This window comes from Pteropus medius, unplaced genomic scaffold (genome assembly GCF_902729225.1).
Source record: "Pteropus medius unplaced genomic scaffold, Ma_sr-lr_union100, whole genome shotgun sequence".
Taxonomy (NCBI): Eukaryota; Metazoa; Chordata; class Mammalia; order Chiroptera; family Pteropodidae; genus Pteropus; species Pteropus medius.
This window is the reverse complement of record NW_024352787.1, coordinates 21,211,073-21,355,251: the sequence shown is the minus strand read 5'-3', so window position 1 is coordinate 21,355,251 and position 144,179 is coordinate 21,211,073. Positions and strand designations below refer to the sequence as shown.

General features: G+C 40.8%; 3 protein-coding genes and 2 long non-coding RNA genes across 10 annotated transcripts in view; 3 read left to right on the top strand and 2 right to left on the bottom strand.

Moving 5' to 3' along the window:
- Positions 1–3,659, top strand: part of LOC120591595 (uncharacterized) — a 4,727-nt gene extending 1,068 nt beyond the window's left edge. Inside the window, exons 2-3 of the long non-coding RNA XR_005649925.1 lie at positions 1,579–1,714; positions 3,272–3,659. This is a non-coding gene — a long non-coding RNA (uncharacterized LOC120591595). The remainder of the gene's footprint in view (positions 1–1,578; positions 1,715–3,271) is intronic.
- Positions 3,660–12,767: 9,108 nt separating this feature from the next.
- ASL (argininosuccinate lyase) lies at positions 12,768–22,058 on the top strand. 3 transcript variants are annotated; one of them, XM_039849501.1, is made up of 18 exons: positions 12,768–12,901; positions 13,090–13,144; positions 15,769–15,852; positions 16,089–16,283; positions 16,675–16,758; positions 17,055–17,111; positions 17,255–17,352; positions 18,531–18,608; positions 18,680–18,757; positions 19,149–19,201; positions 19,525–19,587; positions 19,778–19,892; positions 20,019–20,103; positions 20,214–20,273; positions 20,489–20,572; positions 21,406–21,486; positions 21,643–21,749; positions 21,856–22,058. In XM_039849501.1, the coding sequence occupies exons 2-18, from the start codon at positions 13,133–13,135 to the stop codon at positions 21,998–22,000; spliced, it is 1,479 nt and encodes a 492-aa protein (XP_039705435.1). In that variant the 5' UTR covers positions 12,768–12,901; positions 13,090–13,132; the 3' UTR covers positions 22,001–22,058. The 3 variants fall into 3 exon arrangements, with proteins under 3 accessions (XP_039705435.1, XP_039705436.1, XP_039705437.1); XM_039849503.1 differs by having other exon boundaries at positions 12,817–12,901; positions 15,003–15,852; XM_039849502.1 differs by lacking the exon at positions 15,769–15,852 and having other exon boundaries at positions 21,856–22,053.
- A 9,061-nt stretch (positions 22,059–31,119) lies between these two features.
- On the bottom strand, positions 31,120–32,674 carry LOC120591798 (uncharacterized). The gene is made up of 2 exons (XR_005650001.1): positions 32,555–32,674; positions 31,120–31,660 (listed from the first exon to the last, which is right to left on the bottom strand). It is a non-coding gene; the product is annotated as an uncharacterized LOC120591798 (long non-coding RNA).
- Positions 32,675–32,692: 18 nt separating this feature from the next.
- Positions 32,693–45,986, top strand: GUSB (glucuronidase beta). Of its 3 annotated transcripts, none has more exons than XM_039849498.1 (12): positions 32,693–32,991; positions 34,393–34,578; positions 34,918–35,099; positions 35,237–35,379; positions 35,842–36,029; positions 36,401–36,553; positions 36,773–36,951; positions 37,034–37,180; positions 39,329–39,413; positions 41,286–41,462; positions 43,906–44,041; positions 45,599–45,986. In XM_039849498.1, the coding sequence occupies exons 1-12, from the start codon at positions 32,782–32,784 to the stop codon at positions 45,766–45,768; spliced, it is 1,956 nt and encodes a 651-aa protein (XP_039705432.1). In that variant the 5' UTR covers positions 32,693–32,781; the 3' UTR covers positions 45,769–45,986. The 3 variants fall into 3 exon arrangements, with proteins under 3 accessions (XP_039705432.1, XP_039705433.1, XP_039705434.1); XM_039849499.1 differs by lacking the exon at positions 32,693–32,991 and adding an exon at positions 33,018–33,162; XM_039849500.1 differs by lacking the exons at positions 32,693–32,991; positions 34,918–35,099; positions 35,237–35,379 and having other exon boundaries at positions 34,512–34,578.
- Positions 45,987–52,800: 6,814 nt separating this feature from the next.
- Positions 52,801–117,765, bottom strand: VKORC1L1 (vitamin K epoxide reductase complex subunit 1L1). 2 transcript variants are annotated; one of them, XM_039849552.1, is made up of 4 exons: positions 117,507–117,765; positions 59,489–59,598; positions 56,950–57,124; positions 56,383–56,601 (listed from the first exon to the last, which is right to left on the bottom strand). In XM_039849552.1, the coding sequence occupies exons 1-3, from the start codon at positions 117,698–117,700 to the stop codon at positions 56,955–56,957; spliced, it is 474 nt and encodes a 157-aa protein (XP_039705486.1). In that variant the 5' UTR covers positions 117,701–117,765; the 3' UTR covers positions 56,383–56,601; positions 56,950–56,954. The 2 variants fall into 2 exon arrangements, with proteins under 2 accessions (XP_039705485.1, XP_039705486.1); XM_039849551.1 differs by lacking the exon at positions 56,950–57,124 and having other exon boundaries at positions 52,801–56,601; positions 117,507–117,742.
- Between the last annotated feature and the right edge of the window lie 26,414 nt (positions 117,766–144,179).

The following is a 144,179-nucleotide window of genomic DNA, read 5'->3' as shown; positions in this document are numbered from 1 at the left end:
ATGTGGATTCTCGAACCACAGCCAGGCACCCTTCTCCACCCCAGCCAACTCACACTGGCCTGTCACAACTACTGGGATTCTTTGTTAACACATATTTCTTAATATGCTTGTCCTTTGTATGTTGAACAGCTAGCTACTTGGACTGTATTATTCTGTTCACACCCTTAAATTCATCTTGCTTACACAGAATGTCACTTGTACAAACCAATAAAGGGGGAAAAATAGCTCACGAAGACAGTGTATATGCACATTTGTTCTCCCTCTTTGGAAAGGTGTAGCCAACTCTGAATTTTTAAGAAACTCTGAAAGAGTCTAGGTTAGCACCGTCTGATAGAATCTTTTGCACTGATGGAAATGTTCTGTATTTCTGCTGTCCGAAAGGGTACCCACTAGCCACATGTGGCTCTTGAGTACTTGAAATGTAACTAGTTTGACCGAATGATTTATTTTAATTTAGTTTTAAATTTAAATAGCCATTCGTGACTAATATTAGACAATGCAAGGTCATTTTCATTAAAACCAAGTAAGAAAATTTACATTTTGCCCTGTCCTCCAAATCAGCTTTGGAACTGGAACAAAACATGGCTTAATTGTAGAGTTATATTTTCAGTGCATCTTATATAGCATTTTAATCCCTCTCATTGGAAAAGAAAGCCAAGAGGGTTTTGTTCTCTCACAGATGGTCAGAATGCTGCATCCTTCAGCATCTAAGGCTTGAGCTTCCCCCCAATTTCCCTTGTGATGGAAACTCACACCCAACAACAAGAACTCAGACCCAGGAAAATATAAAAGATTACTATATCCTAGTACAGGCTGCATAGGAACTTCTCACCAGATATTGGATGAATTCGTAGATGTGGCCTTCTGCTTTTGTTTCGGATAGGCTTCTCCTCACTTGGCAGGTCTTAGCTTAAATAATTCCTCAGGAAAGCTTCCTGCGGCTCCTTGTCTCAATTAACTCCTCCTGCTAAACATCCCCCTGGCTCTTGCTTTGCACTCTTTTTATTTACTCTCATTACACTTACAAGTTGTGTCTTTCTTGCCAGATTATAAAGCCTGAGAGCAGGGAAACTCATCTTTCTTGTTTATCACTCTCTCTAATGCCTGCCATATTAGCAGATAGGAAATAGTTATTTGTTGAATGAATGAATGTGCTAAACAGCAGCTACTTACCCAGACCAGATACAGATGAATCTGAGGTGAGTTAAATCTGAGTCATACTAGTTCTCAAATTATACACTTGCGGCTACTTAAAACTTGAGCTTCAAATTTATAATTCAAAGACAGTTTTACTTCACCGCACTGGCGAATAGAGATGGAAAAGTAAGATAAAGCAAGTATCAAATTATATTTATAAATAGTGACTAATTAAGGTTGTTTAAAACGTTTTTTTCCTCCGGGCTACATCCTACCCTGGCTGTGTCTCTACACCAGCACGACTGAGTCCTGCAGTCAGTCACTACAGCCCACCTTGAGGACAGATATTTTGGTCATCATCACATGGATCTTTATTTTCATTTGACATTTACAATTCTGCCAGTTCTGACTCTTAAATTCTCTCTTTGCCTTGAATTCCAGGATCCACCTCTGATGTTCAGTGAAGAGTACCAGAAAGATCTGCTAGAGCAGTATCATGTGGTTCTGGATCAAAAACGCAAAGAATATGTGGTTGGAGAGCTCATCTGGAATTTTGCTGATTTTATGACTGACCAGTGTAAGTGGCAATTTGGTGAGGGGAATGTGCCATTTCTAATTTTTTCACATTGGCCTTTCAGTTCAGGACATTTGGTTGTAAGAGCACTGGAAACGAGAGAGAAAGCTGTTTAGTCATTGTAAGTTACATAGAGAATTTCCTAGGAAAAGTAAGTTGCATTTAGCAAACAGCATCACTTGCCTCCTTTCCAACTCATTTTATGGTAAAAGAAAATTAAAATAAAAAAATAAGCAAATGGGAGAGACTACCATTTTGAGGCAAAATGGCTAACTTGCCTTGTCTGTTTCGCAGTAGTAAGGAAAAAGTTGACTTCATGTTGGGTTTACTTGTGAGATATGCTCATTATTCCAGTGTAGGGTACAAAACCTGAGAAACGTAAGACAGTTCAGTCTGGTTTATATTATTCACTTGTACAAGGCAGGTTCATCGAATACAGGGATGTGTCAAAGTGTTTCGAATGTGGGAGCGTTTAAAAGTCTTCAAAGGGAATACCATCTGTAGTCTTTCTCAAGCGGGGATAGATGAGAGCTACTTCAGTTAAGTTCCAGATGAATGTTTCTCATTTCTTTTTACATCTCTAGGTTACTAGTTTCTTTATATATGATAAACTTAGGATAGCATTGGCGGTGGGTGTGGGGAGGATTTGGCGGTAGTGGGAATTCCAGTACTTTACTTATAGGGAAAGACAGGTTTTTGGAAGGTTTGAGTTGAATTGAGAATTAGAATGGAGAGGTGAACAGAAGGCAGAATGAGAACAGGAGCCTCTATTCTTCTTGGCCAATAAGATTAATGACTTTTGGAGATATCTTGGATGGCGATCTAGTTTCATGTATAGGTGCACCGGCTTTGTGTAGTGAGAAATTAGCTTTGTGACCTTGGACAAGTTACCTAACCTTTTCATAAACCCGTAAAGTGGGGAAAATGCCTACAACCTTTCAGGTTGATATAGGAATGCCATTTGATGAAGTGTTTGGCACAGTGCCTGGCATCTGCTTATCGTGGAGGAAATTATGGTCTTGAACTTATTGGTGGGAAAGACTTCCTTTTCATTTCATAGAAGCTGTGGTTTCACTAGCGGGTGGAGAGAAGGTGTTGCTCCCTTCCCAGCTTCAACTCTGGCAGACCAACTACCAGAAGTGGGAACTTGGCTGGAAGTCTGCCTGGAAGGACTTTGAAATCTTGTATGAAATCCTACCTAGGCACCTTTGACTGGTCAGAAGGCTAGCTCCCATTAGGAGAGTTGTCTTTCCAAGGGTAACTTTTTCAGGCAGCTGGCTACCCATATATTTTAAACCTAATTTTGCAAGTAAGAGATAAACAATTTTGGACCTTTTCCTGTAACAGATGAGAAATTAACACACCAGGGAGCTGAGGTGTTTTGTGGGAGCAGTAGTAGATAAAACTTTAGCCCATTAAGTGGCCATATTAGATACCATTTCACCAAGCAACCATAAACTGTAAGAGGATATTTCTGTTTAGTGTCCAGCTTGGCTCCAGCTTGGCTCCAATTTTGCCCATCAGAAGTCATCTGAAACAACTTTTGCTTATTTCTTTTAGCACCACCGAGAGTAATGGGGAACAAAAAGGGGATCTTTACTCGTCAGAGACAACCAAAAGGTGCAGCATTCCTTTTGAGACAGAGATACTGGAAACTTGCGAAAGAAACCAGGTACCATTGGTCAGCTATGAAGTCACAGTGTGTGGGAATGAGCCCATTTACTTTGTAATGGAAGAATTACCTCTTTACTCACACCAGCTCTGTCAGCCCCGTCTCCCCAAGTAAGGGGTGAATTTCCCAGCAAACAGAGAAAGTGCTTCCCTGGACCATGTGGTAGACCAGAAAGTTTCCTGTCTGGAGTTTGTAGTAATTTGCTAGAGTTTGTGAAAATAAAGGCTTTTATTGTATGGGAATAAAGAGTTGGCTCAGAAGTGACCATAAATTGAATGATCTGTATTGCTGAAAAGCCTCTGAAATTATGTGTCAAGCTGTTTTGATAGCCTTAGCTGTGTGGACTCTTGAGAAACCTCTGCTTCAACACTCACGCCACATGCAGAGATGCAGGTTACAGTCTGTGCTTGCACAGGAATTACCCTGCAGCCTTAGGGCCTCCTGTGCTCATGTAGCAAACCAGGCCAGCCTTGACTGGGCGAGTGAGAGTGAAACACAATGGCTGTAAAACTCCACAGATGGGCCGAAGTCCCAATAAATTTACAGAAAGCGATGTGCTGCAATAACGAACAAAGTTTATATACTAGTTTCCAAATAGTTAAGCTGACAAATAAGCGTAAAAGAGAGATGAGAGCTGAGACATGTCTGAATCAGAAGGGAGCTCCAAGGTTACCAGTTTTTCCAGGACGTTGTTCCAACCTCAGCCATATAGTCCTATCGTGACAGAAATGGACAGATGGGCATAAGAGCCCACTGGCCTCATCATAACCAACTCCACTGAACATGAGACCTCTTTAAACAGGCTGGAGCTGTAGACAAGTACAGTTGACCCTTGAACAACATGGGTTTGAACTGGTGGGTACACTTTATATGTGATTTTTTTTTTTTCTATTACTATATAGTTCAAATCCATGTTGTTCAAGGGTCAACTCCACAAGTAGGCTTGCATATGTGGAGGGCCTAGCAATACGTGGATTTTCAACTGTGCAGGAGGTTGGCACCCTGACACCTCATGTTCAAGGGTCAGCTGGACTCCAGGCCTTTGTACTTCTGGGTGACAATACCTGCCCTGCTCCCAGAGGGTGGTCTTTCCTTATGGAATCATTTCTCCTCTTCACAGGCTCCATGAAGGCAAGTAAGGTACATTATTCCTAAGATTTTGGTATTCATCAATCCTGGTTTAAAGCTGAATGCTTCTGAAAAATACTTATTGGTATCCAATTAAATCGAAGACCATGAACCAATACAGTTCTTAATACAGAACTCGATTCACTTCTCTTTTGGTTGATCCCACATGTCTCAACACATGCCCCCTTTTAGCCTCCCTTTCCAAGCTCCATGAAAGAAGCTAAAGGTAATTTGACCTCATTTTAGTGGCCATCTTTAGATCACTTTTTAGAAATGAGAGCGTAGTCAGTTCAAATAATAAGTTAGGAATTCCAAAGGTTGCTTGCTTGCTTGCTTGCTTGCTTGCTTCCTTCCTTCCTTCCTTCCTTCCTCCCTCCCTCCCTCTCTCTGTCTCTCTCTCTCTCTCTCTCTGTCTCTCTCTCTCTCTTTCCTACCCAATGTAAGTACCTTGAAGGAATCAAATTTTGTGTTCTGGTTTAACGTCAAGGAATAATACAAAATATTAAACATAACAGACACACTTAAATATTTTATAAATTTCTTTTCTTTCTTTCTATTTCTTTTCTTTCTTCTCTCTTTCTTTTTTTAATCTTAGAGTACAGGAGTTCATAGCTTCATTGGACATTGACTTGTTTCCTTTCAGCAAGAGAAAAAGACCCAAACTAAAGTCTACATTTTCTTGTAATACTTAACATACATCATTACTACATATTTACACTTCAATAAAGTACAGTTAAATGAGTACAATAAAGCACAGTTAAATAAGTACAATAAAGCACATTACTTGTAATGTTATCAGAAAATCTGCAAACAAGCCCATTCTGCCTTAATTCACCAGCTAGCCTTGTATTTATTACGACTTGACAGACTCATACAGATCTCACCTTCCATTTTTTAAAATTTGATCCAAGCACCAGATGTAACCAAAATCTCTGGAACTATGAAATAGTTTTAATCACATGGGTCATTTTCCATGCAATGATGCCTACTATATAAAAGCCCTTTCTCATATTCTATATTTAAACTTCGAGTTTTGCACAAAACAGTTCAAACCACAGTACTTAGGAATCTCAGCCAGTAGGTATAGAATTCTATTACGACGATGTATTGCTTACATATTTTTAAAAATGTGAAGATGTAAAATAGTTTGGTCAATTCTGATAATTAGTAAACGTTGTTAATAACATTTATTTTTTAAATAAAATATTCAACTTAACATGTAAGTACAACCTCAGTGCTGCTAGAGATTGATTAGTTTTCTTAAAAGACCCACAAACCTCCAAACTATGACAGAGAGGATCTTGGATTCACCTCAAGAATGCTGGAGAGATGGACAGATAACTCTTTGAGCTAAGTCTTCCTTTCTCCTAAATGTAACACTCTATTAAGAGAACTATGGCTCTGGGAATTTCAGAGGACACCTCCCCAAGGACTGCTTAGACAGGGGCAAGACGCTAACTCACATGAGACAGCTTCGTACCAACCCCCCAAAAATTTACAGTGGAAGAAATACCTGCCTACTTATGGTAGGATTACAGTGCTCAGCACAGTTCCCTGTTGATAGAAAATGTTTAATAAATGGCTGCTTTGTTAGCCTGGTGTTCTACCCTTTTGTACCAAAGAAATAAATCAGCAAACCTGATATTTCTTGCTCACTTGTCAGGGATTTTTCTGTCTGTTACAAAAATAAAGGCATCATAATAATGAATTAGACCTTCAAGCCTTTTTTTGTTTTCTAAAAGCCAAGACAGCCCATTCATTACCCCTTTACATTTGCCCTTTAACACTGCCATTTACTGCAGAATTTCCCCTAGTGTTACACTTTCTACTTCATAGTTTACAGTTGTTTATTGTTTAAACTGTTCACTTTCTAATGAAACCTGGAGGATCACTATTTTCATGAGTAGGCTACCTCAAAGTACAGAAAGAATGTACTGTTTTTGAGTTTTCCTGTAGGCAGATAATTACATTTAGATGAATTTTTAAAATATTTTTAAGTTTTCCAGTTATAGTTGGCATACAATGTTATATTTGTTTCCAATATACAACATAGTGATTATACATTTATATAATTTCTGAAGTGATCACCACGATAAATCTAATACCCATCTGACTAGTACCATACATAGTTATGTACAATATTATTGACTATATTCCTTATGTTATACTTAACATCCCTGACTATTTTGTAACTATCAGTTTGTACTTAATCCCTTCCCCACTTTCACCCACCTACCCCAGACTCTCTCCCATCTGGCACCCCTCAGTGTTCTCTGTATCTATGCGTTCATTTGTTTTATTTTGATCCTAGATTCCACATGTTAATGAAATCATATGGCACTTGTCTTCCTCTGTCTGACTTACTGCACTCAGCACAGTACTTTCTAGGTCCATCTATGTTATTATAGGTGGCAAGATTTCATTTTTTTTTTTATGGCTAATAGTCTATTGTATATATAACCATCCCTTCTTTATTTATTCATCTATTGAGGGACACTCAGGTTGCCTCCATATCTTGACTATTGTAAATAATGTTGGGATGAACACATGGATGCACATCTCTTCAAAGCAGTATTTTGGATTTCTTTGGATAAATACCCAGATGTTGGAACTACTGGGCCCTTTGTCTCTTGTTATAGCCTTTGTTTTAAAGTCTATTTTGTCTGGTGTAAGTATTGCTGCCCCAGGTTTCTTTTTTTTTTCATTTCTGTTTTGATGAAATATCTTTTTCCATCCCTTTCCTTTCAGTCTGTGTGTCTTTAATCTGAAGTGAGTCTCTTGTAGGCAGCATATGTAAGGGTCTTGTTTTCTTATCCATTCAGCCACCCTATGTTTTGATTGGAGCATTTAATCCTTTTACATTGAAGTAATTTTTGATATGGACTTGTTGCCATTTTATTATTCATTTTATATATAAAGAAATATATTTAACATATAACATTATTTAACTATATTAATTATATAATACATATTAATATATAAATAAATGTATATATTTAAGAAGCCCCTCCAACATGTCCTGTAATAGTGGCTTGGTGGTGATGAACTCCTTTAGCTTTTTCTTGTCTGGGAAGCTCTTTATCTGTCCTTTGATTTTAAATGAGCTTTTTGGGTAATCTTGGTTGTAGGTCCTTTGTTTTCATCGCTTTGAATATTTCATGCCAATCCCTTCTGGCATGCAACGTTTCTGTTGCAACATCAGCTGACAGTCTTATGGGAACTCCCTTGCAGGTTACTAACTGCTTTTCTCTTGCTGTTGCTAAGATTCTCTCTTTAATCTTTGCCATTTTAATTATGATGTGTCTTGGTGTGGGCCTCTTTGTGTTCATCTCATTTGGGATTCTGCATTTTCTGGGGCTTGTATGTTAATTTCCTTCACCAGGTTAGGGAAGTTTTCCACATTATTTCTTCAAATAGATTTTCAGTTCCTTGCTCTCTCTTGTGCTTATGATATCCCTGTGATGTGAATGTTCTTACGCTTGATGTTGTCCCAGAGGCCCTAAACTAGCTTCATTTTTTTTGGATTCTTTTTTCTTGTTGCTGTTCTGATTGGGTGTTTTCTGCTACCTTGTCTTCTAGATCACTGATTCGACCCTCTGCTTCATCTAATCTGTTGATTCCCTCTAATGTAGTCTTCATTTCTGACTTGTTCTTTTTTATGATTTCTACCTCCATTTTTATATTTTCTATATCTTTGTTAAAGTTCTGCGTTCATCTACTCTTCCCTTAAGTTAATAAAGCATCCTTATAACCAGTATTTTGAACTCTGCACCTAGTAGACTGGTTGTCTCCATTTAGTTGTTCTTTTTCTGGAGCGTTGTCTATTTTCACTGGGACTTCTCTCCCTATTTGGCTGCCTTCCTGCATTTGTTTGTATTAGGGAGGGCTCCTAAGTCTCCCAGTCTTCAGAGAGTGGCCTAATGTAGTAGGTGTTCTGTGGCAGTCTTCCCTGGTCACTTGAGCTGGGTGCCCAAGGTGTGTCTGTGTGCCTCTCACTGTAGTTGAGCCTTGGTTGCTGTTCGCACACCAGTGGGAGGGACTGACCCTCAGGCCGATTGGTTGTGAGTATTGGCTGGTGAGGGGAACAGGATTCACTTTAGCAGGACTCTGGTACCTGCCCAATCTGCCCTTTGAGTGTGTCCGCCTCAGATGCTGCCCTGGGTAGTGCTCTGGCCTTATCAAAGCTGGTCACTGGGTGTGCAGGCCCAAGTGCCTCTTGGGAGGCACCCAGCCACAGGCCAAGTTCAGCTATAGCTTGTGCCCTACCCGGGGCCACCTGGCAAGAGTCAACAGGCAGTCCGTAGATGGCCGCCACCTGTGCTGGGCTGAGGTGCCTTGGAATGCCAAGCTGGGAACTGAGCCTGGCTGCTGCTAATGCTGGGCTTGGTGCTGCTCAGCAAGAAGCCCAGGGCACCCTGAAGCCAGATGCTGCTTGTTTGGATTTTGTGAACCTTTTGAGAAATTTTAGGGAAGTCCACAGCATAAGCCAAGATGGTCCATTTGTATGGAAAAAAAAACACTGTAGACGGCTTGGGTGGGCTGGCAAGATGGAAGGGACAGAATCTCAGGAAATCACGTGGGCGGGGTGACCTGTGTTAGTCTGGTTTATGGAGCCCAGAGGTGGCGGCCGTCTGCCTTTGCGCACCAGATGTGGGGAGAGCTCAACAAAGGAAAATGGATACTGCCAGCACTTCTGTTTAAGATAAAGCTACCCCTCAGTCCTCGCACTGAAGTCAGACAATCCAGTTCCTCCCTGTATGCCCCTGGTGCTACTCGAACAGCTGCCCTAGCGCTTGAGCTCACAGTGAGAGTCCGTCACCAAACAAGTCTGCGTGTGAGCCCTTTAAAAGGAATGTCTGTGACCCCCACAGCCCTCTATTTCTCTCATCCACGATCTCTGCTAGATTTCACAGCCAAAGATTGAGGGGACCTCTTTCCCTGGCATGGTATACAGTTGACCCTTTTAGCAACACTGGTTTGAACTGTGTGGCTCTACTTATATGCAGATGTTTTCAATAAATACATATAGTTCTGTAAATGTATTTTTTCTTTTTAATGATTCTTAATAACATTACCTTTTCTCTAGCTTACTTTATCATAAGACTACAATATACAACATACAAAATATGTGTTAATTGACTGTTTATGCTATCAGTAAGGCTTCCAGTCAACAGTAAGCTATTAGTAGTTAAGTTTTTGGGGAGTCAAAAATCGTACATGGATTTTGAACTGTGTGGAGGTCGACTCCTCTGACCCCTGTATTGTTCAAGGGTCAACTGTAGTCGTTTGTCTATCATCTTGTTATTTTTTTCTATCAGTACTCGTGTCCTTTATTCCTGACTTCTTTTGGATTGAGAATATTTTTAAATTTTATTTCATGTTCTCCATTAGGTTTTTAGATGTACTTTTTTTGGTGGTTGCTCTAAACATTACAATATGAATCCTTCCCTTATCCCAGTTTTCCCTGAATTAATATTATACCTCTCCATATATAGTCTAAGAACTTTATAACAGTATAATTCCATTAGTAGCCTCCTCCACTTGTTATAAAACTAAACAATACATTGTTGTCAGTTTTAGTTTATCTTCCCCCCCCGCCCGCCCCAGCAGAAAAGAAAAGCTTTATTAGAAGGGAAAGTACACTTCCAGAAGTGGAAGCGGGCCTGAGCAAGAGAAGCGTGGCTCAAAAGGCCAGTTTTAGTTTAAATAGTTATTTGTCTTTAAAGAAATTAAGAAGAGAGAAAAAATTCTAAACATTCCTTCCCCATAGACCCAAGCTTCCACCCGATGCCATTTCCCTTCAGTTTGAAGAACTTCCTTAGCATTTCTTATAGTCTGGGTCTCCTAATAATGAATTTGGGCACCTGTCATTTAATAAGGCTTGAGAATTTGATCCAATCCCAGCTATCATTTCTGTTGCATTATAAGATTCAGACAACCCTAGCAGTTGCTTGGCAATAGACTCACGCCATCCCCAAAACCCAACAGCCCCATCCTTGCAGTGTAAACAGGAACTGGGTCTGATGGTGATCAAAGAGGTCCCTGAGAATGCGGCGTCTGCAACTGCTGGCCCAAAGCTCAGTCTTCCTTCCAGTCATGCTCCCACAAAACGTAGGATCTACCTAAACCTCCACTTGCAGCAGGAACAGCTAAACTGTTGTATGAGCTGAGTATTACCTCTTGAAGGCCTGAGATAGTCACCCTTCGAAGCCGTTTTTCTGACCTCTCTATGGACTACTGATAGCAGAGGGTGGCCTCCTGGTGGTTGCGATGACCCATTCCTCCTGCCCATCTTCCCTGCACTGGTGACAGACTGGCCACTGGCACGCATACGTCTCCAAGCCTCTCTTAGCCTCCCGGAAGTTTTGCTCAAGGGTTTCAGCTTTTGCAGAGCGACCTTGGCTACTCAGCTACCATGAGTCATTAATGCTAAAGATGTTTCCTCAGTATCAAGGGTTATGTCCACTTTAGTGTCTATTTTCAGGGCCTTAGCTGCAGACTCCTTTGATTCGTCTGGATATTTTTCTTCACAAGCCTTTACACTGCCTCCTTGTCTTCCTCCTGTTCCCAAGTCCCCTCTCCCAACCTTGCAGTGGCCTCCGCACAGGCCAAGCTTGCTATTTGCAACAAGCAAACCTGGGGTGACAGTCTCTCTTCTGTCATATGGTACAGTTTGGGCAGCCAAACTGTACCCTTCTAACTGTATGCCCATGGGCACATCCTATAACCCCTACCCCTTGCAGCTTAAGTTTCTTCATCTGTAAACAGGATTGTTGTGAAGATGAAATGAGATTAGTCATGTGAAGTCTTTAGTGCAGAGCCTGGAACCTGATGAGTTACCCACGTTAGTTATTGTAGTTACAGCCCTGCCCTCAAATATCTTCCCTAACTCCTTTTCAAGTCTCAATTCATTTGCCAAAGTGTCTGGCTCCAGTATGTTGCTGGATATTCAGGAATGTGACTTCCTTTTGCAGACTGCCAGTGGCTTTCACACTTGGCTTCCCAGGAACGGATGTCAGGCGCTTCAGACACTAACAGGTAGATCCTAGGGACCTGCCATGTGCTCTCTCAGTTTTCAGGACCAGATGGCTCATAGCTGATCTCATGGGTTTTCCTGTCCACCTAGTGGTCTGCTGGGAGGCACAGAGGTAAAATGGATGAAGTCTTGCTTCCAACGAACTCACATTTCAGTGGGGGAGAAGACCCAGAAGCCACAGCTGATAGAGTTCCCAATTCAGGGAAAGACTGCTAGATGCTCCTATGGTCAGGATCCCTCAGGAGCACCTGGATCCAGGATCCACCAGGATCAGCTGAGGATCTTCCTGATTCTGATGATGCTTGGCTAGAATACTGATGGAGAAGTGGGAGATAGCAAGACAGACAGTGAGGGAAGGACATTGCAGGCATAGGGAAGACTATTCGAGAAGTCTTGATCCATTCTAGGAACTCCACTCCTGAGTGAGGGCTAAAACCTTCAACCCACAAAGCATCCCGGTCATTGGTCTCTCTGACCCACAGGTCCCACACCAAATTCTCTCCCTTGACATTCAAAGCCCTTCACAATCTTGCCCCACCTCTTCTCCCCACTCCCATCTTCAAGCCCTGACCCTTTGTTATAGCCACTCAGATGGTTTCCTGTTTGCCAAGCAGACCATTTACATTCTGGCCTCCAGGCCTTTGCCCAGGCTGCTCCCCCTGCTGAGAATGTTGTCATATTCACTGAGCTAACTCCTTCTTATTTTCCAAGATCCAACTCAGGGAACATCACTAAAAGCCCTTCCAGGGCAGGAGTTACAGGCTGTACCCGCGGTGCCTAGAACCCAGACTGTTATTTTTGTTGAATAATTAGTTAATCATGTCAAGGAAATCTTCCCTGAGTAACCAAGACAGACACCCGCTCTGCTCTGCACTACCCTCTGTGACTCCTTGGCCCCTCCTCCCCCCGCGCACACCTTGTCGGTGCTTTGTTAAAGCTTCTTGAGGCAGGCGTCATTTCTTATGCCGATTTCTTTTTCTTCAGTATCTAACTGTACCTAGCACATAACTCTGTACGATCGGCATGCCATTTCACATTATGTATCTTGTGGGCTCCGCCAGGCCCGGCCCGGCCCGGCCCGGCGTCTTCGCCTCTACCCCTAGCCAGTATCTCCAGTGCCCTAGAATATTTCCTACACACGCTCTGGGGTTGCTTTGCCCAAAACGGGACTCGTGACGACCCCGCCCACAGCCGGGATTGAAGGGCGGAAGCAAAGCCCACCTCGCCCGGCCTCCCGGGATTGGTGCCGCCGGGGCCAGGAGGCGGGGACGGGTCGCGGCTGCTGCTGACGCACTCGGGGCCAGAAAAGCCTGCGGACTGGCAGGCCAAAGGCAAACCGAGAGGCCAGGCGGAGGTGAGGACGCGGTGGCCGAATGTGGGGGACGGGCGGGAGCGGAGGACACCAAGGACCGAGGCGCTGCCCACGTCCGCCTCGCCACCTGCTGCACTCGGCCAAGCGCGATGCTGGAGCCCGAAGCTGGCCCCGCCCCAGGGACTGCGCCTGTGGGCCGAGGAGGTCGTCAGCCAGGTCTTGTCTTCCAGACCGGGAGGCTCGAAGCTCCTGGACCACGAGGAACCACCCAACATGGCATCGGAGGTAAGTGGGACCTCAGGGACCCCGGTCCTCCGAGCCTTCAAAGAAGGGGAAGGGGCACCCTGGGAGTCAGCCAGGGTCGGGACTCGTGGGGATCCCCTGGTGCCAGACCTGCCTCCGGCAGCCCTCCTGATAATTGCCCTTCCAGTCTCCAGGCGGTGGGCACTCCCTGGCGCACCTGCCGGAACCCGGGAGAGGCCTTTGTCCCTCTCCCACCACTCCTCAGGCGGTCAGTGTGGCAAACCCACCAAAGCACACTGCTGGGAAGGTGGTCCTGACCAGACCTCCTGCTGTAGCAATTGTCCCCGTGTAGCAGAGTCCACATGACTCTGGCAGGTAGAAAGAGCCAGGAGGTAGAGGGCTGTGCCCTGCAGCCCCAGTGGCCTCAGTGCCCAGAAGCTTCCTGTCTCACTGGTCTCTCTTCATTGGCGGGGTGGGGGGGAGGGGCGACACCCCTCGGTTCTCTTCCTGACCACTGAGTGGCAGGAGTCTGAGGCACAAGTTCCTTTCCTTGGGCCTCAGTTGATTTTTCTGGCAAATGGGGGTAATAATAGCTGTCTGCCTCCCTCTGTCAGGTACTGGATCATGAGGTCACGGCTTTGAATCCTTTGGGTAAAAGGGGCTGTTTGCTTGATCTCAGTGGGCCTGAGAAGCAGGAGGTCTTGACTCCAGTGTTTAGGGCCCTCATTAGCTGGCAATTCACTTCCTCCTGGGCCTCGGTTTGTTCATCTGAGTAACTGGGATAAGAATGCCTGTGCTGCTAGCTTCTGGGTCATGGTGGTGGGCTGGGAGCAGGGCCTGGACTTTGGAGCCAAGCAGACTTGGTTTCTGAAGCAGTCACTCGATCTCCCTGAACCTCTCATTTGTAAAATAGGGGTGACAGTGCCCACCTTATAGGAGGGTGGAACCCCACATATAGAATGCCGAACACAGGGCCAAGCAATATGTTCAACAAATGGTGGCTAATGATACTAACAGTAACAACATAGGAATTTCCCTTGTGCATGCTCAAATTGGCTGTTCATTCATCGCAGCCCAACCCAGTGCCCCTGGTCTCGGCCCCAAAGGAATCGTTCTGGCCCAGTTGTGCCCTGGTTTGGACCAGTGCCCTCTCCCACCACATTGGACCTCCCCTTCTCCTCAGTGCCCAGGTGGTGGCATCTCACTCTGACGTCTTCCTGGGGCCCTTTGAAGCCTGCCAGTGGGGTGGAAGCTTGGCCCCAAGACAGAATGGGCTGCTTTCAGGAGACCAGGGCACCAGGTGACCTCTGTGTGCCCCAGGCCGTCTGTGGGCTGGCACTAATTAGCTTGGCTGCAGCTTCTCTTGTTAAGTAGTTGTTGTTACTAACGACCCAGGCAGGGGGTCTAGGGGCCTGCCAGAGGCAGTGCCAGACCTCTGGTTGAGGGGCAGGCTGCTCTCCATCCTTGCTGGCTGGCCCTGGCCCCCTGGCCCCAGTAGTCAGAACTGGGGCCCCAAGTAGTGCTTTGCTGGAGATCTAGGCTTGCTGGGGCAGCAGAGAAGTAAAGGGCAGTCCCAGATCGAAAGGAGCGGGGGCTGTTTCTGCAGGGCAGAGTCCTCTGTTGGCCAAGGCAACTGAGGGGTCAGCTCAGAGCTTGGGGCCAGAGCATGGTAGAGGCCCCATGGTGCACATAGAAGCCAAGCTAAGGCACACCCTGGCCTCGGCAGTCTTCGGCCTTTTCCTTAGTAATACCTAGAATTTACTGAGTCCTTATTGAGTGCCAGGCACTGTGCTATGTATGCACTTGGCAAATATTATCAAAATTCATCAACCCCGAGGCTTAGAGAGATTATATAACATGCCCATGGTCAGGTGACTAACAGAGGCCCGGGACATTACAGGGGAACAGAAGAGGACGTATCCCCAGTGGCCACTTAAACCCCACTCCACAGAAAAGATGCCAGTGAAGTATTATGCACACCTCCATCCCGGCACGCTCTCCTCTGATCCTTGGCACTCTGGGCCCTCGGACTGATTTTCAAGTGTTCTGCACCACCCCCCATCTGTCCTATGCCCTGGCCTGTGCCCTCTTTCAAAGCAGACATGTCTCTATCCCATTCCTCTGCCCTCGGCTCCTGGGGGGCAGAGGGTCAGCTAGTGACCTCCTGGAAGGCCAGTGATAATGGGTGTGTCAGGGGCGCTTTTCAAAAATGTGGTGGGTGTTGAGACCTAGGCCCTGCCCCAAGTATGGGACATGCAGATAACTCGAGCCTGATTGGGCCCCTCAGGTGCCTCCTTGCCTGCCTCTACAGCAAAAGTCCAGATCAGGAGAGCTGGCAGAGATGTCCTGACAGGATGTGGGGTTCAGACCGTGGGCTGTGACTTCAGACTGCTGGGCTGCAGACCTGGCTCTATCCCCCCACCCCCGACCCCCAGTGAGGGCAAAACGCATAACTGCTCTGTGCCTCGGTTTCCCCTTCTCTGTAGCGGAATGGTATCGGTACCCACTTCAGAGGGTTGCTGTCAGTGCATGGCGAGCAATTAGAATGGTGCCTGGCAAACAGTGAGAATTCGGCGTGTGTTGCGCCAGTATTACTACTGTTATCATTGGTGCATCGGAGCTGGATTCAAACTCTGGATTCCAGAGTGACCTCTCACGTTGGTCAGTGGCAGGAAAGGCCCCAGAAGTTTTGCCGTGGTCTCGGGAGTATCTTGTACCCTGCCACCATTTCCCTGGAGCAGTCTCATGTGGTGAGAAAGAGCCCTAACTTCAGTGCACAGCCACATTCCCACAGTCACTCCCTGAGTGACTTTGGACAAGTTCCTGACTCTCTCTGAGCCTCAGTTTCCTTATCTGTCCAGTGAGAATAATCCTGCCTGCTGGCTCCCACCGCCATCTCACTTGATAACTCTCCTGAGGGCCCTTTGTAAGAGGCACTGTTCTCGATGGGGAAAAGGGTATTAATAGCTCCTGCTCTCCTGGCCAGAGTGGGAAGCTGTGGGGTGGCCGGTTTGTGGGTGCAGTGGACCCCATCATGGAGAAGTTCAACTCGTCTATCACCTACGACCGACACCTGTGGGAAGTGGATGTGCAGGGCAGCAAGGCCTATAGCCGAGGCCTGGAGAAAGCAGGGCTCCTCACCAAGGTTGAGATGGACCAGATACTCCATGGCCTGGACAAGGTACTCCCCACGCCCCAAGGCCCACCCAAGAGCCCCTCCCTATGGCCCTGGCTCCCACCAAATCTCCGAGTGCAGATTACGGTATCATCCCAAGCTCCTCAGTTTTTATGATTATACACCTAGAGAGATGCCCTTTACCCATGTGCTGTGCTCACTGTCTCTTGTCACCCTTTGATACCCCATGGCCTCATGGCTCATGGGCAAAGGTGCATTGGGCCTGAGATGCTCCCTGGGGGGTGGGAGCACACAGATCCTTCCTGTGGAGCGCTCCCAGGACTCAGCTCCAATACAGGAACAGTCAGTGGTCAGGGTGAGAGTGGGAACAGGGCTGGGCCCTCTTGGCCGATGATGCCCGCCTGCCTGACCCCCGAGTCGCTGCCATTTGCTATAGGTAGCTGAGGAGTGGGCCCAGGGCACCTTCAAACTGAACCCCAATGATGAGGACATCCATACGGCCAATGAGCGGCGTCTGAAGGTACAACCGTCTCCCACCTCTCTGGCCTCCTCTCTCTGCCTTTCCCTGGGCCACTTTGAGCATAAGCAACAATTATTCTGTTCCCTTTGTCATTGGATGAGGTACAGGTGGGAATTCAGAACAGGAGGCCTCAGCAGAGATGGCAGAGACTTGGGCGAGACCAAGACCAAGGCCCCGGGATATGGGGGGGGGGTTGGGGTGGGATATAGGTGGGGAGGAAGCACATTTACCTGGGCAGGCCCCACTGGGCCATGAGTGAGCAGCAGACCCTGACCCATGCCTCCCTCCACCTCTAGGAGCTCATTGGTGAAACAGCAGGGAAACTGCACACAGGACGAAGTCGGAATGACCAGGTGCCACCAGCCCCTCCGCCCCCCACCCTGTGCTTCCCAACCTTGGGGAGCTCAGACAACAGAGTTTGAGTTCTGTAGAGGTCCCGGCTCCCCAGAGAAGCCACACATCTGTCTCCCTGAGTGCCACCTCCTCCCCCCCACAGGTGGTCACAGATCTCAGGCTGTGGATGCGGCAGAACTGCTCGACACTCTCTGCTCTCCTCTGGGAGCTCATCAGAACCATGGTGGATCGGGCAGAGGCGTGAGTCTCCTGGGGACACCCAGGTGGCAGAGAGGGGCATGAGGGCAGCCAGAATCTCTTCTCTCCTGAGATAGTTTGAATAGCAGACCTAAGTGGCAGGGATGCAGAGAGTAAGGGAGCCAGGCCCTAGGGTCCAGGGGATCCCAGAACTCCTGGACTGAGTGAGGCAGAGCAGCCGGGAGCAGGGCATTTATTGCAGTGTTTCCTACCCCCATGCCAGCCTAGCACAGCAGGCAAGCTCACCTTTTGAAGATTCATAAACAAGAAAGTAAGGCACTGGGCAGGTGCCCTGAATCCCGAAGAAAGAGGCTGACAGTGCTGGGGCAGCCAGAGTCACTCTTCAGCCTGCCTGTGCCCCATGTCCTTCATCCTCACCCAGCATGGCCGGAAAAGAACAGAGCCGAAGGCTCCCTCCCCACAGCCTCATCTCAAGCTTTGGCTTCTGTGCCTTGACTGCTGAGATGTCTGTATTTGGTATCAGAGACAGGGCTTATCCCTCCTCTTCCCCAATTCTCTGTTACCCCTGTTTCACAGGCCTCACCAGTTGGGGGGAAACAAGCAGTATCACCTTGTAGGGACTGGGAGAAATGAGGAGGCACTGCTGATGAATACAGTTTCTTTTTGAGGGTAGTGAAATGTTCTAAAATTGATGTGGTGGTGGTTGTACATTAAAGTGTATACTTTAAATGGGTGAATTGTATGTGAGTCATATCTCAATAAAGCTGTTTATTAAAAATACAAATTAGAACCACCACTCACAGCACCTCTGCCCTACCTACTTTGAAGTGCTCCCAGGTCTTCTGGGTTCCTTGGGAGCTTCTCCCATGCTCACAAACATGGCTGCCACCACCAGGTGGTACCCTGGCTGTACACCTCCTCCCCTGCCCTGGACTCTTCTGAGATTTGCTTCGAGTTGTAGAGACCCAAGCTGAAGGTGTAATCCAAGCCTTGCCCCCAGGAGGCCCTACAGCTCTGGCCCACTTCTGACCAGAGTTGTGGGGCCTTCTTACAACGTTTGTCTCCAGGAGATCACTCGGTCGCTCATGCAGGCAGATCCTTTGTAGGCTGCCGTGCTTTTCCCTGGAAGGGCCCAGGCCTGCAGAGTCCGGGTGTCACAGGCAGGCCTCGCCTGAGCCTCTTGAGCCCCTCAGGCCCCCGCTCCTGCTCTTCCTCTACAGGGAACGTGACATCCTCTTCCCAGGGTACACACACCTGCAGAGGGCTCAGCCCATCCGCTGGAGCCATTGGATCCTGAGGTGAGTTTGAACCGTGATGGAAGGGAGGGCCCCTAGGCTGCTCTGACCTTCCTTACCCCTGGCTCCCACAGCCATGCCGTGGCACTGACCAGAGACTCTGAGAGGCTGCTGGAGGTGCAGAAGCGGATCAACATCCTGCCCCTAGGGAGGTGAGTTAGGTCCCAGGACGCCAAGGGCGGAGGCAGAGAGGTGCTGCCACATAGTTAGCATGGCCCTTGAGAGTTGACAGAAGAGGAGCCAGGAAGGACAGAGAGGAACAGAAAGCCAGGGACCCTGCATGGACTCACATTTCTCTCTAAAATGTGAACAACTAAGCTAGCAAGTATGTCAGAGCAAGGGCAGGGCTCTCCAGAGCAGCTCCAGAGAGCCAGCCAGTTGCCCACAGCCTGCTATGTCCCCTACATGGGGACAAGTGTCAGACGCCAAGCTGACGGGGCTGTAGCCCTGACAACCAGAGCTCAGCTCTGGGTGTGCATGCGTGCACGTGTCAGGGCGTGTTTGCCAGGAGCCCTGGTCACTCAGAATCCCCTGTCCCTGCAGTGGGGCCATTGCAGGCAATCCTCTGGGTGTGAATCGGGAGCTGCTCCAAGCAGGTGAGTCCCCGCTCTTTGGGAGATCACCATCAGCTCCCACCGGGTCTTGCAAAGAGGGCAGGGGTCTGGGCGACACCTTCATTTCTTACCTATGGACACTGAAGTTAGAGAGACAAGGGAAGGCCTGTGGTGGGATTGCATGTCCCTGGGTAGACTCGGGGTTTCCGCCTCCCTCCTGGGTCCTGTACAAGAGACCCTCTCCCTCCCTCCACTCTGAAAGGGGTCCCTGGGGAGGTAGGTGGGCAACCTCATTCCTGGTCGCAGTGGCCCCTCCTTGCCCTCCAGCCCAGCCCTATTGCCTTCCACTTTTCCCCTTCGTCCAGAACTGAACTTCGGGGCCATCAGTATCAACAGCATGGATGCCACCAGTGAGCGAGACTTTGTGGGTGAGTCCTGGGGACCAACCCACCTATTCTCTGGATTGTTCCCCACCTTTGTTTGCCAGCCCTGGCTTCTCTCCAGTTTCCTCCCCCCCAGCCCCCAACCCTCATGGTCTGCCTGGAGATTCTCTAGGCTGGGTTAGGAGCAAGAGAGGCCTGGTGACCAGAGAGCCTGCTCTCCCTTTCCTCCCACAAGCTGAGTTCCTGTTCTGGGCTTCGCTGTGCATGACCCATCTCAGCAGGATGGCTGAGGATCTCATCCTCTACGGCACCAAGGAATTCAGCTTTGTGCAGCTCTCAGATGCCTACAGGTAAGGCGGCACTCTGCCTTGTCCCAGCTCTGCTCCCACCAGCATGACTTTCTTCCTCTTCACCCTAGTCATCAGACCAGCCAAGGGGCAGGAGAGCCCCTTGAGCCCCAGCATCTCTGTCCCCAGCACTGGAAGCAGCCTGATGCCCCAGAAGAAAAACCCAGACAGCCTGGAGCTGATCCGGAGCAAGGCGGGGCGAGTGTTTGGACGGGTGAGAAGGGCAGGCAGTGGGGCAGGGCCTCTGGCTGACCTGGAGGGTCCTGAGGGAACTTCCAGGATGGGCTCCGAGGTCCAGCCTCCTGATCCTCACTCCTCCCTCAGTGTGCTGGACTTCTGATGACGCTCAAGGGACTTCCAAGCACCTACAACAAGGACTTACAGGTGCAAACCTGGGGCAGGGGGCACCCAACTGCACATGCACCGCATGCTAGTTACAGGGCCCTGGCACTTACAGGCCCTTGACTACCCTGAGAGCTCTCTCTCCTCCCTCGGTGAGGGGTGTGCAAGGTGCTGAGTGTTCCCAGTGGAAGGGAGTGAGGGTGCCCCGGTGGGGGATGTGGCCGCTGGGCCCTCACGTCCTGCCATGTGCCTACCAGGAGGATAAGGAAGCTGTGTTTGAAGTGTCAGATACCATGAGTGCCGTCCTCCAGGTGGCCACTGGCGTCATCTCTACGCTGCAGGCAAGATATGCCTCTTCTCCCCAAGGTCCCTAAACTCGGGCGGGCATGCCAGGAGGGTAATCTTGAGAGGTGGTCCAGAAGACCTGGGGCAGGGAGAGGGGTATGTGCTTGTTCCTTCCCTTAAGGAACAGTGAAGGGACAAAATTCAGGCTGCTGCAATAGCATGGCAGTGGGTTAGAGTCAAGGAGTCCCACCATCTGGCCTGACTAGATTTCCTTTGTAATCCTCTATTAGGGGAAGTTTCAGTATACAACAGCTGAGTGACTACATGACAAACCCTACATACCAACACCCGGCTTTGACAATAATCACTTCATGGCCGTTCTTGCTTCAGCAGCTATCTTTACCTACTATCACCCTCTCCCCCACCCCCCACCCTTTTTGATAGAAATCCCCACCTTCATATCGTTACATCTCTAAATAGTTCAGGGTGTGTCTATAAAGCAGTGGTCCTCAAAGTGTGCTTCTGGGACCAGCGGCATCAGCATCACCTAAGAACTTGGTAGTAGTCGGTCCTAGGCCTCGCTCTAGACCTATTGCATCAGAGATTCCAGGGGTAGGGCACAGCGATTTGTATTTCTGGTAAATCCTCCAGGTGATTCTGATGCATGCTAAAGATAAGGACTCTGAAAAGTTAAAGGCAACCCCAGTAGCACACCTAAAACTTATCGACAATTTTGAAAAGATAGCTAGAGCAGAGAGAGCAGAACAGAGTGGGAGAGAGTGGATCTTTCCGAGGCAGGGGACATCCTGACTGAGGGTATATGCCTGGGGCTGGCACCTTCAGGCCCCAGGGTCCCCGGGACTTATCATTCCCATGCCTGTGCCCCCAGATTCACCCTGAGAACATGGCGCGGGCTCTTAGTCCTGACATGCTGGCCACTGACCTCGCCTACTACCTGGTCCGCAAAGGGGTATGTGTGGGGCTCCTGGGGTGGATGGGTGACGGAACAGCGATGCCGCCCCCGCCACTCTTCACCAGGGGTGGTCAAGGAGGGCGCGGGCACCCAGAGCAGACCAGGGAGCAGAGGCAGCCTGTGTCAGCGCTGCCTTCCACCTGGCGCCCGTAGATGCCATTCCGTCAAGCCCACGAGGCCTCTGGGAAAGCTGTGTTCTTGGCTGAGACTAAAGGGGTCACCCTCAACCAGCTGTCGCTGCAGGAGCTACAGACCATCAGGTGCAGCCCCTCTTCTTCTCCCTCTCCTGCCTCCCAGGGGACGAGGCTGGGTCGCCTGAGGCCGGAGTGGCTGGGCTGCCCTAGCCCATCTCCTTTTTTCCCCTAGCCACCTGTTCTCTGGTGATGTGAGCCGTGTGTGGGACTATGGGCACAGTGTGGAGCAGTATGCTGCCCTGGGTGGCACCGCCCGCTCCAGTGTCGACTGGCAGATTGGCCAGGTGCGAGCACTGCTGCGGGCACAACAGGCCTAGCCTCCTCCCCATCCCGCTCTCAAATAAAATGGGCCCGAGAGGAGGCTGCTGCATTTCCTGCCTAGCCTGTCTCTCTCAGCGGTGGGCTTTTGGGGGGTCCGTTGAGGGGCAGTGGAGGTCATCAAGGAAGTGGAGAGACGGCAAGGATGGCAACTCCCCGGTGGGGAAGGGAGGAGAGAACATAGCCATCTCGTCAGAGCCTCTGCTCCGGTCAGGCTCCCCCTCCCGCCCCCCCTCATTCCACGGCTTCACAGTGACTTGCCTGGGTGTCATGGCAGGAGTGGCTTCCCTGGAGCCCTGGTGGGACCTGATGGGTTTGGTTAACCCAGTCAGTCCCTGTCCATCTTCCTTCCAGTGCCCTCTAGGCTCCTCTGCTCCCATTCTGCCCTTGCTTAACCCACCCTTCCTTGGACCGTCATGCACAACTACAGCATACCATTGCCCTCCTGAGGGGAATGAGATATTTGGTGTGTGATGTCCGGCCCTAGGCGAGCTTCCTGCACAGGTTAAGAAGACACCTTCTCCACCCTAGAGAGTGATGTGCAGTTAATTCCCAGGCACTAACCATGGAGGATCACAGACAAAGGAGGGGTTGTCACATTGAGTCAGCAAGGGGCCTGAGGCCAGGCCTGGCACACAGTAAGTGTTCACTAGCAGTGAGTCCCCAGAGCCAGTGGAGGTGCAGAGACCTCTTTTACGGGAACCTCACCAAAGTCCCGATAAGAAATGTCTGAAATTTACACTTTATTAACAACAAAGACAAACAAGCTAAACTCAAGAACGATAACCCCTCCCAAGTGATTCTGGGAGCAGTGAAAAGACTAAAGAAGCAAAACTTCAGCAGTGGGGACGCAACACTAAAATCCATAAAGGGTTAGAGCTACAGGTCACAGGTAAAATCTAGAGCGCAGTCCCCAACCTTTTTGACACCAGGGAGCTGTGCTCCTGTGGGAATCTATCGCCTGATGGTCCGAGCTGGAGCTGAGGTGGTGATGCTAGCCGTTAACCTACCTCCTGCTGTGCGGCCCAGTTCCTAAGAGGCCACGAACCGGTACCAGTCTGCGACCCAGGGGTTGGGGACCCCTGTTCTAGAGTAATGGTTCTCAAAATTTGGTTCCTGACACTTACTACCTGGAATAAGTGTCATAAATTGTTATAAATGGAAACTCGCAGGCTCCACTGAGACGTTCTAAATCAGGTTCTGGGGCCTAGGGAACCGATTTAACAAGTTCTTCAGGTGTTGCTGATGTGTGCTCTAGTTTGATGATCACTGGCTTCTAGAACTTGGTTAAACTTGCTGCAGATCAGCAACGTCAGCCTCCCCTGGGTCCCACGCTGCCCTGATTCGGAATCTGCATTTTAACAAACTTCCCTGGTGCTTCTTGTGCACATTATCGTCAGAATTGCTGATCCAGAGAATGCCTAAGATCTAGTCTCAGAAATGAAGGAGGGACTTAATGTCCATCGAACAGCCGATAGGATTAAAACAGCAATTGTAATACATGTGACACAGGGAACGAAGCCTGATCTACCACCTGCATCAATGGGGCACACTCCTATCTAATTGGGAACTCTACTTTCAGACAATCCTATGAAAAGTTCCCCATTAACCTGAACTAGAATCAGCCTCCCAGTGCTTCCCACGAGTGGTCCTGGCCACATGTGGTCTGATCTGAACAAAAGGAATGAGCCTCTCATAGCTCAGGGAGAGCAGAGTTTATGTAGCTTTTCTCCAAACTCTGCCCATGTCTGTTTCTATTCTGCTACCAACTGGCCTAATCTTTGTCTCTTGTCTACTTTAAATTTTTTTTACACCAAGGCTCAGTATAACCTTATATTGGTTTCCTATTGCTCCTAGAACAAATTACCACGCACTTGGTGGCTTAATACAACATAATTCTTGAGGTCAAAAGTCTGAAATGGATTCGACTGAGACAAAACAAGTGTCAGCAGGAAATGCTTCTTCCAGCGGCTCTGGAGGAGAGTGTGTTTCCTTGCCTTTTCCAGTTTCTAGAGGTACCTGTACTCCTTGGTTTGTAGCCCCTTCTTCGATCTTCAAGGCCAGCAGTGTAACATCTTCAAATCTCTCTGACTCTGACCCTGGGCTTTCGTTGTCATATCTTCTGACTGATTTTTCTGCCTCTTGTAAGGACTCTTGTAGTTACTTTCGATGCACCTGGATACACTAAGATAATCTCTCGAGATCCTTAACTGAGTCGCATCTACAAAGTTCCATTTACTGTGTTAGATAACATTCACAAGTTTGGAAGTTTATGATATGGACATCTTTGGAGGGTTATTCAGTCTATTACATTCTGCTGTTTGGCTCTCAAAGATGAACATCCATCCCATATGCAAAATACGTTCACTCCATCCCAAGTTCCCCCAAAGTCTCAACCCATTACAGCATCAACTCATGTTCTAAATTTCATCAAAATCTCATCGGTTCAAACGTCCCATATTTCATCACCTAAATTAGGTACGATAGAGTGAGACTGGGTACGATTCATCCTGGGGCAAAATTCTCCAGGAGCCTATGAAACTCATGATTGTGGTAAGTTCACACATAATAAACTCAAGAAACAAATTACTCCCCAAATACAATGCTCGTTTAGGCATAGGATAATAGTTATAGACATTTCAATTTAAAAAGGAAGAAAATGGAAGGACAAAATGAGTCAGTGGTTCCAAGCAACTTTGGAATCCAATGTGGAAAACTCCATTAGATTTCATGGCCTAGGAATAATCCTCCGTGGCTCTTGGCTCTGCCCTCTGGGCCTGCACCACTACCCTCAGTTTCTTCTTCCTAAAGTATAGTACATGCTTACAGTTGAATGGCATATCGGTCTGTTTTCTGCCTGTAGAATTCTGAAAGAACTTTGAAAGCCTTCTTTATTTTTCTCCTCTCTATTCCTTTTAATCGAGGCTGGTAGTGATTTTGCTGGTATAACATTCTCAAGAACTTTGTGGGTTTCCTGTGTTTGTCACAGGAGTTCACTTCATTAGACAGTAGGTTCCTCCACAGATCTTTACTAGATAATTCCATCTCTATTTCTGGTTTCTGCTGAGATATCTCAGGGCATCCATGAGTCATGTGCCAACCCTTTTTAAAGAGCACACTCGACAGAATATTCTGACCTTTTGATCCTTTCCAGGCATTAGCAAAAAGTTGTCCAACCATACCCTAGGCTTTCTAAAGCATGCTTTCCTGACAGTGAATCTCCTAATTTTAGGATTTTTGCAAAGCTGAAAATTTCCCAAATCACCAAGTCCTGGTTTCTGTTTGCTTAACAGTTTTTATCCCAATCTCTCTCTCTCTCTCTCTCTCTCTCTCTCTCTCTCTCTCTCTCTCTCTCTCTCTCTCTCTCTCTCTCTCTCTCTCTTTTTTCTTGCATCTTTTACTCTTGGCTGCAAGGGATGCTGAAAAGCAAGCGCCTGGCAAAAAGGAATGAGGTTGTCTTATTAGCTCTTATTCTAAACTTTAATTATCCATTGTGTATTGGGGCAGGACCCACTTCACTGAGCCTGTTGTCTTCTGAACAAAATCAGGGTCTATAACTAAGGAAGACAGGAAGGGAGCAATGGCTGTTAGTTTAGTAGCTTATGGTACCCAAAAAGATGAGTAATGCCCTATTGAAGCACTGAGATTGCACTACATGTGTGGCAGTCACAAAGGTGGTAGACTTCGAGTCAACAAAACTCCAGAGGTATATTCTACATGAGCACTGTGGAACTATGTCTCATAGTTTTTTGAAAAAGTGCAAACTAAAATTTTCCTTTGTGTAATTAATTCATGCAGTTAAAGTTGGCTTGGTTCTCTCACTTCTGCAAAATTTGTCCAGGATTTCATCTATTTTTCTCATTTGAAATCACTAATAAAAACAATTTTGAGAGAAAGGCTGTGGCCGAAGACTGATGGCATGTAATATGAGACTCTCCTAGCTTACCTTTCATTGGTATTTGAAGGACATGTTTACTCACCCAACTAGGATTCTACCGAGTAATGCTGTCATCCGTTCTACATTTTTTTCAAAAACGAATCATAAAAGACTTTTTCAAATATCTTGCTAAAATTCAAATAGTCTCTGTTAGAGTATTACCTTATCCAGGTCCAAAAGAGATCAAGGATGTTATCAAAAGTTTCCAAAAAGCGCCGAACTTAGTTTTATTAGTTTTATAGAATTCGTATTGAAGTGAAACTGTATTGGGTCCCAGTACCTACGAGTTTATTTTCTAAATGCACATTATCCATTCCTTTTACTCATTGTTTCATTCTTTAATAATAGCTTTACTGAGATATAATAAACATGCCACAAAGCAAATTCTATTAAGGTGTTCAGTTTAATAGTTTTTAGTATGTTCAGAGTTGTACAATCATGACCACAATCAATTTTCGAATATTTCATCACCCAAGAAGGAAACCCGCAAGAAATTTTGTGCTCCAAAGGAAATGAAAAGACATCCGCAGAATGGGAGAAAAATGTTTGTAAGTCATACATCTGGTAAGGGTTTAGTATCCAGAATATAAAATAAACTTTTATAATGCCGCAATAAAAAGACAGCCCGATTAAAAATGGTCAAAGTATTCTCCAAATGTACAAGTGACCAATAAGTACATGAAAAGATGTTCAACATCTTTAGTTGTTGGGAAAATGCAAATCAAAACCGAAATTAGGTACTACTTCATGCTCCTTAGGTCTGAGTTAATTTTTGTATATGGTGTGAGGAAAGGATCCAGCTACATTCTTTTCCGTGTGGAAATCCCTTCGTTTTAGTACCATTTGTGGAAAAGACTCTTCGTACCCAATTGAATTGTCTTTGCATGGTATATGAATTATACTTCAATAAACCTGATATAAAAATACTATTATTTTTAACAAATGAGTATATCTACATGTGCCATACACTGTTCTGAATGCTCATTAGTTTGCTTAGAATTTATGGGACTCACTTTCTTCCTTTTCTTGAAAGTTTACTGGTTCTTCCAGCCTACCCTGCCTCAGCAGCCGCCGCCACATTGCCTACAGTAATTCTGCAAACTCATCAACTTGCTCTAAATCCCAAACTCTTCCCAATTCCTGCAGCCATCTGAATGCTCAAGGTTGGGTCTATAAGCTCAGCCAAACATTCAGTTTTTCAATTATTGCTCAGCTTTCCTTCCCCTCCCTATAACAGCTAAACCCAAACTTTCACACCTTCAAGCTACCAACCTGATCTCCCCCAAACCCCTGGAAACCACTAATCTCTCTGTTTCTATGGACGTATCTATTTGACGTTTCATGTAAATGGATACATATAATATGTGGCTTTTTGTGCTTGGCTTCTTAGCATAATGTTTTCAAGGTTCATTCATCTTGTAGCATGTATCAGAACTTCGTTTCTTTTCAAAGGCTGAATAATACTTCATTGAATGGATATACCAGCTGTTGTTTAACCAGTAGTCAGTTGATGGAAGTGAGTAGAGCTGCTAAGAACATTCATGTACTAGTTTAACAAAAACCTCTTAATAGCTAACTCCCCTTCATAAGAGGATCATACACCATGAGCAAATGGGATTTTCCTCTGAAATGCAAGATGATTTGACATACAAAAATCAATATAATATACGACATTAAGAAGAGGAAAAGAAAAACACAAGAAAAGGGAAATCACATGATCATCTTCGTTGATGCAGAAAAAAACATTTGACAAAATTTAACACTTTCATGATAAAAACAAGATTAGGAATAGAAGGACACTAATTAAACATAATAAAAAGCCATAGATGAATAACCCACAGCAAATATCATACTCAATGGTAAAAGATGAAAAGCTTTAGGGCCCATCTTAATCCAGATGACTTCATCTTAACTAATTACATCTGCAAGGACCCTATTTTTAATAAGGTTACTATTATGAGTTAAATCATGTGACCCAAAAAATGGTATTTGAAGAGAAAAAAATCAATGAAACAAAAAGTTCGTTCTTTGAAAAGATCGACAATATCGTCCGACTTTTAGCTAGACTGTCTTAGTCTGTTGAGGATGCTGTACCAAAAATACTACACACTGGGTAGCTTCTATACAACAAATCTATTTTTCGCAGTTCTAAAGACTAGAAGTCCAAGATCAGGGTGATAGCATGATTGGGTGAGGGCCTTTTCTGGATCAGAGACTTCTCATTATATCATCACATGACCTAGGGTTTCCCCTTGCATGTGTACCTTCTCTCAATTCACAACAGGTAAGAGTCTTAGTAATTATAATGCTACAACACCCCAGGAGCTATCACTCTACTTATTAGAGCAACAATCCGGTCCTTGCTCAATGACCAGAAGGTTGTCTAGTTCCAGAGTCCATCCTGAGGAGTGGCTTTCTAGAGCTACTTCTGGTTGGATTCTTTTGAAAGCAGATCCTAAGACACAGATCTATTAGATGCAGGCATTTACTTGGGAAGTCATTTTAGGAGTATGGCAGCAGGAAGAGTAAGACAGAGAAAAAGGAAAACCGATATCAAAGTGCACTATCAAGGTCACCCCTTGACTGTATATGTCTCCCAGAGTTGCCTTCCTAGAGATGGAAAGGCTGAAACATTCCTCCGATGTTTCCTGTGTCCCTATGGATGAGGTGTCTCCAGATTATTAATACCCATTTCATCCCCACTTCTCAACTCTGTTGCGGAAGCAGAATTTAGCAATTTAGAGCCTGCTTGGGGTAGGACGATGTGGCAGGGAGTGAGACTAAGCTTTCATGGAATCGGTCATTGGTAATTGCACTTTCAGGGAATTCCGCTCTGGCAGAAATCAGAGGCTGCTGAGGGGACAGGACATAGGGCACCAGAGATATCTGCTGTACCATGTGAGCGATTGTTAGCATCCCTCTTAGGAACAATTGTTAGCACCCCTCTTAGGGCCTATAGAAGGAGCTCTGGCAAGTGAGGGGCCCTAAAACTTAAACTTTTAGCTTCAACGTTAATCCACCTCTGTAGGGAACTCACATTTGTCCTGAAAGGAATGATTGAGCAGGGACGTTTTGACTCAAGTCAGCTCTCCACACAGGGTTTGTTCTTTTCCTTGGTCCCCCATCACTCTGGAGTCTTGGGGGTCTCTCTCAGGCACACCCTGCCTGATCCTCTGTCCGGCCCTCCTGAATCCCATGGGTCAAGTGAAGGGCAGTCAGGAAGTGTCGGTATTGTCATGGGCTGTATTGAGATATTGCTGAGTTTTAAGGATGAGTTCATGTATCTATTGCCTTATCCAGATAAACTGGAATGAAGATGAAAAAGGTTGGATTTAGCAATTTAGGTTAGGAGGAAATGCCCTGGGGGGCTTATTTCAGGCCAGGGAGGAATTAGTCCCTCAAGGCCACTTTAGATTTTCAAACTGTTCACTGGAAGTCAAGGGGACACATCATTTGCTGGCTATCAGGCAAGTCGTGTGACAGATATTTGAGAAAAGACTCAAAATAAAGGCAGGAACTGTCCATGAGAGTTAGAAATCAGTAACTTCCCACATTTGTTACCTCGGTTTCTCTTTCTTCTTCTGCAGAGCTACTGCCAGGTGAGTCAGAATAGAGAGAGTTTGTGCGCCCATATTTTGGAGCAAGAGAGAGAGAGAGCTAGTCTCATTGGGAGGGGAGGGGTCTGGGGAAGAGAAGATCCCCCAAGGTGGGTGCTGGCAACAAGTGAGAAAGAAAAAAGGGGAAGCAGGTATGAAGATGTTCCAGAAGAAAAGCTATGGAGTGGTGATTGACCCCACGGAGACACAAGGTGTTGGTGAAGATCTTCAGAGGACTTTGAAGAAAAACCAGGAGAGGACAGCTTCGTTCAGAGAAAAATGGAGAGCTTTAGTCTGATAAAGATGTAAGTTTAGAGTAAATGGAGATGTGAAAATAGGAGCTTGTAGGCTGGGAAAAATCTCAGAAGTAGTGGAGTCTTGGGAAATGAAATAATCTACAGTGTAGTCTAGTAAATGAGCATCCATGGGAAAAAGTCAAGGAGGTCACGGAACTAAGGCCACTCACAGGAACGTGAGTGGGATGGAGAAGGGGCCTGAGCCAAGGGCCAAATTCCTTAGTGAATTCAGAGTGTGTGGCGGGTGGGGGGTGGGGGACGACTTGGGGGCCAAGGAATGTAAAGATGAAGATGTCTGAACTGAATGTCGAAGAATGAGAATGATGAGGAAGAGTTAACTAGCCAAGGAGGAAGGGCTGCTAGGCAGAGGTAAAAGCATTAGCCGAGCACAGAGGCATGCAGGAACATGGGAGCCAGGAATGGGTCAGATCATGACAAAGCATGCTAAGGAGTTTGGATTTATCCTCAAGGAGACAGGGACCTGCTCATTCCTCCTCTTCATCTCGTGTACTCATAATGTTTGGTGGGGGGTGTCTCAGGGATTATCTTTTGATCCATTTTCTACCTGCCTTTATTCCTTTGGTGACTTCATCCATTCTCAGTGCTGACAACTCCCAGATTTATACTTCCAGATTCATATATTTGTATAAGGCTGCCAACTTAGGTAGGGGAAGAAAACTGGCTAATGGGCTTTACCCACCAGGATCTGTTTTTCGGGTTCAGAAGTTCAGAAACTGTTTTATCAGTTCTCTATTCTCCTTCTCCCCCTTCCCATTAGATGGTAGTGTCAAACAAACTCAAAAAGAGTCTGGAGGCTTTGGCTAGAAACAAAGTATAAAGAACTATCAAGGGCCTTAAAATTTACAAACCAGAAACACTACTAGGCAATACGCAGAGTGCTTCAAGGAAGAAAGAAACGCTAAGAGTTCTTAAAATGAAAAGCACATTCTTTAGCAGACTCAGCCCTCCATTCTTAGCCTTTGGATTGGCCTGAGATGGTAGTCTTCTACATGTTGGTCTGGATATGTGAATATTCTTTCCTAGTCCTTTAGGGAGCAATCAAAGGGTTATCTGGATTTTTGATGTATATCCAAGTATTGGCTCAGGACTGGAAAGTTCAAAAGTTTAAGTTCCCGGGCTAGTTAAAAAAAGAATACAATTGTTTCCTCATACCTTAACCTACTTGATTTTTAGTAATTCATCAGCTTGTTTATAGTGAATCCATTCTATTTCTTCACTCCATCCCTCAGGGAAAATCAGCTTGAACTAACTAAATAAAGACTTGTGGATAAATGAAAAATCAATTTATTGTTTGTTGTTTTTATTTTCATTTGATTTTTTAAAGTGTAGAAACTATTTATTATCAGACAAAGCCTACAGATTTATTTCTTCTTGGACACACCCACAGTGCAGCCTCGGCGGCCGGTGGTCTTGCTGTGCTGGCCTCGAAGTCCCCAGAAATGGTGTAATTTTCTTCAGTCGTTGCGGGTCTTCACAGAGTTTGTTGTCCAGACCATCGGCCAGGACCTGGCTGTAGTTCCCATCCTTCACGTCCTTCCGTCTGTTTCAGAACCAGTCTCGGATCTTGTACTGGTGTGGATTTTGCATAGTGGTGATTACACGTTCCACCTCATCCTTAGTGAGCTCTCGTGCCTTCTCGGTGAGGTCGACGTCTGCTTTCCTCAAAACCACATGAGCACATCTTCACCTCACACCCTTAATTGCAGTGTTGGCAAAGGCTATTGTCGTTGCGTAGCCACAAAATGTGCTGGAACGTCTCAGAGATCATTAGAAACATGGCGGTAGCCCAAGCGGTGGTGTGTAGGCCTCCTGTGGAAAAAAGGATTGTTTGCTGCTTTTAAAAAACACCTGTTGGTTTGATTCTGATTATAAAAATAATGCCGTTCTTCATAGAAGATTTTTAAAAATCAGAAAAGTATGAGGAACAAAATGAGAATAATCTATAACACCAATAATAACACCTCACACATATTTATATTTGTGTGTGTATAATCTTAACAATATTAGGATCACAGAGTATATACTTTTGCATCCTTTCTTGTTTTCATATTGTAAGCCTTTAGACCTTGTCAGTTCCTAGAATATTTTATTTTTACTGTCCTGGGGACTCTGTTCCCAGTATCAAGGTCCACTACAAGAAACTTGCTTAGGTGAGCGTGAAATCAGAGCAAAAGTGAAAAATAATAATTTAAAAAATCAGGTAACTGCAAGAAGAGTCGTATCCAGGTTAGGTTAGTGGGGCCATAAGCCCCTCTCCTTGCACCTTTATGTGCCTGCAGTGTCAAGAGGGAGCCCAGGGTCCCAGGCAGGGGTTTGGGGCCCAGGTGATCTCAGGGTCAACCCTATGGCCTAGTCCCCGGGAAAGGTGTCTCTGTGGGAAGGTTTTCCACTAGGCAGGATAAAGAATTCGCCTGGACTCACTGGATATCCAACAGGCATTAGCAAGCGAAGGTGTCTCGGGCTGGCCTCGTTGAAGAAACGGAGGGTGGCCGTGGAGTGGGCCTGGAACCCCGCCATTTCCCGGATTTTCACTCTGGCCTGCGGCCCTCGACTGGCCTCCCTGAGTAGGGGAAGCAGTCAGTAATGTGAGGGCGGGGAGAGGAAGGGACACCGCGGGCAGGCGGGGAGGGCGCAGAGCCGGAAAACTCAGCCCTTCGTGGTTGGTGCTGGGGGCCAGGGATCCCTTTTCCCCAAAGTCCTAACCTCGAGCTCCCCGCTGGCCTTCCCCTACCGCCGCCCTCAGGGAGGAGGACAGGTCGCGTCTTCCGCTTCGGCCCGCATACAGCGACTCCTCCAGGCCTGGAACCCGCCTTAAAGCAAAATGGCGCCGGAGGCTTCAGGGGTGGGTCGTGACCCCGGACACGGTGCTGGGCCCTCCTCCCGCACCATTCTTAGCCCGGCGACGAGTGACTGGCGGCCGCGCGGGAACCATGGTCCGGGGAACGGCGAGGGCTTGGGCCGTGCTCGGCCCGGTTCTTTGGGGCTGCGGGCTGGCGCTGCAGGGGGGCATGTTGTACCCCCGAGAGAGCGCTTCGCGAGAGCGCAAGGATCTGGATGGCCTTTGGAGCTTCCGCGCCGACTTCTCCGACAACCGGCGCCAGGGCTTCGAGCAGCAGTGGTACCGGACGCCGCTGCGAGAGGTGGGGGCTCCAGGGGCAGGGAAGCTCCTGTAGCTAGGCTTGGGCATGCTTCCCCTTCACCTCGGAGCTGCGGTCCAGACGGTTAAAACGAACAATCTTGGAGGCGTGGGAGAGGGTGTCTGACGATTCTGAAGGAGGACACATGGACGGAGGGCAGCTCTGGGACCGAACGTGTGTGGGGCGGGCGCCCACTGCCCCTCCAGTAGGGGAGGCCGAGCCAGAGCAGGGTCCATGGCATCCCGCAGGGTGGGCAGCTGGAGGAGGACGGGCTTTGGACATCTTGGGACCAGTTCTGCCCTGGCAGGCAGGACCTTGGGTTCCAGGTGCAGGTAGAGGACGGGGCTTAAAATCCAGCCAGCCAAGGATCCCACCTCGGGTCTCCCCGCTGACCTTGGGTTGGGTCGATGGAGAAGTGGGGCTAGGGCAGGCCTGTGTGCCCATATGGCGCTCACCTTTTCGACATGCTCGTTTTTAGGGCTTTGCCGCCCAGCATTCATCAAGGGAGGAAGAAGTGGCTGGGCGCCACTCATAGTTTCCTCAGCAAAAGCAGCCCGTGCACGGCCATCCTTCGTCTGTCACTTGATCATCTTCCTCTTAGGGTCTGGTCTCTGCAGATCCTTCTTGCTTCATTCAGACCGCACTGTGGCCCTGGGCTCACCGCCTTTTGTGGAGAGCTTGGTGCTGGCTGCCTTCAGAAAGAACTCGCCTCACTAGCCCTTGGACACAAACAGTCCTAGCAGTTGATCTCTCGTCAGCAAGTTATCCATCCGTTTAGTCAGTATTTATTGAGTTCCTACTATGTGGCAGGGCTTGTGTCATGCTGGAGATACAGCTGTGAAGGACAGAGGAAATGAAATACTCCTCTCCTCAGAGGTCACACGTGCCAAATATCAGATGTCTGTGGGAAAGCCAGGCTGCTGCCAGGCTCACTGAGCCACCTGTCTTGCTCTTGTCTTGCCTTCTACCTGAGGTGTTCAAGGGATTGTCTGTGGGGCGGTATTCCGTGGGTGCTGGCCCCAAAAGGCCTTCTCTGACTCCTAAGATAGTCCCCTGCCACTCTCCACACTTCTCACAGAGCTGATCAGCTGACAGCAGAGGCCTGTTCACCGTTTTATTCCTGGCACCTAGACCAGGACCGTAGGTGTTCACTGTACACTGTCCATTGAACGAATGAGTGCCTGAGGTCTACTGCATGGAGTCGTGAGAATTAGATGAGCTCCATAAAAGGCATAGGTCACTTGATGGTAAAGAATAACAGTGGTAGTGTGGCCCGGAATGCCAGGGTCTGGGAGAGGCCTTCTTAAAGGCAGGGTTGCTGGGGGATCTGGCTTCTGGGGAAGGGGGCTGCCTGGGCCCTGGTCTTAGGTGGTCTGGACCTGATCCCTACCCTTCTTTCCCCAGTCGGGCCCCACCCTGGACATGCCGGTTCCCTCCAGCTTCAACGATGTGGGCCAGGATGGGCAACTGCGTGGCTTTGTTGGCTGGGTGTGGTATGAACGGGAGGCAACCCTGCCCCAGCGATGGACTCAGGACCTGGGCACAAGAGTGGTCCTGAGGATTGGCAGCGCCCAGTACTACGCCATTGTGGTCAGTGCAGCAAGCAGCAGGCAGGGCGAGTGGGCAGGTGCAGCTGCTGAGCACTCTTGGGGCTGCCTTGGGCTCTCTGGCTCCCAGCTATTCCCTGACAGCTTGCCTCCTGGGGTGGGTGCGGGGGGTGGGGGGAATACACATTCCCCACACTGGGGTCTGTGCCCTGGGTCGGGGAGGGTTGCCTAATTTCCATTGGAGCTCCATTCCTATTATCAGGCTGCTGAGGTAGGTGGCAGCTGGGAAGACACCTCTCAGTGATGGAGTGCCTGAGATGGCAGCACCTGTTCCTCATGCTCTGGCCTGCTGTCCCCTCCCCATATCTCCCTGTGTCTGCAGTGGGTGAATGGGGTTCGTGTAGCAGAGCATGAGGGGGGCCATCTTCCCTTCGAGGCTGACATCAGTAAGCTGGTCCAGAGTGGGCCCCTCTCTTCCTGCCGCATTACCATCGCCATCAACAACACGCTCACTCCCCACACCCTGCCACCAGGGACCATCGTCTACAAGACAGATACCTCCAGGTGAGCAGCACCTGCCCCCACATCCCAACCCCCACCCTGCCCAGTGGTCTTCCCACTAGGGCCAGAGTAGCCTTAGCAGATGTGAGGTTGACGTCCTCAGGGCGAGGCCCCAGTTGGCCATTATCCTCTCACCCTAGGTACCCCAAAGGTTACTTTGTCCAGAACACAAATTTTGACTTCTTCAACTATGCGGGACTGCACCGGCCTGTGCTCCTCTACACCACACCCATCACCTACATTGATGATATCACTATCGGCACCAGCGTGGACCAAAACACTGGTAAGGGCTCCTGGCAGGATCTGCCCTCAGCCAGGCCCACAGTGGTCTGTTCCCTGTTTGGAAAGTTGCCCCAGGAGAAAGGCTCTCCCAGCCTCTCTTAAACCTCACAGGTTCCCATTTACCTAAGAAACTAAAATCCAGCCTGTGAAAGCTGGCAAGGGCTTCAGAAATACCCATCTGGTCTGACCTCATTTTGTGAGGAAATAAATAAAGCCCAATGAAACGTAGAGCTCGCCTAAAATCACATCGCTCAGGATACATGGGGATCCCATGTCCCGTCTCCACTCTGCTGCTCTCACTCAAGCCCTCCTCACCACAGATCAAGCTCAAGAAATAAACAGTTGTTGGCTGGGGTCTCGGGGCCTAAGTGGACTCCTCAAAGTGATGGCTGCAGGGTACTCTCATCTGTACAACCCGGGACATGTACCACCTTTTTGGTTTGATCTCCCTTGTCTCCCACAGGGCTGGTGAATTACCAGATTTTTGTCCAGGGCAGTGAACACTTCCAGCTGGAAGTGTATCTTCTGGATGAGGAAGGCAAAGTCGTGGCCCAGGGGATGGGGGGCCAGGGCCAGCTGCAGGTGCCCAGTGCCCATCTCTGGTGGCCATACCTGATGCATGAGCACCCTGCCTACCTGTACTCGTTGGAGGTAATGGTGATTAGCACCGAGGCTATGGGAGGCCTTTTGCCCCTATCCAGCAGCCTTACCTGGCTTCAGCAGGGCTACAGAACAGGTGGGCAGGCAGGCATGGTCCTCTGAGCTTCCTAGTCATTTGAATTGAAGTGTTCCCAACCTGATTTTTTCAACTTTCGGTGTGGTGGCTCAAGTTTGAAGAGCAGGCTCCAGGGGGAGGGTGGGTGAAGGTTCCTCCTTGCTAATGCCAGAAGCCTGTAACTTCAGCATCTCTCTGCTTGCGGTGCCAGAGGAGGGCCGCCGTGGTTTACAAGGGGCCTTCCAGCTGATGGGCAGGCGATGTGGGGCCATCGAGAACGCTTCATGCCAGTGCTTGGCTTTTCTAGGTGAGGCTGACTGCAGAGACGGCAGCTGGGCCTGTGTCTGACTTCTACACTCTCCCTGTGGGGATTCGCACTGTGGCTTTCACAGAGAGCCAGTTCCTCATTAACGGGAAACCTTTCTATTTCCATGGGGTCAACAAGCATGAGGATGCGGATGTGAGTTGGGGGTCCCTGGGTCCCTGTGGGGAACATTTCTCATCTTCCTCATACTCCCTGAAGCGGTTGAGGGCAGCTCAGAGTAGTTAAGCCAACTGCTCAAAACCGCTACCTGATGGGGCCTGTGGTTGGGTTGGATAGAGGGCTCTTGAGGGTCTAGCTCTAGAAGGAAGTGCATCGGACAGAGGCAGGGGGTCATTCTACTCTGCTATCTCTTAGATCCGAGGGAAGGGCTTTGACTGGCCACTGCTGATGAAGGACTTCAACTTGCTTCGCTGGCTTGGTGCCAACTCCTTCCGCACCAGCCACTACCCCTATGCAGAGGAGGTGATGCAGCTGTGTGACCGCTATGGGATCGTGGTCATCGATGAGAGCCCTGGCGTGGGCATCACGCTGAAGTGAGTGCCCAGAGCCCACACTGCTCAGCCTGACTAGCTTGGTAGGCTATGACATTCTGCCTTTCTTCACCCTGCCTCACAGTGAGAGCTACAGCAATTCGTCTCTGCAGCACCACCTGGAGGTGATGGAGGAGCTGGTGCGCAGGGATAAGAATCACCCAGCCGTTGTGATGTGGTCTGTGGCCAATGAGCCCACTTCCTTCCTGAAGCCTGCTGGTTACTACTTCAAGTGAGTGCCCTCTCCTGCCCCAGGCTTAGTCATAGGAGAGACCTCACCTTTGGCCCAGCTCAGCCTGGGCATGGGCTATGCGAGAGTCAGCATCTGCTCCCAGCCCGCACTTGAGAGAGTGTATCCATACCTGGTCAGTTCAGGGGAGCAAATCCCTACCCACCCAAGTTGTGATTTCAACTCAGTGATACCCAGTGTCCCCTTTTCACACCTGAAATGAAATCCAGAGTTGACCCAGCCTACTTATACACATAACTTCAAATGAAAAACAAAGTTAGGCATGGTCTAACTAACTGTGATATAACCGAGAGTTATTTATAGAATAACACGTGAATGCATGGGCCTGGCTCCCCAGAGACCCACTGAAGGGGTCCGATGCTTGCACCTACATGTGGAATCTCCTGAAAGCATAGCTACAAAAGCTGCAAAAGTGCTGCGTTGCTACTGGTACCATGAGCAGTGGTCCCTTCAGTGCTGCACATTTCCAAAATGGCCAACCACTCTAGATAAAGTTCCAAACAAAACCGAGGATAATCTCCCCTCACTTTTAATGGCATCTCCATTCCTGAGAAATAGAGTGTGTATTAAACTTCGAAAAAACACTGCAATGCTTTGGTTTATGTGTAAAGTGGAGTTAGGCTTTATCAGACCAGCTTATCTACAAAAACGGGTTTTTCAGTGACGTGTATTCCAACTATTGTAAAGTTACATCGTTGGACAGGACCAAGCCACTGAAGTTCATGGTCCCATTCACTAAAGGCCGCATTGCAAGGAAAACAAACACCACTTGGGGGCAGTGTTCCCGAAGTCGGAGGCCTGGCCTTGGGGCTGTTCCTTGGTTCCTTCTCTTTCTTACAGTTGTGCAAGTGTCACTTGGCCTGGAGAGGGGAGTTATTTCACTTGCTGCAGAGGCAGCAGAGGTCATCACAATACTCCCTGAGGCAGACATTGCGTCCTAGTTTCAGGGAGTGCTTTGGGCTGAGTCAAATCTGTGAAAGGCTCCGATGAGTGACCTACCTGGGCAAAGGACAACTCCGAACATGCAGTTCCAGAGTGCACTGGGCCACCCCTGGTGGTTCAGTTTTTATTGTGAGGGTGAAGTGTATGTAGGCTCCCAGGAGTGGATGCCTGAGGTTCCAGGTGGGCCTTTTTGGGAGGCGGAGAGAAGGGGAGATGCATGATGTCTGGAGCAGCAGGGACAGCGCAGGAGATGGCTAGAGCTACCTGGGCTGGAGGAGCTCAGCTAGGCTTCGAAGCTTCCCAGGTGACAAACAGGCCATTTCAGAGTGTGGTTTTGGGACTTGAGAGTAGGGGTACTGTGCTGGCCTGTGGAAACTACTGCCTTCAAATGAGAAGAGCAATTATGGGGAAAGGATGTAAAGGAAAGAAAACTAGCTGTGAGGAAAGAGAAGAGACAAATAGGCTTAAACAGTGATTGAAGGTGACCTGCATGGGGGAAGCCGCAGACAGTTTGCTCTGTCAGGAAGTCTCTTCTTCTTTTTAGGGAGTCTCTTCTTGTCACCCCTCCTTGGTTAGTGCGATTCAGCATAAATGCCATTTCTTCAGAGAGTCTGTCACTGACTGTCTCAGTTTTGTACCTGTTACTGTCTCACAGAACCCTCTTTCCTGCTACCACTTGTAATTGCAATTTGTAACGTTCGTGCAAGTACCCTACTTCCCAGTGCTCCATGAAGCTATAGATGTAGCTGTTAAAGTCTCTGGTGAGCGCCCGGCACACAGCACATAGCCCATAGCCGGCTTCCTAGCACACACTCCCTAATTATTCATTAATATCTATCCTAATCCACACCCCATCCATTTCTATTTTCAAGAGCTTTTTTCAGAGATTCAGAACCTGGTTTTTGGCGGCACCCACCCCAAGGACCTCGGCTTAGTGTGCCTGCTTGCCCCTGCAAGGTGGCCCCCTCTGTGGGCGTGGGTAGGATTTGGCAGGGAGAAAGAATGATGTCAGGGAACATGATCTAAGACGGGAGGAACATGTTCATTTACCTAAACTACACTTAGAGGTAGGGAGGAGAGCAGTGCTGTTTTGTTTGTTTTGGGAAGATGGGAGGGAGAGGATGAGAGGTGAGTATCTGAGAACTCTTCCCAGCCTGATGCAGGCTGTCTTCTGCTCTCTGTGGACAGGACGCTGATTGCCCATACCAAAGCCTTGGACCCCTCCCGGCCGGTGACCTTCGTGACCAGAACGGACTATGACGTCGACCGAGGGGTGAGCCTGGAGGTTCCCACACGGTTCTCCTCTCCTCTGCCCTCTCTAGTCCTTCTCTACTGCTTGCTCCAATGAACACCACGTACGGTATAAACCTTCTGATGCGGGGCCCCGGGGCGTTAGGGCACACAGTGTGGGGCCCTGCGTAAATAGGGGAACACACTGTATGCTGTGAGCCTTATGACTGCTGGACCTGCTGCATTTGGGGAACACACAGTACAGCATGAGCCTCCTGACGCAGGGTGGGGCCTCACGGCAGGAGGGGAACTCTGGGGCTAGCTCTGAGGAAAGAACCACAAGCCGCCAGTCCAGCATATTCGTAGACGGTCTTTGGGTTAAAGATAACTAACTACCTGCTTATTCACAAGGCAGTGTGGCTTCCTAAATCCAAGGAGATTTAATTTATTCTCAGTTCAGACTCAATATTTTATACGCCTCAGTTTAATTTTATGCACGTCAGTTTATTATAAATAATAAAATGGCAAAGTTTAAGGGAGCTGATTGTCAGAACAACTAAGGAAAGCTTTTTGAGAGTCCAGATCTCTGGATTCTGAGATTCTGATTTAGTCAGTCCGGGGTGGGAATCTGAGTTATTAAAAAGCTCTTCAGTGATTCTAATCATCAACCAGCTTTGAGAACCACTGACTAGATCCAGATTGAGAGTTGGAGAGAGAGGCTCACACAGCTGTCTGGACCACATGACCTCACTCACCATCCGTGGGCACAGCAGTCCCTCAGAAACAATGTGTTCAGTTGCACTAGAGCTGTAAAACGGGACCACGAAAAGGTTCCTTCATTAGGAAGCTGAAGGCCAGTACTTAGGAGGAAAGTGCTACAGAAAGAGAAATCATCTAAAGAAAGAATGGATGAGAAAAACTGTATACAAATACAGATTGTGAACACTGTCATTTTAACATGCATGGAAAAAGATTTGTAGCCCCGGCACTCCTTTGCCATCTCTTGAGAATACCCCCTTCAAAGAAGCATCACGACTGGTAAAACGCGTGTAGTGCAAGGCAGCCCTGAGTGTTCTCGGGGCGCGAGTGGCATCTCCTCCCGTTCTAGTCTTTCACGTGGACCGGGAAGCCTGCGCCTGGGCACCCTATTCCTGGCCTCATCTGGTGGGATGTGTGATCCTTGCGCATCTGTCCACCCAAAGGTACCTCCCCCAGCTTTCTCTTTCTGTCTGCAGTTTTCCACCACTGCAGTTTGGAACGTGGCCACAGTCTCTTTGGAAAGACAGACCACATCAGTCCCAGTGCAGGCTCTGGAGACAGGCGTGTGTTCAGGTGATGTTAGAGACTGGACATTGGGCTGTCGAGTCTTTGCCGCTCAGTCCTAATTACCGCATTGTTTAGACCTGCGGCAGTCCTGCCCCATCATTTTGGCTACTCTGGTAGTAGGGAAATTTCCAGCCACCTGATGGCCCACAACACTAGTTCAGGAATGGTATGGCAAATCGAGATTCTTTGTAAAGACAAAAAGTGCATCTACCCCTCAGCTGGGAACATTTCTCCAGGGCCAGGTGAGGGAAGACCAGCGACAGAAACACTACCAGGAGAGGAACAGAATCCAGTTGGGATGGGCCCTGGGCTTCCACTGAGGCCAGCTCAGCTCATCAGGTGCCGGCTCTGCCTCTCGTAGCCCTCACAAGAGCCCAGCTACAGCCAGGTCAGGAGCATCAGTTCAGAATTATAGACTTGCTCCATTCAGGTCACTTTTTGACTTATTTCCTGCACATGTAAGCGTCTGAATTCTTTTCGACCTTCCCTTCTTACCTCCTCTGCCAGAAGAGCCCCCGGGTATGAGAGTCCTATCACTGTATTATGCAGTCTTCTGCTTCGTGAACAAGCTTTAATGCTCTTGTCCTAGGCACCGTATGTGGACATCATCTGTGTGAATAGTTACCTCTCTTGGTATCATGACTTTGGGCACCTGGAGGCGATTCAGCTGCAGCTGGCAACCCAGTTTGAGAACTGGTATAGAAAGTATCAGAAGCCAATTATCCAGAGCGAGTATGGAGCAGATGCCATTGTAGGGCTTCACCATGTAAGTAGTGTAGAATGTTCTGGTTTTTTTTATTCACTCTCTTAGGCAGTGATGTCACTCATTGCCCCAGGTTAGAAATGTGCTTCCTTCCCCATCCCTTACTTGTCCTGATGCTCTCCCTGCAGTTCTTCAGGCTTACCTTGGCCTGCCCCTCTGCACTCATGGCTGCCCAGGACCGAGGCCTTTGGGTGACTTGCTTGAGGCAGCCTCCTTACTGGCCATGTTTCCTTGTTCCCACTAGCTTTCCAAATAGTCTTTTGAACAAGTCCAAACCTTGGAAGTCTGGTCATTGGCTTCCCCTGGCCTACAAGACAAAGCCCTAATCCCTTGTCAGGGCAGTCAACGTCTTTGTTCTCTGCCCTCTCTGAGGTCTTTATCCTCCTCTGCCTTCACCCTTTGACACTGGACTGTTTTTACTATTCCCAATGGTGCCTGTTCTGGCTTTGGCTGTTCCTTCTGCCTAGAATGCCCTTGTTAGTACTATAATTGCCAAGCAATGGATTCTAATTCCGTGTTCAAGTCTCAGCTTAGACGTTTCCTCTTTGGTGAGGTTTACCCCACCTGCCCCAGCCAGAGGAAACTGTCCCTTCTGCTTGGTCTCTGTCTCGGTGTTTCTCATTGTGTACTGTCATTATTTCTTTGGCTCTCTCCTTGACCAGACTGTGGGCTCCAGGAGGGAGACTGCATCTTATTTATTGTTGCTTTCTAAGCTGTCAGTAGTGTTCAGCACACAGCGGGTGCTAAACAATATTTGTTAAGGGAATGGATGAAATCTTGGAGCAAGTTTTTGTCACTAGCCTTTTTCTCATTGTTTTGTCCATTTCCTCACCAAAGATATGCTGCTTTGTCTTGTGAGGATATCTTCATGTGGATTCTCGAACCACAGCCAGGCACCCTTCTCCACCCCAGCCAACTCACACTGGCCTGTCACAACTACTGGGATTCTTTGTTAACACATATTTCTTAATATGCTTGTCCTTTGTATGTTGAACAGCTAGCTACTTGGACTGTATTATTCTGTTCACACCCTTAAATTCATCTTGCTTACACAGAATGTCACTTGTACAAACCAATAAAGGGGGAAAAATAGCTCACGAAGACAGTGTATATGCACATTTGTTCTCCCTCTTTGGAAAGGTGTAGCCAACTCTGAATTTTTAAGAAACTCTGAAAGAGTCTAGGTTAGCACCGTCTGATAGAATCTTTTGCACTGATGGAAATGTTCTGTATTTCTGCTGTCCGAAAGGGTACCCACTAGCCACATGTGGCTCTTGAGTACTTGAAATGTAACTAGTTTGACCGAATGATTTATTTTAATTTAGTTTTAAATTTAAATAGCCATTCGTGACTAATATTAGACAATGCAAGGTCATTTTCATTAAAACCAAGTAAGAAAATTTACATTTTGCCCTGTCCTCCAAATCAGCTTTGGAACTGGAACAAAACATGGCTTAATTGTAGAGTTATATTTTCAGTGCATCTTATATAGCATTTTAATCCCTCTCATTGGAAAAGAAAGCCAAGAGGGTTTTGTTCTCTCACAGATGGTCAGAATGCTGCATCCTTCAGCATCTAAGGCTTGAGCTTCCCCCCAATTTCCCTTGTGATGGAAACTCACACCCAACAACAAGAACTCAGACCCAGGAAAATATAAAAGATTACTATATCCTAGTACAGGCTGCATAGGAACTTCTCACCAGATATTGGATGAATTCGTAGATGTGGCCTTCTGCTTTTGTTTCGGATAGGCTTCTCCTCACTTGGCAGGTCTTAGCTTAAATAATTCCTCAGGAAAGCTTCCTGCGGCTCCTTGTCTCAATTAACTCCTCCTGCTAAACATCCCCCTGGCTCTTGCTTTGCACTCTTTTTATTTACTCTCATTACACTTACAAGTTGTGTCTTTCTTGCCAGATTATAAAGCCTGAGAGCAGGGAAACTCATCTTTCTTGTTTATCACTCTCTCTAATGCCTGCCATATTAGCAGATAGGAAATAGTTATTTGTTGAATGAATGAATGTGCTAAACAGCAGCTACTTACCCAGACCAGATACAGATGAATCTGAGGTGAGTTAAATCTGAGTCATACTAGTTCTCAAATTATACACTTGCGGCTACTTAAAACTTGAGCTTCAAATTTATAATTCAAAGACAGTTTTACTTCACCGCACTGGCGAATAGAGATGGAAAAGTAAGATAAAGCAAGTATCAAATTATATTTATAAATAGTGACTAATTAAGGTTGTTTAAAACGTTTTTTTCCTCCGGGCTACATCCTACCCTGGCTGTGTCTCTACACCAGCACGACTGAGTCCTGCAGTCAGTCACTACAGCCCACCTTGAGGACAGATATTTTGGTCATCATCACATGGATCTTTATTTTCATTTGACATTTACAATTCTGCCAGTTCTGACTCTTAAATTCTCTCTTTGCCTTGAATTCCAGGATCCACCTCTGATGTTCAGTGAAGAGTACCAGAAAGATCTGCTAGAGCAGTATCATGTGGTTCTGGATCAAAAACGCAAAGAATATGTGGTTGGAGAGCTCATCTGGAATTTTGCTGATTTTATGACTGACCAGTGTAAGTGGCAATTTGGTGAGGGGAATGTGCCATTTCTAATTTTTTCACATTGGCCTTTCAGTTCAGGACATTTGGTTGTAAGAGCACTGGAAACGAGAGAGAAAGCTGTTTAGTCATTGTAAGTTACATAGAGAATTTCCTAGGAAAAGTAAGTTGCATTTAGCAAACAGCATCACTTGCCTCCTTTCCAACTCATTTTATGGTAAAAGAAAATTAAAATAAAAAAATAAGCAAATGGGAGAGACTACCATTTTGAGGCAAAATGGCTAACTTGCCTTGTCTGTTTCGCAGTAGTAAGGAAAAAGTTGACTTCATGTTGGGTTTACTTGTGAGATATGCTCATTATTCCAGTGTAGGGTACAAAACCTGAGAAACGTAAGACAGTTCAGTCTGGTTTATATTATTCACTTGTACAAGGCAGGTTCATCGAATACAGGGATGTGTCAAAGTGTTTCGAATGTGGGAGCGTTTAAAAGTCTTCAAAGGGAATACCATCTGTAGTCTTTCTCAAGCGGGGATAGATGAGAGCTACTTCAGTTAAGTTCCAGATGAATGTTTCTCATTTCTTTTTACATCTCTAGGTTACTAGTTTCTTTATATATGATAAACTTAGGATAGCATTGGCGGTGGGTGTGGGGAGGATTTGGCGGTAGTGGGAATTCCAGTACTTTACTTATAGGGAAAGACAGGTTTTTGGAAGGTTCGAGTTGAATTGAGAATTAGAATGGAGAGGTGAACAGAAGGCAGAATGAGAACAGGAGCCTCTATTCTTCTTGGCCAATAAGATTAATGACTTTTGGAGATATCTTGGATGGCGATCTAGTTTCATGTATAGGTGCACCGGCTTTGTGTAGTGAGAAATTAGCTTTGTGACCTTGGACAAGTTACCTAACCTTTTCATAAACCCGTAAAGTGGGGAAAATGCCTACAACCTTTCAGGTTGATATAGGAATGCCATTTGATGAAGTGTTTGGCACAGTGCCTGGCATCTGCTTATCGTGGAGGAAATTATGGTCTTGAACTTATTGGTGGGAAAGACTTCCTTTTCATTTCATAGAAGCTGTGGTTTCACTAGCGGGTGGAGAGAAGGTGTTGCTCCCTTCCCAGCTTCAACTCTGGCAGACCAACTACCAGAAGTGGGAACTTGGCTGGAAGTCTGCCTGGAAGGACTTTGAAATCTTGTATGAAATCCTACCTAGGCACCTTTGACTGGTCAGAAGGCTAGCTCCCATTAGGAGAGTTGTCTTTCCAAGGGTAACTTTTTCAGGCAGCTGGCTACCCATATATTTTAAACCTAATTTTGCAAGTAAGAGATAAACAATTTTGGACCTTTTCCTGTAACAGATGAGAAATTAACACACCAGGGAGCTGAGGTGTTTTGTGGGAGCAGTAGTAGATAAAACTTTAGCCCATTAAGTGGCCATATTAGATACCATTTCACCAAGCAACCATAAACTGTAAGAGGATATTTCTGTTTAGTGTCCAGCTTGGCTCCAGCTTGGCTCCAATTTTGCCCATCAGAAGTCATCTGAAACAACTTTTGCTTATTTCTTTTAGCACCACCGAGAGTAATGGGGAACAAAAAGGGGATCTTTACTCGTCAGAGACAACCAAAAGGTGCAGCATTCCTTTTGAGACAGAGATACTGGAAACTTGCGAATGAAACCAGGTACCATTGGTCAGCTATGAAGTCACAGTGTGTGGGAATGAGCCCATTTACTTTGTAATGGAAGAATTACCTCTTTACTCACACCAGCTCTGTCAGCCCCGTCTCCCCAAGTAAGGGGTGAATTTCCCAGCAAACAGAGAAAGTGCTTCCCTGGACCATGTGGTAGACCAGAAAGTTTCCTGTCTGGAGTTTGTAGTAATTTGCTAGAGTTTGTGAAAATAAAGGCTTTTATTGTATGGGAATAAAGAGTTGGCTCAGAAGTGACCATAAATTGAATGATCTGTATTGCTGAAAAGCCTCTGAAATTATGTGTCAAGCTGTTTTGATAGCCTTAGCTGTGTGGACTCTTGAGAAACCTCTGCTTCAACACTCACGCCACATGCAGAGATGCAGGTTACAGTCTGTGCTTGCACAGGAATTACCCTGCAGCCTTAGGGCCTCCTGTGCTCATGTAGCAAACCAGGCCAGCCTTGACTGGGCGAGTGAGAGTGAAACACAATGGCTGTAAAACTCCACAGATGGGCCGAAGTCCCAATAAATTTACAGAAAGCGATGTGCTGCAATAACGAACAAAGTTTATATACTAGTTTCCAAATAGTTAAGCTGACAAATAAGCGTAAAAGAGAGATGAGAGCTGAGACATGTCTGAATCAGAAGGGAGCTCCAAGGTTACCAGTTTTTCCAGGACGTTGTTCCAACCTCAGCCATATAGTCCTATCGTGACAGAAATGGACAGATGGGCATAAGAGCCCACTGGCCTCATCATAACCAACTCCACTGAACATGAGACCTCTTTAAACAGGCTGGAGCTGTAGACAAGTACAGTTGACCCTTGAACAACATGGGTTTGAACTGGTGGGTACACTTTATATGTGATTTTTTTTTTTTCTATTACTATATAGTTCAAATCCATGTTGTTCAAGGGTCAACTCCACAAGTAGGCTTGCATATGTGGAGGGCCTAGCAATACGTGGATTTTCAACTGTGCAGGAGGTTGGCACCCTGACACCTCATGTTCAAGGGTCAGCTGGACTCCAGGCCTTTGTACTTCTGGGTGACAATACCTGCCCTGCTCCCAGAGGGTGGTCTTTCCTTATGGAATCATTTCTCCTCTTCACAGGCTCCATGAAGGCAAGTAAGGTACATTATTCCTAAGATTTTGGTATTCATCAATCCTGGTTTAAAGCTGAATGCTTCTGAAAAATACTTATTGGTATCCAATTAAATCGAAGACCATGAACCAATACAGTTCTTAATACAGAACTCGATTCACTTCTCTTTTGGTTGATCCCACATGTCTCAACACATGCCCCCTTTTAGCCTCCCTTTCCAAGCTCCATGAAAGAAGCTAAAGGTAATTTGACCTCATTTTAGTGGCCATCTTTAGATCACTTTTTAGAAATGAGAGCGTAGTCAGTTCAAATAATAAGTTAGGAATTCCAAAGGTTGCTTGCTTGCTTGCTTGCTTGCTTGCTTCCTTCCTTCCTTCCTTCCTTCCTCCCTCCCTCCCTCTCTCTGTCTCTCTCTCTCTCTCTCTCTGTCTCTCTCTCTCTCTTTCCTACCCAATGTAAGTACCTTGAAGGAATCAAATTTTGTGTTCTGGTTTAACGTCAAGGAATAATACAAAATATTAAACATAACAGACACACTTAAATATTTTATAAATTTCTTTTCTTTCTTTCTATTTCTTTTCTTTCTTCTCTCTTTCTTTTTTTAATCTTAGAGTACAGGAGTTCATAGCTTCATTGGACATTGACTTGTTTCCTTTCAGCAAGAGAAAAAGACCCAAACTAAAGTCTACATTTTCTTGTAATACTTAACATACATCATTACTACATATTTACACTTCAATAAAGTACAGTTAAATGAGTACAATAAAGCACAGTTAAATAAGTACAATAAAGCACATTACTTGTAATGTTATCAGAAAATCTGCAAACAAGCCCATTCTGCCTTAATTCACCAGCTAGCCTTGTATTTATTACGACTTGACAGACTCATACAGATCTCACCTTCCATTTTTTAAAATTTGATCCAAGCACCAGATGTAACCAAAATCTCTGGAACTATGAAATAGTTTTAATCACATGGGTCATTTTCCATGCAATGATGCCTACTATATAAAAGCCCTTTCTCATATTCTATATTTAAACTTCGAGTTTTGCACAAAACAGTTCAAACCACAGTACTTAGGAATCTCAGCCAGTAGGTATAGAATTCTATTACGACGATGTATTGCTTACATATTTTTAAAAATGTGAAGATGTAAAATAGTTTGGTCAATTCTGATAATTAGTAAACGTTGTTAATAACATTTATTTTTTAAATAAAATATTCAACTTAACATGTAAGTACAACCTCAGTGCTGCTAGAGATTGATTAGTTTTCTTAAAAGACCCACAAACCTCCAAACTATGACAGAGAGGATCTTGGATTCACCTCAAGAATGCTGGAGAGATGGACAGATAACTCTTTGAGCTAAGTCTTCCTTTCTCCTAAATGTAACACTCTATTAAGAGAACTATGGCTCTGGGAATTTCAGAGGACACCTCCCCAAGGACTGCTTAGACAGGGGCAAGACGCTAACTCACATGAGACAGCTTCGTACCAACCCCCCAAAAATTTACAGTGGAAGAAATACCTGCCTACTTATGGTAGGATTACAGTGCTCAGCACAGTTCCCTGTTGATAGAAAATGTTTAATAAATGGCTGCTTTGTTAGCCTGGTGTTCTACCCTTTTGTACCAAAGAAATAAATCAGCAAACCTGATATTTCTTGCTCACTTGTCAGGGATTTTTCTGTCTGTTACAAAAATAAAGGCATCATAATAATGAATTAGACCTTCAAGCCTTTTTTTGTTTTCTAAAAGCCAAGACAGCCCATTCATTACCCCTTTACATTTGCCCTTTAACACTGCCATTTACTGCAGAATTTCCCCTAGTGTTACACTTTCTACTTCATAGTTTACAGTTGTTTATTGTTTAAACTGTTCACTTTCTAATGAAACCTGGAGGATCACTATTTTCATGAGTAGGCTACCTCAAAGTACAGAAAGAATGTACTGTTTTTGAGTTTTCCTGTAGGCAGATAATTACATTTAGATGAATTTTTAAAATATTTTTAAGTTTTCCAGTTATAGTTGGCATACAATGTTATATTTGTTTCCAATATACAACATAGTGATTATACATTTATATAATTTCTGAAGTGATCACCACGATAAATCTAATACCCATCTGACTAGTACCATACATAGTTATGTACAATATTATTGACTATATTCCTTATGTTATACTTAACATCCCTGACTATTTTGTAACTATCAGTTTGTACTTAATCCCTTCCCCACTTTCACCCACCTACCCCAGACTCTCTCCCATCTGGCACCCCTCAGTGTTCTCTGTATCTATGCGTTCATTTGTTTTATTTTGATCCTAGATTCCACATGTTAATGAAATCATATGGCACTTGTCTTCCTCTGTCTGACTTACTGCACTCAGCACAGTACTTTCTAGGTCCATCTATGTTATTATAGGTGGCAAGATTTCATTTTTTTTTTTATGGCTAATAGTCTATTGTATATATAACCATCCCTTCTTTATTTATTCATCTATTGAGGGACACTCAGGTTGCCTCCATATCTTGACTATTGTAAATAATGTTGGGATGAACACATGGATGCACATCTCTTCAAAGCAGTATTTTGGATTTCTTTGGATAAATACCCAGATGTTGGAACTACTGGGCCCTTTGTCTCTTGTTATAGCCTTTGTTTTAAAGTCTATTTTGTCTGGTGTAAGTATTGCTGCCCCAGGTTTCTTTTTTTTTTCATTTCTGTTTTGATGAAATATCTTTTTCCATCCCTTTCCTTTCAGTCTGTGTGTCTTTAATCTGAAGTGAGTCTCTTGTAGGCAGCATATGTAAGGGTCTTGTTTTCTTATCCATTCAGCCACCCTATGTTTTAATTGGAGCATTTAATCCTTTTACATTGAAGTAATTTTTGATATGGACTTGTTGCCATTTTATTATTCATTTTATATATAAAGAAATATATTTAACATATAACATTATTTAACTATATTAATTATATAATACATATTAATATATAAATAAATGTATATATTTAAGAAGCCCCTCCAACATGTCCTGTAATAGTGGCTTGGTGGTGATGAACTCCTTTAGCTTTTTCTTGTCTGGGAAGCTCTTTATCTGTCCTTTGATTTTAAATGAGCTTTTTGGGTAATCTTGGTTGTAGGTCCTTTGTTTTCATCGCTTTGAATATTTCATGCCAATCCCTTCTGGCATGCAACGTTTCTGTTGCAACATCAGCTGACAGTCTTATGGGAACTCCCTTGCAGGTTACTAACTGCTTTTCTCTTGCTGTTGCTAAGATTCTCTCTTTAATCTTTGCCATTTTAATTATGATGTGTCTTGGTGTGGGCCTCTTTGTGTTCATCTCATTTGGGATTCTGCATTTTCTGGGGCTTGTATGTTAATTTCCTTCACCAGGTTAGGGAAGTTTTCCACATTATTTCTTCAAATAGATTTTCAGTTCCTTGCTCTCTCTTGTGCTTATGATATCCCTGTGATGTGAATGTTCTTACGCTTGATGTTGTCCCAGAGGCCCTAAACTAGCTTCATTTTTTTTGGATTCTTTTTTCTTGTTGCTGTTCTGATTGGGTGTTTTCTGCTACCTTGTCTTCTAGATCACTGATTCGACCCTCTGCTTCATCTAATCTGTTGATTCCCTCTAATGTAGTCTTCATTTCTGACTTGTTCTTTTTTATGATTTCTACCTCCATTTTTATATTTTCTATATCTTTGTTAAAGTTCTGCGTTCATCTACTCTTCCCTTAAGTTAATAAAGCATCCTTATAACCAGTATTTTGAACTCTGCACCTAGTAGACTGGTTGTCTCCATTTAGTTGTTCTTTTTCTGGAGCGTTGTCTATTTTCACTGGGACTTCTCTCCCTATTTGGCTGCCTTCCTGCATTTGTTTGTATTAGGGAGGGCTCCTAAGTCTCCCAGTCTTCAGAGAGTGGCCTAATGTAGTAGGTGTTCTGTGGCAGTCTTCCCTGGTCACTTGAGCTGGGTGCCCAAGGTGTGTCTGTGTGCCTCTCACTGTAGTTGAGCCTTGGTTGCTGTTCGCACACCAGTGGGAGGGACTGACCCTCAGGCCGATTGGTTGTGAGTATTGGCTGGTGAGGGGAACAGGATTCACTTTAGCAGGACTCTGGTACCTGCCCAATCTGCCCTTTGAGTGTGTCCGCCTCAGATGCTGCCCTGGGTAGTGCTCTGGCTTTATCAAAGCTGGTCACTGGGTGTGCAGGCCCAAGTGCCTCTTGGGAGGCACCCAGCCACAGGCCAAGTTCAGCTATAGCTTGTGCCCTACCCGGGGCCACCTGGCAAGAGTCAACAGGCAGTCCGTAGATGGCCGCCACCTGTGCTGGGCTGAGGTGCCTTGGGATGCCAAGCTGGGAACTGAGCCTGGCTGCTGCTAATGCTGGGCTTGGTGCTGCTCAGCAAGTAGCCCAGGGCACCCTTAAGCCAGATGCTGCTTGTTTGGATTTTGTGAACCTTTTGAGAAATTTTAGGGAAGTCCACAGCATAAGCCAAGATGGTCCATTTGTATGGAAAAAAAACACTGTAGACGGCTTGGGTGGGCTGGCAAGATGGAAGGGACAGAATCTCAGGAAATCACGTGGGCGGGGTGACTTGTGTTAGTCTGGTTTATGGAGCCCAGAGGTGGCGGCCGTCTGCCTTTGCGCACCAGATGTGGGGAGAGCTCAACAAAGGAAAATGGATACTGCCAGCACTTCTGTTTAAGATAAAGCTACCCCTCAGTCCTCGCACTGAAGTCAGACAATCCAGTTCCTCCCTGTATGTCCCTGGTGCTACTCGAACAGCTGCCCTAGCGCTTGAGCTCACAGTGAGAGTCCGTCACCAAACAAGTCTGTGTGCGAGCCCTTTAAAGAGAACGTCTGTGACTCCCACAGCCCTCTATTTCTCTCATCCACGATCTCTGCTGGATTTCACAGCCAGAGGTTGTGGGGACCTCTTTCCCTGGGCTGGGGTCCCAGCGTGAGGTTGGGACCACACTCACTTCTCCAGGGGGAACCTCTGAAGCCGAGATATCCCTCCCCATTCTCAACTGCCACACGCGGGACCTACCCATTTCGCATCTCCACCAGTCTGGAGGAGGTGGAGGTGGCCACCTCTGTATGTCCCCAGTTGCAGGACTTCTGTTCAGCCAGACCTTAATTAATTCCCAGTGAAGATTATTTTTTAGTTAAGTTGCAATTCTGATGTGGTCATGAGAGGCAAACAGTGTTTACCCAATTCTTGGATCAGAGCATTTTTTTACCTTTCCCAATCTAGGTGTCTCATTCACTTTTGATGTCTTATCACCATCAGAGTTAATGTGAGTTTTAAGGCTAATTTTACTTTCAGGCTTTTAGTCATCCTTTATCTTCTATTTTCCTAAAATCATATCCCAATTGGGTAAAAGGAAACAGAAGGGTAAATTTTGAAAAGATGGTTTCGGTTTTCAGACCTTATAATTCCTATGTTGCCTTTTAATATAGGAGGGAATGTATCCTTGCAAAGAGCATTTCAATGATCAAGAAACAATGTATTTGTAAGGCACATTTCTTAAGTCCTAAGGTTCTAGCACAGAACACATTTATTCAATATAATATCGCTAAACTGTATTTCAAATGGATTCACCTTTCTTGCAGATGTTACCTTTTTAGAAAAACTGTAAGCTTGTAGTATTCAAGGTGAGCTAAAGTAAAGCAGTGGAAAAACAGGTGATTAATACATTCTGTATGCTTACAGAACTGAAAGCAGTAACTCCTTTTCATTAATTCTTAACAACTACATACCTCATAAACCTACAGAATTCCAAGAACTGGAATCTCTAAGAATTTAGTTTGTGTCTTGTATAAGTTACATATAATTTAAGAAAAGAAGAATCAAATCAGTATACCTGTAGAAATGAGGTTACTTCAAGAAGTTTATGAGTGAATTCATTTCTGCTTCTTTTTTGAAGTGTTAATACTTCAGTACAAGAACGACGGCAGCACAACTTCCACAGGAAACTTCTACATTTATTTTATACCAAAAAAGTTATGTGCAACAAATAAACATTCTTACATATTTACATTTGGTTTTTACCAGTTAGCAAAACTGTCCTAATCTCTGATAAAGAATATTCCCATCTGTATTAGAGAGGAAATCTGCCTAGTGAACTCCATTTTAAATGAATGTTTACTCTGGAGTTTAAAGCACTAGTAATAAATATTGATGGAACATACTATACAGATCATATACCTCATACTTAGGCCATGCTTAATACAGTTTTACAACAAAACGTTACACCTTTTCTGAGCCAATTTGTCAAAAACATGTTTAATTAAGTAGCCTGAACTCTCACCCTTCCCTCCGTTTTGAAGGGTAGTTCTCACAAATTAGGAATCATACGTGCTGCCTAACATGTTTGAATAGAGATGTTTTGCCAGTGCTTGCATGTTTGGGGAAAATACATGAGGACAAAAGGTGCATATTAGGTACTCCTTCCCAAATAGGTTACCAAAAATGATAGTGGGTTTCTTGTTGGCATCTGTTTAATACTGATTTTCACGATCTGTCAGCATTCATGGGTGTCAAGCAGTGGTACCAATCTAAGGTATGAAGTAATTGCTGAAGATAACTTTGCACTTTTGCTGAGAGTCTTAAAAATAAATATAAATGAAATATAAGCAAAGTAAGCCAACAAAGAGTGTAAATTTCACTGTAGCCTTGGTCCTGTATCCTACCTAGTATTAGATCCAAAGATCTCTTGTACCAAACGACAGATCTTTGTCTCTTCATATGAAAATAGTCAATGCTTTCACCGTCTTTAAAAGTAGTGGATTTAAGGAGAGGCTATATACATCAAGTAAAAGTAATTCCCGGCACACAGCTAGTTAAACCTGAGTTATTTCTCCAGAAGATTACCCTCACTGACAGCAACTAGCTGCAATAAAAACAAACAAACGAAATTCTCCAAACCACCTAGATTACCTAGAACTGATCATTTAACCACAACCTCTCTTATTTATTCAAATGATGTGACTATCAAGTAAATAAGAGGCTTCATTTGTTACAAATTATTTCAAAAACCGAGAAGCACGGAATTTCTGCTCCAAACAGAAATTTATTTTCCCTAATCTGCTCTTCAATGTTGGTGACTAATAATTTTGCAATGTTTAACTATTCAGTCTAACAGTCATAACAGTCCTCAAATTTTATAACACAGCATTTTCCCCACCTCTTCTGGTGTGGCATAGAGGGTGTAGAGGGGTCCCTAAATTCTCCCAGGGCAAAAATACCAAATAACACACACCAGGGTTCTTTCTGTTGCTTACTGATATAATGGCATTACAATGCTATTGTTTCAGGCAGAACGTGTTCACTGCTCAGTGAGAAAAAGGATATTAATTCTGGGTCATAGGAATGTGGCAAATTTTTTTATACAACTTAAACAGTGGTGTTTTCTCCCAGGCTTAGGAAAGCAAAGGAAAACTTGAAGGGTCTGGCTGAACATTTTTACATTTTCTCATCGAGTTTAAGACATTTGCAAAAATGCAACATCAAGACAAGCTTTAACTACACTCTGCTGATTGATACAAAATATGAAAAATCATATTAAACTGAGACGGGAGGAACCTATTTAGCACAATCAGTGCTATACACACCACAGAAGTCTTAACCATCAAGCCATTTCCACTATAGCTTAGAAATGAGAACCAGTAAACAGTTGGTAGAACTGGAAGCACTGCTACAACATGACCTCATTGCACAGTTCAACTTCAACATTAGGACTTGTTTCTCCATAAACACGAGACATCTAATCAATGTTTTCACAGTTCTTTAACTAATTTTAGAAATAAGAACAAAACAGGCATCAAAATATTCACATTCATGGGAAAAACATCAGCCTGGATGAAATCTGAATTAAACGATCTGTTATAAAACTGGTTTAAACTCAATAGTTCATTACAATTCAGATTTTATACCTGCTGTGGGCCAGGAGAATACACTGCATCAATTATGACAGTTGGAAACAGCTGCTGACTTTACACATATGTTACAGAGTAGAACCTGTCCTCTCCCTTCAAAAAGTAGGCAAATAAAGCACTCAAATCACTGGTCTACTTTTAACATGATGATTAATTGAATCGGAAGCAAAAACATTGCTACCACTTCTCAACCTAAGAAATAGAATGATCATACAGAACCTTTCTACAGAATGCAAATCATCTACATCATGCTAAGAAAGGACATTTCTGCCCAAGTTCAACACACAATATTTGGTTTGAGATTTAAGACAGAAGGCACTTTTAACATTTTGATATCAGATGTTAACCACAGAAACGGTGTCACAATTTCATTTGGGTTTAATGAACTCACTTTTAAAAATTCTACATTTGTGTAATTATAAGAAAGAGTAGTGACAACATTACTGTATTTCACCTTGAAATATTTCTACCTGTAGTGCTCCTCCTGATGAAGCAAGCTGAGCAGTGTGTTAGCTCTGAAGTTTACAGATCCAGGTTTACGATTTGACTCTGAAACAACTAACCTAGTCATCCAATTAGTGCAGAAAGAAACAGAAAACACTACAGGGCTACCCAAGAGCAATACTACTATGGAGTGAGTGGGCTTATACTGGTTATTTCAGGGTCATAATACTGTCTGTTTGACTGGCACCACTGTTAAGACAAAATATCTGCATGAAAATTCAACTGCTGTAAGAGACTTTACCTTAAAATGTCCAGCTATCCTCCAAAGAAATCTACCCATTTCCCCATCTCTAGTGTCCTGAAGGCCTTGGACTTAATGATTTATTTAGTAACATGACTCATTCTGTAAGGTTATAATTGATCCAGTTTTATGACTAGACATGTCTGACTTGAGTGTCCAAATAGTTCTTTCCTTTCAGAGGAAGGAGAGGAAAAGGAACCACTCCATTATTTTTGATGTCAATGCTGGACCCACAGCTTTCAGTCCTTACCACCCACAAGATGCTCTGTAAGGACCTACTATTTTCACTATTTCTTGAGTCAATGTTGAGCTGACAATTCATTGCTACTCTTCAACTAAACTGTACAGTAAGTTCTGCAGGGCTGGATCCAATAACTCTACCTTTATTTACAAATATAACGTAAACAGATTCTAGTTGAATCTACATGTTTAAATCCATCAGCTAAAAACATATTACATATTGTAAACATGGCAATATTTAATACAGTATCTATTCTAAAATATTTTCATGTCATGATCACATTTGTTATACCTGAAATTGAATTTATACACAGTGGAGAATTACTAGCAATGGTTGCTCACTTTACAATTGAAGGAAGGGGGCTAGGGCTATATTTAATTATTTTAGAAACATCTTCAAAGTAAAGTTAAAGCTTGTCTTTGATTGGTTCGGCCTATGTTTTTTGTTTGTTTTTGTATCCATATTTAAAATGAAGATTGACACAGAAAATACCCTTCTAATTTACAAGATTTTAAAAAATCAGTTTAAGATTCTTAGGGAAAGTGTCTGTTGTAAATTAAAAAAAATGCTGCAAATAAACAACGGAAAAGGGATCTTCAGACTGTCAGAGTTCGTTAGTCCTGCTTGGGCTGCAGTTGCCGTTTCCAGGCCTCATTCAAGTAAACTAGTCGTTTGTAGTTGATGATAAGAAGAATGAAGTTCAGCACGTATGTGAAGACGCAGATGATGCAAAACTCCTTTAGCACAAAGTACAGAATGTAGGCTAGGTACAAAGAACCTACTACAGACACGATGGAGGATGTCATGAGGATTAAAGCTGCAACTGCACTTGCTGTCATGCCTGCAAGAGAAAGAGACATTTGGCTCAATCAGACCTAGACACCACAGAGAAAGTTTTTGAGTTAAAAAGGTAACAATTTGTGATTTGCTACAGTGTTAGAATACCGATCTTACTGCAAACACTATGAAATTTGAGAACAAAAACTACTGGCCTATTTTATTAAAATTTTGCAGGTTGACTTTGCATATAGAATACCAATTTTATAGCTGCAAAGGTTTTGACTTGTCGATATTCTAGAAAAAATATTACTTATTTCATAAACTAGCCTAACTGAAGGCACACAAAGAAAAATGTAGTCTTGCAATTACATTATACAATGAAGCTGATTTGTAAAACTGACAGCCCCACCTTTCTTAATGAAGAAAGGAACGTGAGGACCACAACCTTCTCTTCCAAGCAGGACACATTTTCCCTGGCCTTTTCACTACAGGCTCCCCATCTGTGGAAAGTAAAATTTGCTTTCCCATATTTAGATCAAATTTATCAAAAGTCCATAATGGGAGAAGATTACACCAACATGCTGCTGAAAAAGGAAAAAAAGAAATTTCAGAAAGGGCTCACCCTGGACAATAAGGGAAACCACATTTGGCCACTAGGCCACATGTAGGTCATACCAGATCAAGAACAAAGGCAGTTGGGTGTGTTAAGCTGGGGCCCTCATGACACAAACTTGCCGGAATTCTTGATGCTATCTGACATCTTTAAATGTATTGTTTTGTACTGAGAACATGCATTTACTTTCAGAGAGAGGAGAAAAAAGAGCATATTAAAATACCCAACAACTAATGGATGAGAATAACAGGAATAGAAAAAAATAATAGGTGATAGGAGGTTTGAAGAGGTTATAGTTAAGGAGCTGAAATCCCTGCTTCCTGTTAATGGGAAGTTGCCTGTGGGCTACAGCCTAGCCACAGGGGCCTGACTTCAGTCAGTACTAGAAGTATGACATCAGTCATACTAGAAGTATGATGAATTAATCAGGTTCTTCAAGACTAAGATGCTGTTGGATTACCTATGCCAGGTACTGACAAATGTGACTGACCACCTGCTTTTCTAAAGATTTATTGGAACCCAGCCACACTCAGTGTCTGTGGCTGCCTTCACACTCGAATGGCTGAGTAGTTGCGACAGCCAACAAAGCCTAAATTATTTTCTATCTGGCTCTTTACTAAAAAAATTTGTTTACCTCACCTATGCTAAACATCTAAAACTTCAAAAAATGATGCTATCACCTTAATGTTAACCTATGAAAGTTAGTTTCAAAATGATATGGACAAGTTGTTAACTGTAATATTGGGATAATAATCATGACTATCTCCCCTAAGACTACTGTGTAGATTAAAAGAGTTAATAGTTACACTTGAAATGCTCCATAAATACTAGCTATTAGTTAAATATTTGTACCAAACTTGTCCTAATGTAACATAACTCAGGATAAAATTCCCAATGGAATTTAAAAGGTGCTATAACTCTAAATAAATGGAGTATTTTGCAGCTATAAGAATGAGGACACTTAATGTATTGCTGTGGAAAGATCACCACGATACATCAGTCAAGCAAAAAAAAAAAATGTATGCAGAATGGTGTGTATACCATCTGACTTTTATGTTTAAAAAAGGAGGAATATGCCTTAAGAAACTCTAATGATGACAACAAGCTACCAGTCAGGGATCAGAGGCAGTAGAAAGAGGACAGAGGGTGGCAAGGGTAGGACGGAGTTTTCAGTGTAAAGCATGTTTTCTTTTTCTTTTTTCTTTTTTTTTTTACTTTTAAACCAGGTGAATGTATTACCTATGGAAATATTAAAGTGAAAATGCTGTATCTCTAACAACTTAGGGGGGAGTAAAGATGATGCGCTCTGGAAACTGATGAGTTCAAATGTGCCTCCAATGGTAAAGACACTGACATTAAAAATGCACATGAATACATAAATATGAATAGGAATATTAACCATTGAAATGCAAGAGCAAAAAATGGATATAACTGTAAAAGTATAAAAACTTGTACAATCAAAATTCACAAAAGATAGGTTAAATGTTTGCAACAAATATGAAAATAGACTATTATGAGAAGCCCAATAACTAAATTGGCAATAAAAAGAAATTAAAATATAGTAAAATTAAAGTAATAGCTACTAATATGTAACTATTCAATTAGGTATTTTACAGAACACACTTTTAAAAAATGAAAGTAGATGAAGCTTTGGGAAACCTGACAATTGAAGGAAAAGCAAGTTTGCTAATACCTATTAAGATCCATTTAAAAATCTGATTTTTGACTCATTCCTCCCATGTTTGGAAATTTATTCTGTGGAAATAATTCAAAGAGGGAAGGGTATGTGTGAAGGGGATTTTAAACAAGTTGATCACCACTGTGTTACTCAGAACATGAAAAAATTTGAAACCCTGATGTCAACAACAACAAAGCACTTAAGAGGACAGACAATATAAGAGTTTGTATAAAATTAAGTGAAAAAAGCAGAAGGCAATGGAAATAGCAGATATGCAAAAGTGATGGAGTTATGGATATCGTTTACCATTGTTTTCTTAGTGCATATATTTAAAAATAGCTACAGAGTATATAAAATAGTAAGATAAAAGGTTTCCAGGGAAGACTGTTTGGAGTAGTAATTTCCTTGAATGGGACAGGTTTTTCTGATCATCATGAGATGCCACTATCCCTGATTAAACACCAACAGATACCAAAGTCAGCATTAGCATCATCAAAATCTTAGTGAACCAAGTTTCACAACACAAAAGTGTGTAAGAAACTACTGGTTCTATCATATGCTTTTATTTAATAAAGACACGCTTCAAGGCAAAGATACAAACTTCTAAATGGAAGGTAATAAAAAAGCTCATTTTTGTATTACTATATACATACTTACCAAGTAATAACTGTAGTATATAAAATATAAGTCCAAAGACACTGTTTGGCTGATTTAATACACCATCCTTTCCAAAAATGGAACCCAAAAGACCAAATCCTCGACCCCATCTGTAAAATAAGGAAAACCAGTAACCCTATATTTGAGTTTTCCTATTTTGAAAAATGTAAAATTATCTGAGAATGTCATGCCAATATACCCATCCGAATCTCTAAGATGCCAATTCTTAAATAGCCTTTTTTTCCAAAAGGTAAGACATAGTATTCTTTTTCTGATGTCATCAGAACGGCTAATTTGCAGGAGGCTCTTTCAATTTCAGCTAGGGTCTCTTAGCAGCAGCACCACTGACAGTTTATGCTCATTCTTTGTGTAAGGGGTGGTTCGGTGCATCACAGCATGTTTAGTAGTATCCTTGGCCCCTACCCACTAGATGCTAGTAGTACTCTGCCAGTTGTGGCCACCAAAAATGTCCCCTGGGGGCAAAATCACCCTCAGTTGAAAGTCATTGATTTAAGTTGTCCTATTCATTCAAAGCATGTAGACTGACAAAGGCCCAAGAACACATCTAACGTACACCTATATTTAGAGCAATTCCTTCTGGGAGACAACTGAAGGCCAACTGAACAGCTTCTGCACAACAAACGAAAGAGAGAGACTGCATAGATAAGGTTGGGGAACCATGAGAACACTCCAGAACCTGAGGAACCGCTGGCTGAGCACTACCGTTTGTTTCCCCTGCACTTGCACAGCAGGCGAAACTCTATTCAGGTTCTCTGGTCAACCTGCAGGGCTGCTGCAGCATGTACCCAGCCAATCCTCCCGGAGCTAGCTCTAGCACGAACAGGAGGGCACCATAGCATGCGTGCAAGAGGTCCCTCCACCTGGAGATTGATCTGGCAGGTATGGCAGGGCGCTGGATAAAGTGCAGAGCTAGCAAAATGCTGAGGTATCCATTTGTAGGGCTGCCTTGTCCAAAGAAACTGCAGAGATACTGGAACACTGCTGTGGCCCACTGAGAGAAGGTACAGAACTGGCAAAGCATCACAGTACCCACAGGTAGGGCTGCTCTGTGCAGAGTTAGCGGGGCACTGCTGCCCACATAAGTGGGGTTGCCCCAACTGAGAGGGTGCAAACGAGCGATGTGCAGTGGTACAGACTCATTGCCCCATCTAGAGAAAGTGTGGAGCCAGCAGGGTTTTACGACACCTTCACTCAGAGCAGCCCCGCCCTGAACCCATTCCTTCTTGCCAGGCTTCACGCATCTGCTCCAACTACAACCTGCTTGCCAAAACCATCCCACACACAGTCTACACAGAAGCTACTTTGTCAAGATTGGGAGAGCACTTCAAAGAGTTAGAAAATGTAACAAAGAACCAATCAGAGATGAAGAATATAATAACTAAAAAGAAGAATAAATTAGAGGAATCAACATCAAATCAGTTAATACAGAACAGATTAGTGACCTGGAAGACAGAATGGTGGAAATCACCCCAGCAAAATCAAAAGTGAATTCTAAAAAATGAAGAGAATAAGTGACTTCTGGGATAACATCTAGTGCGCTAACATTCACATTATAGGAATTCCAGAAGGAGAAGAGACAGAGAAAGTGACACAAAGTATATATGAAGAAATAATGGCTGAAAACTTTCCTAAGGGGAAGGAAACAGATCTCCAAGTTCAGCAAGCACAGAGAATTAGTTTCTAACAAGATGAACCCAAAGAGGCCCACACCAAGACACAGTGTAATTAAAATGGCAAAAGTTAAGGATAAAGAGTCAATTTTAAAGGCAGCAAGAATGACAAAATAAGTCACATACAAGGGACTCTCCAAAAGGCTATCAGCTGATTTCTCAGCAGCAACTCTATAGGTCAGAAGGAAGTAGCAGGAAAGAAAAGTGCTGAAAGAAAGAAACCTACAACCTAGAATATTACATTCAACAAAGTTATCATTCAGATTGAAGGAGAGAGTTTCCCAGACAAACAAAAAGTATTTGAGTTCACCAACGCTAAACTGGCTTTACCAGAAATGTTAAAGGGTCTTCTTTATGCAGAAAAGAAAAAGTCATAACCAGAAGTAAGAAAATACAAGAAAGAAAAAAAATCTCACTGGTAAAGGCAAATATATAATACACACAGTGAATCAATCACTTAACCCATTTCCCATTTGCCCCAAGAATACTCGCCAGCAATACTTGGCGCTGCAGCATTTACCCGAAGATAACTTGTGGATGACAGTACTAACCTTACCCCCAAAGTCTACCATTATTATTTTCACATCGCTCTAGTGTATTGATAGTCTTTGGAAATAAATAGCATCATTCTATTTATAGCACTGTTTTTAGTAGTGGTATTTCCATTTACAAAATACAGTAATTCTTGATTGCTAAAATTGTCAAATCCTAGAAAACATAGCATTCCTATACATGATGTTAAATGAATGCTGGCAGTGAGCTGCACTTGTTTTTTCTAAACAAGAAAAGGGTTAAAAAGCTATTATGAAGGTTAAAAGACAAAAGTAGCAAAATTAACTATAAATACAATAAACAGTCAGGGGATACACAAAACAAAAAGACATAAAACATGGTGACAAAAACAAGGAATGGAGGGGAAAGTAAAAATACAGTGCTTTTAGAATATGTTTGAATTTAAATGCTTATCAGCTGAAAATAGAATACTATAGATATAGATGGATATTATATGTGAAACTCATGATAACCATAACCTAAAAACCTACAAAAAGTAAAGAGAAAGAAATTCAATTAAAATGCTAGAGGAAACCAGTAAATCAAAAAGAAAGGGATCAAGAAGAGAGAAGAATTAAAAACAACCAAAAAAAAAAAAATTAACAAAACGTTGTAATAAACACATACCTATCAATAATTATTTTTTTTTAGGTGAGGCAACCCTTGGTTGACCTCACAGATTGCAAGGACCTTGTCGGCTTACAATCCCTTATTTTTTATTTTTTAAGCCTACAGCACCTGGTCTTCCTAGGTGGTCTCCCATCCAAATAAATACACCAGGCCAGACCCTGCTTAGCTTCCGAGATTAGACGGGACCGAGCTTGTTCAGGGTACCATGGCCGTAGACTCAATTACTTTAAATTTAAACGGACTAACTGCTATGATCAAAAGACATAAAGTGGTAGAAAGGATTATACAAAAAATAAGACCCATCTACAAACTGCCTGCTTTACCTTCATCTGGTCACACACATTTTAAAAAGCATGCGCCCACTTGTAAATTATCCAAACATCAGGAATTAAAACAAGGGGCTTACAGGCTTGAAAGAATATCTTAGGCTTCAGAACAAAACAAAACCAATTAAATACAGAAAATTTCTTTGCTCAAAACACAAAGATATTTTATGTTTAATGGAAGGTTTTGTTTGTTTGTTTTAAAGGAACACTTTAGGGACAAAAACTAAGCTGCTCGTGTTGCCTGAGGCAGGCGGGGCCTGGCTTCTCTTCCTTGAAGGCCTTTCACAAAATACAGATGCCAGCATTCACTGGCCTCGATGTTCACCCCTCCCCAAATCCCACCCCACACGTGCCTGCCATCTGTAAGTGCAGCACCCTGGGCCCACCCTGGGGACAACTGGCAGGGGCTACAGTGCATCCAGGATGTGGCTGACCTTGGTGATCAGCTCCTGTCACTTTCCAGAGATAAGTTTCTTGTTCCCAATGTCCATGTCTTTCTTAAGCTTGCCAGTCACTAGCCACCCTGCTTTCACTGCTGACTTCAGCACCAGCTCCTTGACCTGTGCCTCCAGTTTGCATTTTGTTCACTTTGTCACACAGGTCAGAGCCCTCTGTCTACAGCCTGGACTGCAGCAGCACAGTCTCCCTGGTCAAGGCCTCGTGTTCCGTTTCCAGTCTCTTCTTGCCACTGTTGAGGGTGGACACATCTTGGGACTGCTTATACCTGCTGCCATCTCATGAAAGTGATGGCAGGGACCTACTCTCTTATTGCCCAGGGTCGAGACCTGCTCTGTGATGCAGGCCATCTTCATCCTGGCTTCTGCGGACGGATCCTTTGTGATGGAAAAGTCCAGCCTGATGTAGATGATGACCATGAAGAACAAGATAGAGAAAGCAGTCACCAGCACGGGCTTCTGCAGCATGGGCACCTTGCAGCGATTTCCTGATTGTGCTGTTCTACCAGATTTTTCTTGTAGGCAACAATCATAGGATGACCAAATGTGTCCAGGTAGGTGTAGTGCAGCTCATCTGGGACGTGGCTGATTTCACAGGGACTGTCAAGTTGGATGTTCTTGGCCCCTTCGGGCAAGATGATCTTCACAGCCAGAGAATCTATTTGCTCATCAAACGTGGTCCACAAACCTCATCTTCAGTGCATACTGGTCAACCAAATTATAGCAGTACTCATAGTTTAGGAGATTGTAGCCAACGATGTAATAGGTCTTCCACTCTCCAAAAAAGAGGGAAGCGAGACTGGATTTCCATCTCTATGGATTGATCCAAAACAAGGAGGTCGCTGGTGGAAACACTGCTAATCTCATCCCACTAATAAACATCACAGATAGTGGCAGGGAGGATAGTCTTAAAAGAACGATGGAGGGTATACCACTACCTGGTTGTCTCTGGTAATCACAGTGTGAAAAAGGCCCCTTAAGCACAGCCCCTGTTTGCTGTAAGTTCACATTTCTTCCACAGCAATATTATCCCAGTGAGAGACCTCGATGACTCAGGTCTTGCTGATGATAGTCAGGAACGGGCTGTTGTTCTCATAATGCACTTTAAAAGTATCATGACTATAAGCAGGGATGTTCCTGAAAGGTCCATAATCTAAGAGGTCCTCAGACCGTGTCAGGTTCTCCAACTTGGTGCAGCCCTTCACATATTGAGAGGCAAGCTTCAGACACATGGTTTGTATCTTCACATATTGAGAGGCAAGCTTCAGACACATGGACAAGGAGAGTAGAAATAATGGTTGCCCTCAAACACCACAACTGTTTCTCTGACTGACTGATTTGGATTAGATATGGTAGAAGCACATGGGTGTAGCCTATTTCCACAATGACTGGATCTTGAACCAAGAGCAAATGAAAGCTTGACCATGAAGAATATCCCATTTTACCCTTAATTTTAATTTCTTGTACTTCCAGATTGTTCTTTTCCTCATCTGCTTCTTTCACCTGCACACTGAACTGTGCCAGCCAAGCCTTGAGCTCTGACTCCAAGACCAGAAGGAAGGAGATGGCGTGGGCGTTGGAGGGGTGTTGATGCTGGGCCCATGTTAGCTGTCACCTTGGCCAGGTGCCTGCTCAGGGCCACTGTGCGCTTCATGTCTTCGCTGACTAGCAGTGGTGTGTCGGGATGCTGCTGGCGTTGGGTCCCAGGCCCTGAGCAGCAGGAGCAGAAGCAGGCAGGCAGCAGGGACTGCCACCCCGCCTCCAACCACTGTGCAGCTGCGCACTGGGCCCAGGCTCACAAGAAACTTACTTTGGATGGAAAGAGACACACAGACTGAAAGTGAAGGGATGGAAAAGATATTCCATGCAAACAAATGAGAGGAAAGCTGGTGGGGGCGGGGCGGGGGGAGGATGTGCGGCAATACTCAGACAAAATAGACTTTAAGACAAAAAGAGACAAAGAAAAACATTACATAATGATAAAGTGGTCAATCCAAGAAGAGGATATAACAATTTTAAGTATCTAGACACCCAACATGGGAGTAGCCAAGTATATAAACCAAATATTAATGGAGATAAAGGCAGAAATTAACAGTAATACAATGATAGTGGAGATTAAGGTACTCCACTTACCTCAATAAATAGATCACTCAGACAGAAAATTAATAAGAAAACAATGGTTTTAAATGCCATATTAGACTAGAATGACTTAACTGGTAATTATAGAATATTTCATCCCCAAAATGCAGATTACACATTTGTCTCAAATGCACAAGGAACATGTAGACCACATATCGGGCCACAAAACAGGCCTCAATAAATTTAAAAAGATTGAAATTATATCAAGTATATTTTCTGACCATAATGGCATGAAACTAGAAATCAACTGAAGAAAAATGGAAAACACACAAATACATGGCAATTAAACATGTTACTAAGCAACCAATGGATCAAAGAAGAAATCAAACAAGAAATAAAAAAACTACCTTGAGACAAATGAAAACACAACTTTACAAAATTTATGGGAAGCAGCAAAAGCAGTATTAAGAGGAAAGTTCATAGGTATACAGGCCTACCTCAAGAAGCAGGAAAAATCCCAAATAAACAATCTAACTTTACACCTAAAGGAATCAGAAAAAGAAGAACAAACAAAACTCAAAGTATAAAGAAGGAAATAATAAGATCAGAGTGGAAATAAATAAAACAGAAACTAAAATATAATAGAAAATATCAATGAAACTAAGAGCTGGCTCTCTAAAAGGATAAACAAAATGGACAAACCTCTTGCAAGACTCATCGAGCAAAAGAGAGCCCAAATAAATAAAATCAGATATTAAAGACATTACAACTAACACCACAGAAATACAAAGCATCATTAAAGAATACCACGAACAAGTATATGCCAACAAATTGGACAATCTGGAATAAATAAATTTCTAGAAATATACAGCCTTCAAGGATCAGACCAGGAATAAACAGAATCTGGACCGATCAATTAAGAGCAATGAAAATGAAGCAATAATAATTTAAAAATTCCCAACAAACAAAAGCCCTAGACTAGATGGCTTCAAAGGTGAATTCTACCAAATATTTATAGAATTAATACCTATAGTCAAATTATTCCAAACTCATTTATTAGGCCAGTATTACTCTGACACCAAAACAGACAAAGAAACTACAAAAAACGGAGAATTACGGGCCAATATCCCTGATGAACATAGAGGCAAAAATTCTCAACAAAATATTAGCAAACTGAATTCAACAATACATTAAAAGGATGATATACCATGATCAAGTGAGATTTACACCAGGGATGCAAGGGTGGTTCAACATCCACAAAACAATTAATGTAATTCATCACATCAGCAAAACCAAGGATAAGAATCATATGATTATCTCGATAGAGGCAGAAAAAACTTTTGACAAAATTCAACATCCATTTATAAAATCTCCCAACAAAGTGGTATAGAAGGAACTTTATCTCGGCATGATGAGCCCACAGTTAACATAATGTTCCATGGTGAAAAGCTGAGAGGAACAGATCAGGAACAAAACGATGCCCACACACACCACTGTTATTCAATATAGTATTGGAAGTCCTCGTCACAGCAATCAGAGAAGAAAAAGAAATAAAAACCATCCAAATTGTAAAGGAAGAAGTAAGGAATCCACCAAAGAATTAATGGAATTAATAAATTCAGTAAAGTCACAGGACACAAAATGAACATATGGAAATCCATTACATTTCTATACATTAATATTGAATGACTAGAAGGAGAAATTAAGAAAACAATCCCATTTATAAGTGCATCAAAAAGAATAAAATAGCTAGGAATAAATTTAACCAAACAGATGAAAGACCTGTACTCTGATACTATAAGAAACGAAAAAAAGAAATTGAGAACATAAATGGAAGGATATACCCTGCTCACGGATCGGAAGGATTAACATTGTTATAATGACCATACTACCCAAAACAACAATGCAACCCCCGTCAAAATACTGATGACATGCATCTCAGAACTAAAACAAATAATCCTAAAATTTATATGGAATCACAAAAGACCACAAAGAGCCAAAATAATTTTGAGAAAAAAGTACAAAGTTGATGGTACCATGCTCCCTGATTTCAAAATATACCACAAAGCTATAATCATCAAAACAGTACGGTACTGGCACAAAAAGCGGACACATAGATCAATGGAACAGAATAGCACAGAAATAAACCCTTGCTTATATGGTCAACTAATCTATGACAAAAGGGGCCAGAATATACAATGGAGAAATGCCAGTTTCTTCAATAAGTGGTGTTGGGAAAACTGGACAGTTACATGGAAACTGGACCACTTTCTTATACCATATATAATAATAAACTCAAAATGGATTCAGTACTTAAATGTAAAACCTGAAACCATGAAACTCCTAGAAGAAAGCATAAGTAATCAGTCTGAGTAATACCTTTATGGATATGTCACCCCAAGGAAGGGAAACAAAAGCAAAAACAAACAAATGAGACTTCATCAAACTAAAAAGCTTCTGAACAATGAAGGCAACCATCAACAAAATGAAAATAACAACTTACTAAATGGGAGAAGATATTCACCAATGATACATCTGAGAAGGGATTAATATCCAAAATATATAAAGAACTCATAAAGCACGAAAAAAATAAAAAAATCTCATTAAAAAATGGGCAGAGGACCTGAAAAGACATTTCTCCAAAAAGGACATACAGATGGCCAATAGACATAGGAAAAGCTGCTCACCATCATTAATCATCAAGGAAATGCAAATTAAAACCACAATGAGCTATCATCTCACACCTGTCAGAAAGGCTATCATCAATAAATCAGTAAACAAGTGGTGGTGAGCATGTGGAGAAAAGGAAATCCTTGTGCACTGTTGATGGGACTACAAACTGGTACAGCTACTATAGAAAACAGTATGGAGGTTCTTCAAAAAACTAAAAAAAGAGGAAAAAGAAATGGTGTAGATAGAGGCTCTGTTCATCCCTCTGGCGAACAAATCAAAGTTGTGACGGAAACAAGGAGCAGCAGCAAGAAAAAAGAGCACGGGATCTAGAAGAACAAGCCATGCAAGTAGGGAGAAATCCAAGAAAGCACCCTGCAACGACAGAAAGTAGGACGGGGCGAGGACATGGGGCTGCCCAGTCTCGAGTGGCTGAGATGGAGGCAGCGGCAGCAGCAGAAGCCTATTAAAGGGGCCACGTCCATGAGCAGATTTTTGTGCTGACGGACCTGCCTGCTCTGAGCACCAGTGCCAATTCGGCTGCGTGCAGGGGGCACCAGGGGCTTACAGGGAGACATTGTTGGCGTGAGGGCCAAAGCAAGACTAGCTCTGTACAGAAGTGCTGGCAGGATCTATTGTTCCTTGTTGAGCCGTGCCCCATTCCAGAGCGTGGACACAGTGCTGCCATAGCCGTGACGTCATCAAACTGCATAACAGAAGTCGCTCGGCCAGAGGATTCCCTGAAACCCCGCCTCCTCCAACTCACGGCCCCGTTCAAACCACATCCTGGTGTATCCTCAGTGAGTCAGGTGCTCCTTGCTGAGCAGCGCCTAGACTCACACTGGAGGCTGCTGGCCTCGGTTTCTGGTGTGGCCTTTTGAGGCAACTATAAGCACAGCATCTGTGGATTGCTTGCTGAATGTTAATAGGTGGCCCCGGAGGGGCAGAAGCTTGGGCTAAATTTGGCCTGCAGCTGAACCCCTCTCAGCACTGTGCCACTGGACACCTACTTCACAGATCCACACTAATAAGACTGGGAGAATGAGGTGCTCTGCTTAGTATGTAGAAACAGACACAGAAAGGCAGCCAAAATGAAAAGACAAAGAAGCAGAAACCGTATGAGAGAATAGAACAGAGATCCAGATATAATAGAGTCAAGTAATCTAACAGATGCAGCTTTCAAAACACTGGTTATAAAGATGTTCAATGAACTTAGGAGAAGTGTAGATACATTCAGTGAGAACTTCAACAAAGAGATAAAAAACATAAAAATGGAAACAAATTATAAAAAGGAACCAGTGTGAAATGAACACATTATCTGAGATGAAAAGTATATTAAATGGAATAAATGAAGTGAATAAAGTATCAGATGCCCTATCTAGAGGACGAGAAAGCCAAGGACACACAATCAGAATGGCAAGAGATAAGATGCCAAGACTATAAAAATAATTTAAGGAGCATACATATGGGACACTATTAAAAATCCAAATATCTGTCCTATCGGTGTAACTGAAGAAAATCAAGATGTTGAACAGCTGTCTGAAGAAATAATGATGGAAAACTTCCCTAACTTGGTGAAAGAAAAGGACATACAACCCCAGGAAGCTCAGAGAATTCCAAAAATCAGGGATCCCAAGAGGCCCACATCAAGACACATCATAATTAAAATGCCAAAGTTTAAGTACAAAGAAAGAATATTAAAAGCAGCAAGAGAAAAACAGATAGTTACTTATAAGGGAAAACCCATAAGACTGGTAGCTGACTTCTCAAAAGAAACTATGCAGGACAGAGGGCTTGGCACACAATAATTCGAAGAGATGAAGACCCAGGATCTACAACCAAGAATTTTTATCCAGCAAAGCTATCATTCAGAGTTGAAGGGCAGATAAAGAGCTTCCCAGACAAAAGTGAGCTAAAGGAATTTATCAACATCAAGCCAGTATTACAGGAAATGGAGGGACTTCTTTAAGAAGAAAAAACATGTATCAAAAACAGGAATAAAGAATGGTAACAATTACATTCTATCAATGAGTACCTCAAATGGAAAAGAATTAAGTGCTCCAACCAAAAGATAGAGTGGCTGAAAGAATAAGAAAACAAGATCCCTACATATGAAAAGGAAGGGGATAGAAAAAGATATTGCTCTGATGGACCTAGAAGGTATTTAAGTCAGACAGAGAAAGATAAACACTATCTGATTTCACTGCGGAATCTAAGGAATAAACAGAACAAACTAATCAAAAACAGACTCGCAAATATAGTAGACAATTTAGCGATGGATAGAGGAGAGAGGATTTGGGGCGCTGGGAGAATGGGGTGAAGGATTAAAGTACAAATTAGTAGCTGATGGATGGTCACAGGGATGGGGAGCATGGCATAGGGAATGCAGTTAGCATTCATATGTTAGCTAGGTGGAGGGTCGGGGAGGAAGGGAGCAATTGCGGGGATCGTTTTATGAACTATATAGATGTCGAACCAATGTACTGTCTACTTGAAACTAATTAAAGTAAATAAATTTAGGAAAAAAAATACTAAAAAGAGATCTACCATACAACTCAGCAATTCCACTTCTGGGTATTTATCCAAAGAAAATAAAACACTAATTCGAAAAGATACATGCACCGTTATGTTCACTGAAGCATTATTTACAACAGCCAAGATATGGAAGCAACCTAAGTGTCCACTGATAGACAAATACGTATAGAAGATATTATAATATATATGTACATATGTGTGTCTATATGTATATATGTAAAGAAAATAATAAAGTGAAACCTTGCCATGTGCTACAACATGGATGGACCTAGAGAGTATTATACTAAGTGAAATAAGTCAAAGTTAAATGCCATATGATTTCACTTATATGTGGAATCTGAACAACAAACAAAACAGAAACAAACTCACAGATACAGAGAACAAATTGATGGTTGCCAGATGGGAGAGGCTTGGGGGGCTGGGTGAAAAAGATGAAGGGATTAAAAAGTACAAACTGCCAGTTAAAAAAAACAGCCACAGGGATATAAAGTACAGCATAGGGAATATAGTCAATAACACTGTGATAATGTCAGATGGATACTAGACTTATCGAGGTGATCACTTAGTAAGTTATACGAATGTGTAATCACTATGCTGTACACCTGAGACTAAAACAATACTGTATGCGAACTGTTTTGAAAAAAAAAATTTTAAATGTTTTGGAATAAAAAACATCTGATGCATTCTGATCTTTGAACATGACCTGTTTTTGTCTTTCATGAAGCTTTAAGAAACTTCTTTTTAATTTTAACGATTTAAAATTTGACAAAGAATGTGGCTTGGCGTGGGTCTTCAGTCATTCGTTGTGAAGGGCCTTTCGATGTAGAAATTCATGTTCTTCAATACCAGTAATTTTTTACATATTATGACAGCTAAATGGTGGACCTCTTAAACTGAACCTCTAATATTTTTACCTTTCTCTTCTAGAGCCCACTTTCTTTCTTTTCTTCATTTCTACATTAACATTATATACTCTTCCAAGTTTTCTATTAAATTCATTTATTAAAAAAAAAAACTTATTGCTACCATATATTTTGTTCTCTGTTTCTTTTACATAAGTAGCATCTTGCTTTATTTAAGGATAACTTTTTTTTCTTAGATCTAAGGAGATAAAACCACTTATTTTTATTTTAAGTTTACTTCTGGCAGACTAATTTTGTTTTCTCTGAGTTCCTGGAGATGTGTCTATATATGTCTCTCTCATATTGGAGACTTTTCTCAAATACCTGCAGACCTTTACCTGTCAATCCATTTGTAAGACCACGGCATTAAAAATATGAATGCCAATTCCAGTGCTGGCCGAAATGCAATATGCCCACCATAGCCTCTCTCTCCCACTGATTACAACTAAAAATTGGACAGAATATGAAAGCAACCCCCTGGGGGACTCTAAAAAGTAAAAATAGGGGAGAGAAGTGAAAACTCGAAGAACCACCAGCACAGTGGAGTTTTCTGGGTTCCCCCCACCCCTTATGTTCTGTCATTGAACCAAGGGTGGCCCAAGTTACAGAATTGTCCAGGGGGAACAGACAGCAAAAAGACCTCTCTTTCTGGCCATGTGGGCTGGAAAGCGTGGAAGTAACCACAGTTTGTTTTCATATTTGTTTTTGCTCTCCTGCCCTTGTCTAAAGGTGAGCAAGAATTCTAGAAGGGCATCTCAGGGATGGTACTCCAGGCACCTCAAACCCTAAAAGAAAACCTATCTCTGCCTGGAAGATATGAGAAAAGGAACCCCTATGGTCTTCATAAGCATATATGTGGGGGAAACCCTCTTATTTTTTTCTCTCACTTTACCCTGAGGTTGAAGTCAATCATGTGGAACTGTATGACAGTGAGGAGGGCTAAAGCTCTCTGTCTTTATAGCAAGAGGAACTGAGAACATGGGCACTGGGGGCCGTAGATTGGGAAAATCCCAGCAAGAAGTGGGCCTAAGAAGGGATCCCCTAATTCTGGGTAAGAACTAACACAAGTCTCAGATTCACCCCTGAGCTGCACATACCTGGAACAGACCTAAAGAAGCACAGCAGTCTTTGAGAACTGAACTACAATATGAAGCACCACTCAAGCTGCAGACTAACTACTGAGTGGGGCATGTGAGAGAACATTCAAACTGGATGACAAAGGCTTTAAAAATGAGAATTACACTGAAACCATCACCCAGAGAGGGAGAGACAGAACTAGTAGTCTTAATATAACTGGGTTGATTAACAAAACAAAAATCAACAGTCTCCAGGAGATTTTAACAGGACCCAACTCTAACAGTATAAGATTAAAAATACACTGAAGACATGCTCCAAAATTACATGACAAAGAACCAAAAAAAGCGACCATTTTCAAGAGAAAAAATCGACTCACAGATGTCAATCCTAAAATGACGTAGATGTTGGAATTATCAGAATAAGACTGAAAACAGTTATATCTATGTTCTATAAGGTGAAGGTAACAAGAAATGACTGGAAAGATCGGAGTTCTCAGCAGAGAAAGAGTATAAAAAATGAACCAAATGGAAATTCTAGAACTAAACAATGCATTATCTGGAATTAAAATTCTACTAGATGAAGTCCATAGCAGAATAGTGATAGCTAAGAGACGATTTGGTGAGCTTTAAGATGAATAGAAATTCTCCAATCTGGAGAACACGGGGCGGGGGGGGGGGCGTGCGGGGGGGAGAAAGATTAAAAAACAATGAAAGGAGACTTAGGAACTTACAGGACAATATTAAAAGGTCTAACATTCATGTCACGGGAGTCCCAGAAGGGAGCAGAAAAAGAGACTGAGGCACAAAAAAAAGTGAAGAAATAATGGCTAAAAATTTCTTGAATTTAGCCAAATATTTATAGATTTGAAAAACTTCGCAAACATGATTAGAGTTGATAACCTCAAAGAACGTAAATTGCTATAAATCAAAGATAGAGGAAAAAAACTCTTGAAAGCATCCAGAGGAAAATGACATATTATCTATAAGGGAACAATAATTCATGACTCTTGATTTCTCATCAGAAACCACGAAGGCCAGAAGACACCGAACACTTTAAAGTGCTGAAACAAAAAGAACTGTCAACTGAGAATTCTAAATTCAGCACGAATATTTTTCAAGGAATCAAGGATAATTAAAGACATTTCAGAAGCAAGAAAACTAAAAGAACTTAATACCCACAGACTTATACTAAGAGTAATGCTAAAAGAATTCTTTACACTGAAGAAGATTATGTCATGGATTATTATTCTCCTCTTGAGTTCTTTAAAATATGTCAGACTGTCGAAAGCAAATGTTATAACATTATTCACTGGGGTTTTCAATGTATGCAGATATATGAAACATATGACAACTCCAACATAAGGGGGAAGGATAAAGGGACCGTTATAGTTGTAAGATTTCTGTATTCTCCTTGAAGTTGTTAAATACTAAATCTAAACAGAATATGAAGGTTATGTATGTATATTGTAATCTCTAGAATAACTACTATAATATCATTCAAGGAGATATAAACAAAATGTGTATAGGTTAAAATAAAACACAAAAGAATCCAAACATCCAAAAGAAGGTATGAAATGGGAATGGATGAGCAAAAAGGATACAAACAGAAAACAAAAAATGAAAAGGTAGACCTAAATCTGTCAAAATTATATGAAAAGTAAACTTCTGAACACATCAATTAAAAGACAGAGCATTATGTTATACGCCTGAAACTAAAATAATGTTGTATGTCAATTATAGCAATAAAAAACTCATCCCCCTTTCAAAACGTAAGAGATGCTGTCAAAGTGAACTTAAAAACCAAAATAAAAAAACTAAGTATGTTGCCTATGAGAAAGCCACTTAAAATAGAACATGGGTTAAAACTAGAAAGATAAAAAAGATATACTATGCCAATACTAATCAAAAGAAAGCTAGAAAATGGTTAAAATGGTAAACTGTGCTATGGAAATTTCACCATGAGGAAAACAAATACACAAACAAACAAACAAACAAACTAGAGTGGCTGTATTAACATAAAAGAAAAGTAGTCTTCAGAAGAAGGGAACTTACCAGAAAATAAAAGGAGACATTATATAATGATAAAACAGTCAATTAACCAAGAAGACAAAACAATCCTAAATGTATATGCCTCTAAGAAGATAATTCTAAAATAAATGAGGCAAACAGTTGTAGAACTGAAAGAAGAAGTAAATGAATTCATGATTATACTTAGAGACTTCAACAAATCTCTTTCAGTTACTGATGGAACAAACAAACAGAAAATCAGAAAGTATATAGACTTGAACAGAACAATCCGGCAGCCTGACCTGACATTTACAAAACATTCCACCCAACAATAGCAGAATACATATTCTTTTCAAGTACACATAGAACATTCACCTAGACCATACTGTAAGCAAAACTCAAATATATTGTAAATAAACCTTAACAAATTTAAAATAATTAAAACTCCACAAAGTATATCCTCAGATCATAATGAGAATTAAATTAGAAATCAGTAACAGAAAGATATCTGAAAAATGCTCTCTATTTGGAAATTGAACAACATACTCCTAAAATGAATCCATAGATCAAAGATGAAGTCACAAGGAAATTAGAATATATTGTGAACTGAATAAAAAAATATCAAAAGTGGTGGTATGCAGCTAAAGTAGTGCTTACAGGGAAATTTAAAGGATTAAAAGAAGAAAAAAAAAAACCTAAGATTAGAGCAGGAATCAATGAAATTGAAAATAAATACAATAGAAAAACTAAATGCGATCCAAAGCTGGTTCTTTGAAATGATCAATAAAATCGATAAACCTTTAGCTGCAGTCGAAGGGAAAACAGAGACTGAGAAAGACACAGAGAGATAGAGGAGAGATTTTCAATAATATATTATAAATCGAATCCAGCAACGTACATGAAAGATAACACATAATGACCAAATGGAATTAATTCTGAGAATGCAAGACTTGCTCAACATTCAAAAATCTATCAATGTGATCCATCATATTAACAGACTAAAGAAAAACCACATGGTGATCTCAGTCGATGCAGACTGAGATACAATATCCATTCGTGATTTCAAAAATGCTCAGCAAACTAGGAAGAGAAGGGATTTTCTTTCATCTGCTAAAGGTTATCTACAAAAACCTGCAGTTAACATTACATTCCATGGGGGAAAGACTAAATTCTTTCTCCCTAAGATCAGGAACAAAAGAAAAGATGTCTGCTCTTACCACTCCTATTCAATGTTGTACTGGAAGTCCTAGCCAGTTCAACAAAGGAAGAAAAATCAAAGACACATAGATTAGAAAAGAAACGCAAAATGTTATTTGCAGACCACATGACTGTCTACATAGAATATCCTAAGTGAGAGACTGAATATACAAACAGACAATAGCCAGACCATATATAAAAACAGAACTCTAATCCATGACCTCTACAGCAACCAGTCCAGGAAGCCAAACCACAACCTCTTCAGCAATCAAATTCAAACACCCAGGACTTGATCCATAACTGCTAGCTTCCCTAATTTTTGCCCCCACTTCCAATTTAGGACCAACCAGAGAAAGCCAAATATACTCCCCTAACCAATCACATAAGATGTCTCCAGCTTCCCCCATGCCAACAACTTCCACTAGGACAACAGAAAGCTCTCTTTTTCCTATAATAAAGTTTTCATACTTTCCCTTTAGATTTCCTTTTGAGTCTATGCTAAACACAAGTAATGGTGGCTGATGCCCTACTTGTTCTCATTTGGGTGGTCTTCATTTATTTCCATACAAGGAATCTACAAAATCTCCTAAAATTAATAGGTGAGTGAATTTATAAGGCCATACAACACTAGGTCAACATACAAAAATCGATACTATTTCTATATACTAGCAATGAATTATTGGAAGTAAAAAATTTTTAAGTATCATTTACAACAGCATACTTTCACACAAATAAAGAAAATATATAGGTATAAATCTAACAACATATGTGTAGTACCTGTATGCTGAAAACTATAATACACTGATAAAATAAATGAAAGACCCACATAGGTGTAGAAAAATACTGTGTTCATAGACTGGAAGACTCAATACGAGTAGAATATTAATTCTCCTTGGACTGATCTATGGATTCACTGTAATTCTAATTAATATACCAGTGGCATTTTTTGTAGTGACAAAAATTAATACAGAAAGGTAAAGTAACTAGGGAAGCCAAAACAGAACACACACTAATTTCAAGATATTCTAAAGCTACAATAATCAAGACAGTGTTGTATTGGTGAAAGGACAGACACACAGATCAAAAGAACATACTGTGCTGGAAAGCCAAAAACAAACAGCAGCAGCAAAAAAACACACTACTTTAACCCATACCTCAAAACAATTCACAATGGAGATGATCAACAAAGTGGACGTTACCAAAACTTAAAATATTTGCTTTGTGAAAGACACTGTTAAGAAAATGAAAACATAAGCTATGGACTGGGAGAAAATACCTGAAAGTTACATATCAGACAAAGGACTTTTATCAAGAATAATGATCTCAAGAAATTCAACCATAAGAAAACAAACCGCCCAATTTAAAACAAAGCAAACAGATTTAAATCAACACATCATCAAATATATGGCACATGAGCAAAAGGACAGATGCTTAATATCTTCAGTCATTAGAGAAATGCAAATAAAACTCCAGTGACATACTACTAGACACCTACCAGAATAGTAAATAAACATAATATAACAAAACATAACATACAAACCTAAACACTGGTGAGGATGTGAGGCAACTGGAACTCTCATACATGGTTGGTGGTCATGCAAAATAGTATAGCTATTTTGGAAAACAAACTGGCAGTTTCTTATGAAGGTAAACATACACTTATCATATGACCAAGCAATCCCACTTCTTTACTCATGAGAAAAGAAAAATTATGCTCACTCACACAAAAATGCTTGCAAATGTTTATAATAACTTTATTTATAATTGCCCAAAGTTGGAAAGAAACCAATGGTCCCTCAATGGGTAAATGGATGAACAACCTGGTACATACCAGGGAATAAAACGAAAGGACTACTGACTGACACATGCAACAACTTGGACGAACTGTAAATACATTATGATTACTTAACAAAGCCAGACTCAAAAACTAGATACTACAAAATTCCATTTAAATGATAGTCTAGAAAAGGCAAAACTATAAGGACAGAGAATAGAATGTTTGCCAAAGGTTAGGGATGGAGAAGGCTGACTACAAAGGTGAACTGTTCTATTGCTGATTGTACCGGTGGCTACGTGACTGTATGCATCTGTCAACTCAACAAACTGTAAAACCAAGTAGTGAATGTCACTGTATATAAATATAGCTTTTTCATTGATTAAAATTTTCCATTATCTTTATTTTATTTACTTTTTAAAATATTTTATTTTTTCTATCATTAATTAAATTTTAAAAGCATAATGGAATTTCTATTATTGGGTGTGGTTCTGTCAACATTAGATGTTACCACAGGTGGGTAATGAGACAGAAAGCTACTCATATCATTAAGGGTCCCTAAATGTCAGTATCTGTACATTTTTTGTTTTTGTTTTTAGAAAAAAATGTTTCTCTAGGAACAAATTTCACCAGTCTCCTACTGGTAGAGATACATGTGGATGAAAATACATGGCTGCTAGTGTTTTTAGAGCTGTGTCTACTTTCCCGTTCTATTTGTTCTTTATGCAATTTCTCTCATTCCTCTATTCTCATTTCCTTGGAGTTTCCTAAGGGAGTAAGAATAAATAAATGCATAAAATACATTACATTTAGAGTGATGTCAGAACCATGGTGGAGTGAGAGATGTCCCCAGATCTCTCCCCTTGAAACAAGCTGAACATCTAAAACTCAACAAAAAACACCCAACCTGTATACAAACATGTCTAAGTGAAAGGTCTGTGAATAAAAGCTATCACAGGTCAAAAACACAGGAGTCAGGCAGTAGACTGGGAGAAACAAAGAAGCTGCCTCTCGCAGCTGGAGCTTGCTGCAGGAAGAGGAGGAGGAGAGAATGTGCGGCAGGTCCCTTGAATAGCCCTGCCTGAGAGAGCTGTGAGTTACACAAGGGCAGTGCCCAGGGATCAGGGCAGAAAGCAGAGAAGTGGGGACCACAGAGAAGCAACAGTTGATGATCACGAGCACTGGTTGCAAGACGTGAGACTGTCCAATCCCCCAACCCAGAGGGCACCTCTCCCCATATCCTCCAAGACCAAACACCATGGAGCCCCAGGGGAATCTGAGCAAACAATACTGAAACTCTCGCTAACAAAGACAGGGACTGAGACAGATGGTAGCGAGCGAGCATAACTGAATGTTTACAAGTGGAAAAAAAAAAAAGGCATGATTAATTTTATATAAAGCAGGTGTCCAAGAGACTTAGACACCACCCACTGAAAACCAAAGGGAAAATGCCTTCTTTGCAACAGGCTAAAGAGAGACCTTTATATAATAAATCTTCTTTCTGGAAAAACGGCGGAATACACTTCCATTAATGCCCAGGTGGAGAAATAGTCCATTAAACACCATGAACAACCAAGGTGACAAGGCAACTCAGAAAGAAAGAGAAAAATCTCCAGAAAATAAACTCAGAGACATAGAAATATGCAACTTAAATGACAAAGAATTCAGGATGGTACTTCTAAAACACCTCAATGAGATCCAAAATAACTCATATCAACAATTCCAGGATTTGAAAAAAAAAAAACAACTAGATCATCAGAATGAGTTTTTTAGCGAAGAGACTGAAACCTTTAAACAGAACCTAATACAACTCTGAAGAAAACACACTAAAAGAAATGAAGAATGAAATAGAGAACTTGGGAAATACAGTGGACCAAATGGAAGAAAGGATCTGTGATATCAAAGACAGAAATCTAGAAATAAATCAGAAGGAAGAAGAGAAAAATCGAAAAATGAAAAATAATGAGAGAGAAATATAAGAACAAGCTGATATTATCAGGAAAAGAAAAGTAAGACTAACGGGAATTCTCAAAGGGGAGGAAAATCAGCAGGGATTAGAAAGCATTTTCAGACCAATAGTGGATGAGAATTTCCCAAATCTAAGGAATGAACTGGAGCTTGGAATTCAAGGAGTCAACAGAGCACCAATTATCTCAACCCAAAAAGGTCTTCACCAAGACACACTGTATTAAAGTTATCAAAAATCAACAACAAAGAAAGAATTCTCAGGGCAGCCAGGGAGAAGAAAACAGTAACTTATAAAGTAAAACCCATTAGATTATCATCAGACTCATCAGCACAAACCTTACAAGCCAGAAAGGAATGGAATCAAATATTTAAACTATTAAGTGAAAGGAATGACCAACCAAGAATAATGTATCCAGCTAAACTCTCCTTTACATATGAAGGAGAAATAAAGACCTCTCCAGACATACAAAAATTGAGAGAATTCTCCACTATGAGGCCTGCACTACAGGAAATACTGAAAGGGGTCAGCTCACCTAAAACAAAAATGACTGAAAAAACAAAACAAAACCCATAATTAGGAGTAAAGTGACTATCAGGCAAATAGAAACGGAGGAGTGCAACCCTTATATTATAATCTTAAACAATAAGAAGAGATTTGCTATTGCAAGATAGTAATGAATGTTCGACATACAAAGGGACAAACTGAAGACAACAGTAAGAGAAAAGGGGAGGCTTCAAAGATCCAAATTCGCAAAGGGGAATGGAGATAAGGCACGTGCAGAAGAAGAAAATGGATATATATATATGGATATATATATATCTCCTTTACATATTTGTAATGGTAATCACATACCGAAGATTCAGAACTGAAATATATAACATAAAGCATAAAGGACCAGAGGAAGAATCCACAAAACCCAACCAAATTAAAAAGAAAAAAAGAAAAAAGAAATGCAAAGACAAGGAAGCAATGGAAACGCCGAACTACCAGAAAGCAAAACATACAATAGCTATAAGATCTCATATTTCAATAATCATCCTAAATCTAAAAGGACTGAATTCACCAATACAAAGTTACAGAGTTGCAGATTGGCTCAAAAAACAAAACCCAACCCTATGCTGCGTCCAGGAGACACATCTCAGTTCCACAGACAAATATAGACTCAAAGTGAAAAGGTGGAAAATGATATTACAAGTAAATGGCATTCAGAGAAAAGTGGGAGTAGTGGTACTAATATTGGACAAAATCGACTTCAAAATAAAAATGGTAAAGAAAGATACTGAGGGACGTTTCATAATGATAAAAGGAATCATGAACCAAGAAGGCATAACACTTATTAATATCTATGCTCCCAATCAGGAAGCCCCGAATTATATAAAGCAATTACTAACAACTAAAGGGAGAAACAGACCAAAACCATATCATAGTAGGTGACATAAATAACCCAATGTCGAATACGAACTTATCATCCAAATAGAAAATCAATAAGGAAATAACATCCTTGATTGACACATTAGAGCAACTGACGTTATTGACATTTATAGAACCTTTCGTCCTAGAACAGCTGCTTATACATTCTTCTCTAGTGCACATAAAACATTCTCAAGGATTGACCACATACTGGGACACACAGATAGCCTCAACAAATATAAAAGGGTTAAAAACATACCAACCATGTTCTCCACTCGTAATGCTTTGAAGCTGAAAATCAATTGTAAAAAGAAGGCAGGAAGAACTACAAACACATGGAGATTAAACAACATGCTACTGAAGAAATGACTGAGTCGGAGACGAAATAAAAAGAGAGATCAAGAAATATATAGAAATGAATGATAGTGATAGTACAACATATCAAAACTTTTGGGATATGGTAAAAGCAGTAATAAGAGGAAAGTTCATACATATCATTACAGGGCCACCTCCAAAAACAAGAAAGAGCCGAAATAAACAATCTAATGCTTTTTAAAAAAACAAAACAAAACAAAACTAGAAAAGGAAGAACAAATGAAGCCTAAAACAGCAAAAGAAAAAAAAAAAAAGTTAGAGCAGAATTAAATGAAATTGAAAGCAAGCAAACAAAAATAATGGTTCTTTGAGAAGATTGATAAAATTGACAAACCCCTGGCTAGCCTCATAAAGATAAAAGAGAAAGGACACAAATAAACATAATCAGGGGTGAAAGAAGAGAAATTACAACAGACACTGTAGAAATACAAAGAATCATACAAGAATACTATGAAAAAAGTACATGACATCAAATTTAATAACCTAGAAGAAAGGGACAAGTACTTAGAAAGTACCACCTTTCTAGACTGAATCAAGGAGCATGGGAAATTCTAACTAGATCTATCAGTAGTATGGTAATTGAAACGATCATCCAAAACTTGCCAAAAAGTAAAAGTCCGAGACCAGATGGATTCACCAGTGAACTCTACCAAACAGTCAAAGAAGGTTTAATACTGATTCTGCTCAAAGTCTTCCAAAAAATTGAAGAGGAGGCAATACTTCCTAACTCATTTTATGAGGCTAGTATTACCCTGATAATTAAACCTGGTAAAGATAATACAAAAAAGAAAACTACAGACCAGTATCTCTCATGAACACACATGTAAAAATCCTAAATAAGATACTTGTGAATCGAATACAGCAACATATTAAAAAGATTATACACCACGATCAAGTGGGCTTCATCCCAGAGGCACAGGGATGGTTCGACATATGAAATCGATTAATGTAATACACCACATGAACAAATTAAAAAATAAGAATATGATCATATCGATAGATGCAGAAAAAGCCTTTCCCAAGATACAGCATCCACTTACGATTAAAACACTTCACAAAATCGGCATAGAGGGAAAGAACCTTAACATAATAAAGATCATATACGACAAACCCTCGGCCAACATTACATTTAATGGTGAAAAACTAAAAACTTTCCTTCTAAGATCAGAAACAAGGTAAGGCCGTCCACTATCGCCACTGTTATTCAGTATAACATTGGAGGTCCTAGTGAGTGCAATCGGGCAAGAGAAAGATATAAAAGGCATCCAAACAGGAAAAGAAGAAGTCAAACTGTCATTAAAGATGACATGATTCTCTATGTAGAAAACCCTAAAGACTCCACAAGAACACTACTAGAAACAATAAGCAAATATAGTAAAGTCTCTGGATACAAAATCAACAATTCAAAAATTATAGCGTTCATATACTCTAATAATACGCATCAGAAAAAAAAAGTGGAAAAAATAATTTCTTTTGCAATTGCAACAAAAAGAATACCTTAGAACCAATCTAACAAAACATGTGAGGGACTTATATAATAAAAAGCCTAAGACTCTATTAAAAGAAATTGAAGAAGATACAAAGAAGTGGAAAGATATTTCGTGTTCTTGGATTGAAAGAATCAACATAGTTAAAATGACCTTATTACCTAAAGCATTATACAGATTTAATGCAATCCCCATCAAAATCCCATCGGCCTTTTTTTGAAGAAACAGAACAAAAAAATCATCAGATTTGTATGGAAGCACAAAAGACCCCGATATGCCAAAGCCATCCTGAGAAAAAAATAACAAGACTGGAGGCATCACTCTGCCCAACTTCAAATTATGCTACAAAGTGACAGTAATCAAAGCGGCATGGTATTGGCAAAAAACCAGACACATGACATGGACCAGTGGAACAGAATCAAGAGTCCAGAAGTAAACCTATATTTATATGGGCAAATAATGTTCGACAAAGCCCCTTGAATAAATGGTGCTGGGAAAACTGGAAAGCCACCTGCAAAAAAAAAAAAAAAAAAAAATGAAATTAGACTGTTGTCTATCACCACACACTAAAATTAACTCAGAATGAATTAAAGACCTGAATATGAGACCTGAAACACTAAAATGCATAGAAGAAAACAGAGGAACTAAATGCATGGACCTTGGACTTAACGAGGCTTTTATGAATTTGACCTCCAAGGCAAGGAAAGTAAAAGCTAATGAATGAGACTACATCACACTAAAGTTTCTGCACAGCAAAAGAAACAACCAACAGAGCAAAGAGACAAGTATCCAAATGAGAAAATATATTTGAAAAAATGCCTCCTAAAGGCCTAATATCCGAAATATACAAAGAACTCATACAATTCAGTAACAACAAGAAAGCAAACAACCCAGTCAAAAAAATGGGCAGAGGACCTGAAGAGACAATTCTCCAAGAAGTCATACAAACAGCCACCAAACATATGGAAAGATCCTCAACATTGATAACTATCAGGGAAATGCAAATCAAAACCACAATGCGATACCATCTCACACCTGTTAGAATAGCTGTTATCAACAGGACAAGTAATAACAAATGTTGGAGAGGATGCGGAGAAAAAGGAACCCTCATATGCTGCTGGTGGGACTGAAAATTGGTACAGTCACTCTGGAAAACAGTATGGAGGTTCCTCAAAAAACTGAGAATTGATCTACTGTATGATCCAGCAGTTCCTCCACCGGGTATTTACCCCAAAGACTTGAAAACATATATCCAAAAAGATATTTGCATACCGATGTTCATAGCAGCATTATTCACAGTGGCCAGGAAATGGAAGCAACTGTAGAGTCCTATGTACAGTCCTACAATAGAAAACTGGATAAAGACGATGTGGTACATATATCCAATGGAATATTACTCAGGTATAAGAAGAGATGAAATACTTATTTCATCAAGGTCCATCCATGCCATTTGTAACAGCATGGATGGATCTTGAGATATCATGCTAAGCAAAATAAGCAGAAAGAAAAAACTGAAAACCATATGATACCACTTATATGTGGGATATAAACCTAAAAGAAGGAAACAAACCGGACAAACAAACAGAGACTCATGGACATGGACAGTAGATTAGTGTTTACCAGAGAGTAGGGGGGCAGCGGGGACGCAGATGGGGTAAAAGGGGTCAAATATTTGCTGATAGAAAGAAATCAACTATGGGCGGTGAACACCCAATGCAATATATATATGCCTTACTGTTGAATTGTACACCTGAAACTTACTGTATTTTGTTAACCAATGTCACCATAATAATAATTTTAAAAGTAAATAAATGAAATACATTATATTCATCTGGAAATCTAAAATCCCCAAATTCAAATTTTGTCAAATACATACATGGCAAGCAGTAGGCTTTTGAAGCAGTAGGGGTTGTGAAGATGGACATATCAACACATGGATCATAGTCCCTATCCTCAAAAAGCTTAGTTTTTAAAGAATAGAGAGAAAAATCATATTCAGAAACATAGTAACAAATACTATAAAGTACTTATGTATCTAATCAAAGAGGGCTTAATTCTGCCTAAGAGGGGTATCAAGTAGTTTTGGCATTGGTCTATAGCATAGATTGGTAACAGAGGTCAGAACTGGAAAGAATGAGACTAATTAGGAGACTATGGTAACAATTTATGTGAAATATGCAGCTGTGAACTAGGACTAAGAACACAAAAGATGGATTCAAAAGATATTTAGAAAGTTAAGCTGACAGACTTCATAACTGACTGAATTGTGGAGGACGGACAACTGACTCTCACGTTTCCAGGATAACTGGGTAGACGGTGAGGCTATTCATGAGACAAAGAACATAGGAGGAAGAACAGATGAGTGAGTTTCCTTTTGCCACGTTGAGTTTTCACATATCTCTGAGTCACACAGATAACTACGGTTAATAAGCAGCCAAAAATAAAATTGGAATTTATAAATGGGTCTAAAATGTGAATTCAGAAGTGTGGTTCTAAAAACCACAGCCACAAATAAGAACTCGGGGTGAGTATTTAGAAAAAAAAGATGATAGAGAAGGAATCCATGAGTGTGACTGAAAACTGGCTAGAGCAGTAGGAAAACCAGGAGAATATAATAACAGAAATTCATGAAAGAGAGAATTTAAGGAAGAATATTCAATATCAAACCCCAAGGAAAAGATTAGTAAAATCTGCAGTACAAAGTACTTCCTAGATTCAACAATCACTCTAGTAATTAACCATGACTTAAAAGAATGGGTAGGCACAGCTATCATTCACCACCCACCAAGTTCATATAAATAAACTTGAACATTCATATAAATAAATTTGAACATTTGTCTGTTACCACATTTGAAAAAATTGCTAGACAGATTTGCACAAAGTTGGAAGACCATGTGGCATACAAAAAATTTACTACAAAGTATACTGTCAAAGTTTGACAATGGTTCCAGTGAAAAATATACAGGAGGTTTTATTTGACTAGAAGCTGGTAAACTATACAACCCATGGGTCAAATTCAGCCCACTGTCCACTTCTGTAATACAGTTTAATTGGAACATGACCACTCTCATTCATGTCATCTCTGGCTGCTTTCACACTATAAAAGCATAGTCGAGTTAGCTGGGACAGAGATCATAGGGTCCACAAAACCTAAAATATTTGCTATCTGGCCCTTTAAAGAAAATGCCTGCCAACCCCTGTATCTGACCAGAATAATGTCACCATTGATAGAGTATGCAACTATAGGGTGTAAAGACAAAATATCTGGATTAACAGAAGGTAAAGACTAAGCTCCACCCTGCCCCCCAAATTGAGCTTGGTGCATTAGCCATGGTCCAGGCTCTAGCTTTGGGTTTTAAAATCTCAAAACTCTGAAAAGCCTTGAGAAGCTTCTATGTCCAGCATCAGTGAACCATGTATGAAGATACTAGAGCATACTGAGTCCCTACGAGGAAGCCTGTCCTGACTAGGTCACCCTATCCAAGAGGCTCATAAGAACCAATACATTAAAGCTTTAGGAAGGTGCCACCCCACACACTCCTATAACTGAAAGGGAAGTCTTTGTAATCAGGGTAGAAAATCTGATTGCCCATCTTTATCTCAGAAACTATCAAGACTGATCTCTTTATGCCTCACATCATCCCTTTTACTTGTCACTGCCAGAAGGTTAACCATCATCACGCAAATCTCACACTGCTCTATACTTTCCATTAAAATCTAATTTCTCATTTCTCTCCCCAACCCCCAAGGCTCTATTATGGCCTCTGAAATTCCTCCTCTTCATCAATAAGCTCTTAATTTTTAAAAAACTCTTTTCTGCCTTCCTTAGCTCTTCCCTAACACGAATTCCCTTGCAGCCTGTTCAAATGGAGATACTCTCCTCATTTGTCACAGCCAGAATATACTCTCCTTCCTTCTCCTTTTTGCTTTCAGGGCTTTGCTTCTCTTTCCCTCTTGCAAAACTCCCTGCTCCCTGCAGGTATGTTTCAATATAACTATACATGTCCTAGCCATCGCTCTCGCTATTGCTATCTACCAATCTATAATCACACTTAACGGTCATACTCTTACGCCCTTTCATTCAAAGAAGTCTTTAGTTCCTGGTTCATAGTCTTTCTCTCCTTCCCAAGTCCTACCATCTTTTTGATAGACTTCAACATCTCACAGCTGAACCATCCAACCACATTAATTACCCCCTTTAATAATTCCAGCTGTTATTCATTCCCATGATCAAACCCTCCACTTTGTTGTCACCAGAAACAAAATGGATAGAAGCAGTATTTGAAGAGATAGATAATGGTTAAGAGTGTTCCCAGAATGAAGAAAGACACCAAGCCATAGATTCAACAAGTGCTGAACCCCAACCAAGTGGGACATATAAAGAAAAACATGCAGGGACATCCTACTAGGATTCCCCAAAACAAAACAAAATTAGACATCTTAAAAAGTAGCCAGAGAGCGAGGAAAAGGACACATTACTCTGAAAATCAGCAACTAGATTGACAGCAAACACCAACAGAAAGGAAAACCAAAAGACAATGAACAGCCAGCCTCCAATTCTATATTTAAGTCTAAATGTGATTTACAATGAAGGTAAAATACATTTTCAGATGGCTAAAACCTGAACTTGTCCACTAGTCGATAAACACAAAAAAGAGTTCTTTGGGCAAAAGAAATATGACCCCAGACAGAGGCACTGCAAGCTGAAAGGAACGAAGATGAAAAGGAGAAACATGAAGGAGAGCTAAATGAATACTGACTATATAAAACAATATGTCTTGTGGGTTAACAGATATGTAGAATTAAAATAAATGCCAATAATGACTTAAAAAAGGTGAGAGAAGTAGATGAAGCATAAATATTCCAAGGTCCATGCACGGACAGAGAAGTGATAAAACTAGATTTCAATAATCTAAGAATGCATAGTGTAATCTGTAGGGCAGTGACTAAAAGAATATTAATGAATGTATATGAATAAGTAAGTGAATAAAATAATACAGTGGGTAAAAATGGAATCAGAAAAGATATTTGAGAAATCCAAGAGAAGACAAAAAATGGAGATACCTTTTTTCTCTCACAGAACTGGTGGGAGAAATGGAAATTGTTAGATGTCATTTCAAAAATCCAAATATTTAATTAAACCTATCATGTTAAAGGCCTATTAAAATATCTACTAAAAATACTATCAACAAGTGTGAGATGCAGCTAACACTGTTTAGAGGGAATTTATAACCATAAATGCACGCATCAGTGATCTAAGTATCAATCTGAAGAAGTTAGAAAAACCTTCCCAAGTGGAAAAAAAATAATAAATGTAAGATGAATAGTTAAGAAAATAGGAAACAAAAGTATTATAGCACAAATCAAAGATTAATGAAAGAGAAAAATGCCTAGAAAGAACTATCTTTAATTTAAAAAAGAGAAAAATCAGTTACCGGGAATGAAAATGGGCACACCACTTACAAAAAAAGCTACTTCATCTTTCAGATCCCAGCTGTTGACACCTGACCAGAGAACAGCCTCCCCATGCCTCCTGTCAGCTTCCGAGGTTTTATCCTCTCATACAACCAAGCTCCTTTCCTTGAGAGCTTTTACCTCTGTATATACATGTTTGTTAATTAATTACTATGTCTCTTTCATGGGGCATACTAGTCTATGCCCCATGAAAGAGATCACTCACTATTAATTACTCAAGGCCTAGCACAATGTATAGCATGTAGTAGGGTATAAACTCAATAATCATTTACTCAAAAAATACTGAGTGCCTGCCATGTTCCTGGTACTGTTTAGGTGCTCAGAATAAACAAAATATACAAAATCCTATGTCCTCATGGAATTTACATTCTCATAAAGGAGAGACAAGCAAATAAGAAATATACTATGTCAGATAGGAATAAACAAATACAGCAGGCAAAAGTGAGTACGCAGCTGAAAGAACTCCTATTTAAAGAGTACACTTAAAATGTAAAGTCAGGTGCTTAGGGAAGGCCTCATTGAGGTGAAAAAGCAAACCATGCCTACCTGGCAGGTTTGAAGGTCAGGAAGTATGGATAGAATAGAGTTAGCAAATGTTAAGGAGAGAATAACAGTAAACAAAGTAAAAAAACAAAAGGACGAGGGTAGCAGCCGATCATGTAGGATGTTTAGGCCATTATTATGACTTTGACTCTAAATGAAGGAAGGAGCTAATTTGTGGTTTTGGCCACTGTTTTTGAAAAGATCACTCTGGTTGCAGTGTTGGAAACATTCTATGAGGGAAAAGGGTGGAAATATGGAGTCTAGTCATGAGGCTGCTGCAATAATCTCAGAAAGAGATTATGGTAGCCTCGACCAAATGATAGCAATTCAGAAATGGTTACAACCAGGATAACATTTTTAAGGTAGAGCCACCTGGCCTTGCTCACAGATTGAATGTGCAGTGTGAGACAAAGAAAACAGTTTAAGATAATACCAAGGCTTCGACTTGAGCAGCTGGAAAGAAAAGTTGCTCTTTTCTCAGATGGGAAAGACAAGACTTTGGAGAAATGGTCAGAGAAAGAATTCAATTTTGGACACATCAAATTTGAATTGGCATTTATATGTCAAAGTGGAGATGTCATATAGGCAACTGGACATGAGTTTGCACTTTAAGCTAGAGATAAAAATTTGGTATTTAAAGTCATGAGACTAAACGACATCATCAAGTAACCTTTGATAAATGAATCAGTTTATTAACTGATGACTAATAAACATGACCATTAGCCATCAGAGCTGCCAAGGATGAAGAAGTGGTGTAGAACTTTGGGGACCTGAGCTTCTGTTGGAGTGAAATCACAACTACACTGTTTTGATTTTTAAAGAAAAATCTTTAAAAATTTTTCTTCAGGTATTCTCAAATATCGCCTTCAAGAAGAAAAAGAATGCATAGCTAATATTAAAGCAAGGCAAGCTTCCTCTTAATTTGTTCTCCAAATCTGCTAGATTTCCTCTTAACTGGCACCATGTTATCTTCATTCTATATATACCTTGAAATGGATACTGTACGTGTCATCAAATCCTGGCTGATATAAGTGCCTACCCTTTCTGGAATGTTTAAAGATCATCCCAATCATTTATTTCTATGGGTTTTAATTTGAAATCAACCTGGACCATCAGAAATCTGTGCCTTTGGACAATACTCTCTCTCCTATGCTTGCACTGAGTTTTATATTGGCAATTATGTCTTGGTAATCTCTAAAGGAAACAGACATATGAACTTCTTTACTTTGCTACAGGAATGTTGCTGAAAACATCATGTCCCTTATGTGAAACCCTACAAGAAATTTCTTTTATAATGAATGGGGAAAATTTTGCCTTCCCTGAACATTTATAGGTAATCTTTCCTTTTTTAGGCAAAACTGCCAGGAAGTATATAATGTTTGATCCCATTTATATATTCTAGAACAAAGCTATAGCAGAAAAAAAAAAAATCGCAGCAACGGTTACCTCTGAGAAGGTAGGGGTTTGGAGTGTGAGACTGATTGGCAAGAGGCATAATGAAACTTTCCAGGGTTATAGTTACATGCTCTTCATCAAGATTTCTCAAAAGTGGCACTATTGACAAAGAATCGTGACTGGACACTACCCACTAGATGTCATTACTACCACGCCCTTACTCCACCTAGTTAGGACAACCAAAAATATCTCCAGAAATTGTCAAATATTTTGTGGGAGGCAAAATCCCCCCTAATTGATTAACACTGCCCTATATCTCAACAAGAGTTAGAGAACATACACTTAAAATATGAGCATTGCATTGTATGTATTTTGGGCTCAACAGAAAACTGAATAAATACTGAACTCTAGTTAATGATAATGCGTGCTAAAATATTCAGGAGAAAGTTTTTAGTGATGGTTGCACAGAGGGGTAGATATTTCTATAGGCATGTAATAATGTAAATACAGTAAATGGTAATGGTAGAATCTAAGTGGTGGGTATATGGGCACTCTATAAAACTCTTTAAATTGTACGTTTGATAATTTTCACAATAAAATGCTGGGTAATTCTCAGTGATCCATTAAAAAATCAGAAGACATCCACGACACCCAATGGAGCCAGGTCAGAAACACAGGGATACATACGCACTGAAAATTATCAGCTGTAAATACTGTGAGATCTTGGAAAGAGCCGCAAGTTATACCACAAGAAACAATACTCTGTAGCTTCACCATCACTAATAGGTTAACATTTATAAATTCACACCTCATAAACATTTAGGAACAGCTCACAACTACCTTAAATGTTCTGAAATTTCAGTTAAAACAGGAGGTGCTTGAAAATCCTTTCATGAATGCACTGTCAAATATCTGAAAACTAAAGTGCAATAATGACTAAATATAAGTTACGGTACTTACTGTTTCTAATGAGACATTCTTTTACCTTGATATCATCTTATTATGGAAGTATATGTCAATAGTGTGTAATGTGCTCTGCTATGTCATATAATAGAATAGGTATCGAAGAAATCCTTTTAAAAGATGCAGTGAAACTGGTTATTTCCTATAGACTTAAGTATTAGTGCATGTAGAGCCTATGATTTTATTGTAGGTGATACAATCCACTGGGGTGACACAATCCACTGGGGTGATACAGGCCACTGCCATACAAAGCATGGGTCACAAACCAGTGACAGTCTGTGAACTATCTGTTACGGATTCAATGATGAGATCAGTTCAGAAACTGCAAGCCCGCGCTAAGAAGCTTTTACAGAAGTTTGAAATTGCCAGGACATCAATGCGCATGATTAGTGACTCTGTCTTGTAGATCAGAATATAGATAGATCCTACTGTTTTCAAAGTCATGTGGTGAGTTGCATATGGCATGACATGTGCTAGTCGGGCATAGTAGAATCAGGTTATATGTGATATTTTAAGATTATTCTGTTAACTACCTAAAGGTAGATAAAAATATGAGAAAATGCACAGGTTTATTCATTTTTATAACTAGTTAATTTTACAAATATTTTGAATCTTAAGCCTGTTTTAAAATTTATACTTTAACATCATTAACTAAGTTGGAGAAATAAATTTATATCATTTTTAACCTCATTAACACGTGGACAAATAAGCATCAGTGGATTTTTCAGCATTTTTTGTGGAATGCACTGAATTCATCAGTAGCAGAAAACCAAATGGGGGTGAAGAAAGTGCTTCTGCACAGATAAAGACCAAAAGAGACCTACTTTCACTTAGAAGTGTGATGCCTTACATGCAATATACTTTTCAATGAGTTCAGTTTGGTAGCCATAATTGACAATGAGGAGCTAACATCACAGTGCATTAGATGAAAAGATATATTGGTTAATGGAGCAACAATCCATCAAAATTTAAGGAGTATATACATGCAAAATGTACACAAAAATAAGCTCAAAACCAAAAGAATTGTTTGAAAGAAAGCACTGAATTTAAAAAAGCTAATGGAAACATATTCAGTACTTCAACCTTAAATGTTTGTTTCATAGGTTTCCTATCCTAGCACGTTGGACTGCTAAGACTAAAACGCTACAACTGTTAAGAAACAAGGAAACAATTACATTAAAGAGATTGCTTGAAAGTATTGGTTACATGTGTACTTTCCAATGATAGCGCAGATCACCACATTTAGAAACTAATGACATAGAAGACCAATTTACAAAACGATACTTGCACAGCATTTTTCATGGCATCTTGGCAAGTGCACAGATACGGCTAATGTGTTATTGGAACATGATGGTGATATGAAGGAGGAATTCTTGTTTTTAGTTTTATAGGTAACAAGCACAATTAGCTTTGAAACGGGTAAAACGATGAGAATTACGCTGTCAACAAAAGTGGTCTACAGTTTTGTAGAGAATGTTCTGATGGCACAGTTGCAATGACAAGAAAACATTCTGGGGTAATTCCCCAGTTTAAGGAGGAGTACCAGAAAGTAAATCAACACACTGCATCTTTCAATGACAAAATCTTGGTACCAAAAACTCAGCTGAACTAAACAGCATGTTTAGTGTCATAATAAAAACCACGACAATGTAAATGTTAAAGCATTAAATGAGAGATCGTTCTTTTTATAAAGAGGTATCTTATAAAAGACTGAATGAACTAATGTTAAAACAATGTCAATATTTCAACAATGGTTATTGAGAGGAAGTTGGAATTAAGAACAAACTCAGTGTTTCTGCAAGATAAAAAACAAGTTTGTTTCCAACTTTTAAGAGATGTGAACTGGTTAACCAATTTGTCTAATATCTTCTGTACTTTTAATGATCTTAAGACTTTCCTATAAGGAAGAAATGCAATATGCTTTTCAATGGTAGGTAAGATTAAAGGGAAAAACAAAAGTTGGAAGCTTGGAAGATCAGTTTCTACAGATTACCACCATATCTGTTATAAATGTAACAGAACGTTTTGAAATTTAATTTTCTAACCAGAGAGATAGGAAATGTAATAGAACCGAATCCATTTCTTTCATTTAAAGATAATTTAACTATTCACAGCAAAACTGTTAGAACTGGCTACTATTGAAAGATAAAGGGTACATTTGAGACTATAACATCAATTTTTTTTTGGATAAAATTCTAAATAAACATCCTGAGTTTGAAGAAAATGCTTTTCAGATTTCTTCTTCCAATCCCAGTAACTCTGGTTTCTCTACTTAATAGTAAATCAAGGCATAGCAACAGGTTAGCTATATGTTATCACCTGAAAGCAGTGCTGTCTTCAACCGAGACAGGTTAACAAGCAAGAGGCAAGCTCATTTGGTAACAGTAAATGTTCAAAGTACTCTGTGTTAGGTGTTTTAACAGAGATCCCCAAACCCCTGACTTGAGCAGCCCTCCACCAAGTGGAAGCTTCATCTGCATTTACAGCCACCCAGTGCTAGCTAGCATCACCACCACAGCTCCACCTTGGATCATCAGGCATTAGATTCTCATAGGAGCACCGGTCCCTGGTGCCAAAAAGGTTAGGGACCGCTGGTTTAAAACACCCAATTGCTATTTCATAACTTTATTTAGTTACAACCGCAAAATAAATTGACTATTCGTGTAGTTTTTATAATTCTTCATATTCAATGTAATTTTGTCAGTTGAATAAACTACTTAAGTTTGTACTTAGTAGCGTCTGTTATTTTTTAATAATTCATTTCAAACATATTGGTCCACAATTGGAGAAATTTTAAAAACTCATCCTCCACCACATTTTGAGAAACACTGGGCTAGCCTTAAGGAGCTCGTTGTAACTTGAGTTTGTCAACAGAGTAATCCCACATAAATCCTCAGGAAATCTCTATTAATTGAGATTTCGTGAACATTTGAAGTAAACAAATTTTTAAATATTTGGAAATTTGACGGGTACAGGAAAATGTCTCAACTGGTTGTTAGTATTCACATGCTGAGTAGTTGTGGCCATCACACACTGGAGAAGTGAACAGGTCTCACACATTGCTTGCTTGTTTTCACAGTAAATAATAAAAACCTGGACTAGAGCACATTTTCATATTAATGCAGTGTTTTGTCCATGGAAACTGTTGTCTTTGATAGAAAAAAAAAAAACAAAACAAAACTGATGGAGGGAGCGTCTCTGAAAACCAGAAACTATCTAGCTTAGGTTAACAAACTGAACAAAGTTATCTTTGGAAATACCAAAATGTTCTGATGATAATCTCAGACTCCCTGAAGTTCAAGTAAATTTAAAATGGAAAAATAATTAAACACCTAGCTCAGAGATCTGAAGAGCATTAGCCTAACTAATATCAATGAAAATACTAGACTTGTCTTCCATAATTGAAAAACAAAACAAAAACAGCAGCATTCACCGTGGCATATACTGCTAAATCAAAACCTAACTCTGGGAGGTTTACTGTGGGTCAGTCAGGAATGTGAAAGCAAATTTAAGCAGTTCTTTTTCAAGACACTAATCAGTGTTGGGAAAGAGGATGCCTGAGGCCATCAGAAATATTATCACAATGAACACTTTACAGGTATGAGGGAAAAAATATTTAAACCTCCATTTTAACTTAAGGTTTTAACAATTAATTTCACATTAAATGTGAAAAGTAATGAGGATTCTAAGAATTATGTGCACAAATGCGGTTGCTAAGCACTTTATCGCTCAGTTCCATTTTCCTTCAAATCAGTTTTCTTGAGTCAATACATTGGTTTCATTTCCCATCTCTATATAAGGACTCTTACTACTAGGAGAAAGCCCTTAAGCCAGCCTTTCATTCTTCCTTCCTTTCCTTTTCTTTTCCTTCCTTTCTTTTCTCTCCCTCCCTCCCTCCCTTCCTCCCTTCCTTCTTTCTTTTACTCATTCCGGTTAAAGTCTATTACTCCAAAATGTAATCTCAAATTTTCATTCTGCATACACCTCTGCTGGCCTCTCAGTAGAAAACACAGACCACGAATTATGGATTTCCTTCACCTTCTAGTACACTACCACCACCACCACCACCACTAATATTTTGTTGTAATACTTACTTTGCTTATACCATCTGTATCTGGTATTAGACTGGACTCATTTCAGTCATCTTTGGGTCCTCAGGGCAAAATTCCAAGCTGTAGGTAATTAAAGAAAGGAATAACTCCAATTCTTTCAAGTTCTGAATCTGTGGCCCTCTCAAAAATAGGTGGTTAATATGGTAGTCCCTCTTTATCTGTGGGGGATATGTTCTAAGACCCCAGTGGATGCCTAAAACCACAGATGATACTGAGCCCTACATGTACTATGTTTTTTCCTATATACACACATCTGTGATAAAGTTTAATATCTATATTCGACAAGGTAAGAGATTAAAAACAATAATAGAACAATTATAATGAAATACTGTGATAAAAAAAAGCGACATGAATGTGGTGTCTCCCCTCTTTCTCTTCCTCTCCCCCTCTCTGTCTGATAACCAAGAAGGCTACTAAGCGACTAACAGGTGGAAAGTAGATATGCTGGACAAAGAAACTGGACCACCTTCTCACATCGTGTACAAGAATAGACTCAAAATGGATTAAAGACTTAAATGTTAAGACCCGAAACCATAAAACTTCTAGACCAAAACATAGGCAGTAAAATCTGATATTGCTAACAGTAATTTCTTTTCAGATATATCTTCCCGGGAAGGGAAACAAAAGAAAAAAATAAACAAATAAGACTATATCAAACTACAATGTTTTTGTACTGCAAAGAAAACCGGTAACAAAACAAAAAGACAACCGACTGATTGGGAGAAGATATTCCCTAATGATACATCTGTTAAGAGGTTAATATCCAAAAATATATAAAGAACTCATACAACTCAACAATAAAAGAGCAATCCAATTAAAAAATGGGCAGAAGATCTGAACAGATATTTCTACAAACAGGAAATACAGATGGCCAATAGACACATGAAAAGATGCTCAAGGTCACTAGTCATCAGAGAAATGCAAATTAAAACCACAATGTGATATCACCTGACACCTGTCAGAATGGCTATCTTCAATAAATCAAAGAACAATGTTAACGAGGATGTGGAGAAAAGGGAACCATCACATATTGTTGGAGGGATAGCAAATTGGTACAGCCGCTATAGAAAACAGTATGGAGGTTTCTCAAAAAATTAAAAACTGATCTTCCTTTTGACCCGAAATTGCACTTCTGGGTGTTTGTCCAAAGAAAATCAAAACAATAATTCGTAAAGACCTATCTACCCCAATATTCATGGCAGCACAATTTACAATAGCCAAGATACAGAAGCAACCTAAATGCCCATCAACAGATGCCTGGATAAAGAAGTTGTGGTTCATATACACAATGGAATATTACTCAGCCATTAACAACAATGGAATCCTACCATTTGAAATGACGAATATAGAGGACAATTTGGTGACGGACAAGAGGAAAGGAGTGTTAGGGAGCTGGGAGAATGGGGTGAAGGGTTAAAGAAGTACAAATTAGTAGTTGATAGATGGTCCCGGGGATGGGGAGCACGGCATGGGGAATGCAGTTAACATTAATACATTGGCTAGGTGGAAAACCAGAGGAGAGAAGAGCAATTAGGGGGATCGTTTTATAAACTATATAAATGCCAAACAACATACTGTATACTTGAAATAAAATAAATAAATAAAAATAAATTTAAAAACTATACACACAAAAAAGACACAAATAAAAACAAATGGAGGGAAGCGAGTTTGTGTACATGTGTGTGTGCGTGCACAGGCATGTGCAGGAATTAGTTTGCATGGGCTCCTGAGATCCCTTCCTCCCCAGCCTACTCCTCTCTGCCCTCTCCAATTCAGGCTCCAGCCCTTGGTGAGCACATGGCTGGCAGGCATACAGCATACTGAGCCTCCTCATCCATTTAAACCACCCAGGGTTAGAAGTAAATTTAACATCGTAGCTGGGTTCAGCCTTTTCTTTCAACATCACAAAATTTTTCTTATAATCCATTATAATCTTAGGAGACCACCATTATATATGCAGTCCATTGCTGACCAAAAGTTATACAATGCATGACTGCAGAAACTCTTAAGCTCCACTGTCCTCTACTACTAAAAATCTTGTGAAACCACATTTTAGTTGTATGTCAAGGTGGTTCATGGCAAAACTAATAAAAAAATGGACACAAATAGACAGCACATATGTATACATATACATTTATATGTACATATACAAATAGATACACACATGTACACATGTATACATATACATATGTAGACAAAAAATCAACTAGAAGTGCACTAAGATATTAATGGTGGTGAAATTGGAGGTAATTTTTACTTTGCAAAATGGTTTTTAAACCAGAATGAATTTTTCAAGACCATTTACATTTAATGCAATGAAAGCTCAATGCGGTTGTTTAAATGTACCATCTTGCTGTTTTCTGTTTGCTGCATCTGTGCTTCATTCTTTTCCCCCTCATTTCTTGCCATCTTTTGGATTAATTTGAGTATTTTCTTAGGATTCCATTTTATCTCCGCAATTACTTTATTAGTTAGACTTCTGTTTGATTTTTGTAGTGGTTACTCTAGGCTTTACATTAGACATCTTTATCATTCTGCTTTCCTATAGTACAGCCCTTCATGTATAGTGTAAGAACTTCCATTTCCTTCCCTCCTATCTTTTGTGCTATTGTCACACATTTTACTTCTACATGTAGTAAACTCCACAATACATTATTATTGTTTTAAACCACCAAGTATCTTTTTAAAGCTACTATTTAACTCACAAAGTTGTGCAACCATCACCACTATCTAATTCCATATTTCCATCACCCCAGAAAGAAACCCCATACCTGTCAGCAGTCACTGTCAATTCAAGTGTCTTTTAAAGGGCTTAAAAATAAGAATGCCCTTATATTTATCCCCACATTTACCATTTCCAGTACTTTTCAATTCCTTATAAACATTCAAATTTCCATCTTAAATAATTTTCTTTCTGCCTGAATAACTTCTTTTAACATTTCTTGTGCAGGTCTTTGACAACAAATGCTCTCAGCATTAGTTTGTTCAAGTCCTTATTTCACTCCCTTATCTGAAAGGTATTTCCTAGGTAAAGAATACTAGGCTGATAGGTGTGTGTGTGTGTGTGTGTGCGTGTGTGTGTGTGTGTGTTTTAAGCACTTTAAAGATGTCTCTCACTATCATTTGATTTGCTCAATTTCTGATGGAAAATCTGCTGACATTCTTGTTAGTCTGCACCAATTTTTTCTTTATCACTGGTTATCAGCAATTTGATTGCAACGTGCCTGGGTGTAGTTTCCTTTATATTTATTCCCCTTGGGATTTGTTGAGCTTCTTGGATCTGTGGGTTTGTAGTTTTCATCAAATTAGGAAATTTTCAGGTTATTATTTTTAAAAATCATTTTTGTTCTCCCTTTTTTCTCCTTTTCTAGGGCTCCAATATATGGTAGGTTGTTTTTGTTCCTGACTTCCTATTTTAGTCACCGATGACCTATTAATTTCCCTCGCATTTTCTATTCTGTCTCATTTTGGACAGATTCTATTGTTACATCTTCAGTTCAGTGATTTGCTGTGCCTCATCTGCTGTTAGTCACACTGGTGTACTTTTTATTCCATTTTCATCCCTGGAAGTTCTAGTAGGTCTTCTTTACATCTTCCATTTCTCTCCCCATTATGTCAAACATTTGCTTTACCTGCCTCAACATATAAAACATATTTATGATAGCCGCTTTAATGTCTTTGTTTAATTCCATTATCTGTCTATTTCTGTTGGTTGATTTTCCTGATTATAGGTCATATTTTCCTGGCTCTTTGCACAGCTGGTAACTTTACTGGATGCCAGATGTTGTGAATTTTATACTTTGGGTGTGGGACTTTGCTCTAGTCCTTTAAACAGTGCTTGGCTTTGTTGTGGCATACAATTAAGTTTTTTGGAATCGACTGGTTCCTCCAAGATTTACTTTTATACTTTGTTAAGGCAGGTCCAGAGCGGCCTTTAATTTGGGGTTAATTTAACCTTATCACCAAACCAACTCCTTTTTGATGCCCTGTGTATATTCACGCTGGTGAGAACACAGACTCTTCCTAACCCTTTGTGAGTCTCAGCCTACTGTTCCTCAGTAGGGTTCTTCCTCTGGCCTCTCAAATGCAGATCAGTACTCAGCCGGACTCAAGGAGACACCTCTGCGTATTTCTAGAGTCCTCTGTGCAACATCCTCCTCTCTGGTACTCTGCCCCACAAATTATAGCTGCCCTGGCCCCCTCAAACTTCTGTCTTCTACTTGTTTAAAGTAGCCAGGTAAATTCAGTACTTGTTATTCCATCGTCGCTGGACAAAATAAATTTTGTAAATCAACTAGTGATTTCACAATATCCTCTCTCAAGCCCTTGTCTTAGCCTTTGCCCAGCTCTACCTTTTAAAAATATGTAACAACGCTAACCACTTTTCTTGGAATTTGCTCCACTCTCAGGTTGGCACTATTTTAATTCTCCTACTTCTCTGATTATTTCTTATTCTTAAATCCTCAAATACAGGCAAGTTTCCAAAGTTCCATCTGTGCAGGGTCTCACTGTGTGTAATTTTAACAAGCCCCACAATTTCCTTTATGTCCTCTTTTGCTGCTGACTCTTAACACAATAGGCACTATAATATGTAACTGGCCTTCTTGGACTTCTTCATGAATAGAACACAAAGAAAAAAGCAGAATACAAATGTACAACCTCAACTACATTTTAAAATGTGAGTTTATATATGTATGTTTATATGTATGTAACCAGAAAAAAAAACAATTAAACTGTTAATGATTCTCTTATAATTTTTTAAACTTTTCTGTATTTTCTGCGCGCGCGCACGCACACACACACACACACAAACTAAATTTATAATGTTATTTTTCAAACCCCCATTTCTAGCTCACATCTCCAGCTGTTTTGTAGGCCAGGGTCTCGAACCAAAATTTTCAAAAACCGGTCACATATCTTCCACCTAGAATCTGCCTGTCCCTCGCTGTTTTACTTAATGGTACAAAGTCCTCCCATTAACTTCAATGCCATTTCAACTTGTTCCTGTCTCCACATCCACTCAACAATCCTGATGCAAACAATGAGTTTCTATTCATGGGAAACAATATTACTGCACAAGGATCTAGATTTGCTCTCAAGCAGCATCTAATAACTAGCAGAATAATACCCCCACCCTTTTTTCCACATTGGTGATAGAGGAGAAATCTACAAAAAGGAAGCAAAACACTTGGCACAGAATTAGATCATGCTTGGGGTAAAGAGGTAGATTTTAAGAAGGGGGCCAAAGTTATACAATGATCCCAAGGGAAAAACTACAGAGCAGACTGAGGGTCCTGAGGCTGGGGCTTGATGAACCTGCATTTTGGTTTGGCACCTATAGATGAAAAAAAAAACTGGAAACATCTAGTGAAATAAGGCTTCAAATGGCACTTGTGCATAAAGTTATTTTGCTGCCAAAACTGGCATTAAATGTTTGTTGAGCTAAATTAATAGACACTATCAACTTTTACCATATAACTAACCAGTTCCGAATGATAAGGTCATAACCTTTTTAATGTTCTTTTAAAAATAGGCAATATTATAATAAACATGGCACAGAATTCAATGGTCACAAAATAGTATGAATGAACCTTGAAGGACATTATGCTAAGTTAAATAAGCCATTCATGAAAAGACAAATACTATTGATTCCACTTTTATGAGGTATTTAGAGTAGTGTAATTCATAGAAAACAGAAAGTAAAATGGTGGTTGCCAAGGGTCAGAGGGAGGAGGAAATGAGTTGTTTAATGGGAATGAAAAAGTCCTGGAGACTGGTTGTGCAGCAATGTGAATATGCTTAACAGTATTGAACTGTACACTTAAAATGATTAAGATGGTAAATTTATATGTATTTGGCCACAATTAAAACCTTAAAATTTTAAGTCACAACAAAGTATTGCCCATTTTGTCCCCCAGCCACCCACGTCTCAGAGAAAGCCAGCATTAATATACTTTTCTAACTTTCTAGAGATATTTATATATGCTTGTATGTACATGCCTTGAAAAATATCCATGCAGAAATAGTAGCACATTACATACGTTGTTCATACATCTCATTCTTTTCATTTAATACATCTTAGAGACATTTCTAAACTATTTCACATAGGGCTGCCTGACTCTCTTTACAAGCTGCTACTAATTCACTGTTTGACTATACCATTAGTTATTTTACCAGTTCCCTACTGATATGTAATTAGGTTTTGTCCCCAGAATGTGCTATTACAAACATAGCAATGTCTTCATACAAGTTAATTCCCACATGTACAAGTGGGGATGTATATGTATGTGTTTATAAGCATAGAAGGGAATTGCTAAAACAAAGGGTGTGTGCATTCTTTGACTGTGTGTATACACACTATTTTACAGGTTTTATTTTATCAACTCAAGATACCTTCAGTGTAAGATATACAATTATATTATAAGCACTAAAATAAGACATCACACTATGATGTAATGCTGCCTTATGACTGAGAATTATTTCATACCTATTGGAAGAGCTCTTTTAGACTTAAATCTGGTTTGTCTCTACATCACATATGAGTTGTGCTTATAACAAAAGAAAAATGAGTGAAATAAATTGGTTGTTTACCTAAAAATTCTTCACCACTACCACATGGCCAGAAGTGACTGGAAGATGCCATAAATTTAAAGACATATCTCAATTTTAGAAATGATGAAGTACAAAAGTGTATCTAACAATATGAAATATGGCAATTTAGAGGGAAACGGATGTCATTCCAATGTGATAGTTACCCTATCCATGAAAAAATTACGTTTCAGCATCAATTCTTCTGCGTCCCTTGGTAGTTTTACAATATTTTTCAAAGATAACCTTCATTTTCGTGTTAAATTTATTTCTATGTAGACCTTTTGTTCTTCAAAAATTCTGTTGGGAGATGTGCAAAACCCCTATTTAGAAATCTATAAAACATTACTGAGAGAAAAATGAAAGACCAAAAACAAATGAAGAAATAATGTTCATGAATTGGAAGACTCAACGGTATAAAGATTTTATATTATCCCTAAACTTACTCAGTGCAATTCCAATCGAAATCCTACCAGGTATCCTTGTGGAAACTCAAAAGCTGATTCTAAAATGTAGATGCAAATGCAAGGGGGTCAAAAATAACCAAGACTTATTATTTACTGGATATCAAGATTCCTAAAACTAGAGGAGTAATTCTCGAACTTTTGTTTTGAGTAATTCTCCAACTCCTACAAATTACCGAGACTCAAGAGCTTTAGTTTCTGTGAATTTATCTATTATATTTATCACATTCCAAAGCAAAACAGAAACTTTTGAAAAATTTATTTATTCGTTTAAAAATAACAAGAAGCTCATTACATGGTAACGAAAAACATTTATTATGAAAAAGTGACTACTTTTCAAAACGAAAAAGTTTAGTGAAAAGAATGGCACTGTTTTACATTTTTGTAAATCTCTAACATCTGGCTTAACAGGAGACAGCTGGATTCGCATATCCGCTTCTATATTCAATCTGCTTCAATATCACATGTCATGCAGCCTCTGAAAAAGTTACTGCACACTCATGAAAGAATGAGTGAATAAAGCAAATAACATCTTATTATTACTAAGAAAATAGTTTTGACCTCAAAGACGCACTGAAAAGTTCTCAGGAGAACAAGTGAAATAGAGTACTTAAAACTGTGGTACAATGGCACAAGGACAAATAAAAGAATGAACAGGGCAGCCCAGACAAATCCCTGTATATATACGATCAGCTGATACACAACAAAAGTGACTCTACAGAGAACAGAAGAATGGTCTTTTCAGTAAGTGCTGGTCCCGCAACAGATAGTAATACAAGAACAAATTATACTGACCCGTCTCACACCATTAAAAATTCCACATAGGTTGATCTCAATGACAAAAGCAAAACAAAAAATAATATCGGATATTTTCATCACCAGGACATAAAATGTTCTAATTATGAAAAGGTCGACATGTCTAACTTCATTAAAATTAAGAATTTCTGTTAATCAAAAGATACCCTTATGAAAGGCAAGGCAATTAGGGGGTGGGGATGGCGTACATAATAGAGGTTTTGTTCATCTCTCTTGTGACCAAATCACAGTTGTGATAGAAACATGGAGCAAACAGCAAGCAGAGTCACCTGGGGTCTAGATGAACTGAAGTACTACAACCAAGGAGAGAAATAAGAAATCACCCTCCAACGGTAGGAGGTAGGAAGGGGCGAAGACCCGAGGCTCGGTCCCCAGTGGCTGAGTGGTCCAGAGGTTGCGGCAGTGGCAGCCGGCAGCTGCAGATGCCTCTCAGAGGGGCCGTGCCTGTGAGTGAACTTTCGCAGTGATGGACCTGCTTGCTCTGAGCACCAATGCCAGGTCGGCTACTCAGGGGGGCACCAGGGACTTACAGGGCAACACTGAGCTGTTGAAGTGAGCACTGGACGCGAGGCTCTCACCCGTTGAGCCCTCCCCGACCCTAGTGTATGGATTCAGACCTGCTGGCCATAGCTGAGATGTCATCAAACTGGGTAACAGATGTAGCTCTGCCCGGAGGATTCCCTGAACTCTGCCTCCCCCAACTCCCGGACCCACCCAAGCCACATCCAGTTGTATGCTCAGGAAGTCTAATGCTCCTTGCTGAGGCGACTCAAGGACTCACACTGGGCCTTGGTTTCTGGTGTGGCCTTTTGAGGCAACTATAAGCACAGCATCTGTGGATTGCTTGCTGAATCTTAACGGGTGATCCCAGAGGGGCACAGGCTGGGGCTAAACTTGGCCTGCAGCTGAACCCCTCTCAGGGCTGTGCCACTGGACACCTACTACACAAATCCACACTAATAAGATCGGGAGAATTAGGAGCTTTGCTTAGTACATAGAAACAGACACAGAAAGGCAGCCAAAATGAGAAGACAAAGAAGCAGAAACCGTATGAGAGAATAGAACAGAGATCCAGAAATAATGGAGTCAAGCCATCTAACAGATGCAGAGTTCAAAATACTGGTTATAAAGATGCTCAATGAACTTAGGGGACGTGTAGATAAATTCAATGAGATCTTCAACAAAGAGATAAAAAGACATAAACATGGAAATTATAAAAAGGAACCAGTCAGAAATGAAGAACACACTAAATGAGATGAGAATTATATTAAATGGAATAAACAAAGTGAATAAAGAAGAGGATCAAATGACCTATACGGAGGATGGGAAAGCCAAGGACACTCAATCAGAATGGCAAGAAAAGAGAAGCCAAAGCTGTAATAATAATTTAAGGAGCCTATGGGACACTATTAAAGGTAAAAATATCTATGTCATATGGGTACCTGAAGGAAAACAATAAGTTTAAGAGCTATTTGAAGTAATAATGATGGAAAAATTCCCTAACCTGGTGAAAGAAATAGACGTAAAACTCCAGGGAGCTCAGAGAGTCTCAAAAATCAGGAACCCAAAGAGGCCCACACCAAGACACATCATAATCAAAATGCCAAAGGTTAAATACAAAGAGAGAATCTTAAAAGCAGCAAGAGAAAAGCAGTTAGTTATCTACAAGGGAGCACCCATATGTCTGGCAGCTGATTTCTCAAAAGAAACTATGCAGGACAGAACGGCTTGGCATAAAATATTCCAAGTGATGAAAACCCAGGATCTAAAACCAAGAAAACTTTATCCAATGAAGCTACTCATGAAGAATCGAAGGACAGATAAAGAGCTTCCCAGACAAAAATAAGCTAAAGGAATCTATCGACATCAAGCCAGCATTACAGGAAATGCTGAAGGGACTTATTTTTAAAAAACAAACAAACAAACAAAAAACAACATGTATCAAAAACAGGAATAAAGAATGGCAACAACTACATGCCTATCAACAAGTACCTCAAATGGAAAAGAATTAAGTGCTCCAACCAAAAGATAGAATGGCTGAATGGATAAGAAAACAAGACCCTACATATGCTGCCGACAAGAGACTCACTTCAGATTAAATGACACACACAGACTAAAAGGAAGGAGATGGAAAAAGATATTGAATTGATGAACCTAGAGGGTATTGTGCTGAATGAAGTCAGAGAAAGATAAATACCACATGATTTCATGTACATGTGGAATCTAAGGAACAAAATCAACAACAACAAAAACGGAAACAAACTCAGATACAGAGAATATTTTGAGGGTTACAAATGGGAGAGGGGTTGGGGGGCTCCATGAAAAAGAGCAAAAGGATTAAGAAGTACAAACAGACAGTTATAAAAAAGACATGGAGATATAAAGTTAGCATAAGAAAAATAAATAACAATGTTGTAATAAGTTGTAAGGGCAGAGGGGTACCAGATTTAGTGGGATGATCACTTTGTGATTATATAGCTCTTTAATCACTATGCTGTGTAACTGAAACTAATATACTATTGTATGCCAAAAACTGAAAAAAACTCATTGAATTGTACAATGAAAATATGAGCAACTAATTGTCTATTATATTACAATATAACGGAAAGCAAAAAAGGAAATGCAAGGCAAGCCTGAGTGGAAGAGGGTTATCTGTAATGCAAATAAAAGACAGAACTCTAAATAGAAAAAATGGCAAAAGACTTTATCGAACCTTTCAAAGAGAAGCTATCCAAAGGCCAATAAACGTATAAAAGGCTGCTCAACCTCATTAGTAAACAGGGAAATGCAAATTAAAACCAGATAAGAGTGTTAAATAATACACTCACTTTGGGATATTCTGGAGTTTGTAATAAAATTAAACACCTACCCCACGACCCAAAAAACCACTCCTCCGTATATACCCAAGAGAAATGAGTCTCTGTGTGTGTATAAAGATTTGCATAAGACTGTTCATAGCAGCTTAGTTCACAATAGCCAAAGCCTACAAACAATAAGAACGGGACAATCACACAATGGAACTAAGCAACAAAAAAAAGGAAAACTGATAAAACCGACAACAAACATTATGCCAGGCAAAAGAAGCCAGACAGAAAAGAGCACATATTGTTATGAGCCCATTTACACAAAGTTCAAGAATAGGCAAACAAATCATAGTGGCAAAAGTCAAAACACTTACATCAGAATAACAGCTTCTGATGGGAAAAGAACATGAAAGAACTTTCAAGGGTGGTGGAAATGTCCTATATCTTCATCTGGGTAGCAGTACATGGATAGGTAAAAAAAAGTCCAACATTTAAGATCTTTGTATTTCACTGTATATGAAAATATACCTCAATTACACATAAAAACCATTACATATATATCAAAATGGTTAATAGAATTTAACAGATTGGCAATTCTAAGGCTTAGCTAAGAGGAAGAAAAGGGGAATTCTTACACATTGTTGGCTGGCATCTAAACTAGTGCAATCACTTTGGAAACAGTCTGGTATTACCAACTAAAATTGAAGATACACAAAAATGTTCAGAGCAGCAATATTCATAACTGTTCCAAAGTGCAAACAATTTAAATGTCCATTCAAAAAAAGAGTAAACAAGCCAATTGCAACCTTAGGTAGAAAAGTAAGAAAGTGATTATCATAAAATTCAGGACAAGTTACTCTTGAGAACGAGAAGGGTGCTTAAAGAGGGCTTTCTGGAGCCCTGACAATCATCTATTTGATGACCTGAACGTTGGTTACAAAGATTATACTTGGTAATTATTACATCAAAAAACGATGCACAACTCAATGACTTTTCTGTATGTATGTTACAAATCAGAACAAAAAAAAAAGATTTAAAAAATCAGCTGGACCTGGGGACTGACTGGATTTGGTGGGGAGGGTGGAGAAACAACCAAGGACAACTCCCAGGTTTCTGACGTGCACAACTGCTTGAGTGGTTATCCCTTCCACTGAGATAGAAAACAAGGAAGGATATGAATTAAATCTTGGACATGTTAAATTTATAGTACTTCTGAGACATCCAAGTAGAGATGTCCAGCAGGCAATCAGATATGCAGATCTAGAGTTCAAATGTTCTAGAGATCTAGATATTCAGGCTTGAGTATAAAATTTGGATTCATCTGTAAGTAAAGCCATGGACATGGATGTGAGTGTTTAGGGAAAGAAGACAGATAAGAGAGTGCGGGACTGATCCCAGGTATATCAACATTTAATGGGCAGGTATACCAACATTTAATGGGCAGGTATACGAGAATAAGCCGGTTAAGAAAACCAAAAAGGAACTAAGTGGCAGGAGGAAAATCAAGAACATGTCATGAACCATTAAGCAAGGGAAGAGTATGTCTAATGAGTAATAAGTCCCTCACTGCAGGTCGATGCATAGTTAAGAAAGGATAGGGGTTATGTGCAATACTCAGCAAACAAGTTTTTACTCCACCTCTTTCTGGTTGATTTGAGACAAGCAACAGCCCAAGAGAAAACCGATGCTTCTGAGAATGGCTGAAAGTTTTTGTGTTATCTTTAAAAGAGAGGAATCAAAGCCCCCTCACTCTTTCTCCTTGACTCTCACTCAGATGAAAGGTGACAGATTTGAGACTAATTGGGTCTATGTGCTACTGGGTAAAATCACTATTAAAAGGTCAGCACACAGATGAGGGCTCACTCTTTTGCTTCTTCTCTATGACTTAAGTGGTATCAGAAGTCTTCAAGGGACGGCTTTCCCTTCTCCAAGGGAGAGTCAGAGCTAAATGTACTACTTGGGCAGAAAAGGCCAGAGGCAAGTGGCGAACACCAGATCAGCAGTCAACCAGGGCAAATGGGTTCTCTCTGGTTATATAGATTTGAGTGAAGACTGCCTCCTCCCCAAATTTATCTATAAATTCAGTACAATTCTAATCAAAATCTCAATGGGATTTCTTTTAAGAGCTCATCAAAATAAATTTTAAAATTCACCTGAAACAGTAAATGCATGAGAACAGACCCTCCCTCACCCTCAAAAAAAAGAGAGAGAGAAAAAAAGAAAAGAAGCATATTTGCTCTGTCAGATATAAAACTGACTATATAAAGCCACAGGGGAGAGGAGAACTGTGGTAATGGAATTCTGTAGAACACAAATGTATCAGTGGAACAGAACTGAGAATCCTGAAAAAAGCCCTATAAGGAAATTCTTATGGCATTTCAAATATGGACAAGTCAATAAGTGGAGATAGGCAAAACCTATCAAATTATAAAAAGGTAAGTTAGATCCCCACCTCACACTAGACACAAAAGTAAATTCCACGCAAAAGAGCTAAATATGAAAAAATGTTTTCAAACAAAATATATCAGTGTTTTAAAAAAAACTTGGAATGGTAGAGATTTTGCAAAACAAGGTTAAAGGGGGAAAAAAACCCAAAAGTTACAAAGAAGTCAAAGCTGAGGCCACAAAAAACGTTTAAACCTCTATATAAAGATACCATAAACAAAAATTAAAACACAAGTGTAGAACTAGGAGAAAATGTGTAACACAAACAAAAAAGGATTAACTAATGTATCTAAAGAACTCCTGCTCTCCAATAAGAAAAAAAGACAAACAACCCAAAAAGGAAAAAAGGTAAAGGTATAAACAGGTAATATTCAGAAGAAATACAAATGCTCATCAAACATGTCTACAAAAATTAGTTTACAAACTCATCTAACACCTGATAAGCTACATTATAGAGGATTAAGGAACTTTTTTCAAAACTAAAAGAAATTATAAATGCTCATTCACCTGATATCACAATGAGAAATGCTCTTGTAAATTTAAACCTATGGGAAAAAATTACAAAGAAAAATTAAAATTTTCACATACTTAAAAAACCTATGCATTACAAAAAGTAATGAAAAAACTAAAATGGCAAAAATATCTAAGATCTATACAGGCAAGACTCGAAAAGAAATGCTAACAATTAATAAAAATATGAAACCATTAAACCTTGCTCATGTTTGAGGAAAAAATGCAAACCAAAACCATGAACTGACAGTTTTATATATCAAATTGATAAAGGTACAAAAAATGAGAATGCCCAATACTGGCAAGGATAAAGGGCATCTGACATTCTCTTATATTATTGGTGGAATTATGACATGAGAAAATAATTGTGACATGTTAAATGAGGAAAACAATGTAAAATACATACAGTGTGCTCTCGACCATGTTTTAAAATAATAGATAAGTTTTATCAGCACTTACTCTCGTGCCAGGCACTGTGCTAAAACTGTTTACAGGTACAGGTGCAAGGGTGTACTCCATAATCAGAGTAATCCTAAATTAGACACTATTATTATCCTCATTTTATGGAGGAGGAAACAGACAAGAGAGAGATCATCTTATGGAGCCAAGATTTCAACCCAGGTGCTCTTGCTCTAGAGTCCATGATCTTAACTATTAGCACAATGCACAAGAGGAAATAAATAAAAATTTTAAAACAGTGTGGAGTTGAGTATATTTAACTTCAAATCCTCTTTTGTCATGGATCTTCCACTATTTTACTTCTCAAATGACTCTCTTTTAAAAGGTCAATAATCATAGAATGGCAACCATGTGTCCTTGAAATTCCTTTAAGTTTTAGATGTTAATAACAAAAGAAAGTTTATAGATCATAAAATGGCTTAAAAATTATTTTTTAGCCAAAGAACTTTTTCTAAATGAAATTTTGTGTGTATCTGCAATATGAGAAACAGATTAAAGCAGTATTTTATTCTATCACTGTATTTTAAAAGCTCAAATTTATAACATTTACAATAAAGCTCTTCTGGAAGAACACAAACTTTAAATCATGAATGACAGGGGCGGTCCAATTTGTTTTATTTTGTTTGCACAATTATCAAGAAAAACCTGATTTACAGAGATCAGCAGTTGCAAATAAGAGCTTTTTTTTTTTTTAAAAAAAAAAAAGCACATTAATGCTACCTAAGGATTTTATTACACCTGTCCAGAAGTCTAAGAAGTAGAAAGAACATCTCTAAGTTAAATCTCTAATAATATTAAGGAGTAAGAAGACTTGGTAATCACAAATATTTTGGTAAAAAAAATCTTTAAACATACACTAATTGTGATACCAGGATATTATGCATAAGGTAGTCATATGCATAAGGTAGTCAGTCATGCGTTATTGCATACTGCAATGAGTTCTATAGTAGTGAATTTGCTTATATAATTTTAAACTGACAAACAAGCACTGGCCTGAATTTTTAAATACCAATATAAAGCTACAATCTTTCTAAAAGCATTTTTTTTTAATTCAAGTATATACACAAAGAAATCAAAAACTCTACTACAAGGATTGTTATCCTGGGTGTTGACATTATGGATAATTTTAACTTTTTTCCTTCTGCTTAATTTCTCTTAAATAGTCTAAATACACTGTTTGTTTCTCTCTCTTTCTGAGAGGGGGCCTTTGTACTTTTTATTTTAAAATTACAAAATCATAGGATTTTGTAAAAAATACTCAGGAAGGTCCCAAGCACCCTTCACCTAACCTCCCCAATGGTAACATCTAGAAAAATTTTAGTCCAATATCATAACTAGGAAATTGGACCTGTACAATCCACAGGGTTTATTCAGATTTCATCAGTTTTACATGCATTCATGTGTGTGTGTGTGCGTATGTGTGTGTGGTTCTACATAGTTTTATCACATTTGTAGCTTCAAGTAACCTCAATTGAGATACAGAACTCTCCACAAGGATCCCTCACTATCTCTATAACCATGCCACCCCTTCCCCCATTCCTACCTTCTGGTGACCACTAATCTGTTCTCCATCTCTATAATTTTATTTTGATGTTATGTAAATGCAATCATATAGCATGTAACCTTTAAAGACTGGCTTTTTTCACCTAGCATGACTCTTTGAGATAAACTGGCAGTACAAATCTGTGGTCTCTAATGTGTTAAAATTTAGCATAATATGCATTTGAGTGTATATAAATATAGTGTTTTAAAGTTTAAAATGTTAAAATATAAATCAAATGCTTATGAAATTCCTGTCGTACCGCAACAGAACTAGGATTCTGGGGAACAAATTTTGAAAATTGATAACCTAGAACAAGTCGATTTCTTTGGTATCTAGTAAAAAACCCAAGGCTCATTGCTTATGTGTTATCTGTGTTTACAAGGACATGTGCCTGATTCTGCATTTTTCTGGGCAAGCTCTTTCCCAACTCAGATGGGTCTATGCTACATTCAAATATGACCACTTGCTATTCCCCCAAATGGCCACTATTTTCTGCTTTTCCTCATGCTGTTCCCTAGAGTTCTGAATCATCACGGAAATGAATATCTCTTGAATTCCTAGTTCACATGATGATTTAACCAGCACCACACCCCTATCCCAAATCTCCTGTCTTCCTGCAGTAGGTCTATATGACTCAACACCTCTCAGAAAACACTACCACACCCCAGTACAAATTTAAACTAACTTTTCCCCTTCCCCTCTCCACTCGTTATGCCTAGATCTATTTTATATTTTTTCCCTGGGGTATTCTGTTAAGTCTTCCTGATAATTCAACCCACTACATATCTCTTCACTAACTATGTGTGACAAGCACCATATCTTCATAAGTTTAGGCTTAGAAGGTAAATTCTTCAGGAACTTTTTCTTCTTGAGCACCATGCCTTCATGTAATGTCCTTGCTTTTCCAAAAAGATTGCTCTAAACACATAAAAGCTGTAATACAAACTACGAGTTTTGGTATACGGTTGTAAAAGAAAAAATGGCACCAATGTTTGCATATTTTTAAAAATTTGGCTATATCAATACTAGATCTAAATGCAATTTAAAGTAGTGGCAAAGAGCCTGGACTCTTGAGTCAGATTGCCTGGGTTAGAATCAGGCCTCTGCAACTGTATTATGAAAATCAAGTTTCATTCACATTCTGGGTGACTCAGTTTTCTCATCTGTAAAATGGTGACAAAAGTGCCTCACAGGACTGTAATGAGAATTAAATAATATATGTAAAGCATTTAGAATACTGCCTAGCACACAGTAAGCATTATGTAAGTATTAACAGTTATCTCTAATGCATGGCAGTCCAGATTCACCTCTCTGTGGTACCTCTCTACTCCTGAACTCTGAGTTCATACTGTTCTTGGAATTTCCATACCAAGAAACAATGATAACATAAAGATCTATATTTTGTGCATTAAATTCATCTAAAATGCCAAAGGTTAAATACAAAGAGAGACTCTTAAAAGCAGCAAGAGAAAAGCAGTTAGCTATCTACAAGGGAACATCCATAAGTCTGGCAGCTGATTTCTCAAAAGAAACTATGCAGAACAGAACAGCTTGGCATAAAATATTCCAAGTGATGAAAACCCAGGATTTAAAACCAAGAAAACTTGATCCAATGAAGCTACCCATGAAGAATCGAAGGACAGATAAAGAGCTTCCCAGACAAAAATAAGCTAAAGGAATTTATCAACATCAAGCCAGTATTACAGGAAATGCTGGAGGAACTTCTTTAAGAAAAAAAAATACATGTATCAAAAACAGGAATAAAGAATGGTAATAACTACATTTCTATCAACAAGTCAAGTACCTCATATGGGAAGAATTAAGTGCTCCAACCAAAAGACAGAGTGGCTAAATGGATTAAAAAACAAGACCCCTACATATGCTGCCTACAAGAGACTCCCTTCAGATTAAAAGACACACACAGACTAAAAGGAAAGGGATGGGAAAAGATATTGCCTTAATGGACCTAGAAAGTATTATGCTGAATGATATGGGACAGATAGAGAAAAATAAATATCGCATGATTTCACATACATGTGGAATCTATAGAACAAAATCAACAACAACAACAACAAAAGTCGAAATAAATTCATAGAGAATATTTTGAGGTCTACTAGATGGGAAGCGGGTTAGGGGGAACGGCAAAAAAAGGGCAAACAGATTAAGAGGTACGAATGGATAGTTAGGAAATAGACATGGAGATACAAAGTGTAGCATAAGAAAAATAGTTAATAATGTTTTAATAAATATATAAGGGGAAGAGGGGTACTAGATTTAGTGGGGTGATCACTTTGCAAGTTATGTGGATCTCTGATCACTATGCTATACAACTGAAACTGGTATATTATTATATGCTAACTATAATTTTTAAAAAAACTCAATGAATTGTACAATGTAAATATGAGCAACTGTCTATTATATTTCAATAAAGTTGGGAAAAAAATAAAAAATAAATTCATCTTAGTCCAAACTACTAGAAAACTCTCTGACATCACTCTTAATGATATTTTTGTGGATATGTCTCCTCGGACAAGGGAAACCAAGGAAAAAAATTAACAAATGGGATGACATCAAACTAAAAGTTTTTGCACAGCAAAGAAAACCATCAACAAAATAAAAAGGCAACCTACTGGATGGAAGAATATATCACCAATCATACATCCAATAAGGAGTTAACATCCAAAATATATAAGAAACTCATACGACAACAAAAAATAATCCAATTTTAAAAAAGGCTGAGGACCTGAAGAGACATTTGTCCAAAGAGGACATAGAGATGGGCAACAGACATATGAAAAGGTGCTCAACATCACTAATCGTCAGGGAAATGCAAATTAAAACCACAATGAGATAGCACCTCACACCTGTGAGAATGACTATCATCAATAAAATCAACAAACAAGTGTTGGCAAGAATGTGGCCCTCCTGCACTGTGGGTGGGATTGCAAATTGGTACAGCCACTATAGAAAACAATGTGGAAGTTGCTCAAAAAATTAAAAATAGAGCTACTTTATGACCCAGCAATCTAATTCTGGTATTTATCTGAAGAAATTCAAATCACTAATCTGAAAAGACATATGCACCCCCTCTGTTCACTGCAACATTATTTACAACAGCCAAGATACCGCAGCAACTTAAGTGTCCATCAACAGATGATTAAAAAGGTGGTACATATATACAATGAACTGTTGCTCAGCCATAAAAATAAAAAGTGAAATCTTGCCATTTGTGACAAGGACAGACCTAGAGAATTATGCTAAGTGAAATAAGTCAGACAGAGAAAGACAAATACTGTATGATTTCATTCATATCTGGACTCTAAAACAAAACGGAAACAAGCCCATAGATAGAGAACAAACTGATGGCTGCCGGATGGGAGGAGGGGTTGGTGGGATGGGAGAAATAGGGAAGGGATTAAGATGTACAAATTGCAGTTATCAAAAGGGGGACGTAAAGTACGCCACAGGGGACAGAGTCAATAGTATTGTAATAACTATGTATGGTGTCAGACAGGTATAGGCTTATTGGGGTGATCACTTCATAAGTTATATAAATGTCTAATAACTATGTTGTACACCTGAAGCGAACACAATATTGTATGTTAACTGTAATTGAAAAAAAGTTTTACTTAAAACAATTAACTACGAAAACAAATTTTCCTGTACATACTAGCAGTTATTAACATTCTACCGAATATGAATGTAAGCACTTAAAAGTATGGTGGTGATGGAAAAGAATGCTAGCAAAAGTACAGATCAGAATATATGACAATTTTGTTTAAAAAATGGAGAGAATAATGTAACCACGTTTTTGCTTGTATATGCATAAAATGGCTCTAGAAAGTTTAATGGCAACTTATGGAGAATGAGAACTGCATGTTTGAGGTAAGGGGCATGAAGGAGACTGTTCACTGTATATGCTTTTAGTATCTTTTGAATTTGAAGCAATGAATGTAATACCTACACAAGAATGTAATTGAAAAAGCCAGGCTTCTAGTCCCAATCTGCCACCGTGTTACCTTGGACAACTGGACAAAGCGATAAGCAGAAAAGATTTCCAGGTTCTATTCTAATTCTAAATCTATTATGATCTCAATGGGGTGGGGAGTAGTATATATATGGTAGTCGTTTTTTTAAAGACGCGTCGAGAGATACTAGTTAAAAGTTTTGCAAAATAAGGCAACTTTTTAAGAACTCGATGGTTTTTAAATACTATTTTTACAGTTTTAAGAACTGTAGAATTGCCAAGCCTATTAATCTTTCAAGATCATTTGTACTATTTTTACGGAAAATCTTTCCTTGCAAGGAGTCTAATGTAACTTACTATGCCATGGAGTGAGCAATAAAATACACTAATTTACATTTAAAATACATAAATGACTATACCTAAAACAAGAAACTTATACTAAAAGTGTTTATTATCAGACACTGTAAGAAAATAACACCATCAATCAATGATAACAGCTGTAAATAATTGAGTATACACTTTATTCCAGGTGTGGATTCCATGTATCATCTTTAATCCGACCATTCATCTGGAAAAGTAAGTTTTAGTATCCGTATTTAACATAAGAAAAGGATGAAACCTCCCAGTCTAACAAATGACAGAGCTAGGAGCCCACTCTGAACCTTTGGATCTGAGCTCAGTGCACCAGACAGGGGTTACTTAATGTTGGCTGGCACACTGGTACAGGTTTACCACAGAGTTTTTACTAATTTATATACAAATTAGGGAAAACAAGGAGAAGAAAGTAAACTTTTAATAAAGCTAAATGATTCCATTTAAAGGGCTTTTATTCTGAGATTCCGTTCTTTCAAACTGAGTTAAAATATCCTTTTTTTTTTTAAAGTGAAATGATAGTGACAGTGGATAGTGGTATGGGTTTATTGTTGCTGTTTTTCTTGGATATACCTGACAGAACAAAAAACTAGCCATTCTATTACAACCTCTCAATTTGGAGGGTAAATGTTTCTTTTGAATCCCAAAGTCTAGGAACTACTTCCCTTAGTGATGCCTTTCAAAATACTAGAGGACATTACTGTGGCGTCATCCTTGAACACACACACACACACACACACACACACACCACCACCACCACCTGCTTCCCCAAGATTCTCTCATTAATCTCTATTCTACTGAGATAGCGAAATGAGAATAAAGTGAGTTTCAGCAATCCAAAGTCACATGAATTCATGCTGGATTCAGGTAGAGGACTTCCTTCGGGATTCTTTTCCTGGGGTTAATTTTTCTCATCCTTTGTTCTCACTTCTACTCGAACCTCCGCTCAAACTTTCTTTTTCGAAAGTACTCACGTTTTTTAATATCGCTGCTAAATGACAATCAATACTTAAGTCAAATAAAAAGAACTGCTTGAGGTCTCCGATAATCTGTTTTTAAAACCTTTTTCTCTTTGACAAAAGAAAAACTTTTAATGTTTATTCTACTACTTCCAAAAGAAAACTGGTCTATAAATCAGACTCAAGCCACTTTAATTTCCAAATTTCTGTATCTTCATTAAAAGTATGAAGTCTGTAAATAGTTACAAGACAAACTCCAATGCTAGCTTGTTCGTGTAATCACCAATATGTAGATCAAAATAAAACTAGTAAGCTTTAACATTACTGTTTACCCAGCAATTTATAGACAACAGGAGAGGAAGAAACTGTTCAAAGGTGACTAATGTTAACAAATTCAAAGTATTAGGCACAGTATGTCTTTATTAAAACTGTAACCTGTCAATTTTGAAATCTTTTCCATTGCTTTTGCTACTTTTTAAAATGAACTCTCCTAAACAAAAGAAAACAAAACAGCAGCCACTTTTAGAATATAAATTTCTTTTTAAAATTTGCTTAGGCAAATCTAATGCAGAAAATACAATGTAACGATAAATTAACTACCACATGAAAAAAACCTAGTATCAGCAAAAGCAACCAATCCCTCCAGTTTAGCAATGCGTGTACTTTTAACTTTCTCTGGATTTCATTATACTAACCACTAACCAACAATGTTTAAGTCACCCCAGTGCCACTACAGAGGGCATGCTCATATTTTACTCAAAGGTTAAAGTAGACCCAAACTCAGGCCATTTCCCCGATGCAGGCACACTGAAATACACGAGGGGAGAATCCAAGAAATCAGACATGTCGAGTGCTGGTATCTTCTTCCAGAGTAGGGTCAAATTTGTCTTTGCCCACAAATGTCATCGTCTCAAAAGTCTACAAATTCTCGTTAGCGCTAGGGTACAATGAGGTCTAACCATGGAAACACCTGTCCTAGCACCGGGAAGACAGTGGAAAATGCAACCTCTGAGCCCACGCCGGCCGCAAAGCCTCGGGCTGCAGCGATCCCAGACGAGGAGTGGACACTAAGCTCACGGCTCCCTCTGGCACAGTCCACCCATGACTCGCCTCCCCTGGCGAGAACCAGGAAATCTGACAAGCCGGCCAGGTCCCACCATCCGCGAGCCCCTCTTGCTCCTTCAGAAATCAGCCTGCTTAACTGCTCCCAGTCCGCCCCGGCCTCCCGACTGCACTGTGCCACCTCATCTCTCCACAGAGGTCTCGCAGCTCCACTACCTCCGCCCCGGCGGCCTGGTATTGGGCCGCTGCCCCCACCTCCTTTTCTCCTCACAGCGCCGTGGGTCCTTCCGCGGCCGGATCCTCACCGACCCCCAGGCCCGAACTCCCGCTGCGCGCTCCCCACCCCCAGCCTCCGCCCTCGCTCCGCTTGGCCATTCCCGGCCCACTCCCCCGCCAGTGGGGATACCTGGAGGTAAGAGCAGCGGAGCACTTCACCCAGGGCCCCAGGTCGCAGAGGGCCCGGTGTTCGGGGTCCCGCTCCTTCTCCCGCTCCACGTGGTAGGCGTAGATGGAGAGTAGGATCCCGGCGGCGCACACTGCATACCGGGCCACCCGCTCCCACCGCGGCACCGACACTCTCAGAAGGACGGGCGCCGCCATCTTTCCCCCTCCGCCGCCACCGCCTCCTTCGCCGCCGCCGCCTCCCTCCGCCTCCACCTCAGCCGCCGCCGCCCGTCGGGGCCCGACCCAGCCACCGCCGTTACCGCCGCCGCCTCCGCTGCCGCCGCCACCACCGCCGCCGCCGCCTCGCCCCATTGGCTCGACCGCCTCCTCCGGGCCCCGCCCCGACAGGCGCGCGGCCCAACCGCCCCGAAAGGAGAACCAGGCGAGGCGGAGACGGCGCGCGCGGGCGCGGAAGGAGGGGGCGGAGCGCGCAACCGCCGGGAAGGCCTGCCTGACAAGCGGAGACCTAGGCGGTGCAGCGCACGCAGGGGGCGGGGCCTAGGGGAGAGGCGGGGCCCAAGTAAGGGAGGAGCAGTGCTCTGGGAGGGGAGCGGGGGAGAGAACAGGGAGAGGAGGGGAACGGGGAAGGAAAGAGAGGGGAGCGGGGAGGGAAGGGATGGCGGGGAGGGCCCTAGAGGACTTGGTGCAATGAATAAATTTCAAAGATACTACCGTGTATGACTTGGTGAGCCTTTGGTCTCGCCACCGTGGGGGTGGTGATCAATTGCTATCCTTTTTTTTAATCACTTGATATTTTATGACCTAATCCAAATTAATCTTGGCGAAATGTCTAGACCCCTGAGCTACGCTTGCATTATCTGATCTCCTCCCCCACCACTTCAAGGCACAGCGTGTTCAACAGGTGCAAACTTAACTATTTTTTTAAAAGTATTTCTGAATGTTTTGTGACTCTAAGCTGAATTTGAGATGGCTTAACATAATTCATGTAATATAGAAAAATATAAAAATGAACTGAAAAATCAGGATTAAAAAAAAGTCAGAATAAAAGGAAAGACCGGAAGTAGGAACGCAGATAAGCAGGCCATAGGATCTTGTACAATTATTACAATTGAGCCATAAGTTTGGCTCTGAGCTTCCTATTGGCCAAAACTAAAAGGAAAACCTGTTATTCTTAGTGTCTCTAAGAAGAAAGAAACATACCCTTCTTGGCGATTGTTAGCTTTTTCCTTGTTGCAGCTCTCAGATTTCATATAGTGAAATCTGATTTCATGTAGTGATTTTGAGTAATCAGTGTCCTTTTATTATCTTTTGTCAGGTAACAAATTACCCCAAACTTAGCCGCTTAAAACAAAACAAAACTCCTTATTTTCTCACAGTTTCTGTGGGTCAGGAATTTAAGTGCTGTTTAGCTGGGTCCTCTGGCTCAGGGTATCCCACAAGGCTGCAATCAAGAAGTTGACCAGGCTGCAGGCATCTCAAAGCTGGCGAATCTTCTTTTAAGCTCACTCAATGGCCTTTTTCAGGCCAAGTTCCACTATGTGGGGTTTTTTTTTTTCCTTAGAATACTTTATCTGGTATTTCTGTATTTGTATTTCTGTATTTTCTGTGTTGGCTTAATCTACCATGCCAGAAATATATCCAAAAAGATTTCTATATGCCCATTTATTACCCCAGACTTGCTTTGCTGGGTTAGAATGCTGTACTCTACATTTTTAACCAAAGTTTTGGAAAAGGTTACAAGACACAGCAGGATCCTTGAAATGTGGCAGTAGTTGGCCAGAAATCTTTCTATAGCAGAGTCTGTGTGCAGATAGAGCCCTTCAGGAAAACACCACTCAAAGTGAATGTCTTACAAAAAGTGGATAAATGTTTCATTTTCTCATTCAAGGGGTACTGGATTCTGATATCATTGTCAGTACAGAGGAAATGCTCATTTTTAAAGTACTGGATGAGGAGTGGACCAGTAAACCATCCCATGTACACAAATGACCTACTGACTCACAAGGTAAAGAGGTGGTCTACTGAGCACATGTCTACGTGCTAGGCACTGTGTCAGCCTCTCAATATTTTACATTTAAAATTCATAAGATCTGTACAAGGTAGAAAAGTGAGTCTCAGAGAGTTAAGTAATTTGCCCAATTACTGTAAGAGGTAGTTAGTACCCAGCCCTGTCTGATTCAAGTGCTCCCCGTCTTTCCATCAGCGCACGTGGCCTCTCCCTGAGAAACCACTTCTCGATTTGACATGGATGATCTCTTTGTCACTAGAATGTAATGAACGGGTTATTCACCAACCCTCCCCTTTCATTCTACTCTGTCAGAGTAATTGAGTTCCAAGGTCTTTCCTTGTTCTTGCCTCAAGGTGAAAACAGGTATTTCCCTGTATTCTTCAGTAGGCTGGACCCAGGGTTAAATTCTGCTAAGATTCTATCTGCACACTGCCATCTTAGACATACCTCCGGGGCAGCCTGAGGCCCCTAAAATGTGTCTCCACTCAGGACCTTTCCTCCCCAAATCCATGAACCCCAGCATGGACACCCTGACCACAAGCCTAAGCTTGGTTCCAGAGCTCCAGTAGGAAGCCTGAAGCCCATCACCAGGCCTCATATCCCTATCATCTTGTTCTAAGTTCTTTATCTGCATCAACTCATTTAATCCTGACAATAAATCTATGTTTTACAGATAAGGAAACTGAGGCTTAAAGAGACTAAGTAACATGCCGAAAATCACATACCTAATAAGTTGCAGAACTAAGACTCAAGCTCTAGCACTCTGGCTCGCATATCCATGCTCTTAACTCCTGTGCTATGAACTAATATGCACATAGATTTTTGGATTCCCCCCCCTTGCATTTATCACCATATAATAATATGTATTATATATTTTTTAAAAATGTCTTTCATTTCTGTCTCTCTCACTAGAATATAAGCCCAAAAAGGCAGAGATCTTTGTCTGCTTTGTGAACTACTGTATCAGCATCTAGAACAGGACCTGATCACAGTAAGTACCCAGTAAGTACAGTTTGAATGAGCCCTGAAAAAAAATGTTAGTATATTTGCATAAACAATGGCCCATAGCAAATATCTTTTCCCAAATAAAAGAGAAGTCCTCCCTAAGAGATTACTTTTCTCATCATCCCAAAACAAAAGGCAAAAACCCAGAAAGGTTTTACAATAGTGTTTGCCCTCTCTGCCTTCACTATACCTTTCTCAAGTTCTCTACTTTCTTGAAGATATCAGTGTCCATGAGGATGGCCATGCAATTCTCGTGACTCATCGTCCTATATCTTCCTCAACTCTAATGATCTTTGCTTCCATTCCACTTAAGCTGCCCTTGTGATCCTTTTGAAGGGCCAGATTTTTGAAATCTTACACTCCAATATTCCGCTCTTTGTACTTAAACTCCATGGAGGATTGCATTTTCAAAGATGGCTGCCACACTATCTCCTATCACACATTATCTTCTTCTTCATTGTGTATTATAAAAGGTGATATCACTTCTCTGTCGCCTTCTTGAAGTGCTTGCTCTTTGAACCCAGCTGCCATACTGTGAGAAAGCCCATGCTACACAGAGAGGCTGCACTGAGATTTTCCAGCCTACTGCACCAGATCTCAGCTGACAGCCAACATCAGTCACCAGACATGGTTACTGTAGTTCCAGGTTTGGCAAAAGCATGAGAGACCCAAGTGAAAACCGCCTAGCTAAATCCAGTCAATTCCCAGAACCATGAAAAAAAAAATTGTTGTTTTAAGCCTCTAAAGTTTTGAGGTTATATATTACACAGCAAGAATAACTGAAACACTCTACTTCTAGCTCTCTGGTTCTCTCATTCACCAAACCTAGTCTCTCTCTGGAAACCAGCTGTGCCCTAATCACTGTTTTCTCCATAGTCCCAGCAGGGGATGGGTTGGGGCATCTTTCTGCTCTTCATGGTTATTTCCAGACCATTTTTCATCCTGCTTGGCTAACCTAAATATCTCCTGCATTCTATCACCTTGAATATTCAGTTTATGTGACTGCAGCAAGCCCTGACTTTATGGGGTTCCCTCCCTAAGGATTTCTGAGATTCTCTCAGGAGACTCATTTGCCACCCATAACGAAATGAGTTAATTTGCCTGTGGTTTACACTCTAGCTAACAGTGAAGCCAAATACCAGCTATGCCTGGCTTTCCCTGTATACCACATGTTCTTATCTTGCATAGATTTTCTTTACTGCATGAGGACAAGAACACTTTTGAGCTAATCGATGTGCATGTTTCTGTTTAAAGTAAAATACATAATAAATACCCGCTGTCAAGATGCTGAATTCCCAGTGGGATTATGTGTTGAAACAGTTGTCTTCAAATATAACACCTATGAATGTTTATCATTTTGTTCTACCTTATACTAGCTGCATTTGCCCGGAGAAGTACTTAACCTCCTTCTGCTTCAGTATCTTCCTTTATAAAACGGGGATGGCAATAGTACATGCCTCAGAGGGTTTATGGTTAAATATGATGCCTGGCACATAGTAAGTGCTCAATAAATACTAACGATTATTATCTTAATCTTTGTTTCCATAGGTAGAGAAAAATGCAGCATTTAGCGAAATTCTTCCAGAAGAAATGGCTATTTGAAAACTAAAATTATCATAGTTGATAAATGGTATCCAAAATTTAATTTTGGATCTATATTCCAATAACTCCATGAAACATATCAGTTTATATAGTTACTTAGAAGAACATTTAACAACAAATTTGAAAAGCAGATTCCTGAGGAAAGGTGGGGAAACATGGCGGAGTGAGAGACGTCCTCAGATCTCTCCCCTTTAAAAAACAATAAGCCAAACATCTAAAACTCAACAAAAAACACCCAAACTGCACACCAGCATGTCTCAATGTGGGATCTGTGCATAAGAACTACCAAAGGTCAGAACCCTGGGTGACGGGTGGTGGACTGGGAGAGATAAAGAAGCTGCCTCCTACTGCCGCCACCAGAGCTCCTTATAGGAGGAGGGGAAGGGGAGAAAGTGCAGCGACTTTTCTGATAAGCCTGCCTATAGTGCTGGAACTTCTTCGCAGTTGGCAGCAAGGTCCAGTCACCAGGGCAGAAAGCAGAGAAGCAGGACTGGACAGAAGAGAAACAACAGTCGATTTTTTTGGCCCTGGTTGCAAAACCAAAGCTAAGCTGCAGCCCCCAATCCCCAACCCAGAGGGCCCCTCCCCGCATATCCTCTGAGACTTAACACTGTGGAACTACAAGGGAATCTGAGCAAACACTACCGAAACTGTTGCTAACACTGACAGGGACTGAAACTGAGAGAAGCAAGTGTGATTAAATTCCTACAAGAAAATGAAAAAGACATTTAGGCTTTATATAAATCAGGGATCCAAGAAGCTTAGACACTACCTCCTGGAAACCAAAAGAAGAGCGCCTTCTTTGCAGCAGCCTAAAGGGAGACCTTTGCATAATAAATCTTTCTGGAAAGACAACAGAATACACTTCCATTAATGCCCAGGTGGAGAAATAGTCCATTAAACACCACGAACAACCAAGGTGACAAGGCATCTCAGAAAGAAAGAGACAAAACTCCAGAAAATTAGCTTACAGACATAGAAATATGTGACTTAAATGACAGAGAATTCAAGATGGTACTTCTTAAAATACTCAGTAAGATCAAAAACAACTCAAACAATTTTAGAAATTGAGAAAACAACTAGATGAGCAGAGCAAGGAGATTGAAACCCTCAAGTAGAACAGAATAGATATTCTGGAGATGAAGAACACACTGCAAGTGTTGAAAAATGAAAAAGTAAGCCTGAGAAATAGAGTCGTTCAAATGGAAGAAAGGATCAGTGATATCGAAGACAGAAATCTAGAAATAAATCAGAAGGAAGAAGAGAGAGACTGAAGAATGAAAAATAATGAAAGAGAAATACGAGAACTAGCTGATACCATCACGAGAGGAAACATAAGAATAATGGGCATTATCGAAGGCGAGGGAAAGGACTAAAAAGCATTTTCAGACATAGTGGTGAGAATTTCCCAAATCTAAGGAATGAGTCGGAGTTTGGAATTCAAGAAGTCAGTAAAGTCCCTCACTAAGACACATTGTATTAAAGTTATCAAAAATCAACAACAAAGATAATTCTCAGGGCAGCCAAGGAAAAGAAGATGGTAACCTATAAAGGAAAACCCATTAGATTACCATCGGACTTCTCAGCGCAAACCTTATAAGCCAGAAAGGAATGCAATCAAATATCTAAACTATTAAGTGAAAGGAACTACCAGCCTAGAATAATGAATCCAGCTAAGCTCTCCTTAAGATATGAAGGAGAAATTAAGACCTTTTAGGCATACAAAAATTGAGGGAATTCTCCAATATGAGGCCTGTACTACAGGAAATACTGAAAGGGGTCAGTTCACCTAAAACAAAATAACAACAACAACAAAAATGCATAATTAGGAGTAAAGTGACTTTCAGGCAAATAGAAGCAGAGGAGTGCGTTATAAGCTTAAATTATAATGAGAATTGCTAAAGCAAGAAAGTACTAAACGTTCAGCATACATAGGAACAAATTTAGATAACAATGAAAATGGGAGGATTCAAAGATCCAAATTCGCAAAGGAGAGAAGAGATAAGGCACATACAGAAGAAAATGGACAACTGTATATATAGAACTTTGCTTTTCATATTTGTAATGGAAACCACACACCAAAGATTCAGAACTGAAGTATATAACATAAAACAAGAAGAACCAGAGACAAAACCCACAAAACCGAACCAAAATAAAACAGAAACACAAGACAAGGAAGCAATGGAAACACCAAGCTACCAGAAAGCAAAAAATAAAATGGCTAAGAAAAGAACTCATATTCAATAATCACCCTAAATGTAAAAGAACTGAACTTACCACTAAAAAGGCACAGAGTTGCAGAATGGATCAAAAAACAAAACCCAACCACATGCTGCCTCCAGGAGACACTTCTCAGCTCCAAAGACAAATCCAGACTCAAAGTGAAAGGGTGAAAAGTGATATTACAAGGAAATGGCATTCAGAGAAAAGCAGGAGTAGCAGTTAATATTGGATGAAATAGTCTTCGAAATAAAAAATGTAAGGAAAGATACTAAGGGGCACTTTATAATGATAAAGGGAATCATACACCAAGAAGAAATAACACTTATTAATATCTATGCTCCCAATCAGGAAGCCCCAAAATATGTAACGCAATTACTAACAGAACTAAAGGGAGAAACAGACCAAAACACCATCATAGTAGGGGACCTAAATACCCAACTGTTGGATATGGGCAGATCATCCAAACAGAAAATCAATAAGGAAATAACATCCTTAAATCACATATTAGTCCAACTGGACATAATTGACATTTACAGAGCCTTCTATTCCAAAACAGCTGCTTATACATTCTTCTCTAGTGCACATGGAACATTCTCAAGAATCGACTACATACTAGGACACAGAAATAGCCTCAACAAATATAAGAGGGTTGAAATCATACCAACCATAGTCTATGATCATAATGCTTTGAAACTAGAAATCAACTGCAAAAAGAAATCAGAACCACAGATACATGGAGATTAAACAATATGCTACTGAAGAATAACTGGGTCAGAGATGAAATAGAAAGAAAAATCAAGAGATACATAGAAACAAATGATGACAATAGTACAATGTATCAAAACCTTTGGGACACAGCAAAAGCAGTCATAAAAGGAAAGTTCATATCATTACAGGCCTATCTCCAAAAACAAGAATGAGCCCAAACAACCTAACGCTTCATCTTAAAAAACTAGAAAAGAAAGAACAAATGAGGCCTAAAGTCAGCAGAAGGAAAGACATCATCGAAATTAGAGCAGAAATAAATGAAATAGAAAACAAACAATAGAAAAAATAAATACAAGGAGCTGATTCTTTGAGAAGATTAATAAAGTTGACAAACTCCTGGCTAGACTCACTAAAGAAAAAAGAGAAAGGACACAAATAAACAAAATCAGGGATGGAAGAGAGGGAAATTACAACTGATATAGCAGAAATCAAAGGATCATGCAAGAATACTATGAAAAGAGTGTATAATAACAAATTTAATAATCTAGAAGAAATGGACCAGTACTTAGAAAAATACAATCTTCCTAGACTAAATCAAGAAGATCTGGAAAATCTAAATGGACTGATCAGCAGTATGGAAATTGAAACAATCATCAAAAACCTACCAAAAAGTAAAAGTCCAGGACCAGATGGCTTCACCAGTAAATTCTACCAAACAGTCAAAGAAGATTTAATACCTATTCTCCTCAAACTCTTCCAAAAAAATTGAAGAGAAGGCAATACTTCCCAACTCATTTAATGAAGCCAATGTTACTCTGATACCAAAATCTGGTAAAGATAACACACACAAAAAACTACAGACCAGTATCTCTCATGATCACAGATGCAAAAATCCTAAATAAGATACTAGCGAACCGAATATAGCAACATATTAAAAAGATGATACACCATGATCAAGTGGGCTTCATCCCAGAGGCACAGGGATGGTTCAATATACACAAATCAATCAATGTGATACACCACATAAAGAAATTAGAAAATAAGAATCATATGATATCAATAGATGCAGAAAAAGCCTTGACAAGATACAGCATCCATTTATGATCAAAACACTTCACAAAATTGGTATAGAAGGAAAGTACCTTAACATAATAAGGGTCATCTATGACAAACCCTCAGCCAACATTATACTTAATGGTGAAAAACTAAAAACCTTCCCTCTAAGATCAAGAATAAGGCAAGACTGTACACTATTGCCACTGTTATTCAATATAACATTGGAGGGCCTAGCAAGTGCAATTAGGCAAGAGAAATATATAAAAGGCATCCAAATAGGAAACGAAGAATTCTGTCACTATTTGTGAATGACATGATTCTTTATATAGAAAACCGTAAAGACTCCACAAGAACACTAATAGAAACAATAAGCAAATATAGTAAAGTATCTGAATACAAAATCAACATTCAAAAATCCTAGCATTCATATACTCTAATAATGAAGCGTCAGAAAAAGAAATGGAAAAAGAATTCCTTCTGCTTTTAGGGAAATAAAATTCAAAACCACAATGAGATACTATCTCACACCTGTTAGAATAACTATAATCAACAGGACAAGTAATAACAAATGTTGGAAAAGATGTGGAAAAAAAAGAATCCTCATACACTGCCGGTGGGTCTGAAAAGAGTTAGTTTTTTGAGGAACCTCCATACTATGGAAAACTGTATGGAGGTTCCTCAAAAAACTAAGAATTGATCTACCATATGATCCAGCAATCCCTCTACTATTTACCCCAAAGACCTGAAAACTCATATCCAAAAAGATATTTGCACACCGATGTTCATAGCAGCATTATTCACAGTGGCCAGGACATGGAAGCAACCGAAGTGTCCTATGATAGATAATTGGCTAAGGAAGCTATGGTACATATATACAATGGAATATTACTCATCCATAAGAAGAGATGAAATACTGCCATTAGTGACAACATGGATGGACCTCGAGATAATCATGCTAAGTGAAATAAGCCAGACTGAAAAAGTTGAAAATCACATGATATCTCTTATATGTGGGATATAAATCTAAAGAAACAAATGAACAGGACAAGGAGAGACTCAAGGACAATGGTCTAGTGGTTACCAGAGGATAGGGTGTGGAGGAGGAGGGAAGAGGTAGACAGGATAAAGAGTGTCAAATATAGGAGAGAGAAGTGGAGAGAGAAGTGGGTAAAGGGGAGCAAATATATGGTAGCTGAAGGAAACTGGATGGTAAAAAAAAAAGTTTAATACTGAAAAAAAAAAGAAATGCAGATTCCTGGGCTTTGCTGATGTCCATCAGAGAGGCTTAGGAATGTATATTTTTGTCAAGCCCTTAGATGATCTTTATGATCAGGCAAATTCAGGTAGCAGCATTGATTGAAGGGTTAGTGAGTGCATGATTTTCCTGGGGAGGGTAATTTGTAAGCCTTACCTTAAATATTCTCCAGGTTAAATGATGTTGGCCATAGAACAGGTGTTTTCAAATTCCAACATGCTTAAGAATAACTTGGGAAGTTGTTAAAATTTCAGATTCCTTGTCCTACCTCCAAGAGGGTGACACTCGGGAATCTGCATTTTCTAACCAGCCCCTCCCTTCCAGGGTTACTCTTTGAGAAGCACTTTTGACTCTTGTCATTCACATGTAGAGAGAAGCCAGGCATATTTTTTAAAAGAAAAAGTCTGACTTTGCTGTGTAATTTGAATATCCCAGATCTTAACAACTTTTAGGTGCAAACAAGTTCACATTAAATTTATAACTGAATCTTGTGAATTATAAACACCAGATGATTATGCAAGACCTTCCCAAGTATATTTGAAGACCTCAAAAAAAGTGTCTTCATGTGTACATGTATTGTCTTTTGGTTAACCACACTGATTGTTCAAATCTCAGCTCTACCTCCTATATGCTATGGGTAAGTTACCAGTTACTTATCTATTGTTGCATTATGAATTATCCCAAAACTTAGTGGCATAAAACAGCAACAATCATTTTATTACTTCTCACAATTTCTGTTGGTTGGGCGTTTAGACAGAGCTTGGTTGGCTTAGTGACTCTGATGTGATTGAAATCAGATAGTGATTGAAATTGGAGCAGCAGGTGAATGGAGCAGCTGGGCTGGCCGAGCATCTCTTTCTCCCTCCTCATGTAGTTTCAGAACCTCTCTGTGCAGTCACTCCATATAGTTTAGTTTGAGCTTCCTCACAGCATGGTGGCCTCAGGGCAGTCAGAGTTCTTCTGTGGCAGCTCTCGGCTCTAGGATAAGTATTCCAGTATATAGGATAAGTATTGTAGTAAACAAGGTGAAGAGTACACTCCCTTTCTGACCTAGCCTTGGAAGTCACATTACCTCATTTCTGCTGCATTCTATAGGTTACAAGAGAGTCAGAAGCCTACCTAGATTCAAGTGGAGGGGAATAGACCTCATTTCTCAATGGTAAGAGAATCAAGGTCACACTGCAGAATAACATGTGGATTAGGAGATATTAGGAAACAATCATCTTTGGAAAATGCAATCTGCCACATAACAACATATCCATGCCTAAGTTTCTTATCTGTAAAAGGAGGATAATAATATCCACCTAACTGGTTGTAGTGAGGACTAAGTGAACAAACACATGGAAAACACTTACAATAATATCTGGCATACTACGTAAATACTATTATTATCACAATTATCATCATCAACAATCTTTTCATTGCTCACCGAACCAGTACTGTTCAGTCATGGCCCCCACTGGTCCTCAGAAGTGCTTTCTGAGCCCAAGTACACCACTGCCTGTTGCCTCTATTTCCCTGAATCACTGTCACTGTCTGTAAATCTTCCACTGTTGCTAGTGTCCCTGCTGGCTGAGCCAAGATTCTGTAGCTGCTGATCCCCACAGCTTCTCATAGATGCCAGTGAGTATATGCTACATTGACTGGCTGCAATCTACTGCTGCCACTGCCTCAGCATAATTATTGCCACTAACTCCAAAAGCTGGCAGGCAAATCAACATTTCCACAGAGGAGCCATGTCACCAGTGAGCTGACCTGCCCCCATATCCTGCCATTATCTCAACCTTGAGGGCAAATGCCTGCTGATTTCTCCAGCCATGAATGTCTATAAAAAGCAAGTAACACAATCGAACAAACAAATAAATAACTCCCTCCCTCATTATTATGGTCAGTTGTGGAGGCTGTTGTCTGGGCCCAAAATGATGAATTATAGTAAAACCATTTTCTCAATTATCTCTCCTCTCCCTGTAGCAGACACTCCCAGGATGGGTTCTGACATCAGACCCAGTGCTGTTCCCTCTGCACTTCTCTTCCCTCCTTACCCTGACCCTGTTTAAACATTTGACTAGCATAGCAGGTGCCATCAGGAATATGGTAGATTCCACAGTCTGCTTCTGCTGGGTCCCAGCAAGTCCTTCCTACATATTCATATAGTCCCAAATAGTGGACAGGATTGAAGTTAGTTTTTCCCTGGAGTCCTATATATAAGTCAATAGGTGCAGATGGGTACTTAAGATGAAGGGAGCCACTTAGGCCCAGACATTGAATACATTTAAGTACCAGCTCCTGCCTGCCAGGATACCCTGCCACACCTACCAGAACTCTCTCAATCACTTCCTTGTTCAAGAGTTGGCCATGAGAGAGTTTTCATGATTTCCTTGGCTTCTGGTGTGGGGGAGAATTGCTGCCCTAGACAGATGAGATGGTCCCACCAGAAACAGATTTCAGTAGGTGTTTTAAAGGGGGTGAGGAGGGGCATGAAGAGCTAGCTCACTTAGAGTAAGATTTAGTCTTGAGGAAAGTGGGACCACAGTTGGAGGCTGGAGGAGTAGTTCTCACAAGTGATTCTGTGGGCACTGGAGCCCATATCATGCACTTTGGTGCACGAATGTCAGTGCAGTTTGGAGGGGCTGGAGGACTCAGAGTATCAAGAGCATTAGGGGCTCTACCCCAACTGCACTGGACATCTGGTTCTCTTCTAGGTAGGTACCCAGGATCTAAACCTCTCCGACATTTGGGCAATCTCCACTTAAGGAGGCAGAGCCCACCTCCCACTGAAAGCTGAGGACACCAGACACTTGCTTTTTCCAGCACTTCTGTAGGTAGGATGTGGGGAGACCCAAAGGCTTTGTGTCAGGGAGGGTAGATGCAGTGACTGCAGAATCTATGTCTAGTTTCTGGAGGTGACAGTGACAGGGTTCTGGTACCAGTGGGAGCAGACCTGGTGCCCAGCCAGGGCATCAGGGAGGGATGTCTTCACCAGAGCAGCTCCCAGATGGGATCTGGGCCTCTGTTGCTCTCTTTAGAGCTTCCTATCATGTTTTCCCTGACCATCCAGGAAACTATCCAATATCTTTTTAATATTTTCTTTTTAAATTAGCCAGAGTTGATTGTGATGCTTGTCCATAGGGCCTTTACTAATATTGACACTTTAAGCATTTTTTAACTCTGAAAGCTTCAGAGCACAGTGCCTTAAGCAGGGACACCAAGGTCAAAACAGATGCCACTGGCCTAGCAGAGGTAAGGCCTGCCAAAGGGCTGTGGACATCAACCAAAGAGGCCAGAGCAGGGGGAAGAACATGGTGGATACCCTGGGGACAGCAAACCACTAGTTCTCAGGAATACCAGTAATACATCCTAGAAGACCCTCTTCAAGGTGGAAGATCCTGTAATAGTGGATGAGAGCAAGACTCAGAGACATTTGGGATCTTCATGACTATTGACATGACCTTCCATTTACTCACAGGTCGATGCAGCCCCAGGAAGCCTGTTGCTCCACAACCTTCACCGTACACCAGAAGGCTAGGCCCTGGGTACAGACTGTATGTAACCTCAAAATGGGGGCCACCAGGGCTTGTTAGAATGCCTGGAGCTGAAAGAGAAAGAATTCTGGAATTTGTGGTTTGTTTAAATTTTTAATGAGCACTATCGATTTGTTTTTTTAAAGCTCTTTTAATACCTGTATCAGGTGATATAAGAAAGTAGCATGAAGAGAGGGAAAGGGGGACAGAAAATAGGGAAAATAGAGAAAGAAAGATGGAAAATAGTTTAAAGCTGACAGTATCACTTTCATACAACTCTAGAGAATTTCGCCAGTAGCATTAAAGTGTTCAAGTTGGGTGATTCAGGGTGTGCTGGTAGCATCATCAACATTTTAAGGGAGGCCTAAAGTTCAGGCCTAAAGGTGCTTCCAGGTTAGGGAAGCCTTGACATACAGAAGGAAGAGTCCAGAGTCTGGGCAGGGGCAGGCCACTTAACCTGTCTGCCTCAATGTCTTTGAAGGAAGAATAAAATTTATTTACCATAAATTCAAATGTTCTTGAAAAATAAACAAAAGAGAAATCCCCAAAGTATCTTTAATAATGCTAAGTGACAGGAACCACAATAAGCATAAATGTTAAGTGTTTTGAGTCAGTGCTCATCAGAGTGGGAGAGGGGTGGCTGACTGTGAGGACCCTGAGCTTCCACAGTGGGTGGAGGTACAGAAGAGCTTGTAAGAGTCATGGCTGCACATTCTGCCCCTGAATCTGCTCATGCCAGCAGCCCTATGCACAGCCATCCAGTCAATTTTGTGCCAGCAACTTGTCAGTTAAGCCTTCTTATTTCAAGAGGATGAAAAAGTGATTGATTGGTTTTTGGAGCAAAGAATTTGACTCTGAAATTTATAGCTGAAGGGAACTTTCAAGATGACTGAGTCTAACTCCTTTGATAGAAAATTTCAGTACAATTAAATCTGGAAGCAAAACACTTGATACACTGAAAGGAGTTTTGGCAGATAAAATAATGTTAAGAGAGTGAGAGTTCTTAACAGTCTTGAATTGTTGCATAACGAATTACCCCAAACCTTAAAACCTTTAGTGGCTTAAAATAATAATTATTGTATCACAGTTTCTCTTAATTAGGAATCCAGACTCCCAGGAATCCATAACTTAGCTGTGTCTCAAGATTTCTTACAAGCCTGCATCAAAGTGTCAGCCAAGGCTGTAGTCTTATCTGAAAGTTCAACTGTGGCAGGATCTATTTCAAAGCTTCCTCACATGGTTTTGGCAGGATTTTCTTCCTCACTGGTTGTTGGACTGAGGAAATCATTGATGGAGCTAAAAAATTCCTATCATCCACTGATGTTGTAGCCATCATAACGTCGCAGCATAACCCATTACTCACGTGTTTGTGGTGATGCTGGTATAAACAAACCTACTGTGCAGCCAGCGCTTCAAAAACATAGCATGTACAATCATGTACAGTATATAATGACTATGTTACTAGTTGATATATTTATTATACTTTTTATCATTATTTTAGTATACCCTTTCTATTTATCAAAAAAAAAGTTTACTGTAAAACAGTATGCCAGCAGCAGCTTCTTACATCTCATGTTTACTGTGTCTCTTGATTGCATCATGTTCTCTTGTGTTTGATTTAATCTTGTGTTGTTTTGTACAGTAACACGCTATATAGTAGCCTAGGAGAAATAGGCTATACCATATAATCTAGGTGTGTGGTAGGTTATATCATATAGGTTTGTATAAGTACCTCCCATGATGTTCACACAATGACAAAATCACCAAAGAACATATCCCTGTTGTTAAGTGGCACATGATTGCATTCTAGTCTTAAAAGCAAGTCACCAGGTTCAACCCACACTTAAGAGGAGGGTATCATACAAGTGTGTAAATACCAGGAGGTGGGATGATTGACAGCCACATCAGAAGCTACTTACCATAGATGGTGTACAGAAAGTAGGGAATGGGTCAGAATTATGAAATTTCTGAATTTTCTGGCTGAAAAGAAAAGGCCCTGTAAATCCAGCCACCACATGATGACTGAATTCCTGAAATATCCCCTATCAGGTGGCTTTTCATTTACATCTGTACAATGACATGGTTAGAAATGTTCTTCTTGATAGATTGGGCTAGAAAATATCAGCCTGCAACATCCACTCATGCCCATTCAGCTACCTTATAAGCTGTGAAAAAGGTGGAAAAGTCAGAAGATTCTATTCTCTTTAAATAATGGTTAACTGCTTTGATGAAAACTAAAAGTAAATTGTAAATAAAGATTTGATCTAATTTTTAAAGTAACCTGGACTAAGTAGAATGTTTCTGCAATTATTAGTCCACATATTTTGACATACGAAAAACCAAAGATCTCTCTAAAGAGCTGGATAAATCAACAGGTTGTAAAGAAAAAAGTAGTGGGAGTGTATAGTATAACCAAAACCAGACATCAAAGTCAGCAGTTAAAAATTCCAGTTACAAATGGATTAAAAAAAAGAGAAGGCCCCAATGCTTTACTCCTTTAACATTCAGGATATTTTTCATACGCAATTATGAATTTGGCAAGAAGTGTGAACTGTGGCCCAGTGACTGGTGGACAGTATTTCAGTCCACAGTACACTCTCTGGGAAACTGTTGTAGCCAAAGTTGTGGCAGCATGCTTGACCACTCACTCATTCACAAGACCTGGCTCAAATGGCTGTTTATAAAAGTCAACACTAGCCTCAACAGATAAAAGATTGTGGAAGGTAATTTAGGCTATAGAAGTTAGGAAAGAAGGAAGGGAAGGAGGAAAGAAGGGAAGGAAGGAAGGCAGGGGGAGGGAGGCCTCTTTACTCAAATATTCCCTCCTCATTGTGGGTGATTACAAGATTATAGGAATATATGTAAGGCCTGCATTGAGGACTACAGTACTATTTTGGGTGTGCACTTATTGGAAAATAAATCTTATAAACTCATAGGACAGCCAAGATGAAAAGATCTTAAAGAACATGTGTTCTCACCCCTAATTTTAAAGGTGATGAAATTGGGTTTCAAAAGAAACTAAATAATTCACCAAATAGAGAAGAGCAACTCTTAGGTCAGCTATGCCCACAAGGGATTCAATCTGGAACAGCTAAAGCCAACACAGTAATGTTTCTACCTCAGGGAACAATCGGTTCTCCTTTGCTTGTCACACCCCCTTCAGCAAGCAGTATTTCTCAACTTTGTGTTTGTGCAAACTCTTGAGCAGTGCAAACTCCTGAACTAAGAGACACTCCACTCTGTTTGCAATCTAGGGCAAAAGCTGGGGTTTTTGTCTACACTCCAAACTCCTTCCCCAGATGCCTGAGGTGACAGAAAACACATCTTTTTTTCCTAGTTAAGTGAGTAGAGACCAGGCTCATCAAGTAGGGGTAAAAGTTACTTTACTCTTGAACTAAAAGAACAGATTTCAAACCTGAGGACAATGTCGACTGATAACCGTTCTGTATAAGACTTCACAACTGGCCAAATGGCAGGGAACACATAGGAAAGGGGATAAACTCCCAAATATATTTGATGTTAATGCTCGCAGAGATTGAAATAATTTGTCTGTTTTTCAGTATCTTTTCCTTCAGTCCAAATGAAACTTAACTTTTAGTTCCAGATGTAAAATAAAAAACATGGAAATGCAAGACAGCACTTTGAAACACCAAAGAATGAAAGGAAGTAAGAGGTGTTCTATGAAATTCAATAGTAAGAGATAAAGAAAGGAGAAAATGGAGGGTGAAGAGAGAGACAGTTTGAGAGTTGAGCAGGTATTTTTATTAGAAATGGTGTTTATTGGACTCTTCTCCATTAAAATACTGTCTCTGAAAACAAGATTAATATTTATTCCCTTTGGTTCCCAAAATACCAAAAACAAAAACAAACAAACAAAAACAAGGGAGGAAGAGAAGGGCAGTGGGAGGAGGGAGAAAGAGAAGGAGGACTTGAGTAAAAACTGGGAAAATCCCCAAGAATGTTGAGGGCAGGTCCAAGCTCTTGCTTCACTGCTTTCCCATCCAATTCTGTATTTCGAACAGGAAAGGATTCCAAGCCCTATTTTAGCTTATTTCTCATATTTATCCATTCTTGTTCCTCAAGTATTTAGTTAGGGAGGAAAGCCACAAGCTAGTACAATTTGCTCCCCCATCACCTCTGGAATTTTCCCCATGGAAATAGGACACAATAAAGTTAGATAATGCAAGCATTCACTCCAGGGCAGCCAGGGATGCCTTTGTTCTGGGGAACCAGAATGAAACTTAACTAAATATGCCAGGGAGCAACTTAAGCAGAGTAGAAATGGAAAATGACTTTCCACTTCTAGATATAGTAAAATGCATTAGCAATAGCTTTTGGGTCTAAGAAAATCCACTAAGTTACAAAGGATCATTTTCATTAAGATTTAATGAGATCATGTTTGAAGTAAGTTAAAATGATTAATATTAGTGAAAAAGATGCTTACGTATTTTATTTTTTTTAAAGTTGTGTCCTCCCACCACTTTATTAAGGTATGATTGACATATAAAAATCTGTACATATTTAATGTACGATGAGTTTGGGGGTAAAATTTTGTCCTTTTTTAGATCATATGGTAATTAGAATGCTCCCACATTTTAGGCATACAGGAATGCTACCTGGATCATTTAAAAGGCAGTACATGATAATACTAGTAAGAGTCTAAAAATTTAGTTGTTTTGTGGAGAGCTCTATCTTTGATTAAAAGAGGGAGTTTAAAAGATTCCAACTAGGAGCTATTACAGTGTTCTAGGCCAGAAATCATCATGGCTAGATTGAAAATGATGGTGGGAATGAAGGGGAGGAGGAGGCAAAAAGGAGAGTTACAACCAAATAAGACTTGGAAAGCAAGTAGGTCTAGTGGCAGAGTGAAAGAACCAAAGAAGGCTCCCAGGTCCCCAAGATAGATGGCCAAGTATGGTGCATGATGGTGCCAGTCACTGAGCTGGCAGATGGAGGAGGAGGAATGCATGCCACCACACAGCCAGTCAACATCCTCTCACCAAGCGCCAGCAGAGGGCTGTGTGTCTCCAGCTTGCTGCCTGATTGTGGACATCTCACCCATCCTGACTGCCTGTCTTCATCATTACAAAATGAAATTGTTTTAAGGATCCAACAACATCTTTGTGTTTAACAGTTGGTGTAGATATTCAGAAGTCCTCAGACAATACACATTTAATGAATTGTATGGGTAAACAAATTAGATAAAAGTAAGTGAACTCCATGAAGCCAAAAATTATGCCTTTTGGATATTTCATTTGGTAATCCTTCCTTCTATACATTATGCCACTTACCAAGAATGTAGTTTTGGGGGAGCAGTCCTGGGGGAGTTGGGGACTGAGGGACATAGCCACGGTGATACCCTCTTCTGCCTTGCCACCAGTTTTGTCCATTCCTTTCTATAATCCAGTCATTTAAAATGGTTTCCCAAGTATAAAATATTTGCTTTATTTAATGACAGAACAGTCACTCAATGTTTGAATTTACTGGGAAGGAAAACCATTTGAATACCATTTGAGAACTTAAAAACACTTAATTCAAGGAAACTGAAAAAAATTTAGTCAGAGGTATTAGTGGAAATAAAACCTATTTTAAGGGACTTAGTGTTTTTACAGGCAAGCCTGGTTGGTTTTTTTAGCCTTCTCTCTTCCCCATTTCTTTCTCCCTTTCAAAGTGTGGTTTCCATTTTCAAACTTGGGAAAAGAGGTGTTTGGGGAACTTCCATTATTTACAAGACCACTGCTACTGAAGGGCTGTTTTGAATCGTAACTAAGACATATCAACTGGGAACTTGTGACAATGATTTCCATTTGTGTGACTGCTTGAGCAACACACACTTTACTCTTTTTGCAACTGGATGGAGCAGACATATGAGGAGAGACAATCTATTGTCTCCAACATCAAAGAAATTAATCAAGATGTAGATTTTGAGGGGCCAATAATTTCCTAAGAAGCCTCCACAAGCCTGACCCCACTGAGCCTCCAAAGGCACTGAATGAGAAGATGAAAAGACCTGGGGCTGGGCCATAGTTTTTCAGAGTTATGCTCCAAACTTGGCCTGATGTGATCAAAGGAAATTGATGTGGTAGCTCTTCACCAGTTTTCCTCTTCCCTCTGTTACCCCTTCATGTCTAGTTTCTTGATAAGCGGCTGGAATTCTCTTCAAAACAAAGATCAGTTACTCCTCAGTTCTCAACCCTCCAGTAGCCTCCCATAGTTCTTAGAATAAAGACCAAATACCTTTCTAGAATCACAGAAACCCTTCCTGACAGGCCCCCGTGACTCCTCTGACCCCATTTCCTGCCTCTCCCTCCTGCTCTGGCCACACTGACCTCCCTGATACTTCTCAAACACACCAGGCATACTCCTTTCTCAGGGGCTTTGCACTTGATGATCTCTCTGCTAGAAGACTCTCAGATCTTCATTGTGTCTCTCTCGTTTCATTCAGGTCTTTGCTCAAGTCACCTCCTTGGAGAGGTCTTTTCTGACTATCTCATATCGAACAGTCTCCTATTACTCTTTATCCCCTTTCCTTGCTTTATTTTTCTTCATAGATGTATGATATCCTAACATTACATTATATCTTTAATGCTTATTGTTTACTCCCACCTTCTGGAAGAAAGAAATTTATACTTGATGAATGAATGAATGAATGAATGCATGAAGAGTGATGACAGCCAACAAAAGTTATTCTCTTTTCATTTGTTCAAATTCAATAATAGGAAATACTATCAAATGAAACATTTCAATGTTAGGTCGGATTTCCATATAAAGGTGGCAAATCACAAAATCTCTCTCCCTTGATACTCATTATAAAGATATTTATTGTGTGCCTATTATGTGCCAACTACTATACTAGGTTCTGAAAATGAACAAGATGAGACTCCTGTCATATGGAGCATATGTTCTAAATTAGAAGAACATACAATTTTTAAAAATAAATAACAAACTAATTTTCGAGTGTGTTATCTTCTCTGGGGAACTAAGCAGGGTGATGTGATGGGAAGGAGGATAAGTTCTTCCTTTAGACAAGATGAGAATATAATCCTCAATAGAGGTGATTCTTGAGCTCAGGCCTGAAAGATGAGAAAAATCCAGCCATGGCAAGAGGTATAGGAAGTCCATTTCATGTAGGGAAGAGCATATGCAAATGTCCTGAGAAGAGAAAACACTTGGTGTTTGCAAGAGCAGAAAAAGAGGTCCATGTGGTTGGAGCATAATTTGCAAGAGGGAAGAGTTAGAAGATAGCAGCAAAGCCAGATCATGCTAGGATTTTGTTTTTGTTTTATTTTAAACTCAATTCTAAATCATTAACTGTTGTCAATTTGAAAATACTCTGTGTCTCAATTTTCTACTGCTGTGTAACGAATCACACTAAGTTTAGTGGTATAAAATAACAGCACTCATTATTCTTCTATAATCTGGAGGCTGACTGGATTCAATTAGGTGGTTCTCGCTCACGGTCTTTAAACCACTGCATTTAAACAGTGACTGGGGCTGAAGTCATCTTAAGGTTTTCTCACTCAAATATCTGGTAGTTAATGTGGGCTGTCGGCTGGGACCTCAGCTGAGGCTGTCAGGTGGAACACTTTACATGTTATCTCTCCATGTGATCTGGTCTCTTAAGAAATGGCAAATGGGTTCTGAGAGCAACCATCCTAGGAAAAAAGAGCCAGGTGGAAACCGATCATCTTTTATAACCTAGCCTTGAAAGTCAAGGGCATTCTATTCTAGGAAGCATGTACTAAGTCCATATTTAAGGGAAGGAGAACTAGATTGCAACTCTTGATGACTGATGTGTTGCAGACATGTTTCAAAACACCATATCCTGGTTCCTGAGTGGAGAATAAATTATAGAGCAACAATAGTGGAAGAAGGGAGGCCAGCTAGGAGTCAGTGCAGTATCCAGATAAGAAACAACAGTGAGGTGGAGACTAAAGACATGCAGAATGCTAGGACACATTTGGAAGGTAGAAATATCAGGACTTAGTAGTGGATTGTATTTAGGGCACAAGGAGAAAGATGACTCTGAGGCTTTTGACTTGAGCAACAGGATGAGTATTGGTGCCATTTACTCTAATGGAAAAGATTGAGGGAAGAAGAGGTGATTGGGAGGTGGGAAATGAAAACCAAGAGTTTCATATAGGGCATTTGGATTTTGAGATGCATTATTATATATACAAGGGGAAATATCAAGCAATCAGATGAAATTTAATTTGAGTTCAAGAGATAGGTGTGGGCTAAAGGTATGAAGATGCCAGCTGTCAGTATATACATGGCATTCAAAGTCAAAGGATAGCAGAGATCACCTAGCCAGAGGCTGTAGACAGAAGAGGACTGATTTTAAAAATGCTAAAACATTTAGAAACCTAAATGTTAGAAAACATAGCCCAAAATTAGAAGAAAATGCCCGTACAAGTGCTTTGTACTATAGATGAATCAGGAAAAAAGAGCACAAGGACAAGAAAATGACACTGCAGAATGAGATGAAAAGGGATATTATAGAAGCAAAAAAGCACAGAGAAGAGAAAAAAAAATGGCATAGATGATAGAGGCTCTGTTCATCCCTCTGGCGACCAAATCAAATTTGTGATGGTAATAAGGAGCAGCATCAAGGGAAAAACACCTGAGATTTAGATGAACAAGCCCCACAGCTAGGGAGAAGTCCAGGAAATAACCCTGCAAAGGCAGAAGGTAGAATGGGCAAGGATGTGGGGCTGCCCAGTCTCCAGCAGCTGAGTGAGACGGAGGCTGCGGCAGTGTCAACGGCAGAAGCCTCTTAAAGGGGACATGTCCCCAAGCAGATTTTCTCAGTGACAGACCTGCTCTCTCCAAGCACCAGTGACAATTCGGCTGTGTGCAGGGGGCACCAAGGACTTACAGGGAGATATTGTCGGAGTGAGGGCTGAGGAGAGACTCGCTCTGTACAGAAGTGCTGGGGGTATCCATTTTTCTGTGTTGAGCCCTTCTCGCTCCCAGTGTGCGAAGACAGCACTGCCATAGCTGGGACATCATCAGACTGGATAACAGAGGTCACTCCACCCAGAGGAGTCCCTGAAACCCCGCCTTCCCCAACTCACGGCCCCACCCAAGCCACATCTTGGTATATCCTCAGCGAGTCAGGTGCTCCTTGCTGAGCAGCACCTAAACTCACACTGGAGGCAGCTGACCTCAGTTTCTGGTGTGGTCTTTTGAGGCAACTATAAACACAGTATCTGTGGATTGCTTGTTGAATCTTAACAGGTGGCCCCAGAGGAACACAGCCTTGGGCTAAGTTTGGCCTGCAGCTGAACCCCTCTCAGGACTGTGCCACTGGACACCTACATTACAAATCCACACTAATAAGACCAGGAGATTTAGGAGGTTTGCTTAGTACATAAAAATAGACATGGAAAGGCAAGCAAAATGGGAAGACAAAGAAGCAGAAATGGAGTCAAGAAACAGATGCAGAGTTCAAAACACCAGTTATAAAGATGCTCAATGATCTTTTGGGAAATGTAGATAACTTCAGTGAGAACTTCAACAAAGAGTTAAAAAAACAAACAAACAAACATAAAAATGGAAATGGAAATTATAAAAGGGGACCAGTCCAAAATGAAGTACACATTATCTGAGATGAGAAGTATTTAAATGGAATAAACAAAAGAATAAACAAAGTGAATAAAGAAGAGGATCAAATGCCCTATCTAGAGGACAGGAAAGCCAAGGACACTCAATCAGAATGGCAAGAAAAAAGATGCCAAGACTATAAAAATAATTTAAGGAGCTTAAGGGACACTATTAAGGCTCCAAATATTCGTCTGATCAGTGTAACTGAAGAAAATCAAGATGTTGAACAGCTGTTTGAAGAAATAATGATGGAAAACTTCCCTAACTTGGTGAAGGAAATGGACATACAACCCAGGAAGCTCAGAGAATTCCAAAAATCAGGGATTCAAAGAGTCTCACATCAAGACACATCATAATCAAAATGCCAAAGTTTAAGTACAAAGAAAGAATATTAAAAGAAGCAAAAGTAAAACAGATAGTTACTTATAAGGGAAAACCCATAAGGCTGGCAGCTGATTTATCAAAAGAAACTGTGCAGGACAGAAGGACTTGGCAAAAAAATATTTGACAGAATGAAGCCCCAGGATCTACAACCAAGAATAATTTATCCAGCAAAGCTGTCATTTAGAGTTGAAGGACAGATAAATAGCTTCTCAGACAAAAATAAGCTAAAGGAATTTATCAACGCCAAGCCAGTATTATAGGAAAAGTTGAGAGGACTTCTTTAAGAAGAAAAAACATGTATCAAAAACAGGAATAAAGAATGGTAACAACTATATTCCTATGAATGAGTACCTTACATTGAAAAGAATTAAGTGCTCCAACCAAAAGATAGAGTGGCTGAAAGGATAAGAAAACAAGACTCCTGCAAATGAAAAGGAAGGAGATGAAAAAAGATATTGCTTTGATGGACCTAGAAGATATTTAAGTCAGACAGAAAAAGATACACTGTATGATTTCACTTATGTGAGGAATCTAAGGAATAAAAAGAACAAACTAATCAAAAACAGACTCACAAATATAGTGGACAATTTGGTGTTGGACAGAGGGGAGGGAGTTTGGGGGGGCAGGGAGAATGGGGAGGGGTTAAAGAAGCCACAACTATAGCTGATGGATGGTCATGGTGATCTGGGAGATTAAGCAGGGAAATGCAGTTAGCATCACTACTGCCATTGGCCGTGGAGGCTCAGGGAGGGAGGCAAATGGGGATCGCTTTATGAGCCATATATATGCATATTTTTTAATTTAGTTTCAAATATTACATTGAGCCAGATTGATTCATATAGTTTGAGATATATATATATATATATATATATATATATATATATATATATATATATATGTATGTATGTATGAAGAAAGCACAGAGAGGACCAAAACACCACTGTTAAAATCTAATCAATTAGAAACAAGGAAGGGAATCAACATCATCAAAAATAGAAATTATTAACAGAAGAAATGCTTCAGATGATCATAGTGAAGTCAGAGGATAAAAGAAATAGATGAAAGCACTTGAAAGATAATTAATAATTACAGAAATTAGAAAGAGATGATCTGACTCCAGTTTGTCAATTGATGACTCCGAGGCAGAGAACCTAAAAAATGAAACAGAAGTATGTGGAGATATAGAAGAATGTAATCAGCAGTCAAAGGGCATACAATATATCTGGGGAAATTAATATAGAATGACTGGCTCAGAGCCAATCCTGGCTAAGCTATCAAACTTCAAGCATAAAGAAAGACATTCCACAGTCCTTTGGGCAAGAAAATATTACCTACACATGAGAAGAGCCTTCAGCCAGTCTCAGAACTTTCCATAGCCACTACCAGTGCCGGGTGACACTAGTCATAGCTAGAAGGAAGAACTGAAGAAAAGGAAAGTGAGTTGAGAATATTTCATCGAGAAAGATGTCATCCAAGTATGAAAGCATTAAGCAGAACCTCAAATGTGTACTAATTCAGGAAATAAACACATATGAGCTAAAATGCAACCTGCAGATTAAAAAGAATCATCATATTTTCTAATTTCCTTTTTCTAACCTTAATGAATCTTGAAGAAACAATTATTACTGTACATAAGCATTTATCTGAAGTTCAGAAAATTTTTCATCTTACTGTAGTTTCATTAGCTTCTGTTATATTAAGCAAAATTAAAATAAAATATGTAGTTAAATATGTAGTTAAATAAAAGCAAAAATAAATGAATGGGACTACATTAAACTAAAAAGCTTCTGCTCAACAAAAGAAACCATCAATAAGGTAAAGAGACAACCATCCGAATGGGAAAATATATTTGCAAGCAACACTCCCATAAGGACCTAATATCCAAACTATACAACGAACTCACACAGCTCAATAACAACAAAAAAGCAAACAATCCAATCAAAAAAATGGGTAGAGGACCTGAACAGACACTTCTCCCTAGAGGAAATACAAATGGCCAACAAATATTTGAAAAGATGTTCAACATCACTAGCTATTAGGGAAATGCAAATCAAAACCACAATGAGATATCATCTCACACCTGTTAGAATAGCTATAATCAACAGGACAAGTAATAACAAATGTTGGAAAAGATGTGGAGAAAAAGGAACCCTCTTACACTATTGGTGGGACTGCAAATTGGTACAGCCACTATAGAAAACAGTATGGAGGTTCCTCAAAAAACTGAGAATTGATCTACCATATGAGCCAGCAATCCCTCTACTGGGTATTTACCCCAAAGACCTGAAAACTCATATCCAGCAGCATTATTCACAGTGGCCAGGACATGGAAGCAACCGAAGTGTTCTATGATAGATGATTGGCTAAGGAAGCTGTGGTACATATATACAACGGAATATTTCTCTTCCATAAGAAGAGATGAAATACTGCCATTTGTGACAACATAGATGGACCTCAAGATAATCATGCTAAGCGAAATAAGCCAGACAGAAAAAGTTGAAAGTCACAGGATATCACTTATATACGGGATATAAACGTAAAAACAACAAATGAACTGGACAAACAAACAGGGACTCATGGACATGGATAATAGACTAGTTGTTACCAGAGGATAAGGAAGGGGAGGAAGAAGGTAGACAGAGTAAGAGGAGTTAAATATGTGGTGACAGAAAGAAATCTAACTATGAGAGGTAAACATACAGTGTAAATATATATATGCCTTACTGTTAAAATGTACAGATGAAACTTATTGGACTTCATTAACCAATGTCACCATAAAAAAATAAAAAGAATAAATGTTAAAAATATGTAGCTATTTTTAATCCATTTATCTATGTTTGCACAGAAGGAGGTATTAAATGGTTATCACCTAAATGTTAAAAACAGTTATATCTTGACAGCTGTAAATTTCATGATTTGTTACTTTCTTCTTTGTACTTTTGTATGACTAGATTTTATATAATTACAAATTATTTTTACAAAAACAATAGTCATTCTAACATTTTTTAAATTAAGCAGTCGTTAAAAATGAGCTACAAGAAATAATATTTATTCAGAATCTATTACGTACTAGATATTTTGCACATATTGGATGGTCTAATGCATATAGGAATTATAGACTTAATTTTCCTGAAGAGGAAGCTTAGGACCACAGTATTCGTTAACTTTCTAGAGTCACACAGCTAGTAAAGGCAGGATCAGAATTTTGCCTGATGCCAAAGCCAATATCTCTCCTATCAGCCTGCCTCCTGCTGGTTTTATGAAGTTTAACCCCCACCCCCATTTATGTGCACATGAGTGTACACA

Bases quoted from the DNA above. Each gene is read 5' to 3' on its own strand.
- ASL (XM_039849501.1), top strand. The intron at 19,893-20,018 runs GTAAGGCGGCAC...CTCTGTCCCCAG, and splicing joins CAGCTCTCAGATGCCTACAG to CACTGGAAGCAGCCTGATGC. The intron at 21,487-21,642 runs GTATGTGTGGGG...TGGCGCCCGTAG, and splicing joins ACTACCTGGTCCGCAAAGGG to ATGCCATTCCGTCAAGCCCA.
- GUSB (XM_039849498.1), top strand. From the start codon at position 32,782: ATGGTCCGGGGAACGGCGAGGGCTTGGGCCGTGCTCGGCCCGGTTCTT. The intron at 35,380-35,841 runs GTAAGGGCTCCT...TGTCTCCCACAG, and splicing joins CAGCGTGGACCAAAACACTG to GGCTGGTGAATTACCAGATT. The intron at 37,181-39,328 runs GTGAGTGCCCTC...CTCTGTGGACAG, and splicing joins CCTGCTGGTTACTACTTCAA to GACGCTGATTGCCCATACCA.
- VKORC1L1 (XM_039849551.1), bottom strand. From the start codon at position 117,700: ATGGCGGCGCCCGTCCTTCTGAGAGTGTCGGTGCCGCGGTGGGAGCGG. The intron at 59,599-117,506 runs GTATCCCCACTG...CTTATTTTACAG, and splicing joins TCCGCTGCTCTTACCTCCAG to ATGGGGTCGAGGATTTGGTC. The intron at 56,602-59,488 runs GTAAGTATGTAT...TTTCTCTTGCAG, and splicing joins TATACTACAGTTATTACTTG to GCATGACAGCAAGTGCAGTT.